The 144,179-nt window shown below is 37.4% G+C and overlaps 1 long non-coding RNA gene across 1 annotated transcript; it reads right to left on the bottom strand.

Moving 5' to 3' along the window:
• Positions 1-34,181: 34,181 nt before the first annotated feature.
• LOC125324318 lies at positions 34,182-107,327 on the bottom strand. Its single transcript, XR_007202926.1, has 3 exons — positions 107,249-107,327; positions 39,169-39,221; positions 34,182-35,198 (listed from the first exon to the last, which is right to left on the bottom strand). It is a non-coding gene; the product is annotated as an uncharacterized LOC125324318 (long non-coding RNA).
• Positions 107,328-144,179: the final 36,852 nt, after the last annotated feature.

Raw genomic sequence — 144,179 nt, 5'->3', positions numbered from 1 at the left:
CTTATCATCTCCAGAAAGCTAAGAAAATGCCTTTGAAAAACTCTCAACTAACTGTGGATGCATCAGATTCTGTTGATGGAAGCTACTGGGCAAACACTACTATTGTAATGAGTTATCTGCATTCACTAATGACCAGAAGAATATTTTATCAGAAATTACTTTCTGGTGTTGGAACCTTAGACATTAATGCATGGATCAAACAACAGAACTTAGACATATAAAACCTCATTTTTCTTCTTTTATGTCAGATCTTTACTGGTGTTGTGTACTCAGAACTTCCAATGGCTTCAGGAAGAGCCATTTTATGCCTCATCGCTCTCAAAAATGAGACTATGGAAAACTGACTTGAAAAATCTCATGCAAGTAATACTGACTGAAAAGCAACAACATTTCAAAATCGAATGTTTTGTTTAAGGTATCAGTCATTGTAAATGATGCAAACCTCTGTATTTAGTTTTTGGAGGCATTTGTACTTTACACAAAACAAGTGCCATTACTAAATTAGGTAGTTTGAGCAATGATCCTTTTTAAAAGAATTAACCCTGTGAACACTTGTGCAAAGCCAGCCTGGAGCTTTTCCAACACATTCCTTGTACTTAATGAACTATGGCTACACAGGGCCTTCCTGTCATTTGGGTATGTGGTTCCACCGTAATCAGTGAGCAACCCAGAGAGTCACTATTCATCAATATGGACATAGGTGTACTGCTTGTTTCTATATAAAGATGGTTCATCAGTGTAAGGGGGAGAAAAGACACTGTAGACATGAAAAGAAGTACAACATTCATTAAAACCAAAAGCTTTCTAAATAGAAGCAATTCTATTGAATTTAGTAGAACTGTTATACCAGAATGCCATTATTCAAAGCTACATGGGAATTTTGTCTGTAAATTCCCATTAATTTCGATGTGAAAATTTCTGGTGATGATTATTACTGTTTTCCTTTTGTCTAAATGTTTCACCTAATTTTTTTAACAGAAGCCTTACTTACTCTTAAATATACTTCTCTGGCAAGGTTGTAACATTAGCCCTCATTCAGCAAAAGTTTAAAAAAATTACAGACAGCACAGATCATAAGAAGCCATGATAGGTATAGGACAACAGCTTCTCTGCTCTAACTGATTAGATATTTGAGAGATCTGAAAGGGTGGTGGTGATGTTGTAAGGTAATGCCAAGACAAAAGGTTTCACCCAAGGGTATAGTTCAGACTATGACATAAGTAGCAGCTGCTACACCAACTTGCTTAAAGTCTCATTATACCATTCCTGTACCTGCTAAACTGCAGAGGTCCATCGGTTACAGCTCCACAACTCTAGGAAAGTGGGATAATAAAGAATGGTCAAAGAGGTAAAAAATAGGAGAAGTACAGATTATCTTTGCAGTTAAGATCCAAATTAAAGTCCCTTTATTTTACTTTTAACGGGAAAAAACCTCCACAACAAAACAATGTATGTTTAAATATTATATTAAAATGCTACATCTATCTTGCTATTTAGAAGCAAGTATGTACTCTCACACATATGTATGCATGTGTATGGATATATGCCCTTTTAAAAGGAAAGAAATTCAGTCACGTCTGTGCAGCTCCTATATTATTCAATTAGTCCCCAGGCTGTTAGGGTTATCTTGTCCTTTATGAATCTGAAAGTTAAAAGCCCACCCTAATTTAAGCATGTGGGCTGGGTTTCTACTCATTCTTCATTTATTTTGAGACTCAGAGTCATAATTTGTCTCCATGGTCACTGGTAATTTCTGGAGGACAGCTGATGCCTTCTGCCTTCATCTCTCTCCAAGACTAGAAGAATCTCCCAGCATGTGCTCAAACATCTATATAAAATATAGAGGCAACTACAAGGCTAACTTCAACTGGAGTCACATTTTAGATGACTAAAATTAGTGAGGAGAATCCTGTCCATTTAGGTTCATTATCTCTACATAGACACTTGGTGTTGTGCAGCAGATGTAGACTAAAGCAAATATTATCCTCTTAAGATCCCAGAACTGCAAAACAGCCTTGTGAAGTTCTTGATCTGAATTATTGTCTAAACTGAGTGCGAAGTTTAAATATTTGACTGAATAATGTCTTCACCATTTGGCTCGCATTTTCAAAGAACGTACACAAGTAAATTTTTCAAAACCTCAGAAACTCACTTCTTCTGCTAAAAATATTGATTTGGTCTTCAGCACCTTCTTGTGAAGCAAAGGAAACTATTGTAAAAAAATACATTAATCTGAGAGCAAAGACAATGAGAATAGATGCAATTGTCTTGACTCAGAGATTGAACCCTTGACTTTAAATTGATAATTAGCTTTTTTTTGGTCTCAAGAATGTTATATTTCTGAAACAGAAATGATTCTGAAACAGCATAATTTTCTTTATTTAAAAATTTCAGTCTATGCTTGATATGATTATAGTAAAGCACAGTCTATACCAAAACTACCAACTGTGCAGAAAAGACTTATTATGAAAAGGATGGGAGAAAACCCAATATATATAACTATTAATTTCATATTGTCTTCACCAGTCCTTCTTGGATATTAGGGTGTAAATAAGCTAGGTATGGCCATTCACTTCATATGTTCACCCTTTTGGGAATAGATGAGATATTTAAAAGCTCAGTACTGTCTATTCAGCAACTGCTGTCAAGACCTTTTTATATTAAACACTTCTATTGATGTACAGTCTTTTTTTATTTCTCTGCAAAAGAAAGAACCTTACAGTGATTGATTTTTTGCACATGACTAAAAAAATCTTAGCTTGAAAACTTGGGGATATAATGAGTGACATTTATGTAAAATCTGCCTCTATTCCAAAACAGTAAAAGCTTTTCTGGCTTTTCACCTCCAATCTGGATCAAATGCAAAGTAGAGACAAGTTTGAATAAATGGCATCTCTCATATTTTTTCTTCCCTAGAACAAGCAGACTATCTCCACCTGGCAACCCTTAGGAACAGCAGTCCTGGTAGAGCAAACATTTAGGAGATGGTCCTGCAGTAAGGCTTTTGAACCTGACAACGTGCACTTCTTAATAAAGATTAGTGCTTGATCTTGTCCAAAACAAATCACGGCAGCAGAGTCATGTGATTTTCATTAACTTTCCCTTTAGCAAACTTCTCAGTGCTTCTTTTCATTTCTGTGTCTATTTTATTTATATTCTTCTACAACCAGTGGATAAGATGGCACAATTCCCATTCAAGTATTGTGTATAAGAATTGCATAAAATAAACTTTTCTTGAGGCCCAGAAGGCTTTTTCTCCTTCTGTACCATACCTGACAAGCAACTGGTCACTGGCTTCTACTTTTGAGCATTTATTAGAAATGCTTTTGCATCAACTGGCAAGATGACAATAGAACAGTCCTAGCTACAATAGAAGGAAATGTTCTCTTCAAAAGTATTATGCAAAAGTATTATGCAAAAATAAAATGGGAAAAAGCATTAAAATAAAGCACTTAAAAATATGCTACAAAGTCCTTGATGTGTCTTTCCATCATCTCAAGATGATAAAATTATCAAAAAACAAACAAAAAAATATATTCCTAGGCAGATCACTACAACTTCTTAGGGCTTGTCTAATATATTTACATATGTTTCATAACGCTTTTCCTGTCTGTTGCATGAGTTCATCCGCACTGATTTTCGCGCTGGTACTGAAAATAACTGCCTTGGTTATTCCCATTACACTTCCCTGCCTAAACTGGTGGGCACCAATGCATAAATCAAATACACAAACACAGGATAATTCTCCCTTTTGAATCTTATATTGCTTCTATAAAAAGATAAAATTGACTTTCAGAGACAATATGCTATTACAGTAAATCTTCATCTCACAGTATAGTTGAAGGGGACAACCACAGTCTTTTTGATAGAGAGCTCCCTTCTGATATGGACAGGTAATGCTACGGCTTTCTCAGCTCCAGACAGTCAGAAATCATGGGTTAAGTCCATTCTCAACACATCCAAAATCATACTCAAAAAATGTCAACAGCACATTTTTTTGTTTTTCCTCTTGGGTTTTGAGGCTGCAGGTGTGCTCATAACATGCTTTCAAAGTATTTTTTTTTTTCAGGCAAGAATACTTTTTTTTAGTTTTTAAAACACTGGAATTATGTTTTTGCTCCTCATCTCCAAGAGCTGATGTCTTAGAAAATGCATTAATGAAATGAAGGCCTCAGAAACATTACAGGAGCTGGGAACACATATATTAGAAAATCATGAAAGATGTAATGTGTTATTTCTATACTTAAAAAAAAAAAAAACCTGTGGCACCAAGAAAATTGGGCAAAATTTAAATAATGAAAATTAAATATTGCTAGCTGATCTTTAAAAGAAATTATACAAACATTCAAGTGCCAATGTTTGACTTTTCAATTTAATAAAAACAGTAAGAAATATGTTTTTCATTTCTCTGCCTCTCGTTGTTCGTACAGTCTAATTTTCACTCTACCAGTAGCTCATTTCTTCAATTACAGGATGTACCTTCATTATACTTGATATATTATATTAAACAGTAAGTGTCTTATGTTAACATACAGAAACTTGTAGTTGCCAGGCATCATCCTTAAAGGAAAAAAAACCCTTTTAATTAAACAGTTGTCTTCAATATGAATAGTTGTCATAAGCTACTGCCATTACCCAAGGGGTAATGTTTCCAAAGCTCATTATGGAATTATTCAATATGAAATCCCACACCAGCATTTACTGAGTAGTACATGGAACACATAAATACAGTCAAATTGTCAAGTAGACAGTTCTCTAGTGTGGCCCCAAAGAAACGAATTGTATAACAGAACCAAAGAAACTTTGGGCAGTTTCTACAGTTTCCCCACTCTATTCTGTGCAGAAATGAGACAATAACATTTATCATTTGTATCATCTGTTCTTATCACTGTAATACTCATCTTTTGCCCACTAATACTTATCCCAGTATTAGATCTTCCTCAAAATTCCAACTGCTTTTAGTTATGACTGATGTTATAATTTTTTCCCAGATTACAGTAACAAGAAGGATAATTATTTGATATCAATAAGGAAAAATTGCTTATTCATGAATCATTAAAAAAATAAAACTTCAACCAGGAATTTTAATAAATGCATAGACATTCTTTATTCTCTTTTAAATTTGTGCTTATTTAGGAAGACTTTCCTATTCTGTGTCATCATAACAGGTTTGTCTGCCACATGTGCTCCTGAACTTCTAATAACTTTTGAGTCTGTTAACTGATTTCAGACTAATTCGATTCAGAGGTGGAGCTTTCATAAAGAATTCCAAAGTACATCATTCAAATCTGGTCGGGTAGAGGAGTATGTGTCCTAATGAAAGTAAAATTGCCATATGAACTTATATCTGATTAGGTACCAAATAACTAAAGTAGTGCAGCGCCCTTAGAAGTTCCCTGTTGCATGGAAGATTCAGTCAAATTTGTCTCCTTTTTGATATTAGATTCAATTAAAGATGATAATAATGAGCACTTTTGGCAGCCTTCAACTGAAGCTCAGATCGTGAACTATCTTACTACCTACTCCGTGATGATATGACACAGTTAGGAAACAGCAGTCTGTTTCCTTCTCAGACTACATCATTTCTGCAGGGAAAACTATGCTGCTCATCTCATATTACCCTTTGGTGGAGCCAAGCATGTACAGCAAACTCCAAAGATTCACTTTGGGTTAGCTGGAACTGTTTGTAGCAGTTTGTAAGAAACCCATGGAAAAAAGCCTCAAGGTGCTCAGAGATCCACCAGCAGTAAATAGAACATCCTTGTAAATAAGGAATAGAAGGTCTGTTTTTCTCAGAAGCACATAGGCCTTTTGTGTCACTACCCAGCACATATGAAACATGGTGACAAGGAGGAAAGTTAGTGAAAATGACAAGTGAGCATGTTTAGCAGCAAAACAAACCTGCACTTCAGAATCTAAGTAGGTGAGTCATATGATGGGAAATGAGATAATTAACAGAAACTGAGCCCAAAACGGGGACAGTGGAAAAACTGTTTGAATTCTGTCACCTCAAACTGAAATGGTGTTTGTGGTAGCTGTTTTTCAGAAAGCAAAGAGCAATATATGTGATAGTGTTGAGAAAATTGTTATTATATGTAATTTTGCAAGCCTTAAAAATTTCCTAATTTTGGCAAGGCTATGTCAAGGAATTTGTGCTTCCAGGTTTTGGGGGAACTTGGTCAGACAAACAAATTTAAAACTTGATTATTATCTACAAGTAACTATTGTGAGTAAAGCATTCAGAGAAAATGAAAGAATAAAAGTGGATGTTCACATTTCTCCATTAAGGAAAAAGATGAAAAGAGTGAAAAAGTTTTAAATATTTATTTGGTGATGAATGCACTGAAAGAAGAAGAGATGAAAGGAAAAAAAAGTGGGTTTGAATGCAGAGCAGTTTTGAGAGAAGAACCAGTCACGCTATAGCAAACATTAAAAAAGAAATCGATAAGCACAGACAGATCTGAAGTTTTGACAGATAAGTTTGGGAAGTCCTTACCTGAAAAAATAACTTAGTTTGATAAAATTTGAGTAAGTACAAAAGGGGACAAAGGGGAACAAAAAGTAGGTTGAGATTCCAGGTAATTCACAGATATCATTAGACTACACATTCATTAGCAATGGTACTTATGTCTCATCGAGCATGGTCTTTTGTGCTTAAGAGTTGGCAACAGTAGCAATATAGTCGGTTCTAAAAGTATTTTTGCTTTCAATGGAGTTCTTTACATGACGAGAACAACTGAAGTGGTAGCTCAATGATTGAAAGAGTTTGTTATTTCTCTAGATACAGAGAAATGCTACTTACTAAATAGCAGAACAGAAATGTCAACTGAAAGTAATGTAGCAAAGTCAGCAACGGAGATGAAAACAAGTTCCTGGCTTGGAATCACTCCTCTTGTTAAACATATTATTTTGTATCTATCATGGATACATAGATAAACATTTTAAGAGTTTAACTAGCTTTGTGTTTTCAAATACCAGTTGAAAAAGTTACTTGAGATTCTTACTTTTGGAGGATGAGGTTTTAAAGTAGCCTTTGTATTTGATAATTTTTTTTGCAAAGTAGGACCTTGAAACTTCCGCAGTTCTGTAGTTTATGGGTTTGTAAAATAGCAGTTGCCAGTGGCCTTGTTCATCCCATTTTATTTACTCAATAATACATCTTTTTTGTGTCTCCACAAATTAAATTAGAATTCATAATTCTATATCTGAATTAGCTTCCCTCAGAGAGCCTTATTATAACAAATGCAGTTGTAATAATGCAGTCTAACAATTTAATCTATAAATTGGTAGAAAATACTTTATGTGTTTCTGTTAGAGAACAGAACTTACTTTTAAAGGAAATTTAAAAGTATTGTATGTACAGCAAGCTGACTGACTGATACATTTTTGCATATCTGCCATTACAGTACATTAGGCATGTAATAATGCACTAAATAGGAATGTTAGCAGAAGACCTGAATATGAGTTTGGGAGAATTAAGACTGAAGAGAAAGAAATAATTCTTTTGTGAAGAAACAGGACTGTGCTGATGTGTTAGTGTATGTGGAAATATATTCTAATGAATACCAAGATTTCAAACAAAAACTGCTGCCAGAAGTGTTGAAAGACTGCCTTATTGTGGCACACTCTGCCTACCCTGCAGGCAATTCTGAGTGATGTGGCAGATCTTAGGCTTTATTGTAGATAGGCAGACAGACTAATATGTGTGTGTTTTAAGCCATTCTTTCAGAATAGAAATTATTAAAATGGTTACTGCTTTTTTCTCTCTCAGTGTATTCCTAACTGGGAACAGTTGGGCAGAAGAAGGCTGTTCTGGGGCTGTGGGGCTGGCAGGGCAGGCAATGCCACGCTGTCACCAGCAAGGGCGCAGCCCTGCAGCACCTGCACAAAGTGAGCAGGGCAGGAATGGTGGCAGTGGCCGGGGACAGCCACAGCCCGGCTGAGATCCTTGTGGCTCTCTTTCCCAGGAGATGGTGCAGGGCTGCTTGGAGGCACCACCTCAGGGCATGGGCAACCAACCTCCTTGGCACTGGAGGAGACTTCAGAGCCTGCGGAGGTGTTCAAAGTCCTGACACAGGCAATCTCTTTCTCTTGTCTTTCCTCATTTCCCACTCTTTGAGTTTTCACAATGCAGTTTTCTTTCTCTTATGTATGATTTTATTGTCAGGAGCCTGTTTTTGGCTTAAAGAAAAATGTGTATTTTATGAATAGTCTTTTCACTTGTCAACACTACGTTCCTCAGGAATTTCCATCTTCTATACTGGCAACCTTGGCTTAAAAAAATTTGCTTTGGAATATTCTCTTTTAAAACTTAAAATGCCTTGTAAACATGAGTATCAGATATTTTTATTTCATTATACTTTTGTGAACAAACAAAAAAGCTTGTGACTGGGCCTGAGACCTGAGTTATTCAGTCAGAGAAATTTTCAGTCCTAATAATTACTTTTTTGAATTCTCTGATTTTTTGCACATGTAATTGCTTGAAATAGGATTGATAAGGATGGAACAACTTTATGATCCTCATATATCCATACATATTGCTCTGTTAAGAACAGAAACCTGGATCTTACTTGCTAGTTTGTGAATCTGTCAATGCTAAGTGGTTATATTTAAAACAGGGATTACACAATGCCACTTTGATCACATCAAGACTTTGTTTTTCTGAACAAAATTATCATCAGTCTTTACTATCAGAAAGCCTGTATATCTAAGTGTCTTTACCTAAAATTGTTCATGCCATTTGGACAGGAGTATTCCAAACAACTAAAAACTCATCGAGTGATATCTTTTCATTCTTGCAAAATATATATTTTTGTAACACCTGTAATTTTTGCTCTTGTACCACCAAAGATCATTAAAGGTGAATTTATTAATGTCTGAATAATTTTATCAAATGTTTATTTAACATAACACAAGCAGTTCAGATTAATGTCTCTGGCTTATGATAACAAATTTCTCAAGGCTTTCTAAAATACAATATGTAACAGAGTCCAAAGAGAGCAGCATAAAAATCAGTCAGTCCAAACACATACAAATGCCATAAAAATATAATTTTTTTCAGGTAAATGAGTCACTGAGTTCACCCAGTTTAAATTTTTCTTTCTTATTTAAGTTTAGCAATAAAAACTAGGAAATGGCTAGTTTTTCAGGAACTTGAAGTCATCATTCATCTGCAAATCTGACAGTCCACTGGAGGGGAGTTTGGGTGTGGAACATTTAATTGCAACCATATCACTACTTGTGACATCAAAAGTTCTTTTAAAGTCATCAAAGTCTTTTCCTGATGGCAGTCTAATATGCTTCCCCTCTGCTCTCTAGGAATAGCTGGTTTTCACTTTAGACTATTTTGTTCAATTAGGCTGCAGAAAAAATAGGACAGCAGACAATAGAAACATTTCTTTTTTAGGACTGTTCTCTCAGTATATTTAAAGATGTCAGTGGCTGAGGGACCTGAAGTTACTTCTGTTACACAATCTGAACCTCAATTTCCTAACTCCTGCATCCAGTGTTTTTTATTTGCTCTTTATTTAATACTCAGAAGTAGTATGAATGTCATGCATCTGTGTAAAAGATTTATACTCTTAGTTAAATGGACTGCTTCTTAAAGTGCAATAATTGTGAAGTCACATCACTCTACCTCCAAATACTTAAAAGAGCCACAAGCTTAGCAGAAAAAGAACTGTTATTTTAGACTAGATATAAACGTTAATTAAGAACTTTTACATGCTGAAGTTGAGAGGAAATATCTTCATGTCCTATCCCTCTGAACAGGAGCAATTACGCTGACAGATATTTGAAAACTTTACCCAGAAACAATATTGTACTAACTAGAAAAATGTTAATATCTGTCTCCATTTCCTGCCCAGGTGTTAAGAGTTATTATATAGAGACTTCAATGGCCTATTGCCAAGAAGTACTGAAAATCCAATCTCAATATGTACAAAATTACAAACACAGTGCATGCCAAATAAGTTATGCAAGTAGTTGTCTGGCTAAATTTCTCATAACCTAAACTGATTCTGTCCCAAGTTGCTTTCCAAATGGATATGATCTAGGGTGCAAACTTGATTTTCTGCTCGTGATAGATGGCAGTCATTTACCTATTACTTTTATTACTATTAATTAAATCTTTTGAAGTTTATGGCTTAAAATATCCTTGTTCTTGCTTTTAGATCTATATTACTTCAACTCAAGGTTAAAAGGAAAAAGTGAATCTTCTATTCCACTCAAATTCTAACACTAATTTTCCAGATTGACGGAGATATTGATTTTCCCATAGCCCCATTTGAAGGTAGCATATATATAAAAATATATATATGCACACACACATTCACACATACATGCATATATCGACACACTAGAATATATGCATTTTCAGACAGACATACACATACAGAGATGGGAAGATTTTTCAAAGTAAGGAGCCTGGTTTTGTATTCACTTTCTACTAAGATCAATAAAACTTCTGAATTCCAACTCGTACCTTTGAAAAATCTTCTCCATACAGATTATTTTCAGAGTTAATATTCAACAGATTAACCCTGTAGCCTTGTTGATAGAAAGAAAAAGGGCTTAGCTCCTACTTTGGCATTTATGTTACAAAACTCCTACACCCTGTTGGAAAAGAAACCTATTGTATTCCATTTGCTGTATTTTGTCTTTTCTACAGGTAACAATAAAGCCTGTATCACTGAGGCTCATGTTGTTTAGCTTCCCATAAATTTTTCCTAATTGCAGTAGCACATATTAAAACATTTAATAAAAGATAATTCAGGGCAAAAATATGACCCTTATGTCACAGCTATCTTACCATATTTTAGCAGAAGAGAGGAGGGGAAGGGAATTACTCTTAATTAATTAATACCATACTATAAGAATAAAGAGTAAAATTATAGGAGTAGATCAGAATGCTTTGACAACCATCTATTTATTACTGTTTTTCAATAGTAAATCACTCTGAATTACATTTTATAATGAAAACATGATATCATTTGCAGTTATTTTGTGACAACTGTGGAAGTGTTGAACAACAAAACATCTTTGCTAAAACACCTTAGTTTTCACGTGAAAAACAGGCAATTTTATTTTTCTGAAAAGGGTGGCAGTTCTTTTCTGATGGCTTTAAATACTAGTCTCCACTTGATACTGAAACATGGACATCTTTTTTCCCCCTAGGACAATGTTTCTCAGTTGCCCAAGGTCCAAATGGCTCCTGTCTATTCCACAGACTGTTCTCATAGTATTTTTCAGTCTCTCTGTATGTATATGGCATTGTCCATCTATACAAAACCTCTAATTACTTCATGCCACTTGACCGTTTCTGCTATTAATCCTCCCTTAGGTTTCATTTTTTCAATCTTTTAAAATTCTTTCATAGTTCCTCACTACTCTTTTAGTATCTCTCCTCCTTACTTCTTCTACCATCTTTTCTATCCCTTCTCTAAAACTAAACCAGGTTCTGGTTCCCTTGTAGACAGACTCCTTTTCCTCTCCTGCTTCTCACTTTTGCACAGAAAACTGTTATTGCCTCCCACCTACCACTGTCATGATTTAGCCAATGTTGACACCTCAGCTCTTCTTACTATGTCCTTCATTTCACACATGTACAAAATGTCTTGGTCCCTCCACCTCTTGGCTCTTGATGTTTGACCTGAATTTCCTCATCTGACACTGAATCTGCACTTGTTTTCTCTTATGGAAAGTAGTATTTTTGTTATACTACTTTTTTTATCACATTTTCTTCATATAGCCTCCAATTTCTTTCCCTAGTTGTTATTTCTCCTGTTGAAGAACACCTGAGTCTTTTAATTTCCTTTGTTCCAAGTTGCTGTTAACTAGGCCAGACTAATCTTACCTAATTTTAGCTGTCTAAAAGCTAGGATGCAGCCTGAGCTCCTCATCCTACTTTTGTACTTTTGAAGTTAAGAAAGAAAGGCAGTTTGAGAGACCAAATCATGATGTTTCATATCTCAGGATGGGAAGATTTAGTCTGTAGTGGTGATTATTTTTCTATATTGATTATCAGAGGAGTTTACACAAATAGATTTTATTACACAATTATAAAATTATAAAATTAATCCTCTCCGTACATATTCTATTGTAATTTCAACCCCTAACATTTCCCCTTATGATCTCTCAGACATATTCCACAGGGGTCTGTATAAACTAATATTTTCAATTTCTAAATTACTAAATTAATGTCTAATTTAAATAAATTAATGTCTACTTTGTCTAGAGTAAAACTTTCTCTGACAATATAGTTGATTATCTCTTTCTTTTTAAAACTTTAACATTATTGAAAATACCTTCTTGTGGCATTACTTTTCGCTTTTCACTTTTGTTATTGGACTGATGAGTAGGATAGTTAAAACGTGTGTCTGTCCCATAATGAGGATGGTTTTAATTCAGGTTTGAATACAGAATTGCTAGATGGGAATGAAATATGTCCACTATTAATGTAAGAGGCTTGCAAGAACTTACAATGCTTCAAACTTGAGGAAAAAAATAATGAATGGCACCTAGTTGTTCTAGACGTGACAAAAAACTAAATAAATGAAACCATTGAACAAATAGTGATAGTGATCCAAAATCACTAAGGTAGGAAGAAAAATAAGGAAAAAGTTGTAATAAACCCAGAAGACTTAAGATAGTTTTCAATAAACTCTGGGGAATTGCAAACTAATATTCCCTTCAGAGAAAGTCCAAGGGAAAAATATGTAGAGGAATGCTGACAATCTCTTAAGCAGATAATAATAAGCATAATTCCCAGCTATACTTTAGGAACTGGATTGAGCAGTTCCAGAGTTGAAGATGGGTATTTTTCAGATCTTGGGAGGGCATGACTGAGTGTCCAGAAGATAGAGGAAACAGATCCATATTTTCCTTTTAAGGATGAACTGGGAAAAATTATACAGTCAGCTAAACTGTAATTCATGGAAAGTGCAGCAGCAAATAATTAAGTAAGCTGTATATAAACTAACAGAATGCGTAAGCAGACAGAACTTAAAAGGAAGATGGGTAACTTCCAATATGCATTTGTCAAAAAATGTTATGCTCCCTGTTTTAATAAGGAGAGGTACTAGCTTTGACTTACTGCAATCTGTTACTGCACAGATATTACGTTCAGTGGCCAAAACACACTATATACATCTGCCATTGGACAATATGGCATATTAACAATGTGATATGTGACTAATAGTGACAATGTATTTTTACATGTGAATTAATGGTTTCTTCATTTTCTAATATTTACTGATCTACTTCCCAATACTATCAGCAAACCTGACACTATGGAGCATCTGTTTGATTATCTATATCAATTGCCTGTTAATAGATGAGAAGAAATAGGACTTTTTTTTTTTCCCCCAGTAGTATATGCTCCCAAAAAATTACCAAATACATTGACAAAATCAGAGAGAGAAAGCTTATTGAACTAATTTATTTGAGAATGATGGAACTGCTCCCAGGGTTGTGTTTCCCACATTTTATGAGTGAAAGAACTTGGAGTAGATAAATGTGTAGACCTTTGAATGCAAGAAAAGCATGTACATGGAAATTCCTTGCCTATTAATGCAAGAAGTTAAGCATTTTGACTGTACTCCACTGAAAGAAAACTGGAAGGGACACACATTTATAGTAGTAAACCAGAACAATTGAAAATAAATAATATATATAGTGTAATAAAAGCTTGCATTACTGCCAAGAAGTAAGTGTTCATGCCAAAAATGTTCCAGAGCACAGCTGCCAAAAAAAAGCTGAGAGCATTATGAAACACACTAAATCTATACATAGAGGGGGCTTAGAGAAGAAAAAAAAGTATATTTATTCTTAGGATTCAAGTATATCAAATAATTATGGTTATTTTATGCACAATAAGCAAGGCTCTGAGCATGCTGGCAAGCATTCAAGAAAGAATCATGTTGCTTAAAAAGCATGCGGGTCTTTAAGTTCAGGAGAAAGGCTCAGAGAAAGATATTTGAGCATTTGAGACAAGCTAAAAATCCAAAATGACACAAAAAATTCCGTGTGTTGTTGGACATGGCTAAATAATACTCCTGACAATGTCAAGCTGGCTCAGGTCCTCATGAAGGTGACTTGAAATGCACAGAGCAGGCGTCCTGGGATCTGTCTTGAAAGAGATGAAAAGTGGATTGCTATTGCTGCAATGTGGCTTTCAAATGAGAACCTCCATGAAGAAGGCAGAGGCTCCTAGGAACTACACCTAGTCTGCTATTTCCAAAACAGTACCGTAACCAACAGTTTATGGGGGCTTTCCTCTTGAAGTTAGTCCTTTGAAGGGTCAAAACAATCAAGACTGAGAAACCCAGGTGAGGACCTGGAAACTAAAGGCCATTGACAAGGCATGATGATGGGAGGTGGTGCTGCCATCTTCTGAGAAGAGTCTAAAGGGCTGGGACCTCTTTCTGAGTAGAGAAGTCTGAGGGATGACAGACTGAGGTTTAAAATTCCTGAAGGCAGTGGGTAAGGTGAAGGCAGAACTGTTATTTACCAAATCTCACAATACTGGAACCAGAGAGCATTCAGTGGCAGTAGGAGGAGGTGAGCTTAAAATAGCTAGAAGAAAGTACTTTACACAGCAGGTATCAAACTTTTAGAACTTGCTGCCACATGAGGTTTTTTATTTTCATCTATGGAAAAGGATTTCAGACACGTTCTCCTCCTTATTACCTCTTGTGGTCTGGTGAAAGTGTCTCAGGGCTTAGATTGCTTGTGATATGTGATGCAGGAGCCTAACCTCTGTCTGATTGCTGCACAGCATCTTCAGCTCTTACCTTGGCATTATGAATTCGGCAACTTGGAGTGTGCTCTTAACTTTGGAGCACGACAACATGACCTGCCACAGGGTCTCACAGTTTTTGTTCGGTATCTGCCCTTTTGCCTGTGAAGACAGATAAGCAGGCACATTAATTTCTCTTACAAGTTTAATTTATGTAGTATCTCCAAGCTTCCCTGTGAAGCAGGTTGGATCATATACAGTCGCAACACATGGGAAAGAGCAGTAAATCATAAACGTGTGATAGGGTACTTAATACAGGTATCAGGAGAGAGAAATAACTAGAAAATGTGATTTTCAATCTTGTAATTTTATAAATGGTATTCTCAGATTGTGGCAAGACTGAGTGGGGACTCCTCTTTTACCAGGAAAAAAGAATGAGCTTCTGAGTTTAATGCTTGCTGATTTTGATGGCATGCAAAGTTTATGGTTGATTTTTATAATTACTTCTCCCTTTATCACAATATACATTGAAGAGGGAATATAGCTTCACTTTTTTTTTTGCCTGCAAGCAGGAGAGGAAAAGTGACATGTGAACCGATTTTTGTTTCTTCATTATTGTTGATCCTAAACATACAAATCTGTGACATAGACCCAAGTTGAAGAAATTTTTATTTATTTTAACAAGACAATTTTACTTACACTTTTTCTCATTTAATCATTGTTCTCACAATATCAATTATGATTTTGAACTGTCATTATGATCAAGCCTTTTGAAATTAAGGTTAATAATAAACATAACAATAAAAACAATTATGATGGTGGTGTCACCATATCTTAAATTCCAATTGCAATTTTAGCCAGCCCTTTGACAAAATATATGTTGATAGAGAAAGGGCAGAGAAAGGACTCAGGTATTTTGCAGAGTAAAGAAATAATTAAATAATAATGAAAATAATATGATTAAAACCAGTAGTTCTTTCTTCTGCACAGCTCTGGCTAGTAACATGGTGCTGGCTCACTTCATTTCCAGCTGCTAGATTTCACTAAAAGAAGCTAAAAATAAATTCAATACTTGCCTAAAATGACTTTCCAAAGTAAGCAAGTGCTGCTGTTGCTATAGGGACATTATAACACAAATGGCAAGCAGTTCACATAGTGGTAAATAAGCACACTGGTGGGTAAGCTGTCCATTTGAGCATGTCTCAGAGAAGAGATTACTCAGACGGTAGTTTTTGAGGGAGGAGGTTTAAAAAAACAAACAAACAAAAAGATCCGCATTGATTTAGTCTGTGGCAGTGCACATCCCTGAATTCAGGAATTCACAGGTTGTAGGCATCAAGGAAGATGCAAGACACTGCCTGTGATAAGTGCTGTAGCACCTAAGCTGCAGGACCTACACCTTCCTTTGAAAAGAGAGGAAAATGTTGAAAATGTCTTTAAATTCTGTGACAACAAAAACATCATCAAGTTCTTGCATTTACCGTTTGTTCAGTGAGCCTGGAGCTGTCCAGCTTGTCCTTATTTTGCCTTCTCTTTTGTAATGCATTATGAATGCATTACATTCTGAATTCTGGTAGTGCATTTACTGCCTTATACTATCCATTTATTCTGAAAGTCAATACAAACAAACACAATGAAGCCTAACAAACAAATGGACTTCCTTTCCAAGGTTTCTTCATAATGTTCTACATCATAAAATTTCAAAGGTCAGATAATATAAATAAACAGTGACTTCACTGAAGTTGATACTACTGTCCTGATTTACAGCAAGTAGTAGTCTAGTCCAAGCAACTCAAGCTTTTCATTCTGCGTTCAACCCAGAATAGAAAGCAAATGGCTGGATAATAAATACCATGGAAACAAGAGAAAACCCACACAAATCCTATAAAGAATCAATTTAGAAAAAAAGAAGAAAACCCAGATTGTCTGTAGATAAAATAAAATTCACTGGGAATCTTCAACAAGATCATTTAAATACAAAATATTATGATAGTTCCTACCCTTTATAAAAATTATTTAATTTTTTTTTTCTTTTTGCACGTGCCCTTAGTACTTCAGCTCTTTCTCATTCTCTGGATTGGCCTCTCACACAGTGCTATGACTCCCTCTGCTTTGAACCCATACTCACTTGTTTTCTCAGGTAAATCATTGAATTGTAGGTGTTACCCTGAGGTGTGCCCCATTCACTTTGCAGAATATGTATAGCTACAGGGCGAGTAGTGGAGCCAAGGCTGGTCAAAATTGCGGACCAGTAAACATTCCCTCTCTTTACCCACACCTATCTGGGCTTTAACCTACCCTGCACTACATTTAAGGCATTTTACAATATTAGGCTCACAGTAGAGGGTGAGTTCTTGAACATAACATCTACATCCCAAAGAAGTGCTTTATGAGCAGATCATATCAGGTTTCATGTTAACACCAGTGTCAGGGGAGAATTAAGTTTGAAAAATCATCCACTATATTCCCTGATCTGTCTCAATAAAACCAACATTGTTTGGGACCATGTAGCTGGTTAGGTACAGCAGCTGCAAACAAGCCATCCAGAATTTGAAGCACAGTGCAAGAGGTAACCATGCTAACATGAAAATCTGAGCTTTTTCCTCAGCCTTTCAGTGTCCACTGTTCAGAGCCTGGTGGTTAGGAGAGAGATAGTCTAAGTGAGTGGTCCTCTAAATGGTAGGTGGTCATTATTATCAGGGCTGCTAGAACCTCGCAGAATAGTCTGGATTTGGAGTGAGATACAAGTAATTTCTCCAGCTGTGTATAAAGAAAATTTGTGTACTGCACTAGGCACCTGAATTCCCTTTATAGTCAACAGGAGAAATAACTTTAGATAGACTGGATTAATCTTATTATTTTAGGCATACTCGAGCATGAAATAAATAAGGTGAACTGTGCTCTATGTATGCCAATTTACATCTTTTTGACATAAACATAAAATGAACAGCTCAGAAGTGTATATTTAAATCACAGGTGTTTAAATTTGGGCAGACAAAAATCACCTTGGCTGCTCATACCGCCCTTGTAAGCAGTTAGGATTCACTCTGAGCTCTGCTGGCCTGCAGATACCATGCTCCTTTCTGGAAGAGAATGCCAGGAGCTGCCCTAGAAGGAGCTCAGAAGTTGCCACTGGTGGCAAAGGCATGTGTGGAAGGTGGAGAAAAAGTATGGTATCATCCACTTAAAGAGCATGGATAAACAGAAAAACTGTTGATCAGCTCTGGGAGTACCATCAGCACTGCCTCTTGCCCTGCTCCAAGCTCTGGTGTGCAGGAAGCAGACATTGCAGTGTACAAGCAGGAACGAGGCAGACCCACAGGTGTGTATGGGTACCCCTTCACCAGGGCCTAGTGCCCTGTGTGTTACCTCTTGCTCTCTTTCTTGTGCGTCTCTATGTGTCCTCTCTGTCTCAGCTGGTGAGAGACATCACGTCTCATGCTCCTACAGTGAGGTGGTGAGAGGCGCCAGTATGTTTCTCCATGAATAGCATTTTGTACACACGGGAATAGCATGAATAGAAGAGCTCGAGAACATTTTCCCCTGGAACAACACATGGTGTAGTCCTATCAGGTACTGAAAGGTGGGATTTGAAGAAAAAGTGAATTGAATACTTGTCTCCCACCCCCTCTATTCTAAGCAGTGAGCTATTGCTCAAAAGCGTTAGTCCTCCTTTCTTCCCATACTTTATTTTGTGCTTTTTTGTTTCATTTCATCACAAGTGGCTGAAAAAGAAATGTGCTGGAAATGGCAGGAACAGTTGGCTTCAATATTTCTGAACTATTTCTTTCAACCCAATATGAAATCTATTCAAAAAGCATTCTGTAAGTTTTCCTTTTGGTTAAAATGATAAGAAGATATTGACCTAAATGTACAGTGATTATTGGTTGTCCTAGAAGTGAGATCTTCAATGTAAAAGGTACTTGGACAAAATATGATCCGGCTGCCCGGTCCCTCTAACAGTCTGGTATGATGGACAAAAGAGAAATATGATCAAATATTTAAACTGAAGGTAAAACTTATTTTTGGGGCATTGAAGAAGACCCCAGAGGGGACAGAAAAGCAGAATGGACCCTTGTATAGACCTTAATGTTTTGAAAAGCCAGAAAGTATCTTGCAGTGGGCAGTCCAAAAAGTCTCATGAAAGTATGTGAAGCTCTTTCTGAGGCTGGATCCATTGAACAATATTTGTAAATAACAGTAATCTGAAAGACAAAGTGTGTTCATCTGCAATACTTCATTACACATTTGTGTATACCTACATAGAGACCTTGTATACGCATAGGTACGCATATAGTTAGTTATATGGACAGTCTCATACTAATAATGACTAGGAAATTTTGGTTTATGTCATGTATGTATATAAATTAGTACACAAACACATATATAAATTAATACCTATATCCATAAAAAACTCTATTTCCCAGTTTAGACTAAATACACTAAATACATGTGAAAGCACATATGAGCAATACAGACTGATTGTATGTATATTATAGAGGACTTTGTAATGTTTTTTTTTAATGGTGTTCAAAGATCACTCTGAGTTGAAGGTTATGATTCAGACAAGCCTTTTATACAACAAGATAGAGAAAGGAGGAGTCAAGAGACACCTTGGTCAGATGTTTTCCCAAATATCTCTAACAGCAGAGGCTGAATCTTCTCCCCTCTGGGAAGCAGTGGTGCTGTCACCCCTACAGCTTTTGCTGACAGAGATACTTCTGTTTCCATTTCGTTGGCATGAAATGGAAGATGGTGATCAGGCAGGGGCAAAAATTTAAATATTAAATTAACGTTTTATTTTGTCTGTATTAGTTGTTTACAAGTAGATAGATAACTGAGTAGAAACACAGTTAATCAGTTGAATATGCATGAGAGCAAACCTCAGTTTCCAGTACTGTATATCTGAAGGTATGAGAGTGATACTCAAGTGTCATCAAGGCAATTGTCCGCCAACACTAGGTTACACACCCCAATAGCACAACTAAAAGAAAAAGCTCCTTTGAAGTGGTGGAAGTGTGTCTGTTGGAATATTGGAATCAGAGAAGGCTGTCCAAGATGTGCAAGATGTGGAGGGGATAACCAGTCCTGCTGATATTATGCCCCTAATTCATCCTCTAGCTAAAGTTCACTCAACTTCCTCCCTGCTACTAAAGAGGCTGCTGGACAGGACAAACTGCCAGTGTCTGCCCCATATTGACCCTTTCTACTACTAGATTTACTGATACGACAATGAACATTTGAAACTTTTCTACACCCAGACAGACAAGGACAATCCTAATCCCTTCCCCTGCCAGAGCACTTCAGAGAATCAGCTGTCAAAATTTTCCCAATCTGAAATAATAAGAAAAGGATTCCACGTTTTCATAGAGACCTTTGCCTGTCCTCTTGGAGTTTTTTTCTCTCTCTCTGCCTCTTGTGCAACACTTCTTCAAATGAATTAATTATTAAATCCTTGCCATAGTATATATGGAAGCTGACAGATATACTGAGGCAGCAGTACTTGTCAGATATACTTTATGGCGGCTTTCCTACATAGGATAGTCTGCGCTGGCAGGCACACAATGCCAGCTTCTAACAGCATAGGCTATGCCAGCTTCTGAAGCTTCTGACTGGGCCAGTTCTGGAATTTCAGAAAGTAAGGCCAGACACGACATTGCAAGTCAAAGACAAAGACAAGAGCAGCTGTTTCTGAGCCACCCCTGAAAGATGACCATCTTACTGCTTCCTGAGACCTAGCAGCCATAGTAATTTCATGGTCCCAGGGCAAACTGTTCTAATAAATAACCACCAGACAGTTATACATCTCTTTTATAATGTCTAATATAGATCTTCTTTGCTACAGTTTTTGCTTATTCCCTCCAGTTCTTCTCTCAGAGAATGAAGAGTGCAGTTTATATTCTTTTTCTTTGACAGTTACATTTAAAATATATGAAGACCATTGGCCCATCTTTCCTTCCACAACCCAGTTATCTCTTTTATAAGCAAAAAGAACATAAATCCCTTGATCCTTCTGTATAGTTTCTTATTCTTTTGATTGCAGTTCATTCCAATTGCACACTTCTGGACTTTTTATGGGAGTTGAAGTTAAGACAACTTTTAAACAATATGAACTAATGACTTCTATAATCACAGAATCTAAAGTGTGTGAGGAAGAATTGTTTTTTTCTTTCCAGAGATGTAAAATAGCCTTTTCTTTTATATTTTTTAATTACATTTGTACCTCTGCTAACCTGAGACAATTGTTGAGGTGCTTTGAAGGCAGTACCACCTTAGGTTCTATTTTGCTTATACTTGTCATACATGCAATTATGGACATGCATCTAAAAGTAGGTATCTACCAGACTCTCTGCAATTAAGGTATGACCTTATTACACTGGGAAAGTAAAGAACACACATGGTCCCTTAATGTAGCAACAGATATTGACATCTCATTGATACTGTTTTACACAGAGGAAATGCATTTCTCTGTGTTTGAAAAGATCAGTGTGAAAAACATTTGTATAATTCAGAGGTTGTTTGAGAACCCTTATTTGCCTGATCTAATGCTGAAAGTCTATGGCAAGTTACTGGTCTTGCAGCTCCTTAAGGTGACCTTCCTTGAGCCAATTTTAGTTGGCTGAGTGGTGGCAATTGGAGCAGTGGTTGAAAAGGCACAAAACACCCCAAGTTCTTCAGCTGAAGGACCACACATGGCTTCAGTACACACTGGAAGTGGCAGACAGAAGACAGTGTTTGGATCCACCCTGACAGGCTTTGCAGGTGGGGTTAGTGAAACTGGTCAGACATGCCAGAAGCCATTTCTCAGATGTGGATTGCTGTGCCAATATGTCCTAACAGGAAAACCATGATGAGAAGCAACATAGTGTTTACCCTTTTTTTCCCCTAAATAGGATAAAAATATGTCTTTTATGTGCTGAATATGAAATTTGTTTAGCTGTGATTACTCTTCTTTTTACCAAAGCCAAGTAATTTGTTGAATGACACAAACAACAGGTGTAATCTTGATATCTCTGCTACATGAAACAAGGGCAAATGCCATAAAAGCTCCAAATAATTCTTATTCCATAAAATGTCCTGTGTTCTTTTTCCATAAAATGTCCTTCAAAACACTGTGATGAAAGATTGATCTGTAAATACTGCATCTTTAGTCCCACTTGGACAGAAGCTAAAGATCTTTTATTTTCTTTTTTTTTCCCAAATTAAAATTATTTTTGAGAGGTTTCTGTACTTTCCAAACTTTCCCAACTATGAAATCAAAATCTTAAAAACAGTAAAGGAAACAACAGTAAATGAATAAATAAATAAATCATTAATCAAAGGAGTTAGATCTTGGTTACCTTACAGTTTTTAGTTTTATTTTCCCAAAGCATTTCCCTTCCCAGTTCCCCACTGGCCAACACTGCTGAGTGAAATGATTTTTCAGCAAACACAGTTCACTTCCGGATTACCAATATCTCTTACTTTTACATAGCAGTAAGGAAGGCAGCTTCTCATCGACACACTTGCTCCTAGCAGACATTCCCTGCCATAGTTCACTTTCTAGTCCTGGATGTGCCGAATCTTTCCTCCTTTCGGCCTGTGTGAATAGTGCCATTATTCAGATATCTTTGGCACTCATCTCCTCTCCTTCTTTCTACATGTGCTGTCATGTAAGTGATGATTTGGATGCGTCCATGAGAGTTCTATTCCCCTCTTCTCATTTAAGTCGCAACCACTGGTCTTTCTGTGTTTTCCCTGACCAAGATTCAAGGGCAGAGTTTCATCACTTAAAGTTCAGGGAGGCAGAAAAGTCTGCAGGAATCAGCTTGCAGACAGGAAGTTTACATGAGTGCAGTGGATTTCTGTAGTACTGGACATTGTGCTAACCTATAAAAGAAAATTTTACCTATCTCTACTTTAAACTACAGATACAGTCTGACTTGATTGATTGCTCTTTTGACTTATACAGAGACTTAGGCAAACACGTCCTAAACATTTTTTTGTAGGACACATTTTAGCACTCTTATGCATGAAATTGAGGAAATAACCTGCGTATTTGTCTCTGATAACAAGTAACAAAGTATGTCCCTATAGAACTTTCCTTCCACATTGCTAAAATGAATTTGCTTGTTTACGCCATATTTAAATTATTTGCCAAGGCCAACCACCATAAGTCATGACAACAGACACAAATCACAGTATTTTTTTATGGTGCTCTTTTCTGGTGAAATGTAAGCCAATCAGTTGAGTAGTAGCTAATACCAAATGATGCTTTGTCGTTCTTCAGTCTCCATGCGTAAAACCATTAGCAAACACAGAGTTTTATACTTCATGAAAAATATATCCTAAAAAGCCAGCTTAGTTGAAAAAAATTCAGAGGGGACAGGTTTGCTCAAACTGTTGGTACAATTAAAAATTTGATAAACATTTTTCAGACTGCCACTCTCTGTCTCTTGCATTTTCATGTAACTTTCCCCAAATTATTTACAAGTTTGAACATACAAAATATTAGTGATGGTATTAGCATTGCTTGTCTTAGCTTTGAGTTACATTAGACCACAGAAGCAATGTCCTAAACCCAAAATTCCAACAATAAAACATTTCTGAGAGGAGTACCCCATGCGTATGTTAAAGAAAACTGAAGGCCTGGCACACACTAAAAATTGCTGGCCACAGATTCCTTTCATTGGGGGCGTCTCTAACCTTCTTTGGGAAGAAACAAGATGCCCATACCCAGCCAAAGCTCTTATTGGTGTGTAAACAGTATTAGAAACACCAAACCAGGTGTTTCTGAAGAATATCACATCTTATTCAAAGGAAATGTCACTGACAGGATTTTATCTCCTTATCATAATGGCGCTCAGAGCACTCCTTGGACAATGCAGTTTGATATCACTCTCTGCATGGTGGTTAGGACAGATAGGTACAATGCGATTTGAAGACAGTGTAAATGGCTCCCCATAAAACAGAATGAGGAAGAAGGAGCTCTGGGGGACAGAGAAAACCCAGCATACTGAGTATGCTGCCTTCTCCCCTCCTGTCAACTCTCCCTCACCTCAAAACCAGCAGAGATGAGATTTTTTTCTCAGCAGCAGTATGGACCCATATCAGGACTTTATAGAATTTCCTTTTAACTGCCCTTGACTCTATTATGTTGAGAATTTTTACATAACCATCTTTTACATATATTTTTACTCCTTTGTGGTCTAAAACAAGCTTCAGAGGGGTTAGCTGCTGTCTCATTTACACCTTTCTTATACTTCTTTCCATCTCAGTGGCACAATTTCCTTCAGAAGCTGTGAACCCACAGGAATTCCTGATATGTTTGAGTTTATTCATTTTTTCGACAGCTTAGGATTCAGTAAATCCTTAAATCATCTCCAGACATTGTAACATTTATGATTAAGCATATGTGGCCAGCTCCATCCACTTCATAGCCATGTACAATAGAAGTGTGAATTCTTGCCTCTCCCTCAAAAGATGTGCATCTTCTGGACATCAAGGCAAGAGACTATTAGTACAATGCTGTCAATGCTCAGCCTTCTGTGCAGCCTGTTTGACCTTTAGTGGCATCTAGTGGCAAATGAGTTTGTAGGGAAAAATCTTCATGATTAAATGGCAATTAAACCAGTGAAAATTGATTTCATCTTCATGTGTGAGAGTGGGAAGAATGGAGTTTGCAGTGCAACAACATAGTGAGGACACATTGCTGGCTGCCAGCCTACCTTACCAGTCTAAACCAGTCGCTAGGCATTATAAGCCATGTGACCAAATCAGTTTCAGTGCTAATTTACAGAGCTTCTGATAAGACTTTCTAATTATGGTTTGGAACAAGGACTGCAGGTAGTTAAGAAGTTAGCATTAGCCAACTTTTGAAAATCAATGTGTTATTTTTGCTGCTTTGTTGATCATAATTTATTTCTTCCAAAAAGCCATGTGAGACATTCTTTTCTATCACAATGTGAGTGCTCTTACTATTACCCCTAGAAATAGCTCAACAGATTTTGATATTGCCTTGGCAGAAGCACTGAGCCTCTCTTCCTAAGTGCGATTCACTAGTGTTTTGATTTTACCAGATGTCACAATACTTTCTTTTCCTGTCTAATATTAAAATACATATGGAACAAAATGCTGGATAGTGGCAACCCACAGTTCAGAGTCAAAAGATGTTTGTCTCATAAATATATGGTTCCATATTCAGGCCAACATACTGATAAAAGTTGATAGAGACTTCTAGCTCCGCTGGAATAACAGTCTAGAGTATTTAAACGGATGTGTTTTTAGTGCATTAGTTTTCCAGAAAAGTCAGCTGTATGCAAGCAGAAGCAATTGAATAAGCATTGTAGATGAAACAGTCTGCCTAAATGTTTTGGTTTTTTTTTTAAAATAAACCTGAATGTTAAAAATTCAAGACAATATATATCTATTCTTCTCTAGGAAGTATCTCCACAGGTGCCAAATGTCATGCATGAATTAATGTATGCTGTTGTTATTGTACATTGCTGTTAATGTAACCTGTTGTTATTTTGTAGCTCCATGAGAAGTGAGAAAAAAACTGTGAGTATAGCATTTAAAATCCTTTATATTTTCTGAAAAAAATCACTATTTGCATTATGTACTTCCTTATATTCATACAACAAAAAAGAAGTTCTGATGAAAAGTTTAGTACTGCTCATCATTTGGGCTGACAGAAAAGGTATTTTTTAAGAATGCTTTTCAGTGAAATGTTTTCAGCTAAACTCTTCCCTTTACTGAGATACTGTCATATTAGATCAACTTTACATGGAAGCCTGGTGGGAAACACAGAGGGAGATATTTGGCCATTGTACAACTGCAAAATAATATGTAGTCAGATCTCTTAGCACAACTAAGATTACAAGAATACTGTAATATGACATTCTAGGAGTTGTTGATAAAATCCTTCCTTCTGTGTTCCAGAAATTCCTCCTGTTTCCTGGGAACTGCCACTTCCTAAAGGTGCTATAGAGCAGTATGTCACAATTTCTTAGGTCAGCTCTTTGAAACAAAAAGTCGGTGTTATATTAGGACACAGAATATGTCAATGAGTCACCATTCACTCTTTAAGAAAGAAACAAGAAAACTTTCCCCAGTGGATTAATGAATAAGATACATTAATACAAAAAGTCCTTCTTGCTTCCTTTGCTGAGGGTTATACTGACATTTTGGCAGCTAATAAAATGCAGGAGGCCAGAAAATATATTTCGGACAGTTGAGTGTGTTTGTCTGCCAAATTAAATAATAGACCAGAGACACTGGAACAGGACTAGAGAATGTACAAGATAAGTGAAAGCTGTGCCAGCTGAGAGGTCTAATGGTCTTACTGGAAAGTGGCTTGAACAGCTTGCAGCTGAGATGAGACAAAAAGTCCATGTGGATAGAGAATTCCATCTGTCTCTGAATACATTTTTCCATTTAGAGTTTAAGAAGGATGCAGTAATCATTTGGGTTCCTTGATTTGCATTGTGAAAGGAAAATGGGAAAAGATGGGTATGTTCTCCTGACACTACACTGTGACTTAAGCTTTATCTTTGTTCAAGGGAAAACCTTCTCCTTGAAGAAGCATTAAAGCACAGTGTTATAAGCCAAGGTTCAAATAGCTCCTTATTAAGAAAATGGAATTATTAGTCAGTGGATAGCTGATTCTAGCAGCAAAGAAACTGCATCTAGATGAAACTGATTTGACATATAAAATAAATGCTTTCTACAGTTCAAGACTATTGACTGTATACCTATGAAGTCCCAGGAAAATGCCTCTTCTGGAGGAGGTGAGTTTACAGCAAGAAACCCCTGCTGGAGCTATCCAGCATTCTGAAGGCATGAAACTGCCTTAAACTAGATATAGAATTTCTACTTATCTTCTAGCATGTAATAAGCTGGCAGCTGGCATCTGACAGCTGATCAGAGAGTTTACAATTTTCAGTGCCATGGTGGTCTTTACAAAGCTAGTAGTTTCTGGCTAAAAGAAGACTGGTTGAACAATTTGGTTTTGATTCAAGTAAACAGTTGGCAGGTTTACGAATGCTGCTTAAACTGAGGTGGATTTTGTTCTTAAAAGCTTATGTTTGTCAAGCATGGCACCCCGGCAGTCTAAGTGTGCAGTATGCTTCTCTCCCTTCAAATCCAGGAATAGATGAGATGGAAGGATAAGTCCTACCAAAGCTGAAATGATTTTTAAAAATTTGCAGAGTATCACAAGTGTGAGCCACATTTGATTAAAACATAGCAGTATAATGTGTTTGCCAAAATGCTTAAAATCTGAAACAGTTTCATTTATATCCAACATATCACATTAAAGTAAAATATCCAAATAGTATAGATTTTATATTTAATACAATATTTAGGTCTAAACATAATGGACTAATTAACTGTTAAGGCAAACATAAAAGTCATGATCAGATTCAGCTGAAGATATTTTAGGGGAGATGTTATAGGAACATGAGTATGGGGAAAAGTTCTAAGTACTAGCTGACAATGGCATATGCTTCAGTGAGAATAGCTGACAAAGAAGGAGAAATCTAAGGGTTATTTCTGTCCTGACAGGCTCTACTGTGCTAATCCCGAGTCACAAATAGAAAAAAATAAAGTGCATTGGTTTCAAAATAACTCCTCTCCTGAAGAACTATATAATGAGAGAAAAAAATCCAAAACAAAACAGGGATTAAATTAATATGTATTACTAAAGAAGACAGAAGCATAAAACAAATAATGAACATTCTTGATTATTGTCAAATGATAGGAGCAACAGGAAGGAAAGGTGTGCCTCTGGGATAGTGAAGAGCATTTAAGACAAAGGGAGGAAATAAAACATAAGTCTGGATAGTGTGGTGTAGGTAAGGGTGAATGTAAGCAGGTTGAATGTGGTATCAGTGGACAAGTAGATAGAGATGATCAAGGATTCAAATTGGAAATACGGTATTGCATGCAAAATATCAGTTAAGATGGAGAAGCTACAAAAAGCAGTCAAAGAAAGGATACAATTACTAACAGACTCAAAGCAATGCAAAGGGAGACAAGATATTTTTTATTTTTCTAAACTCAGTTTGATAGCATCTACAGGCTGTACTCTGTGTGCTGAGCACTCTTACCAGAGACAGCCAAGAACATTAGGAAGCAGTTGCTGCTAATCTTTCACTTGCAGAGAAATCAGCCCTTATCAACCACTTAATTGGTGAGATTTAGTCATGCTTCAGAGTCTCTGAAAAATACTTAAAACAAATATTACATTTATTAGCTATTCAGTTATTAAAGTCTTCAGATAAATAAGTCACAACAGCCTAATCACAGAAGGGCTATTGCCAAAACTAGATCAGATCAGCCTTGCCTAGCTGAATCTTGGAACTCCCCAAAGGCTTTCAACAAGCCTCCAGGGATGGAGATCCTACAACCTCCTTGCCAGTGTTACCCTGTGCTCCCAGGACAGGTGTTTTCTAACGTCCAGTTTGAGTCCCAGTTATTTTCCTTCAGAAATGCCTACAATTCTCATAATTCAAAAAAGAAGTTAAAAAGGCCCTTTATTAAAGATATTTTCAATGTCGCAAGACAAGTTCCATGCATTCGGCTACACTTCCCATAAACTCTTTTTAGTCTTAGAGAAGCAGCAAGAATGCTAAACCAGTCAACAACTTAAAGGGGGAATCACACAAACATGCCCAAGTATTTACGCTGTTTTACATTGAGCGTGCGCGCCTGTTTTACAACTGCCTATGGTGTGACAAAAATGGCACATGGTTCAGAAGAGCTCTAGCTTAAGAACAGAGAGGTGAAAATCTTCTCACTGCATGCAGAAGCAGAGGTCTGAGGTTACACCTTACCCCAGATTCGTGCTACAAGCTACCTCTGTTACGAATGAGGTTTTGCTCATTTGAGCTGGGGAATTGAAAGCAGCTGGATATAATGCTTGTCTTACATGCTGTTGGCTACAGATGCTGGCATTCCTTAGCCATGCAAGTTTCCTCTGCCCTTTGAGGAGTGCTTTTTGAGTGCTATAATGCCGGTAGTGTATCCTCCTACCATCACACTCCAAGACATTCCTCAACCCAGTCTGCTCCCTTCCCAACTAAACAGATTTGCCAGTTTGGAAAAAATGTGTAAAGACACACGTTTGGATGCCTGTGCTGCTTCTCGCTTGCAAGAGGAGCAAATTTGTCAATGAAAATATTTTGTTTCTCTCTGCTGGTTGAAACAGGAATGTAATTTTCTCCATACATCTGGGTGAGGAATAGGTGCTGAATAGGCTATTAGTCATTTAGCATGGGTCTTAGATCTTTCAGTTTTAGAATGCGCATCCCTTAATGACTAATCTTCATGGGTTTGGTTTTACCTTTAAGGAAATGAGCACTCTATTGTGGAAGCATTCAAGCAAATCTGAATAAGCCCTTATATTTCCCTTCTGAATTGGATGACCACAACATTGGAACTACATTTTTGGTTTATTTCTAATTTGTATTCTCTTGTTAATGTATATTTTAAAGTATAGAAGTAACTTTAAAAAGAGTAATTCTGCCCTAATGTAACCATCTGCAGCAAGAGAGTAAGTGCTTGGCAACACTAACTGGTTCATAGAAGTTCTTACTAGATATAAATAATCCCATGTTCTGGCAAAGAAAGTCCTCACGGTGTGATCTTTAGTTGGAGGAAAGAAAACTTACGTTAGTTGGTACATCTAGTAGCATAATGTAGTTATTATTAAAATAGTGACCAAGTAAAAGTGGCACCTTGTTAAATAATGTAACAACTCTCTGTGCGTGTTCTAGGGCAGATTGGCTTACACTGTTTAAAACAAAAACAAACTTTTATTGCCTTCTACTCTTGTTAACACTGCTGAGCCAACACATCCACACACAGCAGCAAGAGGCCAGAGACAAACACTGAAGTGTTTTAGTAGGACCAAGGTGGACTTTAAATACATAAGACATTAATACAGATTTAAAAAATGGGGCTACTGTAGGCCTAGATTTCTAATAGAATCCTCTTTCTAACATAAATCCAGATCGCAGGGATTTTGCAGAACGTGTCTGGTATTTCAAGACTTCTTGTGTTACTGGCAGCATCAATACTTCCCACTGTCAGCTGTGTGACCAGAGGTGTCAGACATGCTCTGCTCTTGTGGGTACGGCTGAGATTTATGGACACGCAGCCATCTGGTCAGAGATGCTCTGCACTTCTTCACAGCGATCCCTTTGCTTCAGAGACACTTCAGGTAGGTTAGTGACAAATACTGCTCAGTGGCTGCTTCTAGACCAGTGAAAGAGTTGTGCTCAGGACTGCTGTCTAGCACAGAGGTCACGGAGAGCAGTGTGCCCTATCCCTGCTCTTAACTCTATTCCCCCCCAGCTCAGAGTGCCTATATGTCTCTTTGGGGAAGTTCAAACCCCAAGCCATAGAATTGTACATGCTATGTGACAAGGTCTTTCATAGACAGAAGCCTCCAGCAATTGATTTCAGGGTTGTCCATGCATTTCACTTTATTAGTCCCTCTAGGAATAAACAATCAGGCTCTATCCATAGTCTAGGACTGGTTCACAAATCTTTTTACTACAGCTAAACCCATAGGCTACTGAGCAGATTTTTCCTCTTTTCAGGCAGGTGGTATAAGGATAGCTTACAATACCCCTATCGTTGGGCAGAGCATACAACTGTGGATGTGCTTGGAAACAATCACTGGGTTAGGGACTGATGGAGAAGGATGCTCCACATTTAGCTGCTTGAGTGGTCAGCTGTGTAATGACTGTGATGTTTCTGTTGATGCCCGCAGTCAGGGGCTTAATCATCTGGGGAGCACCAACATTGAAATCTGACGTGACTATACCTATGGGCACCCTGTGCACTGGGTAAGAAGAAGGGGAGCTGAAGGTTCAAGTTTTGAAGACAGATGCCTGACTGTACTTGATTTTAATGGGTCTGTGTTTTATCAATATTTCTTTTAGTTAATCCATGAACAAAACTATTTCCTTCCCAAAAGCAATTGTTCGCTTTTGTCATGGAAGACATTTAAACTTAGAAAGGGAAGAACTTAGCTAGAGCTAGGCTTGACCATCTGCACAGAGATTAGTAAAGTATTCTTTTTTCTTAAAATTGCATTTGAATGAAAATGTACCTGATCTGCAGCTACTGATAGCCTGTTGTCTCCAAGACATAGAATTTGTTTTCTTTCAGTAGAAAAGCAATGCAGCCAAACTTATTGTTTCATTTCGCTACCATTTTAAAGTTTTCCACTGTAGTGCATCACAAATATTTCACAGAATTTTTAGTACCTGACGTTTTTCAAACTTTTAGTCCTGCTTTACTAGAAATCTGAAATTCCTGGATTTTTCAATTATTATTTGTCCCAGCCATGAATTACTTTAGTGATTGATATTAACAAATAAATAGAATGGAAAGTAAATAGGATGTTTTGATTTTTTTCATAACTACAGTGTTTGTGTGCTCTTATTTTTTCACATATTTTCTCCAAATAAATGATATTCTTAACTCTATTTATAAGCAGTGTGAAACCAAATTTGAAATGGAGATAGCAAAACCTGATATTATTTAACATTGCAACCAAAAATGTACAGACAAAATTTCAAAATTATGTCTTTATCTAATCAGAAAAAAGGACAATTTGCTACTGTAACAATAATCAATGGTAGCCACCTTCTAGGGGATTTACTGTAAACCTTCTATGATACGCTTTTAGGAGGTTTCCAAACATTTTCAAAGGAGCCTTTCCAATATGTTTTTGGCCATTTAAGTTCTCATACCTGTTTCCAACTTCAAAAAGCTTTGGATTCTTTTATTTGCCTGGAAGAAAGCTGCTATGATTTGATTCACTGAAATCATCCTTGCAGATAATTTTGGTTATAAAAATTGTGCAGTATGTAATTTATTTTTAAGTTCTTTTCAAGGTCTACAGTGGTGACTCAGAGATAATGGTCAGTTGCACGAAATGACATTTAAAACAGCTTTTAGAGGACTGGTATGTAAATGTTAAATATAACTATTACAATTCTGGCTATTACAATTCTGGATATTACAATAACTATTACTATTCTGGAAGTTTTTTCTTACTTAAATGGTTAGAATAAACAACTACTCTGAGATAGTTAGAGTTAGGTATGATAAATCCTACCCTTGATGCCCAGGGGAGTATCTACCAGCATAGTCCAGAAGAGTACTACAGACTCTTCACACCATGAAAGGTCATGTGTGGAAATCTATGTGCTTTCCTGTAAATATGTGAGAATGAATATGGGAATGAAAAGTTAAAGTAGCTGATAAATAATCTACCTGGGGACCAAAGGAGGTTTTCTGAAGAAAAACCTTCTTCAGCATTCTCTGAAGAATGCTGGTCCTACTGAATCAAAAATGGTTCTTGTTGGCTTAACTGGAACCAGATTTTATCAGAGCAACCGAAATGATGACTCTAAGCAGGTACGTGTAAATCTAGTTCTTGCCGGTGTCCAGCTTCCATTGACAGATGTGGAAGTTCAGCATTTCTAAAACTCAGCCCTGAGTGACAACCCCATTTAAGTCTGCAAAGCTCAATTTGAAAGTTAGGTGTGACTGCAATACCTAAAATTAGTAAAAATAAGACTTTTCTCTTTTTCAAACAAGTATTGCAAACCATTTCTCTCTGGTTTTCCAGTGCAGTAGTGCTTTTGCTGCCATGGGTGAAATTTTGTTCTGCAGCATTTCCAGGGCTCAGAGGAGTTGTGGGAAATATTTCTGACTGGTAAAGACTGCAGCTGTAGACATACTGTCTGCCTTCCCAGTTCATGTCATTCATTAGTGGAGATGCAGTGCAGGTGCATTAGTAGGTGCATTAGTGCCTTGCATTGTCAATAACATTTAGGTCAGTACTCAGATGCTGTATGAAGAGATGGCATTTTTTACTGTTACCATTAAATATCTATAGTTATCATTCCTGAATCACTGCCTTCTCTTGTATCTTGGTCTTGTTGAACAGTGATTTTCTTGATTCCCTGTGTGATTTTTTGACAATGGTATAAAACCTATCAGATGAGGTAAGGTAAAATCCTCCAAATCTTCAAGGATACCACCTCATGCCTTTTATATTTATGATGTGTTGCAAGACAAATCTGCAAAATTCCTAGCAAATTTTTTTACAGACCTAATTCTGTCCTAATTCTGTCTTCAGAGCTCCTATTCCTTGATAACGATCATTTTGGAATGTGGATTAATGGCTAGAGCTGACCCCTATCCCTTGACAATGACAACTTCCTTACAATAGCAGAGAAGAGTCTTTCCTTTCAACAAATACTTGAATTCAACATAGTTACTTAAAAAATAAGATTAGACAGAACTATATATAGTGTTACATTCTAAATGAATTTCTGAAGTTAAAGAAATTGCCAATAAAACCAGACTTGATCTTAAGTTAGCTTTTGGCACTACCCTTTGAAAGGCCGACAGCTTTCTCCAAGGTGGTCCTGTTAATATTTGTATACCTATTCTGTAATTCAGTACTCATAAGGTGAGACTGTGACACTGAGCACACTGCCAAATGCTCTTGACTCCTAATACGGTGATTTTACTCCCATTAAATCCTCTTGGGGAGAACTTATAGGTTTGGATGGACCTTGAATGTAGCATGGGTTCCAAGGGAAAACACAACCAGCTTTCTTTCACCGTGCTTATAACAGGCTGAGGAGATTTTTCCTATTCTTGTGTATGACCTGAGGGCACTGACAGCTTCAGAAGAGCTGGCATAGAGAAATTAGCCCATTGTCCCTTCTCAGTAAAAATGAACAAAGTGGCTATTTTAGAAAAGAAGATAAGGCAGGAAAATTCATTGTGATACTTTCCTCACAATACAAACTGTGCCACGAGTTTTGCAGAGCCTGCCTATTCATCACTGCATTTATTCGCCATCCATCAATCTTTCTTATACACATTTTTATTTTGAAATAAAAAAAACTTCCACTCTTTGCTTTTAACTTGATGACTCATGATTTCATTTAGTTCACTCCAGTTCTGGTATTACGAGAAACAATGACAAAATGACAAATTTTTCAATGTTTACCTTCTTTGCCAGGTTTCTGTTATATGGTTCTTTCGGGGTTTTTAGGCTAAATTTTAGTAAGCTTAGGCTCTGCTTGAGTAGAAAGAAGCCTCTCCAATTTCTTTGACCCTTCCTGTTGCCTTTTGTATCATTTCTTATCTTATTCTACTGTATCTTTTTTGAGGTTGAATGACCAGAACAAGGCATGATAGTTAAAAGGTGTTTGCATCAGGAATTTGTACATCTATATAACAGTTTTCTGTTTCATTTTCTAGTATCTTTCTACAGATTCCTGGCATTCAATTTTCCTTTTGATTACGCACTGCTATGAAAATTTAAAAGCTGTGACTTACAGATCTCCTTCTTCAGTGGTAGAAATTCTATTTGTATGTTTAGTTGAGGGTGTTTTTACCATATGAATTATGCAAATCACGGACAATGCATTTTATTTTCCATTTTATTAATCTGCTACTCAATATTACAAAATGTTTGGGGTTTTTTTTCAGAACACTATGGTCAATTTTAATTTTGATCACTGAGGCTATTTTTGTACTATTTGCATTTTTTTTGTGTAATATTTCAGTCTCTTTTGTGGACTACTTAAGAATATGCTTGATCCCTGAGACAGTTCCATATGGGACTCCCCTAAAAATCCTCTCTTTTTCTTTTTGGAAAATGAGCCTTTATTGCTGTAATTTTTTACTTGCTTTTCCACCCAGTACTGATCCACAAGACAACTTACTACTTTTCCACAGGAGAGCTTAGTTTCTTTGAAAAACATTGTAACAGCTCTTGAAAATCCAAGACTGTTATTTGGGAAACCTTCTTTCCACATGATTACAGACTCCTTGGAAGAGCTCACACCTTTCAAATCTGGGGGGCATAAATTTGCTCTTCAGAGGTTTAATCTCCTCAATTATATTATGTTTATTTGCTTGATTATTAATAAAATGTCTACTAATAGACCTGGACTGAAAGTCATATTCCTCAGTTTGTGATCCTATTTATTTGAAGTCTTCTTCTTTTTTTTTTTTTTTTAAATCATGTTATCATTGTTCCCTTTTACAGTAGATGGCATAAGAGTGAGAAAGTAATTGTAAGACATGTAATTCAGAAATTTTATATCTGGGCTTCTTTGGACTCGTTAGAAGAATGTCATCTGGTCCTACTGATTTGTTTTAATATATATTGCAAACCAATTCTAACATTCTCTAATCAATGCCAGCCTTTCAGAGCAGGTGAGGTAAACGAGGTGTGCTGACTCCAGATGGTTCCCTTTATGACTATGTTTGTGTCCCAGGAAAGATTCGTCTTCTGTCCAAATCCACATGGAATAATAAATCTCAAGTTGTGCGTTTCTGCTCCTAACCCCTGAGAAATGCAATGTAGCCTATGGTTGTGACAATCAGGTTATCATTTCACAGGTACCAGTAAAACAGCATCCACAGCAGATGTCTGAAAGAAAGGATAAGTGGAAAAGATCAGTTGCATCTTATTTAGAATTTTTAAGAAAGTAGACCACTGTGATAAAATACTGTAATACCAGATTGTAATAACTTTAATCTAATAAACATTTTTAAAGGCAGTCTACACATGGCCTGAAAGGAAAGAGTCAGATTTTTTGCTTTCTTTACAGTACATAGTAGAAATCCAAAAAATTATGTGGGGAAAAAGGGGACTAATTCTCTTTTTACAAATTAAGAAAACAGAAATAGGGAAGGTGGTGGCCAATGAGAAGTGCTTGGCTTTTCTATAATGAAAAATTCATATTTTGTTTCTGCATACCTCTTTTTCCAGAATTTTCAAAAATAATCAGTTTCTTTACGACAGACAGACGTGTGATTTTCCTTTGCATTGTTGAAAACAACTTTTCTTGATTACTTCCTTTTAGCACCCATGTACATATACATACTTGGGGAAAAAAAGGATGTATGAACATTTCTATTGACATCCCTTATTCTCTCTCTTTTGGCTTTAGTCAGCAGAGATGTGAATTTCACTAAAAAAGGTTGTTAATCAATCTTTCTGGCATGACATTACTGATATTGTTATGGTTTAACAATAGCAGAGAATGAAAGCCTTTAGAAGGGAGAAGCAAAAGCTCTTTCACAGTGTCTTTAATATAAAGAAACAAAGATTACCTGTTAAAAGAAAAGAAAATTGGGTTATGTGCTCTTTAATTATAAATATGTGACAAGTTCAAATAGCCATTTGAAAATAATCTTCAAGAAGATTTGCTGGTAATGTGCATTGACTTTTTTTTCCTAGCTTAACAAAGCCTCTCAGTTAAGAATTTGTAGAAAATTTGAACAGAGTCACAAGGAATTAACTACTGTTAAAAATAACCACTATCTTCAGGAAGTTCTTTGCTACTCTAGCTACAAGAGGGGATTTGCTTTTCCTTAAGGAACATAAGAAGTAGTGTTCACTAAGGAACAAATCAAACCCACTCCTAACTGTGTTTATAGAGGTCTAGTATCTCCACTATGCAATATAAGTTGCATTGTTTTCTCTTTATTTTCCTATTCACGTTTTACATTTTTTGTCCTCAGGATTAAGACTGTGGCCATGATTGAGAAAAAAGTTGTGGAGACTTTAGACATCTTTTGTGTTTCCCTGCATAGCTTCTGTTGTTGGAGACATGAATAATTACAGAGAAACTCCAGTGTTTTGAATTGAAATTTGCTATAATTTGAAATGTAAATAAGTACAGGGGTAGGCATAATGTCTGATTGTTGAAACTGTTCTTCTAGAAGGTAAGTGGAATTCGAAAATATTTCAAAATCAGGCATTTAAATTGAATGCAGTTATGCCCTTTAGCTAAGGACTTTTGCAGTAAGTAGTGTCTCTTGATTGCCACAAAACCTTACCAACATTTTCCCCTTAAGAATGAGTTCATCATATGTAGAGAAAGTATTTCTAAGAAACCAGTATCTGGTAAACTATGAATGGGGTCACAGATAGCACCATTTTTCCACTTCCATAAGGAATGCCAGTGTTAAATACATGACTGTAGTTTAAGGTCAGTATGGAGCATAGCTACATTTATAATCCACTAATCCTAGTAGCTCTATCTCTCCAGCATCTCTTTAACAGCTCTTTAATAAGGCTTTGCATGAGTTTACAGCCTTCATTCAAGCATCACATTAAAGGGCAGAGGTCATGATGAGTAGTTCACATTCATCAGGTACTGTGTTTTCTTAACATGTTTTTCAGTGCATAAATAAACCCTTTACGATAAGTATTAATCAAATGGGATTTTTAAACTCCCTGTCATCTTCCTCCTTGCCTCATATTTGTTGCTCTTGATCTTTTCTCAGACCTTCTTTGCCAAACAATGGATAAATTTGAGTCTCTGCTTATTGTTATGTCACTATTGAGTCGAGATGATAAACAAGGAGTGCTTACAGCCAATGTGAAATGCATCACAAATGCACTTTCAGGTTGATCCCAGAATGTAGCGATTGAGGCACGGACCCAGATGGACAGGGAACCTCAACTGTTTATTCAAAGGAATGAGCTGGTTTTATACACTTTTCCAAGGCACAGCATTTCCTTATGTGGCGATCTTCACTACGTGACCTAACCCATATTGTCTCATCAGCAACACACTTCCTCAGTGTCCTTCTATGGGGTGATCACTCGCTGTTCACTGTCTGTCAGCTCCCGGCAGGCTCCTCTCCGTAGGGGTCTGTCTGCTGTGTGACACCTCCTCTCCCCAGGGCCCGGTGGAGACAAGCCTCTGTGTGCTGCCATGTGCTCCTTTGTGCTGCCATGTGCCTCTGCAGCACATCCCACAGCTCACAACCCAATTCTATCTTATCTCTCCCCACACCAGAAGATGTGGTCACTTGGCTATTTTTTTCATTTCCAACTCTTCCCTTCATATAGATAAATTGTTATAGTTGCATGCATCACAGTCAAGTAGACTTTTGGGACAATGTTGATTCCTAAAAGCCTAGTAATAAGAATGCCTTGGTGTTTTTTCTCAAGTTGTTCTGTCACATACACATGCCTACATTGCAGCTGGGCCCATTCATCCTGTCTGAGGCCCATGCATCCCTGTACAGGGACCTTTGTAGGCATGGACCCAGATGGACAGGGTCTGTGGTTCCTCTTTCTTGATCCTCCGTCGTAGACTTGTCAGGATAAGAATATGTCATGCAGGTTTAAGGCTTCACTTTTTGAATATATTATAGAGGAAATCTGGGCTTAGCTGTCATTCTTTTCTGAAGTACTGTGGTCCCCTGAGTCCATAGCACATGTTAACCTTATAGATGAGCAGCTGCACATCCAGCACAACCTCTATGCTCAAGGTACATGTGCAATGCTCAAGGCCATTCTGAGAAAGAATATTTTTTCAGGGCCAAAACAAGAAGGAAAACTATTAATATGAAATCCAGGGCCAGGTGGATCCTGCAATTCCAAGAATACACTATTTCTGTTCCCTCCCCTCAGGTAACTGGAGGTTCAAACCCGTGTTTTACAGTCCAGTTAAGGGATTTACCCACCTTTCCTCCTTCCACTTATAATCAGGCTGTCCCAAAATAGATTCACAAGTGCTTTTCTTCTTACTTAATACAAATAGTGCTCTTTTGAAGAGGTCAGGGACACACTCTTAGATCCCTGAGCATTGCTGGATGAATACACTTGGAGGGTGGCAAGTTTCTACCAAATTTCTAGGTAAACAGAGACGTTGCTCATTGCAGGTAGATGCCTCTGTCAGGTGAACAATCCTGTCAAGGCAAGTGAAAACTCTTGATATGGTAGAAGGTGTCTGAGTGGCAATATTCTGTTCTTGTGACAGAAATAATAATAAAAAAAGGAGATTGTGGTTAAGAATCATCTTTCTAAAATTTTTGGTGTAGAGAACACTCTTTTCTACCTGCTAGGAAAGGAAGTGTGCTGCTGCTACTGAGATGTGCCTGGGCAGGCTGCATACCCGGAGGCTGCAAGCTTGGCAGGCCTGGTGGAGGAGGGGCTGGGACATCCTGTACCCCTCAGCCAACACACAGAGCAGCACCTGCAGCATGGCTTGGGGGTAGGGGCAAGCTGAGAGGGTGTTGTGCTGTAAGGGTTGTAGTGGCAGACGAAAGGATGTCCTCACCAAAAGCCTGAGTTTGTATCCCATGGATCAGTCACATAAGAAGAAAATCCTGTGGCACTTCCTGTTTTTATCAGGTGGCATACTCTGTGACGTTCACTCCATGGTTAGACAGCACAGGGTCTTCAGGAATTTGGCTTTGAGGGGAGAGCTGAAGGCATTTGTGTAGGATTGCGTGAGCACATCTACTGAGCCTTTTACATTTATTCAACATATCCACTGATTTCAAGCAGTTGTATAATTGCACATAGCTCAAAGTGGTTATGGCACCCATTAATTTTTTACGATGTAATAACTCATATCCCACAGTCAGTGACCTACCTGTCATGGCTTCCAGTTCAGCTGAATGTGTTCTCATTCTGGGTGAATGATCTCTTAGAGAAAGAAAGAAAGTAAATTCACAAATTAATTTTATTCCTTTGCTTTAGAGTTTCTTAGATGTTTCCTTTTCTTGTGTCTGCTGATCTTCCTCAAATTTGCTAGACAAACTTTTGCATTCTCAAGCAGGGCTTCTTTTTCATCACCACAACAATATTTCTTCAACCGGGATTATTTAAACGTTTGAAAATGGAATATGCACCTTCTGCACAGGAAGATTCCTGAACTGAAATATCAGTTTTGTTTCACCAGTGTAAATCAGAAGTATCTTCACTGAAGTTGATGCAGTTGCAACAACCTAAAAATAGCAGAAATGAGAAGTCTTCAAGACCTAATACTGTGATTCCTTGAGTCATTGGTTTCTCAGTTTAAGCTTGTACCAATCAACTCAATCAGAAGTGGGAGGAAGAGAGAAAGAGAAATTAAATAGAATCATTATACATACCTTAGTTTAGTAAGCATGTGATATATTACTGTAAACCTTACCAAATTTTATTACTCTGGGATTTTTTATTTTCTTGTGTTTCTTTGGACAAAGAAATTGTTAGCTTTTGTCAGGTAAATGAACATTAACAAGCAAAAAGAAAATGCTTCCTCCTATTTTCAGGTCCACCAAATATTATAATTCATGTTCCTCCTTTTCTTTGCAACCCACAGCTATATATATTTCATATCATCATCTTATAAACCTGCAATCTTTTGTTTTGATTATACTGCGTTAGTTTTTGTAATCAAGTCTGAATCCTAAAAAAAATTCGTTTCCAGTTAACCTTTCCATACCACGAGCTTGCTAAATTCCTCTTAAACCGGTCAGTTGAATAATGCTTTTTTTGCGCTTGGAAGAGTGAAAATTGTTAGTTCACTATCATCTAATCTGCCCACCTTTTCTCTGTCTGGATAAAGGTTTAAATGTATAGATAAATACTTAGTGTGTCTAAAAAAAGAGAACCGACATAACAGTAATCCCTAAATCAGCTTTACATGCTGCCTTAAAACAGTGGAATACTTTGCAAAATTTAAATAGTAAACTCCAAAATCTAAGTTCATTGCTCTACTCTCAGGGAAGGGGAAGACCCACTGAATTATAGTCCAAGTGGTGGGTTAGCACAGCCATGTGTTGCTCTGGACAAGAAAAACCAATCAAGAATATGGGTCTTTTACAGTGTGACTAACCCACTTTCCACGTCAGTGACACCAAAGCAGTTTATCTGTTTTCTTGGAAACATGCCTGTGCTTCTGTCCCCTTCCTTCTTGAAATGTACTGCATACAGACCAGCTGCCAAGCCAGATGAATCTCACGGTAGGGGGGTTTGCTGAAAATAAGCAGCATGCAGATTGAAAATAGGACTTGAGAATAATTGCAGGAGAGGAACACCAGCATGACTTTCACCATTCTGGTTTCCTCAGCCAATTTCTAAATGCTTCATGTTCTATGGAATGTATTCTAGAAAAGAGGTATAGTGGCTTGAGCCATACCAAAAACTCATTGCTGGCAATGACTTTTCACCATCAAAGGAGTGGGTCAGACCCTCAGTCCCCAGCATCCTGCATCCAAGGCCTCATGTAATAGTGAAAAACTCCAGTACAACTATGTCCAAAACCGAAATCAAGTCCTGCCCAGCTCAGATGCTACCAGAGAGTAGGGGCATGTCCCTTACTGCCCAGACATGTTCCGCCTCCAGTGCCCCTGGATAGCTCAGCAGCTATTTCACAAGCCACTCTGCAGTGTATCCAGCACACAACAGACTCCTGAAAAATATTATAAAGTTGACTTTTCTTAGTTGACAGCTAGATAGACAATTACTCCTGAGAATAGAATCTGAGTTCTCACCTAGAAGCAGGGAAAGGCTTATTTCATGCTCTTATCTACCCAACAGGATACACACCCCTATTTTCTAGTGTTTCTCAACCATTATAGGCACTTTAATGCACTGTGGTAGAAAGAGGGAACATTTTCAGCTCTTCCTGTTGAAACATTCTTACTGTGAAAAAGAATACAAGGTTTATTGTTCTATAATGAAAGCAAGACACAACACAAAGCAAGACTGCTTTTTCTGTATTTTACCATAGGGGCAGTTATATAGATTTCTTGTCCTGATCAGAGGCTTTATAAAGATTTAAGGAACAATCACTGTGTAAAGACTGTTTAGAAAAGGATTAGGATTCAGATATCCTATTGCCAGTGTCTTAACCATTAAACTATGAACCAAAGACAAATTTCTGCCTATTTTTTTTTCCTAATGTTCTGATCCAATTGATCCTCATTTTTTTATTACTGTATAGCTTGATTTCATTATAATACCCTCCAGAATTTTTATATTTCTCCCTAAATATCTTTCCAGATAAACCCAGACACTCTTATAGGATGCTACATAGAGCATTAAAATATCTTCTTAGTGTGCCTTTATCCTCCAAAAGCCAAGCTTCTCATTTTGTTATGGATATTCCAGCAAATACACAGTGATATGAAATGAGATGGTAGCAAAAATTAAACTTGTCTTTTTGTTGTCCCTATTGGGGTATGCTTAAAGGTGCTAGGAGAAAGCTTGCCAAGCCATTTCCTTCTAGAAACAGAGAGGGAGAAATAACAGGCCGAGCCATGCCTTATGCATCAAGCTTCTCATGTAAGTCAATACTGAGGAAGAACTAAAAATCTATCAGGTGGACACATCTGGGATTAGAGACCAACTAAACTGATGTATACAGTCATTGTTTGGGACTGCAGAAAAATTTAGGATCCCAGCTCAGATTTTAAATGCTTAAATCCTTTAGTAGGTCTGATCCTACATTAAGTAAAAATGTGTATGCCTTCATCAAAGCATCAGGTAAGCCAACAGAATAAAGTCTAGTGTGTTCTCTACTACCATGTATATCTTATTTCTAGAATTTCTTAGTAGCGTGGAGAAAGACTGAGACCTGATTGCAGATGGTTCCTGACTTAAGAGATAATGTCAGGATCCATCTCAGGTGCCCAGAGCCTTTAGTCACTGCTGGTTCTGCAGTATCACCCCAACAGGACCTCTTGTATGGTCTGATCTAGCCCCCTCCATGGTGTCCACTCGAGACCTTAATAAGAGGCAACACAGTATCAGATGTTTTCCCCTAGCTACGGATCAAATAAAACCTGTACCTAGATGAAAGCACGTGTGCTTATGCCCCTACATGTGAATCATGACTAGTCTGAGGCCCATTGTTGGACATTATCTTGGTGAATTTGGTTTTCAGTACTTCAAGACAGGCTGCTAGAGCCTCTGGGGTTAGTCAGAGATTCCTGAAAACCAGAATAACCAAAAGGACTTTTCTCCTAGCCACCACTGAGGTTACCTTATTTTTTGGCATTAGCACAGATACTATAAGAACTGGCCAGTTCTCTTTCAGGACTGTTTATATTACAAAGGAAGTTAGGTCTGATCCTCCAGTTACAGACTGTGCTCCAAACTCTCAAGTGTTTTAGTTGTTCAAAAACACATGCATTGCATGTATATTTGGCTTTAATGCTATAGTCCTTATTCAAGCAAAACCACCCACTATGGTCAAAAATAGTAGCGTAATTTGGCATCCAGTTACAATCTATTCTCAAGTGGCATTGTTCTCTTACCCCCACTGTTCCTTCTTGCTTGAATAATTATTGTTCTTCTCTCAGATTTCTCCAGCTTTAATAATTTATTAAATCTACTAATTATTTTTCTTTCTCCTTCTATATAAGAGAAAATAAAACTTGACAAAATTTCAAAATGAGGTGACAGAATTCATACAATGTTATCATATTTCTTACATATGCTAAGAGGACTGCAGTGGATTCCATATTTCCTCTCTTTCCTCTTCTTCATACAGTCTTAACATGTTAAATACTTTTTGGAATCCCTGGTAAATACTGAGCAGATACTCCAGTCTGGTATTTGGAAAAAACTCCACATCTATGTATAATTATTTTTCATCTATAAATAAATATACTCTTATTTTCTAGGAAGATGACTTTTATTACATGGAAAGACAGTAAAGACAAAGTAAAATGTTAGAAAAAGATTTTGTTTCCCTTCTGTTGGAGATCTTCCAATGTGAAAATGTTTCTAAAACCTTGCATGGAGAGATTTTGTATTTCAAATATTTTTTGAGAGAAAATAGCATTACAGTCTTAGATCCTAGATTTTTCTAAGGCTTCTTTATTTGTAAAGAAACATGTTTTTTAATTGTGTATGTATACATATATGCAGTCATACATGTACATGCCAACAGTTTTAGAGTGCCATCTGCTGTCATATGAGACTAAATAGTGTTGTTTCTGTTAAGTTTTTAGGATCAATAAAGTTGTTGTGCCCTTGAAAGGTTTTCTGATTAAGTTGCACTACCAGACAAAGCACATTTGCAAATTGCAGGAGGTACAGAGGTGTTTTTTCCCAGCCTTTGGATGTACAGAATCATAGAGGCATAGAACAGTTGGGGTTGGATGAGACCTTGACGATCATCTTGTTACAATCCCCCCTACGAAGGGCAGGGACACATTTCACTAGACCAGCTTGCTCAAATCCAATCTGACCTCCCCATCCAATCTGACCTCCTGAGCTTGGAGGAGGTGATCCTTGAATATTCACCAGCTTTCTTGTGCCCCTCTTCCCTACAGGGTTTTATTGCATGGCATTCTCTCCAGTCACAGGAACCATCCCACCACAACTCTGTGACAATAAGATTGTAGCCCTTATGGTTGTGTCTAACTTTTCTTGTTTATTGCACATTTCATGTGAGTTTGATAGGGGCATTTAAGCTGGACTCTTATGAAGTCAATTTGCTGGCAGGAATTTCTTTGTGCTTCTCTTTAGGCGCTCTCCTGATGACCTGCAATCCCTCTCCAGGTTCTGGGCATCTCTTGCTGGCACTGGCATCAAACTGGTAGGGGTGAGATGGATTAAGGTTCCCTTCCCTCAGCATCTTTAGTTTAAAGCCCTCTTCACCAGCTTGGCAATCTTATGACCAAAGATGCTCTTCCCCTCCTCTGACAGATGGACCCACACATGGACTCCTCTGTACTGCATTCTGCTTGAATTCATGTGATTGCTGAATCTTCCTGACTCACCTATCTGCACAATCTCTTTATTCTTTTGGTAATAAATGAAAAATTATTTTTGCAGAAGGCTTGTGCAAAATATTGCTGATTTTCTCAAAATGCTAACCTATCAAGATCAAGAGGTTATTTTCTTGCTGGTCTAGAAATAAGTTGCACAGAACACAGGCAAATGTGAACAGCAGCAGAGACTGAAAATCTAAACTTCTTCTCCAGGAAAAAGGTCTGATTTAAGAATTGAAGCCGTAGAAAGATTAAGGCAAAAAATAAATGTTACCACTTGTCACAGCTTCCTCAGAGAGGCAAATCCAACCCCCCAGCCATATGGCATTTCATTCAAGAATGAAAACTTCTCAAATGCTGTGTCTCTTAAGAGTGTTCAGTACTTCCCTCTGGTGGTCTGTCCCATATAATACTTCTCAGAGAAGAAATTGGTTAAACCACTCTCTTTGAACTTAGGACAATTTGTGAAGATGTAGATGCACAGAACTTTGTATTACTTTTCAGATGGAGCCTGAAGTGGCCTCGACTAGGAGGCGGTCAAAAACATTTTAAAATTATAGAATGTTTTCTAACATGATCTGGGTTTCCAGTTTGGATTAGGTAGGTTGTATTTGTGAATTTTAACTAAACTTCAAAGCCCAGGAATATCGCCAGAGGACATTTAGCTCAGTTTTTAAGAAAGCAAGAATGAAAGCAGCCAGTAATATGTTGGGCAAGCTGACTTCTTAATCCCTTTAGGAAAGACAGCCAGGGGATCAGCACATTTGCTTTTTTCTGACATCATTGTACAGCTACACCTCCCACTCTACCATGATGTCTGTATGGGCTGCCATGGTTATTCTATATTCCCCATGAAATGTATTTTTGTAGAAATTACGACACTCTAATAGAACGACTTTGTGTACTTTTGCTACTCATGTATTTTCTAAAACAATAAATTTTCACTATTTCCTTCTTTTAGCATTCAAATATAAATACATCTAACCTCAATTTACTGTTACTGTCATCAATATTTTCAATTATTTTTGGTAATGAGCACCTAAAATAGGCTTTTAATATAGGCATTCACAGAAAAAAAAGAGATGAGTTAAAAGGAGCTAATAACTGTGGGTTGCATTTGAAAAATGGTGCCATATTCCAATTAATTCTCCTTTTCTGAACCCATCTGCTTTTAAATGTAAGTTAACTACCATTCGTATTGCTGTGAATGACACTTTTCTGTGAAATATTTATCTTTCTGCTCTTTTCTCATACATTTATTTTCATAGTCTTCCTTACATACTTTTATTCACTACTGTTATTATGTAAATACTTAGTCTGTAAAATATGTCCGTTTCTTTAGAAGCTGCTATCCTCTTCACTTTTTCACTTTCTTCTACAAGACCATATTTTAAAATCCAGTTTTTAGTTAGTTACTGCCGCAGTGACTTAAACAGCATTCAAGGTAAAATATAGGAACATCTGGACCCAAATTGGAAAACTCATTCTTTTAGCTCTCATGCTGAGTTATTGCTGTTTTTCAAAGTTCTGTGGTGGTTTCAGATTTTGGAGGATGCAGGAAAGACAAGGATATCCAAACCATAGATCTATGTTGCATGTATGGGAACTTAAAGAGAATTAGGTATGGACTTGTCCTGAAAAGTGTGATTTCCACTGGAAGAATGGTTTGAAAAATAGTACTAGGTGGGAATTCAATCCATTTGTGTCAGCCTTCAGACTCTTCTTATACAAAAATAATGTGTAGTAGAATATAAGTGAGACTAATCTTGTCATGTAAACCTGACAAAAATGAATATTTTGAAGGTCACCACTGAGGTCAATATCTGAAATGGATTTCAAATTCCTGTATTTCACTAGGTATCTATTTCAGCAGAAAAAGTACAGAACAAGATGCTCAAAAGTCTTGCCTAAGATTCTGTGTTAAAAGATTGACTGCTCTATTGGCTTCCCACACAATCAGGATCTGAGAAAGATAAATGATAAGGTATTACCTATAGTCTGTTGGGGTCCCTCCCCTGCCGTGTAGCCCTGGGAGAGGGGCCCTGAGGGCACAGACACGGGGTTTCCTGCCCCTGCTCAGCCTCGTTCCCATTGGTTGGTTTGTGTTCCCTGCGCGGGGAGAAGGACCCTTGGTCCCGTGACTGGAACAGTTCCTCGGCAGAGCTCCGGCCGTGCGGCTGGAGAAATAAACATCTCTGAAACAGCTATCAAGAATCTGTCTGTCCATATATATATTTCCTTTCCACGGGACTCCTGGTTTGATATATGCGTGTTGCAGGATCCCCACTGCAACAATAGTCCATCAGAAATCTGATAAGAAATTTCACTTTAAGTAATAATATCCTTGAATGGAAATAGAAAGTTAAAAGTTTGGATTTATTTTTTTTTGTGAAAGAGGAATCATAATTTTAAAAAATCCTTTTAAGAAGAAAAGTAACAACAAACAGAAAATCATCTCATTTTCAGCTTTTTCTTTAGCTAGACATCCCATCTTCCTAAATCCCTGAAGAGCCAGTAACATGACTCCACAGGCAGGTGTAAATTGTGTAGCTAAAAGAATGGCATCCTGACACACCATTTAGGCTGTCTGGCAAGCAGACAGGTGAGAAACCAAGCAGAGAAGCATGCATTTTGTCTTAAATACTTAATTCCTTAGCCAAGGTTGAGAGAATCAACATAGAAACACGGAATATTTTAGTCTGGCTTTTCAGACTATCTTAAGAGTAGTCTGCATGGTCAGAATGGTTTCCACTGGGGGTCTCAAAGCACTTCCCAAATGCTCTTGAACGGAGTCTTGTAATGCATCGTTTACATTGGGCAAGAAACAAACATGAGAATTGATGGAAACTTTTCCTTATGCTGGAGATGATCCAAACTGGCTTTGCTGAGCACTCCTTTCACTTCTAGTGGAAATAACATAAATTTTACAGTATTCTCTAAGAGAGAGAACCTGTTCTTAGTCTTGTTCTTCCAAAAACACAGATATATTCTGGCAAGAAAAATGGAAGCAAAGGAGAAAAGGTAGATTCTGGTATTATAAATAATTCTTACTTATGCTTAAAAATTGCTTAAACAAGAGCCAGACTCAACTTCCACAATAATTAAATAGAATACGTTTCTTTTCAGAATTGTGCTTTACCCATTGGCCTGCAAATTTGGCAAGAGTTTTACACGTCTAGTTTTATTAATAAAATTTTTAAAACATACGAGCAACTATTATAAGAGTAAATAATGCTCACTTTAAAAATGTGCTGCTGTAAGTAAAAAAGTGGAGGACAGAAGCAACTCATATCCCCAGTTACCGCTGAAAATAGGAAAGTTTAAAAAAAATGATGGAATTTGAAGCCTTCAAATGCTGTTCAGGTTCCAAATATTATTCTGTGAATATATGCCATGACTTAATACATATTCAATATGTGCTGTTTTTCTTGACCTAAAACAAAATAAACCACTATGTGTCCTCTTTTTATATGCAATATTTTCTTTTTTTCTGTATGTGTGTTCATTCACTATACACCTTTATCAAGCAGTTTAGATCAAGGAATTTCAATTTTTATTGTAATTGAAACAGAAGCACCTAATGCAATTTTTAAGGTCTACAAAGTGCTAGTGAGGTGTCAAACTGAAATTAGTGTCTGGGCAAGACCTTTCTGTAATTTTCTTAAAGTGTCAAATATCAAGGTCAGATCTGATTACATCAATAATACAATGAGAGGTAAAACAACCCCTGGGGACTATTTACTCAGCTTCATGGGACCGGGCCTTTCACTAGAGATCATAAATCAGAAGAAAAATGATGATGTTTCCCACTCCAATGTGAAAGCATTTATTTACTCCTTTGAGCCTTTATTATTACACTACTCTTACAGACCTTATCATCATACAGTTACTGTGGTTCATTAGTGCCTTCAAAACAAAGGGATTTACTTTTGGATAAAGCAGATCATTATGTCTTCTGTAACTACCAGAGTTTTGAGGAAAGCTAGCAATGGCATCCCTAAGTCTTTTAGAAAGTGTTTGTATAGCTCTTGAAGATCAGTGTTGTTCTTTAACATTTTACTGCTCTTCCTTCATTATGACTGAAAAAGCTCCCATCAGTAGTCATTGACACCAGAGTAGAATTAATTTTGATAGCGTTCCCAGGTATAATGTTCAAAGTGCAAACATTATGCTACTTAGGATAATGTGGCCTTGCAATAATAAATATCCTAATACATCTTGGATTCTTATTTAAAGAAAAAACTCTTATTCAGCTATTCCAGCAGTGGAGAATAGTGCTGGAATTACATTATCAAACACAACAGCCATACAAAGTGAAAAAGAAATATATTTTAACAATCTTAATATATTTCTAAAACTGGTAGATATGGAAGATAAAAATACAGGAATACAGTTCCTTTACCATTTTAGGAGGTTTAAGACTAGAGTTTTAGGGGAATACATAATTTTTTGAGCAGTCACTTTAATCTTAGGCCTTTGGTCTCCTATTTCAAAAGAGGGAAAGAGAGATGGAAATTGTCAGAGCATGGCAGTTCACTCAGATTCCTACAGCAGGGTGGGAAGAATTGCTGCTTGGAGAAGCCTGTCTTTCTCCTCTGACTACAGGTTGCCTTGAGCAATCAGCTTATACTTGATTCCTGACATTTAGAGAGCTAAAATTAGGCAAGATAAATTCTACCTTATGTTAAATACTTCTCCATGATGACAGAAACATGAAAAAGACTGCGAGGTGGAAGATAATGGGATTATCTGCATTGCTTGCGCCAGAGATCCACTGAAGAACCTTTGGTCCTCAGCTGAGCTTCGAGTATACAATGCAGAATGCAAACACAGAACAAGAGAGCACAGCCTGCCCTAGAGAGCTTATTCATTCCTCACTGTCAAAGATACTAATAGTTCTACCAGAGCAGGAGTATCTTCCCCTGCTGGTCTGCTACAAAACTAGGATCTCAGTCATAATTCAGTAATTAAATATATAATACAAGTACATAATACATTAGAAATGAAAAAATGTTAATACATTATATTGATATCTTCTCTGATTCTAAAGGGTGCCTTAATTATTAAGCTTCCCAGAATAAAAAGTCCGGCTTCCATCACAAGTTGAGAACATTTAACAAATGGAATGTTTTGAGAATTCAAAAGCATTTTTAAGCATCTGTATTCCTATTCTATGTGTATCAGGTGAAGAGATAAAGTTTTCTCTTTAGCTACAGGTGGGCTTTTGTGTGAAGGCACTTCCCACTTTCTCATTAGAGTATGTGGAAGCATCATTTTCTAAGAGATTTAGTTTAAAGATCCAAGGCTAAAATCAGATAAAATCCTAGGAATTTCAGGGTACATATCCCAGACCTGTTATCCATCCATCATGATTGTTTTCTTGATCCCTCAGGTTGTAGTCATATAGTTTCAGTGTCGACTGTCGCAGAGGATACAGGTCATAACAGTGGGCAAAATCTCTGCAATATTGGGTGTTTTTTCTTACAGGACAAGCCATATGATTTGTCTTTGGCCAGCTTGTTTTGTCTTTTCTGTGTGACACACACAAAATATAGATATATCAAATCCTGTTTAATATCCCATTCAAAAGGGTGGCCCTGCTAGATACACAGTCAGCTTATGACTGGCATGCCAAACTTTGCCAGGAGGATGCTGTAAGTCCTTCTGTATTGGAGACTGAGCTAGAACTGCGCCATATTAACTAGTCTTTAAAATTCCAATGACCTCTACAGGAACTAAAAACATTCAAGCTGCAGCATTAAGAAACAAGCAGCAGGCATTCCAAAATACATAATAGGTTACAATGCAATATTTATTTATTACTAGTTTGCTTTTTAACAAGCTTTATCACAGTGTCAAATTTTTAAACATACCTGAGTGTTGGAGTTTATGACAATTAATTCATTTATTTTCATCAAAAAAATCCTGTAGGCTACTTGCTTGTGAGGCATACTCTGTGAAGTCCAGTAGATCAAATATAGCTAGACATATGGTAAAATCTAAGATGAATATTTAGGGACTAATATATAACTATAACTGTAGTTAATTAAGAGATAATGGAATTTGAAAACAACCTGTTGCAGTTTCTTAGCTGATAAGTAGTGTCATAACTAAAATTTGAGAACTTCCATCAGACTTTGCTAGACACCTCAAGAGATAGATAAACCCCTTATTAAAAGGGTTTAGATAGCTATAGCAGAAAATTAAAAGCTGATGATTCATTTTGCTATTACAGAAGAAATAACATTACATTGAATTTATAAATTATTCTTTTTGTCACAGAATGTGTAATGAATCACAATTTTTGTTCATCACTTGCCTATTATTAATTTAACAGGCATAGAGACGGTGTAATATATTTTTTCCAGTTCTAGTTTTTATTAATAGAAGTCTTCCTTTTCAGGTTTAGCATAACGATCAAGAGGAATGTGGTGTTGGGGTTAAAAAGGAGCAAAGAAAATAAGCCTCCTCTAATTTCAGTTCTCCTGCTTTATATAGCAGTCTGTTTAACAGAGAAAAGGATTCTGTTCCTCACAACAGCGCGCACATACACACACACACATTATGGGAGAGTGTTGTACACTGTTTTAATGAAGCCACAGACTACAACACAGGGATTGTGAAGGGGTTTTTTGGGATACAGATGCTTACCCGATTGCAGAAACATGCAGGAATATATACATTTTGTCTTTCCTCCAGCTTATATGCAAACAGTTAAAAAGGTAATTAAATGAATTTTATTACATCAGTGATTCCATAGAAAGTATTTATTTATATGTGTTTAGATATAAAATATCACCTCTCTTTCCATCAGATAACTGTACTTACTCCTGAACCTACTTTCAACATTTCTCTTTCTCTGGAGAAAACAGTACAAAAGTAAATAAAAGCAGAAGTTAATTTTCTAAATGTTCATTTTTGAAGCTATCAGTAATGTATATAAATATATATTAAAGCTCACTTGAAATATATTCCCTCTTTTTCAAGATAAAGCATCTATTATTTATGTGGCATTTCTCAAAATGAAAACAGTGCAAGTCTCAGGAGTTTTAGAGGAATTCGGCATGGCACAGATACAGTAGATATAGTGGGTCTGTGTTGAGTGGGTGTTTGGATATATCAGCAACAGAGAAGCGTCTGGCTTTGTCTGTGTTGCACAGCTATAGTACCCCCAAAGGTTTCTTTGGCTTTCAAAGGGAATCCTTGGAGTGCCTACAGTGTCTGACTCCAGGAGTGCTCTCAAGGACATCCTGACCACAATGTGGCTGAAGGAGGCTGGAGGAAGGAGCTGCCCTTTCAGGCCCATCAGAATATCCTTAGGCAGCCTGTGAATCACGCTCATATGGAGCATGCCAAGTGCCCAGCAATTCCCAGTTTAGGTCTCACCTGGGAAAGAGAAAAGGGATGTCCTGCACCCACAACGTCCCATTAGATGGCTGTCTTTTAGGAATACCTGTGGTCCATTCAGCAAATCCATATATTTTTGGTCTCTTCTCACCACAAATGAATCTGCAGTCTCAGGTGACAGTCTCGTATCGTAATTGCAGAATGGTTTGGGTTGGAAGGCTTAAACATCATCTAGTTACAACCCTCTGCCATAGGCAAGGACACCTTCCACTAGACCAGACTCCTCAGAGCCCCACTGAACCTGGTCTTCAACACTTCTTGGGCTGGCATCCAGCTGCTCTAGACAACCTGTTCCAGCATCTCACCAGCCTCGCAGTATAGAATTTCTTCCTTAATATCTAATCTAAATCTACCCTCTTTCAGTTTAAAGGACAGATCTGCATGAGATGTAGCCCAGGTCAGTCAATTATTAAGAGTGAAAAACACATCAGTAAAGCAAAGACAAATTGCACTTTCAGGGCAACCTCTTTCTGGGGTAGGTCCTAGAATCTTTGGATTCATCTATTGCTCTTGACATACAAGCAGGTTGGATATGCCCCATAGCATGTGCAGCAATGGGATCCTCCAACACAAAATATGCCTTGTTCTTTTCTTGCATGATGCTCTCTAGGACCTTTACTTTCCCACTATCTTCCAAGCTCATTTGTGATATTTTGTGACACATACTAACTAGTGCAGTGAGTGCATTATAGGGTCTGTTGACGGTACATTTTGGGCTAAGATGGTATTTCATGTCATAGACAGTATAGAGTGGGTGAATACTATGAGTGTCTTGCTAGACATACTGTGAGGACCTGTGGTATGTCTTGATGAGAAAACCTTATGCAGTTTGATTATGTCTGAGCTACTCCAAAAATGCCCAGGGAATTTCATGCATTGACATCAAGCATGAGCATGAAGTGCTCTTGCTGGCATGATCTTTTTGAGAGGTTGAAAAGAGTAGTGGCCTCCCAGCTTTCCCTCAGTTGCCTCAGGACTCCTGTCCCTTATCTTTTCAGCCCCAGAGTTGCTCTAAGCCCTTCTAGCCCATCCTTTTTCCGTCTATCACTGAACTCTTCCCATCTCAAAGCCTTCCTTGTCCTCTGCCCAAATATTTTCCAAACCCTTCCTGGTCCCGGCTCGCAATCCCTGACACTTCCTGGCCACAGGCACAGCTTTTGGCATTGAGGTTCCAGAGCCCCTCTTCTGCATTGTCTGCACCCTATGGGGGTAGCTGCTGCCACACCAAGCCACCACTGTTGTAGGCGTCTGCTGGTACCCTTCAGCTCAGTTCCACTCATGTCCCTCCAGCAGCAGTTGTGCACCTCATTCTGGCAGGGATTTAAAAATACTGCTAAGAGGCATTTATAAAACATTGCCCTAGATGCATTTCAGAGGAAATGTTCAATATAAAGGCAGAAAAGAAAGCCCTCCCTGAAGGAGCACTTTCTCCTCCACCAGCCACAGAGATTTTCTGGGAGGATCTTTGAGGGTTTATTTATTTTGCTCTCTTAAAAGGATTGGCAAATGTTTTTAGGAACCTTTGGCTTTGTCTCAAAACCTTAACAAAGAGTTAAAGAGCATTACATAATTTAAAGGCAGCAAAGGCCAAGTAGGTCATCCAGTGCAACTTCTCAGCAGTGCAATCTGGCATTGTTCAATGTATTTGGTGGTGCCTTTGTCCATTCTAGATCTGATTTACAAGGGATAAGGCTTCTGACTATTTACATATTTTAATCTTTAGGAGTTTACAACATCAGAAGTGGAACACGTGACTTTCTTTCAGATAAAGAAAGTTCTCTTTTACATCATACTAATTTCACTTATGTCAAAAGTCTCGAAAGTCAAAACATACTCATATCTCAGCAGCAACCTAAATAAAAGTGGAAAAGAGCTGCTCAGTCATTCTCTCTCTTTTCTGCTCATTCGCAGGAAAAAGAGCTCTGACTAAGCAAGACCTCTCTCTTTCTACAGTTGTCAGTGCGCCTCACCTGTTTTCAACCCTGACGTCCGCTCTTCTGGATGTCTCTTTTTTTTCTCCCTTCTCTCATTTCTCTTTTCACTTTTGACCTTTATAGTCATTTGCCAGTACCTTTTCTCAGAGGCTTTGGGGGATTTTATGAAATACTTCAGACTGTTCAGCAAAGCTGTAGGATGACTGAAATTCCCAGTAAGTCTTTCTGATTTACTATAATGTGTGGAGGAACTGCTGTTCCATTGAAACAAATGAGGATTTGGTACAGATTTCTTTGCGGTTCAAATGCCATCTTGTGTCTGCTGTTTTTCAGCTTCGCTTTTCACTTCCAACAAAATTTTGAAATCACTTATTCTGATACAAGTTATTTGATCCCAAATTTTAGAACAGCAAATAAGATGTTGACTTTTAGCACTTGTGTCAAGCAGGATTTTGTTCTAGCAGGCAACAGTACTGCAAATTTGCATGCTTAGTTATGCAGGTAAGAAAGAGCACATTGACTTAAGCAGGACTACATAGGGGCACAAATTCATTATGGATGATTTTGTGATGGTGTCATTACCACATGACAAAATGGAACAACTAGGCTTGTATTATTGAGGAATAAATAATTTCAGAGGATTCGAATTTGGTGCAAAACCTTTATTAAGGCCATTCATAGACTTCTAGAATCATAGAATATTCTGAGTTGGAAGAAACTAACAAGGATCATCAAAATTCTACTCCTGGTACTGCACAGGGCAGCCCAAGAGTCACACCATGTCTCTGAGAGCAATGGACAAACGCTTCTTGAACTCTGTCAGGCTGGTGCTGTGACCACTTCCCTGGGGAGCCTGTTCCAGTGCCCAACCACCCTCAGGGTGAAGAACCTTTTCCTGGTATATAAACTAAACGTCTCTGACTCCGTTTCATGCTGCTTCCTTGAGTTCTGTCACTGGCCACCACAGAGGAAAGATTGGTACCTGCCCCTCTTCTTCCTCTCTTGAGAAGGTTTCAGACTGCAACAAGGTACCTCAGTATCTTCTTCTCCAGGCTGAACAGATGAAGTGACCTCAGCCACTCCTTGTATGGCTTTTTTTCAAGAATATTCATCATATTTGCAGCCCTCCTCTGGGTGCTTCTAATAGCTTTTAGTCTTGTACTGTGACACCCAAAACTGCCCCCAGCACTCGAGGTGAGGCCTCCCCAGTGCAGAGCAGAGTGGGACAATCCCCTCCCTTGCCCGGCTGGTGATGCTGTGCCCGATGCCCCCCAGGACACCCCAGGTTGGCCCTCCTGGCTGCCAGGGCATTGCTGGCTCATGTTCAACTTGCCATTGACCAGGACCCCCAGCTCCCTTTCCACAGCCCTGCTCCAGGTTCTCATTCCCCAATCTGTCCATACATCCAGGGATGCCCCATCCCAGGTGCAGAATCTGTCATCAGCAATATTTGTGTGCAATGAAGGAAGGTAAGAACTGTACTAAAACTGGAATTGAAATAAGAAGATATCATAAATATTTATGCTCTCTAGTGCTTGGGGTGCCATTTGAGTTGTCAAGTCCTTTTATATGCAACCTTTCACCTGTTGTTGGAAGGACATTTCTTTGCTAATATATTTTTGGAGCAAAGCATTTCTTGTTGTGATAGTAAATTACATGATTTAAAATTTCATTTGTTAGGAAGTATTTACAGAGAATTTAAGTTAAAATTAACACGATGTGGCCTCTGCCTGAATGTGAAAATGCAGTGGATATGGTATTATCTGTCATACCACAGGCTGGGACCTGACTTCTGAGTTATTTCTATCTACGTGTCCTAGATGTACTTGAAATAAATCTATTATGTAATGAGCATTCTGTCTGGTCTACCCAGACAAAATACATGCAAGTTTTGCCTCATTGTAATTTTATGTGCTCAGTTTTTAGGAGGCACTGTTTTTTTCCCATTGGGCTGAAATATTCATAAGTAAAAAAACCAAATTTGCAAAACCTGCATTTTTCCACAAATCAAACAAAGTGGAAACCTAGTAAAAGGTTCAAGCTATAAACTATTAATCAAGGTGAAAATTGGACATTATATTGCTATGAAAATAATGGTTTTGAGTCACCTTAATTGACTTAATCCTCCTGGAATTAAATAGTGAATTTCCAAGCTATGATATACTTTCTAGTAATCTGAATGCTAAGCAAGATCGTTGTGATTAATGTCTATCATAATTAATGTAGAAAAAATTAATAATGACTTTTGATTTTTAGTAAAATGATGAAGATAACAGGTATCTTCTGTGATGCACTTACTCTATGTGTAAAAGAGATTAGTGTTTTATTACATGCCATTAAATTATGTGAAACTGCTATTCATTTGCTTTAGAAAGAAATATATTGTAGCTTACTGTTTATCAGGTAGTAAAAACTCATTAAATTAGATACATTTATAGAGGAAGTGTGTAGTATATGTCCTTACAGAGAAATTAAATTTTTGGACATGGAACACTTGTGATGAGATGTAGCCAGACTCAGTCTGAATTACAGTAACAAACCTTGTTAAATGAATAATAATTAATTTCATATTTTGTTTTGAAAACAGGGCTTTCAAAAACTAAATAGGGAATTTTGCACTGAAAAAATATAGTAAATCATTATCCAGTATCAACAGATACATATTGATTTTTATAGTAAAACTCTTTTTTTGGAACAATATGGGAATGCATATACCAAAGGAATTTATCTTTACTTCTGAGAATATAGATGTTTGAGGCAGAGTAAGAATGACAGAAAATAAATAATGGGGGCTTGAGACTTTATAGTATAATGATCTCTCCTATTTTGTTTTTCATTTTGTTGTAATACCAAAAATTAAACATTACCAATTCTTTGTGTTTATATAAAAGTTCAGGACAGAACTTAAAGTTAGTGGCACTTGAGAGATTTGACTTTCAAATGCAGTAAATGGCAATTATTGGGACTGAAAATGTTTATCCCAAAGTTTTGTTTTAGGTTAAATCAGTATTTTTTTCTGCTGCATTTTTGTTGGATTTTGAGGGATTCTTTGATTTTTGTGTAGCTCCATATTAGTTGGTTATGAAGTAGATGATTTCCAAATTGTCTCCAAACTGCATGTACTTTGAGAGAATCATGGGGAAATTATATTATATTTTTATGTATATTTATTTAATTCTCCTAAATATTATTCTTGATATGAAATGGATTTAGAAGATGTTTTCTGCAAAAGTGACAGATCTATAATGAATTCTAAATTCAGTATATTTCTGAATTCAAATAATGTCTGAATTTTCTCTGTTGTAATACAACAGGACTTTCATTTCTCACATGGCAGGCAGTAACTTTGAGGCTTGGCCGCCTCTCACTGCCCAGAAGTTTCGCTCCAAAATTATTTTTGCCATAAACTGGAAATTCTGAAGCTTCCTTAACAGGATGGATTTTGGGCAGCTTTATAAATGAAAGTTATCATACTGCTACAGAGAACCTGATATAGATTTTTTGTTGTTAATTTAAAAGCATCAGAAAATGCATACATCAATTTAAAACTGGAGTGAGGCAGCTGAAACCCCAAGATTCAGACTCCTGTTGACATTAGTCTGTGTACACTGACAAGTGAGGAGGAAACCAGTTCTGTAGACTGTCTCTGACTTCAAGGGAAATGTCAGTATTCAGGTTGAATATCTCGTAGCCTAATCCCAGTGTGCTTGCTCCCATGCCTTTTTCATGTAGATCCCCCACTTCCCAACACCTGAAAGCAGAAACAACTTTAAATGTCACATCCTTCCACTGTCTTCTGCTAAGAGAATAGAGATCAGTGAAAGATACCAAACAGCATTATACAAATCAACTGTTAGCAGATAGAGAGGAGATCCATAAGGCAGGAACGTTCATATGTCTGCTTTCAGCCTGAGAGAGCATGCATGGCTGTCCTTATCTGCAAAGCCGTGGAAAAATCCTGTCCTCAGAAGTCCATCCACAATGACAGATGTGTATTTTTTTCATTTGCTTTATCTCCTTTCTTATGATTATTTTATAATGCAGGGCCTGCCAGGCTGATTCTAACTGAACAGGTCTCACATGGCCCAGCTGTCTTGAGGAAGAAGAGGGGACTGGACTGGTTGGGGAAACTGTGGGCAGCCAGACACCATGCCTGGCATCAGTGTGCCTCTGTGACTGACATGTAGGCTCGGCTCTTCATTCCTAATTATTAATTCCTAATGAAATTTTGAAGCTCTGGGACAGGTTAAACTTTGGAAAGGTCTTCAATTTTGATTCGCTGAACGATTTTCTGGGTGAGAAAACTTCCTGGGCCATTTTCTGAAAAGTCTGCTGAAGCAAAATGCTGGAGCTCTACAGAAGAAGTGGGACACAAGGTCAGTTTCCTCCATCTAGAGTTATCATAGAAAAGTGGAACTTTTATTTTCACAAGTCCTTCTTGCTGCACTGGGAAAAACTATCAATCTCTTGGGCAATAACCTTTGACCCTTCCTTTTGTTACCTAAAAAAGAGCTGCTGTGCACTAATTTAAAAAAATGTAATTTATCCACCTCAGCTGCTCTAGTTTTTTGCAACAACTAAACAGAGCAGTTTACTTCATCCTGATTCAATCTATTTTTTTGCCTACTGGGAGCACAGATAATAAAAAGGAACCTTATTTAAAGATCACTGCAGTGGCTTTGTGATAGTTGTTCAATAGATTCGGTGCTGTAGTAGTCTTTGTTTGATGGCCATGCAGGCTCCCACCAGGTCTGAACACGTTAAAAGTCTGAGGAAAGCCATTTTCCTTATTAATAGTAGAATCAATTGGACTGAACACATCGGCTCAGGCTGATAAAATAAATTATGTGTACTGAGGAGGTGGAATTTTTGGATGAAAAAAGAAATGCTAACCAGCACTGATGTTCAAGTCAGATCAGATAAGAGCATAAAGCTAGACAAGGTGATTCTTGGGTTTTTTTGTCTTTTTGGTGGTGGTGAGGTTTTCTTTCCTTTTTATTTTTAATTTTTTTTTTTGGTGCAGAGAAGAACAATATTACAGGCTACTTTCTTTGATTTATTGCCTTCTGAGACAAAAGAAATCTGAAACCTTAAAGTAGGTCTAGAGGACTAGAACTCAGGCTGAAAAGGACCATTTCTTTGTTTTATACTCCTACAAGGTCCACTGGCATATGGAACTAATTTAAAGGTTCTTCATTTCCCGAGACCCAGGATCAAGAAAGGCTGCATGTACTGCAAGATGCAACTGACTTCATTGACCTCAGAAGTGTAATCTCCAAAGTCCAGCTCCTCATGATAAAATAATTTTTGATGCCACACATATTTGTCCCATTTGGCTAAGACCCCTTTTTTGGAAAGTCCCCTTTCCAGTACTCACAACAATTTGGTGTTTTAACACGTATTGAGACTTGGAGGCATTTAACTACTGATTTTACTATTAAATCTAAAATAAACTTTCTTTTTTCATCATTAAATACTTAGAATTCCTATAAACAACACATGAAGGATATTTAAGTATTCAAGTATTTTTTACTCCATTTCTCATCTGTAAATATGTAGTATAGCAAACACAGTTTTATGACTTTGCTCCACACCACATCAATGTCAGAATGTTTGTTTCTCCACTAACAGGCACAAATATCTTCAAAGTTTAATTTTAGATAACAGCATCAATAACAATACAGCCTTTGTTTACTGAAAAGTTGCAAAGTTTTTTTCCATTAATGGTAAAAAATGTGGGTTATCCCACTTTGTTATTTGCAGTGACCATGCATTTTAGATAATTTGTATCACTTTACAGAAAGTGGGATTTCTTTTCCAGGAATCCCACTCTTTAGTCTTTGAAGACAGTGACAGCACTGCCAGTGACTTTACCGAAATTAGAATGCAAACGTTCAACCTCCATGTAATCTGTTCCAAATAGTTTTATTTTGTTTGTATTCTATTCTATTGCCTTTGCTTTGTAATTATTGTTTTCTGGACTCTGAAGATCAGTCTTTCAGTAAGCTATTTAGTAGACCACTGGATTTTCTTAATCTCCAAGATTCTTTTATTGGTCTTTTTTTTTACGTGGAAAGAGCTTTTCAGCAGTATTCTATTGAAAAATTTCTTAGGTGTCATAATAGTTGTAGAAGTAAAAATTCAGCTAATGGCGAGCATGCTCCAATCCGGTCAGAAAGAAGAAAAGATTGAACCATGCTATTCTGAGCTGTTTTCACATAAACCCTAAATGATCCTTGCTACACAGATCACATGCAAGGTTTTTTATATCTGAAGGAAATCAGATTATAATTTTGCCCACTTAAATGTAAAATATTGACACACTAATCTCTTATCCATCCTCTCCCCAGAACAGGAATAGCTGTATTCAGTTAGATTCTCCTCATTTTATTAGTTTTGAATGTGAAAGTCTTTCTTTCATCAATAAAACAAAAAATGGTCGTGATTTCATCATTGCTAATTGATTATCAGTGTAAAATCACATAATCACTGAGACAAAACAACAAGGCTCCTAGGTGCAAAATATCCCTGAATCATCTTAGCTTATTTTGGGAATTCTATAGAAACAGGTTCACAGCTCTGAGTTATATCTCCTGATTTCTGTGGTGCTTCTCAACCTGTGCTGTGTGCACTATTGAAACTGCCCACACAAGCATGCAGGGAACTTTCCAGGACCTTCAGGTCAAGGCTAATCCATTTCCCTGGAGTATTACAAAAAAATTTTTCTTCTCTGGGGGGAAATAAATTTTCAAAAAATCTGAGAATGAGGGACCATAATTTGTAGCAGTGGTAGAAAGAGCAACTTATAAGACTTGGTACGTATTTTAAGGACTGCAGTGATTATGTAGTTTGACTCTGAGAAACTGAAGGCCCACAGCCTCAGGCAAGGAAGGATTTGCTCACTGTACAGCAACATGCTTTTAGGTACGCTGTGACATTAGCAAGTCCGCCTAAAAAAACTCAAAATGTAGTATTAAAGAGAACCAATTTATCTGCCATAAATCAAACAGCAGAGGCAACAACACAGCAAATAATAAATAATGATTTTATTAGTCCCAAATTAAACTACAGCTAATTATTTTCTTTAGATTTGCTGGGATTTATATCTTTGTTTCTATGGCAAACTATCTGGCTAAATGGAATGAAGTTACTAAGAAATGCCTTGCATGATCGTCTCTCATACATTAACTCCCCCACAACATGCATATATCTCACTAACTGGTGTGTGTGCAGAGAATAAGAGCACAGTGTTCTTGTACTTCATCGTAGACTACAGACTGGCCTCTAAATCCCAGGATGCCTTCTACATCCCTTTCAATAGCCAGGAGTTACATTTGCCATCCAACTCCAACCTAGGTGCATCTTGCAATTAAATTTATCAGAATTAATATTGTCAACTATCAGAGACAAGCAAGTTTGCCTGGTTTTTTATCTCTCAGCCTGAGAGATAAAATGCCCTAAAAGATACAATCATTTTTTAAAAAGATGTCAAAGACTTGTTTATAGACAATGAGATTAACTTGATTTAACATCAGTTCTTCAGTTAATACAAAAGATTAGCATTTGCTAATCATAGTTTACTATGTTTGATAAACTCTCTAAAGAAAATGGGTGTTCTTGGGACCCAGTAATTTACAATAAGTTGCTGTCAGTCCTAGAAATAATGGCAAGATAGGAAATAATGAATTCTGCATTATCTGTTCATGATTTTGCAACAGATTAGAGAATAAAACTATCTTTAGAAGCAGTAATATTAACAGCAATAACAATAATGACTAAAAGAACAATATGATTACTGGAGATTATAGGTAAGATCTTTTGGAATATTTTAGCACCTTTAGAATGGAAAGAACTCTTCTAATATATACACCTGTGAAATACAATAGAAGTTATCAGTGCCTGCCAGTGGTTAGTAGTTTGATGTCAAAAACTTTAGTGGGAAAGCATTGCAGTCAATAATTGTTGTCAATTCACCTCATTCCATTGATGTCAGCAGAGTTGGAATTTGATTGACCACATTCAAATCTGTCCCTTACTATTCACAAATTGTATATGGAAAACATTTGATCAACTGTAATTACTCATAGCTGACTGCAGGATTGTGGGTGGTGGCAGGCTGGGAATTCTGCTGAGACTGAATTTTCATACACAGGTGCATAAATCTACACAGGAATCTGTATGCTCACCCTATGGAAAAAAATGGATTTTTTTAAAATGAAAAAAATCCCTAATGAAACACAAAAGTGGAAATGCATGACATAGCAGGGATTTCTTTGAAGCAAATTTCAAGCTCGTGATTTGGTGAGTAATTTAGACAATTCTGGTAAAACAGAGAACCCAAGCATATATCTCAGAGAACCAAGAAGCATATATTACAGAATTCAGCCACTGTAAACCAACGGGAAACAGCTGAATATATTTAAAATCAAAGCACAAAGCAGCTCAAAACAGTAGCTGTGTTTGAATCACTACACAAAAAATTCAGGGAAAAAGGTATTCTTAAAGAGTGCCAGCAGCTGACAAGACAATACAGGGCTATGATAAGAACATAACTACTTGGCGTTATTCTTGTCATGAAATAGCATTTGCATGGAGACAATTTATGTTTTGTTTTAAAAGCATGCTAAACAAGATAAAATATATGTTGGAGCTACGTGTCTGATTCTGAGGAAATTACTCCCAAGAGTTATCTAGTATTTTGTCTCAGATTTTCTTGTTGTTATTTCCTGCTAGTCTTATCTGGTCTACATGTTTTTTTCAGAAGCTCCAGAATGTGTTCAAAATACATATATAAAAAATAAACTTGAGGATATTCACAGATAATTTTTTTTCTGTCTCCTTCTCTTTCAGCTAAAGGCTGAAGAGTGCTAATAAATCTTATTCTTTAGCTGTACAAAAATGGAAATTAGAGTAGATCCGTCTGGAAATACTGCTTTTCAGTTCATTTCACTCTCATTCAATAATCATCAGTACCAAGAAGCACAGGGCTGTCAATTACCTTTAATTTGCTTTAAAAACTTAGAAAAAAAGTAATTTTATTCCCCCTGGGTATAAATAAATGAAGGAAAGCAAAGAGCACATGAATTTGACTGGTCACAGAACGTTCATTAGATTTATTCATCAGTTTCTAGTGAATACTTATTCAACTCAGAAGTTCAGAGGATTCAAAGCAGCCAAGAACAGTGAAAAGTGCAAGGAAAAGTGTTCTCCTCGCTCAGAGTTGGGAAGATGGTTGTCCCTATTCTGTTGCTGGCTTTCATCATGACTGAAAAAAACATTGGACATTTCTGATCCTCACATGAGAAATGTTTTAGCAGATCTAGAAAGGGATGCAGAACAATGGAGAGCAAGTGTTTTACATAAGTTATGCAAATATTGATTAAGAAGGATGATTAAGAGAAGGAATATTAAAAGAAAGAATGAAAAGAAATCAAACTGTAAGGAAAATAATTAAAAATATGCTATCTATCGTGATGCATGCCACAGCCTTGCAAGATAAATGATACAAATCTTCTTTACAAAATAGGATGATAAATAGAAGTACAGTAAATAACCCAGCATTGTAAACAGTGCAAACAAGCAGTAAAAGCAGCTCAGTGTAAATTAAGGACAACTCCTGAGCTGTCAGCAGTTATATAAGTGTAAAATCAGCACAAATGAGCTCAGACCAGGGTCTGGGAATGTTAATGTATTTGAACTGGAATGTTAATGCATCTGAACAGGAGTGCCAGGTACAACTTTACAATGGAGTGTCTGGAATTAATATTCAGTACTCTTCCCCTCTAATAGACTTTGGTACTGCGGGAAATACAAGAAGCACAAAAGAGGAAATCCCATTCATCTGCCAAAACCACAATCAGCAAAGCAAACTATGAGCTGATAAGCAGCTGGTTTTCATTCTGTGTAATAGGAGCAGAAAGAGAAATATGGAGATTGGAAGGTTGCAAATGAGGTTGTTTCACTTCCTGTTCAATGCTCTAATGTCCCGAGGAACAAACAGCACCTGAGTTTTGGGTGTCCTCCTCTGGCATGGATTCACTTTTGCTGTTTCAAAGGCCTCCAGCACTCACTTGTATCCCACAAGTGAGTGCTGACATGAGTCATGTATGCAGCAAGAAATCAGTCATTCAAAAATGAAGAACAATAATTTAAAGAAAGACTGCTGCTAAAGTCACACAGCCAGTAGGAAAACAAAACCAATTAAACCTCCCCCACCCCAAAGACAGCAGCCAAACAGCAGATGATGACAAGTTTTGATTTGAGAGGAGCACAAAACAAAGAAGATGAGAAAGAAAGAGGGTTAGCCTGCATCATTTAGGATGGGGATGATTCAGTGGGGGGGCCAGGCCATCATAAGCTGAAGTAAGATCAGAGTGGACTTGTCTGGTTGTCTTTTTTGACTATTTTTTTAGGCCTGAAGCATTTTGCAGGGAATATTATGAATTGTAATTTCAGATGTTTGTTTCACAGCATCTTAGCTTTTTACATTTCACAGTTCTGTGCAAAGATACCATTCTGAAGAAACTTGTATTGTGCCACCAGCTTAGCAAACATGAAGATTATTAAAAGTAAATCAAAAACACACACACACAAACGAGAAGTGACCCTCTTCTCCATTTCTTTAAAAGATGCTGCTGAAGTGATTGTGAGTAGTTTCTGAGTCCCCTTTTCTGGCTACATACATTTCTCATAAAGTAGCAAGAAGTGCCAGATTAAAGAAAAGCAAACACTGAAGGGATACCACACATTCAAACCTACATTTGACCTTGCCTTTTGCTAATATGAGAAAAACCATTCCTGTAACCAGCAGGACGTTGAAGGCCTTGAAATTAATCAGATCCCTGCCTTAAGGTATTTAACTCAAGTAGCTTTCTTAGTTGGGGCAATGTAAGTCAGATGCCTGTTTGACTGTGCTGGGGAGGGAGGACTGTCTGTTCTGGCACAGCACCAGGCAAGCAGTTGCCTTAAGCTTAGCAAAGCCCCTTCCAGCACAGAGAAGCGGCAAAGATGTAAAATGCTCCTCTCCAAGCCATCATCATGCTATTCTTATCTGCTCCTTAATGAATCCCAGCTGAAGGGCTATTAAGCAGAGGAAGACTGTTTCTTTTGAGCTGAGAAGGCTCAACCTCCCACGTTGCAGAGAAGGACATTTATCTGCTTCCATAGCTGGCCGGCTGTGAGGTGTATGGTTGTTCTGCCCACACACTGCTGTGCGCTTCTCCAGCTGGGAGCAGCAGCAGCCATTCTCACATGATGTTTTCTGGAGATGGTATCAGAGAATCACTGGGTTCCATCCTGAAAAGGGACAAAAGCCACTGCTGGTCTCTATAAATTCTGCTGCTGGGGTGTGGCATGGCATTTCCCAGATGGAGATGCCTCTACTGCTGATGGGGATTGTCTGAGATGCCAAATATGTACTGAAGGACTTGTTCTTCCCATAACTAAAAGCCCCGCTTCTGTGGTTTTTGTTTGTAGTTTATTGGGGTTTTTTTCCCTGAGCACTGTACACTCACATGCATCGCTCATGAGAGGGCAATCCTTGTTATGCTCTTGCAGCTGTAAAGGAGTTTTCAGAGCAGCTAATGAATTGTCTTGTTCCTCAGAGGAACAATTATATCCATATTTAGACAGTAAACCACATTAACTTCTAAAAATTCAGAACTACAGACAAGGAAAAGCAACACAGTATGTTATCACCTGAAAAAGGCAAAATGGGGCATAAAGATATCAGTGGGGAGAGCTCCACCATTTCAGAAATCCAGGCCTTTGTGGAAGGGGAGTCAAAATAGGTGAAGAAGCAATACAGAACAGTGTGGAAGTTATCAGCAGCTTTTTTGTTTTTCTGAATAAGTTTCTTTGGAGCAGACAGGGCTAAGAAAATATCTTCAGAAGATACAGGCAAAGTGGGCATATGATGGAGAGAACTTGGCATCATAACTAGGTTATTTTAAATTGCTTTAGTATTTGAAAAGCCAAACTGGAGCATGTTTTCTGGTTCTGCATGCCAGATAAATGTCCTGTTGAAGGGGAATATGTGCATAGATCATCTGACAGGTGGAGAGAGTTAATTTATTCTGATCTGACAGCATTTACAGTGGGGCTGCACCTTGAGAGAACAGAAGCAAAGGTTCATTTTCTGTCTAACAGGAGGACATTAAATGGTCCTATGCCATTTAGTATGATTTGATCCTTTGATCTGTGTATGGCTTTGTCTATCCTGTGTTAATTTACTTAAGTGTTTGCAAGGAGGGTCCAAGGGGAAAAGCTTCCATTAGAGTTACAGAACTGCTGAGTTGTCTGACAATAATTCTATTTCAAATTCATTTATTTAATTACAGAGAAGGTGGGGTGGAGGAGTGACTTTTTCTTTACTTGATGTGGATAGGATAAACAGTCGAATGGAAATACATGCATTGATGACTGGAATTGCTAAAAGCTCATCCCTTAGCAAAGTTGACCCACTGTAATGTTACATGGGTTACTATTTAGGCCTCCTTCCTGTGCCTGGCACACTCATTCCTGCTCTAGACCAAAACCAGGAGAATTCACACGTGAACATGGAAGTACAAAATCAGAAAAAGCCATAATGAAAGCTTCACCTGCATTTTTATTTCAGTGTGTCTGAGGGCTCCCAAGGGGATGATTTATTTGAGTCAGTATTTCATTCCCCAGGAATATTTTCTATCCTCCTTGCAGAGGCTGCAGAGATGACAGCAGTGATGCTGGTTACTAAGATTCACTTACACAGTGCACTGACATTGCACCAAAATGATCAACAGGCTTTTCACTTGAGCAACAGTCTCCTGGGGACAGATTTCAGTCACTATTAACCTAAGCTGTGTTCAAATCATTCCCATGGAGATAAAAAACTTCATGTCTTGTTACCAATTCTTCAAGTCACCGGCTCCTCCGTTTTATTGAATAAAGTAGCACTGACTGGATATGAGTTGTGGTTATTGGGGGTTTTGTGTTTTGGTGGGGGGTTTTTTGGCATTTCCACCCCCCTCCCCCCCCTTTAAAGCAGAAAAAAGAAGAGGATGAAATGCTAAAAGTTTGATGTTAATAGCCTGTCTGGGCAGACCGGTTGTGAACTGTATCTTCACGTTTCCATGTTATTCCTTGTAACAAGGAATATTGTGTAGCCATTTCTGGCTGGGGTTGTTCTAAATATGAAACCCGAAGGAGAAGATACCTTTGTGTAAGGTGTACAGATATATTAGAACATGATGAATATCCTACTACATGCCAGCATTTTAAATCTAATAATGCCTGAAAAATGCAGAAAAATTCATAATAAGAAATTCTACTAACTTTAGTTTTTTCTATCAGGATGTAATATAAGTTATAAATTTTTTTTCAAAATATGCTGCTTTTTAAGTGATAGCCTGTCTTGAAAAAAAAAATCTTCATTTGCATTAGTTGTTAAAAGTTGAAGAATTTTTTAATTTTAAATTTTAACTGAATTTAGATTTTAAATGAAATTGTTTTGTTGTCTGTTTACTACACCAGTAAGTGGAAATTAATGTTTGCATGCATTAACTTCAAATAATGGAAATTCTATAAATATTTAACTTAAAATTTTAAAAACACTTATTTATAATTAGTTTACTTTGGTAAAACTTAACCACATCATGACCTGAGTAAAAGATGAAACCTGTGTTAAAGGATTGCTAAATTAAATAAATGAAAACATTAATTGAAGAAGTAGTAACCTCTCTTAAAGCATTTGTCCAGCTATAGATAAGAAATATAATCTCTTCTAGATTATTTAGAAAATATCAGTTTGCACTTCACATATATGCCTTGCTTTCATGGATTCCAAGGTTATAAGACCCTTTATGTCCTTCAGGAACAGCATCCATTAATCTTGTATGCCATTAGGTTTGTCTTGAAGACTTTGAAGTGTATTTTCCACATCTGGTTGTGTGGAAGGTCAGGATGTTCCCAGCTTTACTTAACTACAACCAGACTCTTTTTCCAAACCATCTCACTTTTATGTTGTCTGTCATTTTGCATCACTCGCAAAACCATATTAAAACTAAAATCGCAATGCAGTTGGTAATTTTAATTACATATTAAATTAAAATGCAACAATAAGACAGTTCATTTCCATATTGTTCCTCACAATAGCCATAGACTATTTTATAATTCAATCAATATTGCTATGTGTAATAAGTGGAAATTACTTCAAATTTTAACGCACAAATATGCATTGCTTTAGGAAATTTACATAGTGAACATCAAACAGCTTTGACTCAAATAGCTTTTAATGACAGATAAATAAATCAAATATGGACAAATCAGAGGTAATTTAAGACATGTACTTGGCCAGAGTACCAAGCAGAGTTTGAAGACAGGATACAGAAGTGGTGGATCCATGTTAGCCTTTGCCAGTGAATGCGCAGTAGAGACCTCAGCCCTCACCCATGCCATCCCATTTTAAATGGGGAAAGTCTCTCTAATAAAAATCATTATACCATTGGAGTCAGTGGAAAAAATTCCAACATTTCATCTGCAACGGCTTTTCACCTCTGTTCTTATATAGTACTCTGTAACAAGAGGGTTTTATATTTGGCTATATTAAAATTCATATATGACATACTAATGAAATCTAAATGCCAGATAGTGAAAAGTAGCTCATTTGCTCCTTTGGTTAATCTTTGGTTAAGATTTGCTTTTTGTCTCCATGTCTCTCCAACTCCTTTCTTTCTTCCCCTCTTTCTAAATAAAGTACATAGATGCTAGTTGTAATTTGGGGAAAATAATTTTTCGGAAATTCCTCATTTCCCATAAGAAATCATCGCAGGCACTTCAGCTCTTGCAGGGAGGTTAAGTGGACATTTACAATCAGCCATTTATTTGCTCCAGCTCTTTTAAATTGTTCTTTTAGAAGGTGCTCACAACATGCTTCTCTGACTGTTTAGAACTGCATTGCTAAAACAAGATTTTTCTCTCCAGCATCTCCAATATCTCCAGCAGTTGCCTCTAATGACTTTACATGACATAGTTTCTCTCATATTTATTTTTCCGTGGTCTAATACATCTTTCCTCACAACTCAAGGCTTCTGCCATCTATTCCAAATGAAATATTTTATCCTGAAGCTTTTGTTTGTTCTATTTTTTCTTTTAACTCTTTATATTTCATTTCATTTATAAATTTATTTCATATCAATTGTAATGGTAAATATCCAAAGCCTTTATATGCTATCTTTGCATCTCAGTGTCTCAAAAATATATTAAGGTTTACCAAACCCATGTACAAACTATTTGTAGGAGTTATTCATTCACTGCATAAAAGTAGGGTGAAATAAAGAAGCCTTGAACAGCACCTTTCAGCATTATGCAATGATTTAAGACAAAAAATGGGGAATGTCATATCAACTGAGTCCATGGAGGAATGCAGAAAGGCAAAATGCTGTTAACCTAGTTATGGTTTGAGATAGAGACTAACATGGATTATAGTATTTTCCATAGGGATGTAAAATAGCAGTGACTCATAACTCTCCCAAAGCTACATAAGACCTTTTCTTTCCAGACTTACTGCACCAATCACATGCTAATAATATTTGCTGAGGAAAATTTCTAGATATGAATTTGTGCATGAAGATAATGAAATTTAGTGTATTTAAAGTATTGTAGACTCTGTGTATTAAAATGTTCTGTCATGCACAAAACAATATTTTTAATAAATTCTTCACAAATATCTAGGATTAAGGGAGGGAGCTTTAGCAGGGACATCTTTAGCCCTTAGCAGACAGCAAGGAAGTTGAATCTCTGAAAAAAAAGCATGCAGCAGAAATTGATTAGTGCCTTCTGGAAAACTTCTTTGGGTTAGAGAGAAGTGAACTCCAATGCACAGACAGTCCCCAGAGAAAGATAAAAACAGCTCTGGGACAAGTTGCGGCTGTTGGATGCAGTGACTGAGCTGCAGGTCTCATAGGAAAGCAGGAGAATAAATGAAAGACAGGGCAGGAAGGTGGCAACAAGGCATATCCCTAAACTCACACCAACAAGCCCTTGTTCATGGGAAGTGGACACTGGCTGGCGTGGTACCCAGGGTTTCGTTCTGCCTGTACCGTGGCTGTGCTCCTTCATTTAGTCATGTGTGAAATACCTACCTGAAACTCAACCTCTCAAATCCACCTTATGATCTATCTTTAAATCATCTGAGCATTCTACATACTGAAGACCTTCCATCAGCTTTGCACACGCAGCCTTTCTGCGAGCACAGTCTGAACTGAAGCTTAATGGGATGACAAACTAAAGCAGTCCATGTGTGTTCAGGAAATGCTGCACTTTGGATCATGAAAATGGAAGCCCTCAGTCTCCCATCTATAACAACTCCACCATCTGTGACAGATCATTCACACGCGGGCTCACAGCAATGCTGGGGCAGAAGAGACAATGCATTTATGTATTAACTTTTCATGAATCATCTACTGAGCTGTGCAAAATGTTGCACTCAAGTCTACTGGAATCAGATTTGGATTTTCTTATGATCATTAAACTCTGATCATGTTATCAAAAGCCCTACCATCTTGTCTGAACTGGAAAGCCAGTGAATCTCCATCTAGAGACACACCAGAGGGAGGTGGCAGACAGCTTCTATGTTCCAGTGCAGCCACCTTGGAGGCTACAAGGAGGTTTGTTCCTCAGTATTTAGGACATATTAAGCTACAGAGGAAAAAGATCACCCCAAATATACAGGTTCTCAAAATTTCAGGCATCTGAAAGTATATTTTCACAGGCTTATGCTTTTATCACCCCCCGATATCTGTCTCCATTGGGTGCCCAATAACTCTCTCCCTCAAAATGCAATGTACAATTCTTCCCTCAGCACTTTCACACAGCTGCCATTCCTTTAAATCAACCTGTCAGAGAAACATTTCCTGGTTGCCTCTCCAAATGCAGGTTCCTCTCTCCCTTCTCACTAAATCATCCTGGCTTAATGCCCAGAATGGGCAATGTTCAGTTCTGGACAAATGACAATTCTTCTTTACAGATGAAAATGTTTCTGTGTTTAGCATTTTCTTTCCCAGACACAGAAAATTAGGAACAAGAGTTTTATGCATTTGTAGAAGTTGTTTCTGTTTCCTAACATTGCGAAGTCCTAAAGGGTGTCTGGTTATCAGATTTCAGTTTTATCATTTTTCTGAACAAAAGAGTAAATTATTTTGTAAGTTGGCTTGCATTTATCCAATTTAATTTGCCTTCCATTCTGAGGCATGTTGTCAAAGAGAGGAAATGAGAATGAATAAGAGTGGAGTAAAAGGAGAATAGGAACCATCTGAAACAAAGTTTCAATAAGATGGCCAAAAAAGGCAAGGGAAATGTTGCATGGAAAAGAGCAAAGGCATAGAGATCTAGAAAATGGTGTTGTGGCTGGGAGAAGGAAGCTGTATCTACTTGACATAAGGAGAGAGAGTAAGACTCGAAGTATATAGGGTAGTAAAAGAATAAAAAAGAAATATTAAGGTTCTAGGACGTATTATTATGAACTTTGTGACTTTGAGTCTTTTCTGAGGTTGAAAATTAAAAAAAACTAATTTGGATTTGCTTAGCCACTTCATGGCAGTCCCTTCTTAAAATCATATATTGGTATGAAGGAGTTGTCCTTGAAGTGGGAATTACCACCTGATACATTTAAGAAATTCCTAGATTTTACTCCAATGTTCATACTTCTAATTATGGGCTTTTTTGATGCTGTCTCCAGAATATTCTCTTCATTTTCCTACAAATCTGTCTATAAAGGGACATTTTGTCAGTGCTGTCACTGAACTAGGCTTGAGAGTTAGCTCCCTCTCAGCACCACCAGCTTCAGTCAGACATGGAGTCTTCCTTATTCACCACTTTCTGGCCACAGTGTGTCAGAACAAACCCTTATTATTGTCTCGATGTTCATAAAGAATACACAGTGACACATTCTATGACATCTTCTTATGATTCCTTCTGGGGTGGCTTCAGAAGAACTGGTCTTCACCCAGAAGTGTGCTTGGGTAACTGCCTGGAAGAACCACCTTGCGCTCAGGGAATCTGTCGATAAAACATCGTCCAAAAAGACTCCTGGGCATTGCTGCTTCCTTCTCTGCTCACCCATCCATAGACAGCAAATGGCTGCAGCCTGCCAAGTGCTCACAGGCTCGCTCACATGAACAGTGAGTTCTCTCTTGTGCCTGTTAAAAGCTCCTTTCACCGGCTGCAACACATGATTGCAGTAACCAGGCGATTCACTGCAAATAACAACACCGGCAAACACTTGTCTTTGCTTCCACTTTCTTCTGGGTGTTCTTTGTGGTTACCAGCACACAAATAGCAAGCACAGCCCTTACTTTCCTCTAGGTGTTTTAAAGACATAGTTTAATTGAAGACTACACAAAAATGTTACATAAAGCAGTATAAAAACGTAATGCTAAGATGCAGCACTGCCTGCTGGTGACAGCGCTGTCTTTGGGCATAATGATGCATTTGTATGGATACTTACTGAATTACATTAAATCAACTAAAGATTGCCAAAAGAAACACTAAAGGAATAACATTGTTATGCACTTTTGTGAGCTAGGCTTATTAAGCAATTTTGTATGTATGCAGCAAACTGTTTAGAAGATCTATACTGTAATTCTGCCAGCAGAAAAAGTCTTGGACTTCTGATTTTCAATGAGAAAAGTCACATGGAGAGTGCATAGTTTCCAAAATACAGAAGTGAATGAAATGTAAACAAATCCTATTTTGAAGTCTTGTAATATCCTCTCCAAATTTATAACTGTTATACAATAAACCATGGCAAAAGTGTTTATTTGACCACCCTAGGGTTCTTTCTGGCAAATAAGATGAGAGTGGGAGCCATCACTGGGGGATTCTCTATATCTTTTGCTTTAAAATAAAAATCTTAGTTCTGCACCTTCCATGCAGATCATAACTTCTCAACAAAAATAAGGTGCTTCATTTGCTCATTTTTTACTGGTGAATTTCTTTGCTGCTTCTACCTACTAAGCACACCAATTCCCAGATCATGTAATATTCAGAAAAGAAAGCAGTGTTAATGAAAGTTATCAAGGACTTGGAATAAGCATGCGTTATGGGACTTTCAATTATGAGGAGAATAAGAAAGATGAGTTCTCAAACACTCTGTCTCTGTGGTCTTGGCAGCATCAGGATCCCAAAATTAACTCTTGAGAGTTCAGCCAAAAACATACATGAATGTATATAAGAAAGCTGGGCTGGCAAAGAATAGATGAAATATTATCATCTTACTGTTAAAGTCTGTATTTCACAGATACTGTATTCACACAGATATGTATTTCACACATTTTTACTACAGTCTAAATAATTATTTGGATCCAAATTTTACCCCAACACGTTATTCTAGAATATGAGGTTTTGTGATCAAGGGATGTTCTATTGTAGCTCAAGGGAAAACATCGTACAAAAACGTCATACAATAGTTTTATTGAAGTCAACAGCAAAACTTGAATTAATTTTCACAGCATTGTATTTTATTTTTGTGGCTTTAGCAAAAAACACAGAAAAAGAGGGAGGTGGAGAAGGAGGTGAAAATTTTTATGAGAAAAGAAAAGAAATGAAAAAAGAAAAGAAAAGAAAAAAGAAAAGAAAAGAAAAGAAAAGAAAAAAGAAAAGAAAAGAAAAGAAAAGAAAAGAAAAGAAAAGAAAAGAAAAGAAAAGAAAAGAAAAGAAAAGAAAAGAAAAGAAAAGAAAAGAAAAAAGAAAAGAAAATGAAAAAAGAAAATTTCTTTTATTCTATTCTCTTTTGGAGGAAGAAGGGTCAGGGAAGCAATAAAGAGGTATTATATTTGTCTCCTGCCTCCCAGAAAAAGTTTTCCTTGAACAGACATTATTAAAGAGAAATAAGAGATTGGAAAAAGAAATTGAATTTAGATCAGAGGCAATTGTGTAGGTATCGTGTTCACCAAAATGGTCACTGAGGAGCAACTGGGGCACAGCTCCATGTCCTTCAAGAGCAGGACTGTCAAAGCAGCAGCAGGGAAGCAAGCTCATCCAAAGAGACTATTTTGATAAGTACTCTTCCCCTCTTGATTAAACTATGGATGCTGGAAAATTGACTGTGCTGAGAGTCAAAAAAAAAAAAAAAAAAAAAATCACATAGAGAATGCTTTGAACACAATAATGTTACAGAGTCTGCCTTTTTCATCTGTGAATGAGTTAATGTATAAAGAACACCATTCCCCAGGAAAGTTTTAAGGCTACCACTAGACCATATGTAAAATTTTTTATTCTCAGAAAACCTTAAGGGAATTATGTAATACTGTACTGAAGGGAAGCCACAGTATGATTCTTGTGTAAAACATTGTCATGACTGTTTCTTGATGTTTAGGCTCAATTCACCATTAACAAATGGATTTCTAGTTCCAAGAGTCAAACACTTTTAGCATTTGTGCTTGTTTTTAGATGTTGCTTTCTGTAGCATGATCAAAACTTGTCTGGCATTCACTTACCCCTAAATAGTTTACTAGAAAACACTTAAGGGATAATATTTATACAAACCTTATGAACAGAATAGAAATGATGGTACAATTCTATTGCAATGAGGTGGAATAAGAAACTTAAGCTTCCCACTGTGTTTTTCTTGAATCAACATTAAACTAAGGTACGATTGTTGTTGTGTTATTATGTAATTCATTCATTATTAGATACAATAAAAAAACCCAGAAATATCAGAAAATAATATTAATGCAAATATAAGTGCTTTAGGTGCATCTACTCCTCAGGCACAAAAGATAAATATAGACATGTAGAAATACACTCCAAATGCAAAACCAAAGTAATATGCCTCATAACAAGCGATGTTTCTGTGCTTGAATATTTGATGTAAAGTTTGCTTGAGTCAGAAACTGCTATATCCTCATTCACCCATTATCTTGCACTTCCTACTTATCAGGAGCACACATGCACAAAAAGGTAGCTTTTAAAAGCATTCCCAGGAAAGAAGTGGTCCTGCAGACCCATCCCTCTTTCCTGCCTTTACCCTGTGTTAGACAAATGCTGGGGCAGCAGCATCTCACAAGGAAAGAAATGTATTCGATTTTTGCACTGATATTTACTCTCATGAGGCCGCAGACACAGAAAGCTGCACATAGAGTCTGGCTGTCCAGAAGGTCTGACAACAGAAGTAAGGACGTCAGAAGTACAGTGTAATCGCATGGTAAGGATGGCCTCCGCCACGAGAGTAAACTGCTCCACAGATGATAAAGTGGCAAACTCATAAAAATGAATTTCAGCCTCTAATAGCTGTATGCCATCATGAGCCTTAAGTATATATTATCAAGAAAGGTCAGAATATGCATGTCTTCTCTCATAATGTAGGTTTAATCCGAACTGACTCCAAATACACCTCTGGCATTGAATGTTTGAGTGAAAATTAAGGTGGCAAAAGACCTAAGTCATATATACAAATTGACACCTTGTGGCAAGAGCAAGTGAGACAGCAGCCCTCATAATGGCTCTACTGCCACTTCAACATTAACTCTATCAGGACAAGTTATACCTTTTATACACTCAGGTTTTTTACTTGAGCAGCTCACTGTGTTCCAGGGCTCCTTGCGTTGCTTCCAGCTGAAAAGAGAAGTTGATTATGCCTCAGGCACCTTAGGAGGAATTATACCTATCCACCAAGAGAGAACAGTCCTGATTTTCTGAATGCAATAGGAACCAAACAATCGCACAGAGCTTCTTTGCTTTAAGTCTCTTTCATTCTAGTGCTCTTTATGTTTCCTTAGTAAGTGACTGCTTCAGTTTTTGATCAGCCATGTGCTACATTTCTGCTCCTTTGTGTTTTATTCTGTGGTGTTTCTTATGCATGCAGACTTCTAACTAAAATTATATTCAGTCAAGCACTGCTTGCCAGAGAGTTTATTCTCTAGTACTACCTTACATCTTTTTAAAATTGGGACAGTGGTATATGCTTGCACTTTTTTTGGAGGCAGCTCTCACTTCCTCACCTCCAGTGGGTCTAACTGGGGCCATGATAATCTAACATAATTAGATTATGAAGAGTATAAATGGCATGATATATCTGAGTTTGCATCAATACAGGTTGTGATCCAGGCAGAAAGCTGGAGATGTTTCATGTTCACCAGGTGTCAGAGACTGAAATGTTTCATGCCTTAAGCATTGTTATGAAGGAGTTTTGCCCATTATAGCAAAAACTGTATAAAGAAGCTATGACCACCAAAGCCCACCCTCCTTGAACACACCTGACTGAAACTTTGGGCTGTGATTTAAGCCGCCTAAGGGAATTCAAGATAAGACACTGTAGCGAGTTGGGTTTTGTAACCGGGCGGAAACACCAATTTTGTGTAGTGGTTTGGTCCAAAATACTCATTACTGTTTATCTGCTGTGAGATAAGAATTAGGAGAAATGCAAAGCAAGCACCAAACTTGAAAGAATATAAAGAAGTTTATTAACAGACCTAAAAGAAGGAAAAAAAATTATACCACCTTCAGAACTCTCCTCCTCCCCCCACCTTCCTCCCTTCTCCCACTGACAATGTGAAAAGACAACCCTTAAGATGTTCAGTCTGTTTACCACTTCCATAATAACCTTGTTCAGTCCATTTAGAAAGAGAAGTCTCCTTGCTCATGCTATGAAAACATTATCACAACGAGACAGCCGCCCACTTCCAAAGATTGTTCAGTCCATTTAGGAAGAGGAGTCTCTCTGCCTGCGTGTGAGTCCCTTCCCCCGACTTGCAGCTTTTCCTGCAACTGCTTTCGAGGGACCACTCTTGAAGTTTTTTGGGATACAATTTTAAGGTTGAGCCGTTCAGAAACAAAAACAGAGGCCCTTCTCCTTCCCTGGGAGCAAAGGGTCTTCCACATCATCATCGTTAGGACTATCTCTGGGAGCATCTCTAGGAACTGAGGTTTTCTCCTTTCCCATTTGGAGCAAAAGTCCTCATCTGGTACATCTCTAGGGACTGAGGTTTTCTCCTTTCCCGTTTGGAGCAAAAGTCCTCATCTGGTCCATCTCTCCCTGTCCAAACTTCTCATGAAATTACAGCTGCGTCAGCATCTGCCTATCTCAGTGCAGGTGCTTTTGCTCACGAGTTGAACACTCCACCCCCCATATCTTCATGGAATTACAACGGGATACTCTGATATATCATAGCTTCACAAGAGAATTTCAGCTTTAAGCATCTCCTCTCTCTCTTCCCTCAGGTTTTCAGCTCTTCACAGCAGTAAAAGGGTTAATCTCACCTCAGCCTTGCAGCTTTGCAGCTGGAATGTTGAATTTTCTTATCGAAGTGGAGAGGGGGGAGAGCCGAGCCGCTCCAGCTGCCCACGGCAAGGCAGTGGGGGGGGTTCCATGGGTCCTGCAGCCACCTGTCCCAGCACCGGAAATGAGAGAGAGCTTGGGGGGGGAGTTTGTCTATTCTTAAATGTGGATAACAGAGGTGATCACAACTTTAAGTGGCTTAGAGAATTGTCCATATTCAAACTGGCCAGCTGATAGGTTCTATCAGGTCCCAGAGGAAGCTGTAAGCACCCCTCAGCAAGGACATCCCTTCCGGGACTATGCTTGCTAACCTATGACAGACACCATTGTTCGATCATCTCAGGTCTAGGGAGAGGTAAACAAGGCTGAGGGAAAAGAATGCATCCAAAGAAAGGCAAATGCAGAAGAAAATCATCCCTGGCTGGGTTTGGGGTGGGAGATGCCACAGCTCACAGAGGACAGGTTTGCACAGACTCACCTCCCCCCCAGTGAAGTGGGGAGGAGGAGAGTTTTGGCATGGCGTAACCTCTGAGCAGGGGCAGTGAATACCCACCCTCCCTTACACAAACTGGCTCAGCTGTGGAACCCCCAATCCCAGAAAGGCTACATCCATGGGACATTCACATGAGAGGCAGCTGAGGAAGTGTCACAATCCATCAAAAACCCCTGAAGTGCCCCCAGACTCATTCCTCAGACCTGCACCAGAGGACTGCACGTGATGAAAAGGGATGCAACAACCCAGAGTCTGCTGCAAGAGACAGTGTCAAACATGCCACCCTCAGGAGAGGTATCTGAGCATTCCCACCTGGCCTGAACATATATTAACCCATTGGATTCTGGTTTTTTTGGGGGGACTCCCAACACCAAGAAGACCAAGAAGATGGAGAGGATCAATGGAACATCATTGGGATCCATGGCGTAGTGATATTTGTTTTAATCTATCTCTGTCACTATCTTTCTGTCCCCCACCTCTTTTCTATTTCTTCCTCTTCCTTTTTATCTCCTGTCTCTCATATTCACTATTAAATAAAACCCATACTAGTGCCTTTAGCTTATGGTCTCATCTGCACCTTAATTTGGGCAGAGGCATTTCTAATGACTTTAAAAACTGGACTGTAACACAGGATAGGTGCAGCCTGTGTGATCCCACCTGTGTTTCAGCTCAAGCCCTGAAGCCCCAGACCTACATCCACAAGGAGATGAGCCAGCATGAATCTTCTCTTCATCCCAGCTGGGTCTGTTTGCCTGGACTCAGCATCCCCAGCATGGCTTCAGAGCTTCTACACCAGCATTTAGCCAGACTTTCTGTGCATGGTTCATCCAAAATTGCACCTGCTGAACAGTAAGATAACCCAGTGCAGACCTCACAGTGATCCACTGGTGGCTTTTCACGTGACAGAGTTGCAGCGTATAAGCCAGTCTCAGAAACAGCAGAACATAAAATCTGTATTTATATGAGGAAAGAAGATGATGATAAAGCACCAATCCCTTCTGAAAAGCCAATCTTATTGTTTGCTTTCTGGAGATGAAGATTTTGCTTTGTGTAATCTTTGGCAGACAGAAGAGGGAACAAGGGGAAAAAAAGCTCGAGTTCCTTCAGACTCAATGAAAAGTGATTGGCTTTGGTTTGCTGACAGCTGCTGTCTGCTGGCAGACGTGGGCTTACACAGGTTTGGTTTCTATGCTTCAGTTTTTTGCAAAGCAAACACAACCAAATTGGACAGATTGAGATGAGTGAACTGAATGTGTTTTCTCCTGTTGGAATATTGAATTTTCTTTGGTTTTGGAATGAGGGAAGAAGGAACCGGACACAATAGATGAGGAAGAGTGAGAAGATGCAGAGTTGTCTGCTTGAAGAATTAGGGGAGAATAAAATCCTAAAAAGATTTCCATCTGCCTGTCACACACAACGATTACTGCTGACAAATTGGAGTAGAAGGAAGCAGCCTAATTATATCATGAAACTTAGCATTACATTTACTTTTTTGGGCAGTAACAAAACCAGAAAGATGGATAGAATAATGAAGCATAATAAAGAGAGGAAAATATTGTGTTGAGTTCTCCAGTTCTCTGAGTTCAGTTTGCTCGCTTTTAGCACATATTTGTTTATTATGTATTGTATTTTGAATATAGAACAGCTGGATGTTGTTCCACAGGATTTTTTCTTTTGTTTGAGGAAGCTCTGCTGTTGTAAAGCCTCCTACAGCCAATGCTTCCTGTGCTGGACCTGCATTGCCTGGTTTAAGCTCAGCCTTGGTGTTAAAACACATGGAGGTGAGGAGGAGCACGTCAGACCCAGTCTTTTCTGTGAGCAAGTTCCCAGGGGAATTCTGTTGCTGAGGGAGTTTGGAGAGGCAGGAACCAGCACTGATTATCTGCATCTGTAGCCAGACAGTGAACGTCACAGGGGCAAAGTGAAACACATGCTTGGAAAATTCTTTGGAAATCAGCCATATTCAGGGAATAAAGAGTGATTTATATTTGGCATTTCATTGTGGAAAATAGATCCACTTGTTAACTCTCAGGTTAGTTTTTTCTTTCCAGAAAACCAGGGTTTTTTTCCAACTAAAGAAGCAAAGATGTCTCATAGCAAAAGAGCACTGTACTGTAGTGTGTTACATTTTTATTTTAGGTTTTGGTCATCTGTATTATTCATGTCCTTGAAATTGCTAATGAAACTGGTAACCCTAAACCAGTGTGGATTACAGTACTCTTGTGAGTGCTTTATGAGCACTTACAATCCCTTACTAAAGCAGTATTAGAATTGTGTCTTCTAATCCACTGCAAATGGAGTTGCTATTCCACTGTTAAAGGGTCATTTGTACATGGTCTCTTTTAGTCTTTGTCTTTCCCTGCCTCTTCTGACTAGTTTTTCTTCCAGCTTAACTTGGAAATTTTCAAGCTTTTAGGCATGCTTTTTTTTTTTAATTCCACATTTAATTTACTTTTAATATGCTTCTTCTATTACAATATTTCCCTGAAATATAGTTATTTATTTTTTTTAAAGACCCATAGAGACATGACGATAATAATAATAATAAAAAAAAGGATTTATATTACTGAATGCAACTTACACCTTAGGTATATGGTAGGTTTGATTCTGCAAAGAAAGCATAGGGTCTATGAAGTTATTTATAAGTGCTGCCTACTCTGAACTTGTAAAGTCAATAAATTTGATACTGTTAGAGATAAAGATTATCTTTAAAATTTCTGTCCTTCCAGATTAAGGTATTGGAAGACTCTCCTTTCTTCATGAAGGTATATCTAATTGCTTAACTTCTTTAGCTTTGTTTGCATGCAGTCTAAATTACCATGACTGTTCATTAATTGCGTTTAAACATAAAGATCATGATTACCAGGAGGAAGGAACTTTCTGTGAAGAAAAGAACCCAACCCAGTGTTTCAACTCTTTTTCAGCCTCCTGCCACTGTGAAAAGATAATCTCTGCTTATTTTTTCAGCAAATGTCAACCACGTCATCTCTGTTTATAGATGAATGCATTTCGGTCTTGAAATGTTTATTCTAAGCCTCTGTCAGTGGATGATTTTATCCTTAGGTAATCTCGTGCAAAGAGATGGTGTTCTTTTTACGAATCTGAATGAAGTGATGAAGAAAAAATCGTAAAGGATTGAGACTGGATTGCAGCTTTGGGCACTATCTGGGTTGGCTTCCGTGGATTCGTAAAACTGCATTATATCCCATTGTGGGAAAGGTGAGGTGCATGATGTAAAGTGTAAATATAGCTTCAATTAACTCTAAACAGTCGAAAGAAGTGAAGAGTGAAACTGGAGAGTTGAGCAGGGTGATGCGAATATATTTGGTGAATTATTTTCCAAAAAATGTACTTAGCGACCAATTTTTAAACATTGTAAAAAGTGCAAATGAATAAAAATTGTTTCATGTAGGCAAGTATAAATACATGTCTCTAGGGAAAATGTGTTCAGTGATGAAGAACTAAGGAAAATTAACAGAATGTAAGTGTGAAAATAACATATTCAAGTCAGATTAATAAGGATCGCTTCAATATGTCCAGATACAAAGAAATATAATACAAAATAGATGAGTAATATTACAAAAAGGAGCAAATGGGACCTAAACCTAAAGAACGGGGGATCTTACACAAAGATTCTTTCATTTTAGTCTTTATTCTTTCTCTTAACTGTTGGTGATCAAAGAACAGACTCCTTTAAGTTCTCCCTGCATCAGTTTTCAAAAACAATATAAGACAGAAAAATGAAGGCTTGTTCACCTGTGTTCTTGCTCACTGCTCATCCAAACACAGACTGAAGTATGTCCTTGCATGTGTGCAACCCCACAGGTAAAATTTTGTCTCCATTTGAGATCACTGCCAAAACACTTACTGATTTTTCAATCGATTCTGTCTTCTACAGTCCATAAACAGAATGACAGCTAGCACCACCATCTGCACCTCTTTTTAGTTTCTCTTTCTTTTGTGTCATTCAACACTTCACAAAATCTTAAGCTTTACAGTTAGGTGAAAACGGAAGTTAAGCCCTTCAGGAACTGCCCCTTGCTGCTTTGCCTGTGCCACATCTCTGGAGAATGCTTTCTGTTGTTACCACTCCTGATGGTCAGGTACTTCTGCAATGACATGGCCATTGCTAGGACAAGGCAGGGGACTTAGCAGGAAGGGCAGCTTCTGCTGTGAAAACAAACCATTCATCCTCTTCTGAACACAAATCCAGGAAATTTGTCTCCCAAGGGCTGGCTAATTTTATGCATATCCTTGAGACAGTAGGATTCAGTTTTGCCTGCCTTCCACCTAAAAAGCCTAGAGAAGGATTTGCCTCTGGCTGTTGTTCTGTGCCCAGAGTCACTAGAGTTTAGACAGCAGTCACTGTTCAGCTCAAAGCCTCCTGAATTTAATAGAAATGAAAACTTTTCTGAAATTGATGTTTGGTTTTAATGCGTTATGCTGAGTATGTCACATCAATATGTTCAATCTTCTATTTTTAATGACTAAACTGAAAAATCTTAGATTTTAAAATAATTACATGGGTTAGCAATTTTGTCATTGAGAATTAGTGTCACTGTTGCTAGCACTTGCAAATTATTCAAAATTTCAAGACACTTTGTGTGCTTCCTCAAGAAGATGTGGAGTTGCATAATTAAACTCAACATAAATTTGAACACATATTTATAAATGTTTTCATAAGATCTCTTTAACAAGCAAATTTAATTCACCATACTATTTGAACAAATCTATTGTCCTTTTAAAGACATAATTAGTAACATTCAAATAATTTTTTCTTTGAATGAATCTATATCAAAATAAATGTTGATTTGAAGAAAGTGAAGCCTTTCATAACACAGGCTTAGTTCTGAGCATGTCTTTCTTTTTGATTTTCCGTTGAGAATTTCCCATCTTAAAATGCAAGACATTTTTGAGCAGAAGTAACACATAGACTTTGGGACCAGGGCAAAAGGGAGGCTGGAGAGATTCTGGGAAGGTCCTTTGAGGTAAGACAGTATCTCAGAGTCTGAGAGGAGGAGCTGTGTCTTGAAGGCAGAGGTTGAAGTTCACCCTGGAGAGTAAAACATCTGGAAGGAGATGGACTGTGTGGGATATTCCCTGGGCACCAATATGTTTGAAGCGTATCCCTTGCTGCTTATCAAAAAAGAATATTTAAATCTGTATACTCCAAAACAAGGGAAGCGTTATGGAAAGATAATTAACAGAAACAGTCCAGTAAAAATAGATAAAAATTATAAGGAGAGGTATGAAATTGGGAATGAGATAAATTATTACAATATGCTGTCTGGTGCCAGTGATTCTATCCTTACACATAAGTCAAGACCCGTCAAAGTTTGAAATCAGATGACAGAGCTTTGATATTTATTTAATGTTAACACTGTTACTGTAAAATTAACACATGCAAAACCACTCTTATGTCAGTTTTGATTCTGTTTTTATTTGTACAAAAAGTGACTTTTCTTATCTAGTCCCAAGAACCTGTATCTTTACTTGATTTGACATGGACAATTTACTGGTTCAGTCATGGTATGCACATGCTATGTGTCCTGTAGCAGGAGTGTTTCTACTGAAGCAATTTTTCCTGTCAAAACTGGTTTTGTTTTGTTTTGTATTAAAAGATCATTCCCCAAATAAATAACAAGCTTGAATTTTCAACTAAAAAAAGGTTGTATTTCAATGCTTAATTTAGATGAAATTAAAAAAAACAAACCATAGTGTGAATTGATTGACCCAAAGTGGGGGTTTACTTAGCATGCTCATAAAAAACTGGAGAAAAATTCACTTTGTTTCATATCAAAATACTTGTCAAAGTTCATTTGATCTGAAGATGCACTATTTAAATCATGGTTTCGTTCAGTGCAAAGTCATCACAGAACTTTTTTATCCCAAACACAGTAACATCTTGAATGTGAAAGGGCTTACGGATCATTATGACCTTTTTCTCTAACCCTCCTCCTCGAGTGTTATTAGTTGGAACCAGGTTCAGGAATGCTTGTTGCTGCTGCCTGGGATGGAATCTGGCTCATGGCTGCTGAGCTGCCATTGTGGCACAGAAGACTGGCCTTCGAATGAGCAGAATTTAAAACTTCTTTCTCTATTTCAAGTCCAAAGAATAATAATTTCCATGTATTCAAACACCCATAATTGTTGGTTTAATAAAAGAGATTTCTTCTCCACAAAACTCTTTTTGCTTATTTTACCATCACAGTTAGAACAGCACAAACACTAAGAATCAGACCTGTCTGAGATGTATGTGCTTTCCCAGCTGGGCAGGTCTGCTAAAACATAGGCCTGTAGACCCGTGTCTCTGCTTTACATGTCAATTCTTTCGAAATTTGTTTTACCTGTGACTCAGGTTTGTGCTAGATTAGCCCTAAAGGGACAAAAACATTTTGCTCTATCTCTCTTATGATGTGTAGCAATAAGGCCCCATTCTCAGCATTAAGAGGTTATTGGAGAGGCTGTCAGACACCACACATAATCCGGATGCAATGGCATTTTATTGCAAGCAGCAGTGATCTGTTTGTCTACCAGTGACAAGAACTAGAGCAAACAAGAGAGTTATGTGACTCATTTTGAACAGTCACTCTAATGGCAATGTGAGAAGCAATCAACCAGATACCAGGCATTTCTACTCAAGAGCTCTGCAGTTTTTTTCCAATCAATTAAAAATAAACATATTAACATTGTGTATTCTGCCTTGAAATGTTTCAGTAAAAATGCACCCCACATACAGAATACCCGAGTCTGTACTGAAATAACCCAAGGGTTTGAAGTACAAAGACAAAAAATATACAGAAAAGTCGCTACATTAGTGTAAAGGTGAAAATCAGCCCATTTAAGACTGAGAGAACCCAAACCTACCTGAACTCTACCTTCACCTGCTTGTGTACCCTGAGCACTCCTTTCTGTCTCCTTCTCTGCAACTGCTCTCATATGTCTCTTGTCACTTTCTGCAATAAAACCATTTAACCTTGCAGTTCCTCCCATGGCTACACCAGTCCCCAGGGAAGGGGCTGGATTGATGATGGATCTACTCCAGTGTGTTTCCTGATGGCCAGCACAAGGGACTTTGGGGCTTCTTCCCTGTGACCCCTCAGTCTTCCCAGAACCAGTGCAGAGCCTTATATGTGCATTCAGGCTTTACACTAGAAAGCCTAAGAAATTGTCACACTGAGTTGCTTATCTTACAGGTGCCTCTGTTCACTATTGACTCACAGTTGCCTGAAAAAAGTCACAAGAGTTAACCTTAATAAAAGCTTGGTGCATGCAGTGAAATCACACCGTTTATTGCAATGAAATAAAAACGGTAAAAGCTTTATTTCCCTTTGGAAGTAGACACAGAGGGTCAGTGAATATTTATAACTAAGAAGCAAATAATCTTCTTGTCACCCTTCACATCTGCCATTTACAAGGAATGATTGCCTAGGAGATTTCAGTTAATGGCAACAAAATCACCTTGTACATTATAATTTTCTTTAGGCATCACATATATGAAGAATAGTGAGACCTGCTGCAATTCAGGAAAAACACGAGATTATAGAAACTAAAGCCTGCCACATGAAATTAATGTTATTAACAATATTTTAAATTAATATTAAGGTACCTAATTCTGGATACACTATAGAGTTTTTAATATCAGAGTACATTTGGTTTCATATGCAATTTTTAATATTTTTATTAATTTGTGTCTCTCATGACATCTTCTGCTTTTGCTTTTGAATTATATATTTATACATGTAAAGACAGAGAAATGGTTTTCCCTTTTCTATAGGTCTGTGCAATTTAAGCCTGATGAATATTCTGAGGTAGCTCCCCAAAATATCTCTATTAAATGGCCTATTGATCCCTGGAGTTGTAAATACCCACAGCCCATTCATTTAGCAGGAATGCAATTTAGTTAGAAAAATTAAAATGGTATAAATGATCCATCTGGAAATGACTGCCTTTTTGCCAAAACACCATTTGGGATACATTCTATCCAGTCTGGCCCAAGTCACTGACACTATAAAAACAGTCTAGGGAGTGTATTCATTTTAAGATGTTATATATTATGCCACCAAATTAGTCACAGTATCTTTCATCTCCAAACACATAATTGGGAGCCATGAAATGTACCATGGACCAGCTGTGTAGCTGAGGAATCTTTCCGCAGAGTGAGAAGAGCTATAATCCAGCATTCAAAGCAGTCTGCCTGACTCCCATCAAGGACCAACACCTGGGTTTTCTGAACCTCAAGTGTGCCAGCTGCCCCTGACAATCTCTGCTTGTTCTTGTGTTTGTATATGCTTAATGTTCATAAAATGTTTGCAGGATCCTACAATACCGGGTAGTGAGAGAAGTAATCTGGTATTGCTGCAATAAATATTTCTGTTACAAAGATCTCTGAAGTCTAATTTTGCTTACTCCTCCAGTCAGCTTTTGATTCTGTTGCAATGCGTCACGAGGCACATTAAAATTTAGATACAGTCACAGTGTACCTCTTTGAAGTCAACTTTTAAAAGTTTAATTAATGAAAGCTGAATGATTTGCCTCATTAGAGTCACAGTGCAAATCTAAGACAGTTTGTCAGGCTACTTTACAAGGGCTTGATGGCCAACTAGAAATCTGGGAACTCCCAGTCAGTCATTCATGAAGTTTTTAAACAGTTTCTCAGAAGTGTTCAGAGGCTGCCTGGAATGACAATATACTTCCATTAACAAGCCCATCATGAAAGACAAAGTTTTTTGTTAAAACTCTGTGCTGCTGGTATTTTTGGAATAATCCTGGCCCTGCCTCCAAACTTCACTCTGGGAGCACAACTAACTGGAGGCAATCTTTCTTACACGTGGGATGAGAAAGTTTTGGTGGGACAGCAATTTCAAAGGATGTATTCCTTCCAAGTGACACTAGAGATTCCTCAGAAATAACACAGAGGGAAATCTTGGGTTGCCAAGGAAAATAAATCAGGAACAGATTCAAGGAACCAGTGGTCACATGTAGAAGCCCCTAAGGTGGAGCTGTAACCTTTTTGCAGTAACCGTGCAGTCCTCATGCTGACTATGAGGATCCATGGGTGGGTGATTCCTGCTTGCCACTGACCACCAGGCAACTCCTATTGTGGCCCACACGTCAAGATTGAAAACAGCTTTCTATGAGAGCTGGGAAAAGGAATCATTTTATCCCAGAGAGCTCTAGCTCCAACAGCCAGGAATATGCAATGGGGTGTAAGAAGATGTCTCTTGTACATGAAGGTGGAATTAATGCTGTAGCCAGAAATTTGACAAAACACTGGAGTTAGAAAGAGAGCTGGAGTGACTTTTTAAGGTTGCTGAGACACTACAATCCAAACTTCTGTGATTAGACACAGGTTTGGGCTATCTCATGAGCTGTAATAACATTTTGCAGTGCAATCAGGCAGAGGAAAAAAAGCAGTGCACTTCCAACTACCTGCAGGATTTCTTTAGGCTCATTCTATTTTAATATAGTGGGCTGTTGCTTCAGTCTTTCATTCATGTTCTAAGCTTCTGACAACCCAAAAATTTGAGATGTGTTTGAGAAGGGAAGTTTATATGCTGAAAATACAGTTTATTTCAAAGTTAAAATTGAAACCAAGCTTGGAAAAATTCTGTGAGTTGTAGGTAGTACTGTAAATGATTCTGCAGAATTACCATAATTTCCCTTCCCAGGTGCTCCTTTTTACTGTAGAACACATTGCTGTAAGGCATCTATAACTGTAAAAGGTAAATCTTTTTGGTATATTCTGAAGAGATCAAAGTTATAGAGAATGTTCAGTACTTTTCAAAGACTTTATGCTCATGAGACTAAACAATTTTAAAGCAATTTCTCTGCAAAAACATGTGCACAGTTAATCTCTTCAGGATAGTTCATAGTCCATGGAGATAGCAACGCAGACACCTTAATCTGACAAAACATAAATTCTTTTGTACAAGCTCAGGAAAATTAAGCTAGCTTGTAGGCTAGAGAGTGTTGGGGAGGACTGGGGTAAATGACAGAGAATTCCTGTCGTGCTTGAAAGTAGAGAAAGAAAGGATCAAAAGACTGACAGGAAGTGAGCAAGTATTTGGGCTGTGATTAGTAATGCTTTGTTACAAAATACTTTCATGGGGTTTTTTTTAACAGGAGGACACCTCTCCTTTCCCATGCAATGACCTACTGCAATTCTTTGGGTTGGGTTTTGCCTATGACCTTGCCCAGCAGCACAGCGTCTTTTGTCACTGAAGTCAATAGCAAAACTGCAGAAATTACTTGAAAGGACCAAGATAAACCAAGGAAAATAAAAATTAAAGCAAAATTTACTTCCAATAAGATATTTCTATAGCATTTAAGCATGATTTTAATTAATAATTCTGTTTCTTTTGTTTAGTGCACATTCATTCAATATCTCTAGATCATCGCATTATACAGTATGAATTATTATGAGTTATATATATGAATTATGAGAGCAAACTTTTGTCAGTTACTTGGGGTTTATCTCAACTTTCCTGAACACAGGGGTATTCACAATACTTTCTTTTAATAAAATGAAGAAAAAGTATGTGAGCAAGAGAACAAAATTCATGCTTGCTATGCATTAAGGAGCACAATATCATGGATTTTTGGAAAAAACCTTTAAGAACTAACCAAGCGCTGACAAGTCCACCACTGAAACCATGCCAGTAAGTGAATCTACACGTCTTTCAAATGCCTCCAGGAAGGTAACTCAAGAACTTCCCTGCAGTGATATTATCTGGCCATTCATCATGCTTCTATTTTCTTTTCAGATCACTTCCTCTTTGTGATCCTGTTTGTAGAAATTAACACCTTGGTTTTTGCTAGGCCTACAGATCGGTCAGGTGAGAACATTCCAGTGAAAAAAAGGGAAATACACATTTACCTTTGGGTAAGGAAATTGTACCAAATACCAAATCTGATTAGAGCTATTATGTCCAATAGTTAGTAAGATATGCAAAATGTTAGTGGGATGCAATATGTCTTCTTAACAATTCTTAATAAAGCCTGTAAATCTCTCTATATATTGAGAATCACAAATAAAGGTTATCTATAAAACTGGCATGTTTTTATTCAGGAAATTTATTTAAAATGCTTTAAATCTAATTTAAACTAATGGAAGACATGCAATGCCCAATTGAGACTGCCAGCCATTTTGTGCTATAATGGTCTGGCTGAATCCCTTTCTGAAGTGAAATGCCTTACTCAAACACTCATTCAAAAAAGCCAAGATAAAGTTAAAAAGCAGTATGATTGACAGACTTCTTCTACCAAGTATTTAGCTACATAAAAGAGAAATGAAAGAGGAGTCAGATTCAGGTTTAAAACATTGATTCAGCGATATAAATATTTAACTTTCATACCATTACTGCTGAACAGACTTTGCACTCGGCGATATGGAATTACCAGCTGAGGTTTGTAATGCAAAGCCTAGGTATGATTAATGTCTAAACAGGGAGACTCAAAGACCCAAAGAAAGGAACAGCTCAAGTGTGAGTAGACCAAAGACAGTGAGAAGGGAATTCTCTCTCCTTGACTTGGTTTGGATGCTCACTGTCTGCATGAGACACTCACATTCAATATATGCCCTATTTCTCACGTTCATGAAGGCACCACAAGGCTCTGACACCTGCACAGAAAAGTTTCAGACTACACTGTTGACGTCACACTCAGCACAAGAGAATTGACTGCTACTGAACTATTGACTAGCAGCCCGAACAAAAGCCAGGGTTCTTCAGGAAAAGAGATTTTAGAATTAAACCATTCAGAATTTTCCCTAGTCTAAGGAATGCTTAAGGGTTTCTACAAAAAGGAGCTGCAGCAAAAAAGAACTCCAATACCAAATAGGTTGTACTACACTGATCCTCCGTGCACTCATGACAGATGAGAGCATGAGATGAGTTTCCTTTAGGAAAGACCTAAGCAGTTGATAGGCAGATGAGTAAAGGAAAGGGAAAGATCTATTACATTTCTTTCTCTCTTTCTATAAAAAATGCTTTGGATATCTTGCTTTGTGTCTCCAGCTGTGAGTGGGGAATGCCACATGCATGAATGCTGTTGCAGAGGTGTGATATAAAGGCTGGCTTTCTCTGCACTGCCAAGGCTAAGGATGCCATTCCTACTGCTGTGGAGAGGTGCTGCCCTGGGAAAGGCTCCTGCCTCTGGGATGTAGCCCTCCTCGGGTCTGTGTACCTCATGAGGAGATGAATGCCTACGTCGCTTGGCACATGGTGCCTGGCATAAGGGGTGAATGGCTGTGGGTGAGGTTTATCTTTCTTTGAATCTGGTTTAAAGTATTTAATATTTAGTAGGAAGAAGCCAGTTTTAAGGATGTTCTTCAGCAAATCACCTATGCTTTTTCTCAAGACTGGGAGTGTGTTTTCTGTAACTCTGGTGACTGGTCCCACATTTAAGCATTTACTCTGTGGCAAGGAGGAAGTGTTTAAATGGATGCATGGTCACAGGGGTGTATTACATGTAATATCAATTTATTTTGGGACCAATAGATTGAAAAGAAGCATGATGCAGTTTCACAGTTTGTTCTTTATGATTCTTTGCTTTAAAATTATTAGGCAAAGAAGACCAGATGTCTTGGCTTCACCAAGGCAACAATTTTTTAAGACCCTATTTTAGTGATTCATCAATTTTTCTTGCAATACTAAAATGACTCTTTTGGGGTATTTTTTCTGCTATTAAGCGACTCACATCCTGAAGTACCATCTGCTGAGAAATGTTGAATGCCTTTCTTATTTCTCAATATTTAAATGTACTTATACAAAGGAAAAAAATCATGGTATGTATATGTCTGTGTGTGAGAAGGTATGTGGAAAACTGCACGAGAGAAAAGAATTATGCTGTGGTATGCCTATGGGATGTAATTAATGGTAAATACTCCATGACAAACTCTAGACTTGACTGAAGCAGTCTCCACAGTAAAATATATGAACACAGAATAACTTATTTGACATCTGATTGATTTTTATTTCTCTTGATAAATATCTTAGCTGTATGATCACTTTAAGAGACATTGGACTGCTTGGAAAGAGAGTAAAAATATTAGAAAGTACATTGTTGGTAAATGTTATTCATTCTGTCTACCAGTTTTATTTGTGAATGCATTTACTGGTACTAGTTAATGAATACATTCAATACATGACATTTCAAGATAGCAAGATGACTCTTTCTCAGCTAAGCCACAATTTCACATTTTGTTCTTTGAGAAATTTTTCTATGTTTCCTCACTTGTTCAAAACTCAAAAGTTCTTAAATTTGATTCTTTGCATTACTGCTTGACAAGATTTGTGATATCACAAATGTTCAAAACTTCAAAATATTTTTTCTAAATTTCAGCAATCACAAACAAGTAATAATAGCACATCTATCCATCTGGCCTAGTAAGGAATTTAAAATTGTACTGTATTGTGCAGAGATAAAATATGATCACTCATGGAGTCTGAGGATCTCTTCACACAAAGAAACAGTAAAGAGAGAACAAGATTACCCCTACTATCAATTTATTTCATGGCACCTGGCAAATCCTTTAGTTCAAAATTTTCAATTTTGATGATTAAACATGTAAATTAAGAGTGTTAAAAAAAAGGAAACATTGAGCACATTTAACATTTAACATTTGCTGAATTCACAGAAATTAATTTAATGTATAAAAAAATCAAAAAAGTCTTGTTCCATTCCTTTTACCACTGCTTTTTTATATAAGTGTATCTCTGCAGCAGCACACTGTATCTTTCTAATTTTAATGGATTTGGCTTTTAGGTACCAGTAAAAGTTAACAAAAATAAACATTTTTAAAATATAAATATACAAAAATATGTCTGTACCCATAATGTTCTTATAAATAATGATAAAATATCAGATAAAGTCTTGCTGAAGCTTTCCCACAGGAAAAAAATAATCAAAATACTAATTTTAGGAAACATCCATCAGTGTTAATGTACTTAGAGTCAAACTTGATACATGAGCCAGGAAAGGTTTCCACCATAGGTTAGCTGCAGGTTTTATGCAAGAACACAATAGACATCTGAAAATTTACTCAAAAAAGTGTCCTTACAATGATGAATATCAATTGAATTAGTATTAAAATATAAAATAAAGTGAGAATCTTTTCATATGAACTGGAAAGTTCATATTTCCTCTGTTTTCTTGTTGCATGATATTATTCCTGCTAATTTATTCCAGTTTATAACAGGGTTTTAACTAGTGGTTACAAAATGGCTTTAAAAGGATAAACACTATTGTTACAACTGCCAACTGAGCTGGTTTATCTTTTTTTCTTTTTTTCAATGTATTTGTGAAACACACAGAGGCAATTTCCTCATTCTCTGATAAGTGGGACTGCTGGGAAGCTGTGGATTTTGATTAAGTGCATGTGTAGGTTTGTATGTGTTACCATTTCAATCCTTTCTATACTAACCAGTGGAGTTAAAGTGTTCTATTACTAGAATGATTTGGAATGTCTTTGACAACATTTAGCATTTTTGAAAATTGCAGTTGAATTTACTGTCTCCATTAAGAAGGAAAAATTGTAACATTTTAATAATCGAGGCTTAAGTTCAAATTCTTTTTGTGTCATTTGCTCTCCAGTAATGCAGAGCTAAGATAGACTTTTAAATCCTGTTTGGATGCAGTTAATCCCCAGTTATATTACTTGGGAAGTGTCAGGCACTGCTTTGCTCTAGGATTGTGCCAGCCACAGGCAGGTGGACATCTGGGAAAGAATGCAGTTACCAATGTCTCAATCAGACTGTTAGGTAAAAAGAGATGCTGTGGAGAGAAGAGAAGGGGACAGCAGAAGCCACAGAGACACATTTCACTCCGCAGCACATCCAGGTCGACTGCCTTCCTGTCTCCTGCAGTCTCCTCTAAAGGACTGCTATACTCAAAACCAATACACAGTGGTTCCCCCATCACTCCTCCCACTACTCAACCAAACCTGAAACCAAACACAAGCTGAGTCAAACTGCGTTTAGCTATTACTGAACAATGTATTTATTTAGCAGCTGCTCAGCCTGAGAATGGTGAAGGTCAAAGAGTGGTACATCACTTTCTGTAGGACAGTTTCTCTATCTTTTGTCCTTAGAAGTTCTCAGCAACACTTTTTGTTTTCAGTGAGTGTCTGTGCATTTCAGTAGGTAAATACAGAAAAGTTCATTCTGCAAAACAGAGTCCTTAATATCCTGCATGGGTATCAGTATATATTGAAATGCATGAATGTAATCTGTATAATGTTTATTTTAACCTGTCTCACTAATAAATTTTTTTCTCTTTTGAAAGAATCGAGAGGGTCTGAGGTCTTCTCTTTTTTTGTTGGTTTTGTGTTTCTGGGACTGAGCTGGTTCATTATCCCTAATTATATGATGAGCTACTTAGAAAATAAAATTGAAAAATAGCTCTAAAAGAACAAAAATAGCTCTACAGTTAATTATGATAAAAATACCAAACACTTGTCAGCATTCCATTAACATCTTAATGAGGGGGAAATAACCCTCATCTGTCCCAAAAAAAAAAAAAAGTTGCTTTAAAAAAACAATTCCCAACCTAGCTGGTAAGTTTTGCACCCTGAAAGACACGGATAATTTCTCCTCATTAAAATCCTACTAACTGGGTACCTAAGAGTTACCAAGTGTGAAGAGAACAGCGAGGCTTCTACTCTGGTTGTTATTCAGCTCACGTCCCGGAGGAAGAGTAATTAGACCGCAAGACCTTGTATTAATAGGACTCATTAGAGCAATAGATCTGTAAGGGAAGGGAATGGAGGCTGGACAGCTATGATTTGTGGAGTGATTTCTCCCACATGGCATAGAAATTTCTCTCAGCCTGCATTCATTTTCTCAGTTGAGTTTCTTCTTCTTTCTGTGATGAGGTTATGTCCTGGGCCAGGCAGGTAAGAAGGATGAACCCCAGACCAGATCCCTCTTTTGATTGTGGAGGGCTGGTAAGCCATGGTCTTGGCAACAGTGATAAGAAAATGGTTCTCCTGGGCTCTTGCAGGGGATGACAGCACAATGAGGAAAGCAGTATAGCTGAGCTGGTCTAGCAAACGGCAATACCTGCACTAAGGGTGTAGCAAGATTATAAGCTATTTTTATTCAGATATCACAGTGCTGACATGTTAGTCTTTTACTTCATGGTCCTTCAAAAGGTTAACATCTCTCCTATTTCTTGAAATAGTACTAAAAAACTACAGCTATTTTACTATACTGTCAACGGTATTTAGCTAAGAAAAAGATGGTGGAAGTTCAGATGGGAAAAAGTAGAAAAAACTCCATTTTGAAAAATGTATGATTTACACCAGGTCCCTACACACAAAAATAAATTTTGTATGCAAAAAATAACTTCCATGTGTATATATGTGTGTGTGTGTGTACTGACAGTAGCTAATTAATAGCTCTAAATATACTTATATCTCAAAAAGAAAAGTTACAAGAGTTACTTCTTTCTTCCACCAATATAATCTGTAATTATCTGTCAGAAGAACAGATTTGCCTTTTTTAAGCTGTCCTTCCCCTACTTTGGAGAAAAAATAAAATAAATCTTACTTCCAGAGCATGTTGATTTATGAACACCGAAGAGCAAAAAACCAAATACAAAAACAAGGAAAAAACCCAACCTGTGATCTGTACTCCTTTAGGTAGTTAAATGAGCTCTTGGCAGTCTAAGCATGTCACTGAGCAGCACTGTTAGAGGGACAGTGCACTTCACCATGGACATTTACTATGCTTTCACATACCAGTAGATTTTCTCAGGGATTTAATGCTGCAACTTCAACAATTCATCTAAATACCCCTTCCTCAACACCTCTCTGTTTCACTTCTTGAAAATTATGCCATCCTGCTGCAAATATAGGACCTGTCAGGTCGTATTTGACTGAAGTATTACAAGCTCAACATCATAGCAGCTGCTCTGCTAGGTGCTGATGGGTGAAGCACAGAGGTATGCTCTACCATCTAGTTGCCATGACTGTTGATTACCAAATGAAAAGAGATTTATTTCAGACCTATTTGTAGAAGGTCTCTGCAGCCCAGAACATCTGCTGATGATCCATATTTTTATCATGCTTTGAACACCTGTTGGGGTCCCTTCCCCCTTGCCATGGAGCCCTGGGAGATGGGCCCTGGTGGGGCGCACGGGGTTTCCCTGCCCCTGGTCAGCCTCATTCCCCATTGGTTGTTCTGTGTTTTCCTGCGCGGGCAAGGACCCTTGGTCCGGTGACTGTAACAGCTCCTTGGCAGAGCCCCGGCCATGCGGCTGGAGAAATAAACATCTCTCTGAAACAGCTAGCAAGAATCTGTCTGTCCGTATATATTTCCTTTCCACGGGACTCCTGGTTTGATATATGCGTGTTACAGTATCCCCACTGTAACAAATGGTAGAGAATTGTGAGCAGAACGATCCCCGATCCCTAAGCAACTGATTTGTGTGAGTAAACCCTAGAAACTTTGGATTCCTCTTCTTGTTTTTGCTTTGCTATTCCATATCTAAACTATGGAGGAACCGTGGGAAGACTCTTGGCTCTCAGAGCCACTTATGGACATTTATCTTAAACTTGAAAAGATTCTTGAACAACGATTTGTAAATTTTAGCTTGATTCAAGCTCAAAAAGAACTGAAACACTTCCTGGCATGGTTGTTTAAGAACTTTTTCTATGTTTCTTGGGATTTAATTCTTACCAAGGAGTTTTGGAAGGCCGTTTGGACACAGTTAATATTTGAGTCAAAATACATGCTGATGGAAGAATATTTTCGTGAATATTATTTAGTTACCAAGACGGTTGAGCAATGTCAGCTGTGTCTTGGCGAAGGGAAGCCTGGCGCAGGGACCGTGCGGCCCAGGCCACGTGCGCCGAGCGCTCTGCGAGCAGCAGCGAGGCAGTTCCCGCGCGCGGGCGGAGCCACGCGAGCCGCAGTGTCGGTGGCGGAGCGGGGAGCGGCGGGACCCGGCGGTGCCCGCCTGGTCCCGCGCAGCGCGTGGTGGAGCGAGCCCCGTGAACGCCCAGCCGAGAGGGGCGGCACGCGGGCGGCGGCTGGCGGCGGTGGAACAGAGCCGCGCCCAGCCGAAACGCGCGCTGGAGCAGGGCGCGGGGGGGTCATCGCTCGGGGGCCCGGCCGAGACGTGGGTACAGCGCCCGGCAGCGGCAGCGAAGCTGCGACCAGAGGAGGCGACGCACAGAGAACTGAGCAGCGCGGCCCGACCCGGCCCGCGCAGCCCCGAACGCGACCCCGGGAAGAGCGCGCAGGCACCAGCAGCCCCGACAATTCCAACACGGGAGCGACCGAAAGAGAGAGCAAAGACGCAGCGAGACAGAAAACAGCAGCCACTCGGAAAAAGGAAAAGATCATAGTAACTAAGACCTTAGGGATAGTAAAATGGTATAATGTTAAGCAAAATTATGGTTTTATAACAAGATGTGACAACCAGCAAGACATATTCGTGCATAGAACTGCTATTAAAAAGAATAACCCTGAAAAATGCATCCCAAGCTTGGGAGATGGAGAGGTGGTGGAATTCAAAATTACACAAGGTAGAAAAGGGTTACAAGCATCGCAGGTCACCGGGCCTGATGGTGTTCCTGTAAAAGGCAGTATATATGCAAAAAATCGTAGTCATGTTAGACAATATCTCCCTTGTAAACCCCCCTCTACAGTCTCCCTTTCCTAATCCCACCTTTCCCTTTTACTCTGTGTCCTATTACCCCCAGTGTATTCCCAATCCGTTTTTTCATCCATGGTTTCCCCCACAAAACCATACCTTTGCCAATTGTTTCCCCAAAAATCCCTTTCCAATGCCGAGGGGGGGATGAAAAGGGGAAGGGAAGAAATTAAACCCTCTCCTGCCTCAGTTTCCCCACAAAGCATGCTCAGAGAGTTCTGTCTCCCTTCTGTCAGCCCTAAGATGTTCCAGAGAATCTGTTTGGACATTTAAAGACTCAGGAGGGTGGCTTGTTTTGTTTTGAAACTGTTCTTGTTATGTTTATCCAGTTGTTTTCATTCTCCTTTTATTAAAATAAAACGGGTGAGATGTTGGGGTCCCTCCCCTGCCATGTAGCCCTGGGAGATGGGCCCTGGGGGGGAGGCACGGAGTTTCCCTGCCCCTGCTCAGCCTCGTTCCCCACTGGTTGTTTTGTGATTCCCTGCGCGGGCAAAGGACCCATGGTCCGGTGACTGGAACAGTTCCTTGGCAGAGCCCCGACCATGTGGCTGGAGAAATAAACATCTCTGAAACATCTATCAAGAATCTGTCCATATATATTTCTTTTCCACGGGAGTCCTGGTTTGATATATGCGTGTTACAGTATCCCCACTGTAACAAACACCAAAACAGCCAGCGACATTTTTGAAAGATTTGGGGGTTGTGATATACTAAGTCTATACCCTGTAGGACTGCCTTCCTCAGAGACATTTCTGAGGCTCACATTCAAAACAGTGCATCTTACAGATGATGGAGATGGCAGTGACTCCCTACACTACAGCCACTAAAACTCAGCAGTTAATGTACTACTGTGTGCAAGATGCTACAATTTCTCTCTAGACTACATAATTAAAAATGACATCTAGCTTTTCACTTTTGACCATTGTAGCCATAAGAAGACCATTCTTTTAATAAAAAAACAGTCTAAAAAACAGTCTAAAAGTACATTATGAATAATCCTCATCCATTAGAAACCAATAATTAACAATTTCCTCTGTCTGCATGTCTTTACAAGGACATTTTTGTCCCTCCAGCTTTTGTAGCACCCTACTGAGACAATCATAGCTAGCATTTAGATGAGGAAGAAAACAGGGCTTTATTACTCTACTTTTCCAAACAGATTACATGATGGTAAATTGCAGCACACGGAAATACATGTTGAAAGATACAAAGAGAGGCAGACTATATATTTTGATGAAACGAACTACTTAGATTTCCAAATGAAAGGCTTGTTTCATGCTGCAGCCTATTGCTTTTTTCACTGTTTATATGTTTCCAGCATTTGAAATGATAGAGTATATAGCTACAGCCAAACCATAAGATGCACAAATTGAACTAGTAAATATCATGCTGAATTCAGAATGATAGTCACAGACATTTATAATCTCCAGCAGCAAGTTTCTCAGGCTGCCACATGCTTATACTTTAAAATGAATGTCAAGGATTTATCTATATTTGTTCTCGAATGCACTGCAGGAGTGCAATGCATTCTTTATTTGCAAATTGTAGGAAATTTTTCTGAGTAAATACATAAATTGGCACACTCTATCTTAATGGAAAACCTATTATTTTAATTACTAGGGGGTGGTGTACCCTTTTGCTTTGGATTTTTTAAATTAGTAATTAATTATTTCATCACAAATAAATCCCCATTTATTTCTTTCATTTCAGGGAATTAAAATGAAGATAACTCATTTTGGAGAATGTTCAATATTACCCCAGGGTTATCAGAAGGACAAACAATACCATATGGGAGTGAGGGGGCAGGACGCAGGTTTAGGAACAACCGAAGACAGAGAAAATTTAAATGTTAAATAATATACACAAACATTTCTGGTTATTGGTATTAGTGAAAGTTTATCTTGCAAACTTTGTTGCCAAGAAGCAGAGGTCATCTTCACCAATATACTAGATGTAAAACTTGATCACTGGAGAAAAAAAAGGAAAATCTCCCACAGCACAGAGTATAAGAAACCGGATTAGGAGACGTGTCAAGCCCTGGGTATTGTCATAAAATAATTGTCCAGTTTTTCTTTACAGATACCAAAACTCCTTCAGCCGGCTTAGTTTTAGAGCCCTTCCTTTACCATTACATGCCCCTACTTCAAGTAACATCAGAGCATACTCCAACAGGAAATCTTTTCCCTTTATTTGATGTTGATGTAACTGGTTTTTGGACTCAAATCACCACAGGTCTTTGGATTCAAAATTATTTTAAGTAGCTGGCACTTATTTGGATTTGCTTATTTTAGAGAGATGGAAAAGACGATTGCAGTTTATTAAATCCACTGTATACACATTAAATATTACCCAAGCTTTAAATGTAAACAGAAAGTTTCATCAAGCAAACAGATACATTCTAGCTTATAAACTGGAAAGCACATATTTGAAAGAGCAGCATTTAAGTAAAAGAGAAAGTAAAAGAAAAAAAAAAGAACAGAAAGAAAAAAATCTCAAAATCTACTCTAAATCATTCCATTACTCCAGCTGCTGCTCAAGGTCTTGATGAGGTTTTTCTCAAAAAAACCTTAAGTACTTAAGGAAACAATTCAAAAATATCCTGCCTTTGCAGTAGTTGGTGTTAAGATTTTATGATGCATGGACCACCATGAATTTTTCAGCAGATAAGCAGCTTTTTTAAAGCAAATTGAAAAGGGCTATGTTTTTAGTTACTTTTATAGTCCCGTTAGGAATAGTTCATGCAAATTATTCACTAAAGTGTTGTTTTTTATAGTGGACTCCTGCCTTGGGTTTTCAGTTCCTTATTTCAGCCTGAGGGTTTGCTTGTAACTACTAAAGTGGAGTAATTTCTTAGTGTTTTAAAACTTTCCTGTTGTGGGTGAATTTAGGTTATCTCTTTTATTTTGTTTTGTACTTTTCTACACACACACACTCATATATAGTTACAATACCATCTTGTGCTTTGCTGCTGCTTTGTTTGGGTATTATATTTTCAATAATAACATGAGCATCTTTGAAGTAATGACCTTTTTGCATGTTTTAACCTTTTTCATCTTCAAAAGTCAGTCGAGTTTCAGCTCTTTATTTAACGATAGGGGTTTTTTTTTGAACCACTCTCTTTTATTTCTTTTAAGTGAAAATTGGGGGGATTTTTTTTCATTTTTTGTCCTTTTTCTAGCATTCTCTTTCAGAAGATTATACAGAACCTATTCCTATATGCTGCTGGTTTTAGGAGGTTCCAAGTGACATTACAATAAGTGTAATGGCTGTGTAAAGAAAGGTTTTATTCTTATCCCTTGTAGTGAAGGTGGCAATTTTCCACCAGCAGAATGCAATGCTAGACATCCATTTTAGGCATTTTCCCCTTTTCTTGATTTGTACAATTATTTGAAACTTTGTTCTGTTACTTCTCCAACAGTGATGTTGAAACATAAGCCCAAACCACAGCTTGTAGTTGCATGGTTGCTTTTTTAATCTCTAAGATGATAGAGAGTACTACATATGTTGAACTCTTTCAGTTCAAAGAGGTGTAACACCCTGATATTTTAAGCAGAAATCACCATGTATAAAGATGTGCCTGAAAGTAGGAATAGAATTTAGAAAATTAGACAAACATTTCTGCAGAGAGAACATAAGAAAGGACTTCTTTCTGCTCCTGAGAGCCTAGTTTTCAAGTTAGTATAGTACAAGCTATGACTATATTTAGGTATCTTGTCTTGTCTGTGTCCTTAATTTGTCATGATTCCAGCACTAAATTATGGAAGAGGAGTATCTTCAGTAAAGGCAAGAAATGTATACAGGGTATGGAAAAGGAAGGATTTAACAAATGGCTGTGGTAGAGTAACAAGTCATTGAGCTCACTTATTACTGTTCTAAACAGAAAACAAGAATTTGTGCTACCGTAACTAGGTATGAGCGCAGTATGTGGATCTTATTTTATAAGACTGTCTGTGGAATATTTTACTTTCACTGCTGATATGTCTCAGGTACAGTGTCCAAACAAGTGCTTTTATGCGACATGGATCCCAACATCTGAGCTTTATGATTCTGAGCTCTGAGTTTTGTGGCAAAATTATGCTTCAGTAAAATAACCTGTTAGGCCAGTTAGGCTACAAAGGCTGTCCTCACACTCTGCTTTGGTACTGCAATAATTTTTGCCTGGTTCAGAGACAGATTTTTCTCTAATGGATTTTTGGAAAATGTGTCCTACACATTGCATCAATTCACATCTCCCTTTCAATGATGCATTAATTCCCAAAAATTATTTGTAAGAACAGACAGCATTGAATGTACTGGTGGTTCATCCTCTGTGAATTTTTTTTGCCTGGCCTCCAAATTCAGATGCTTCAAATTTCCAGACAGTTAATCTGCGTGGACAGCCTGGCTTGAGTCATCAAGGAGCATGGGGTGAAGCAAACTAAAATTCTGAGTACATCAGTAATATGATACACCCTACCAGCCATATTTGCATTAATTTTGAAGAAAAAAATCATTAGATCAACTGGAATATCCTCTAATTATTGATAGTGCAAGTTTGATGAGGATCTGCTGTGATTTAAACACACATGCCTGCTGGTTAGGAAATATGATAATTTTTTATTTTTACAGGAAACATTCCTGATACTATACTTCTGTGATTTTTTAAAAAATATTTTACAAAGAAGATACAAGAAAAAATATATTAGGGTTACACAACAATTAAGTTATATATTTTACATGGTTGAAAATATCTAGCTAAGGAAAAAGTGTGTGAATTTTTTCCATGTGCATATTCATGGGATTTTTTAGTTGAGTACCTTCTTAATCAAAGACAAATTAGACCCTGTATGATCCTAATTAGAGGGCTACTACAGCTACCAGAGTGTCTAAATTCAAACATCTTGAATTAATCAATCTTTATGCACTGCATATTTGAACAGATTTCGTTAACATGACTGTATTTTTTAAAAAAATGAATCAGCTGTTGCAAGGCACTGCTCAGGTTCAGTCTAGAGAACAAAAGGGTAGAATGACACCTCCCAGACACTGAGTCATGCTAGTTCTTGAGTGGTTTGCTATGTAGTGTTTCTAAATGAATCCTGAGAACATTATGACTACCCCCAAGTACTCCTGTGTGTGAATTGAAAAAGGCACCTGAATTTCATACAATTACAAGCATATTCAGCAAGGCAGCTCCTGGCCTCAGGGTACAAGAGCAGCTTGCAACCCATCACATTAGGTGCAGCTGCTTTTTCTAATGTCCTCATGGACTGTTTTGCATTTAGGAACCAAGAAGGAAGACCAGGTATGACTTTTTTTTCTTTTTTTTCCCCCCAAAATACAAGAGAATTTAGATCTTTTTCCTGCAAAAAGGACACTTAGAAATTAATCTACATCCAGAACCTTTCTTCCAAGTAAATGAAAAACTGAGTTAAGACAATGAAAAGTACATCAATTAATATCAAATGGAGATGAAACCTTTTCAGTAATGAGAAGTGTCATCAAATATGCACTGCTGTACCTCCAACTGATAACAACACACCTATTCTAAACTATGCTCTCCTAGTAGAAGTGCCTTGAATAGTTATGTATTATACATATAGTATTTGTGATGGAAACAAAGATGTATTTCTGTGTATCTGAAATTGAAATATGTGTCTATACAGCACGATTTTGTCAATTAAATCTAAACAGGGAGGCAAATTTTCAGGGCTCTTTAGTTTATAGACCTTAAAATTGCAAAAATAATGGACCTGTTCCCACCCAGTAACTCAAGGACAGTGATGTCACATCTCTACGGTGAAGTGGGAGGGATGTCAGGGGCTCATGCCTTCCATGAGGACTGTCCACACTGCAAATGCCTGCCCAGACTCAGGATGCTGTTGAGGTCTGTGGGCTGCACTGGAGCATTGGCTTCTGCTTGTGTCTGCACCATTGTGTCTGTGCAGTCTCTGGCTCCTGGGGCACCACAAATAACACTTTTTGTAAGAGATTACTTAGGAAAAAGTAAGCAGCATCTACTCACAACACTCCTGCAGTGTAAAGAAATAGTACAATCATACTTCTTTTTCCTCTTGCAAGTCTAATGCAGTAATTCAAAGGAGATATCATTTGGTTATTATCAGTTGTGACTACTGGACTGAGATATGGGAAAGATCAGAAGTCTTTCTGTCTGTCCATTTAAGCCTATTAAAATATTACAGTTGTCTCAAATGGAAAGAAGGTTTCTCCTGCTTCATCCCATTCACATGGTGAGGAAAACCCAGATCATTGCTAGTATTCCAGTTTTATAACTCTTCTAATTTATTACAAATTAATATCTTCATGTAGATAACTAAGCTACAAGGATCCTTTAGAAAGGAATTAATTTTCATTTTTTTGTCTTGCATAAAAGCATGTTTTTCAACCTCTGTTTCTCAAATACTGTACATCTGATCCTGGAATGGAAGCTGTCAGCCCCTTCCATGCATGTGGATGGGTTTGGGGATATCACATATTGATTCTGCAAAGGACATTAATACAAGAAAGAAAAAACCTGCTGTTTCTCTTTTTGCTCTTCATTCTTCACTTTGCTGAGAGGAGATGCACACAAGCTCTGCTTCTATCTGTTTTTAGTTGCAAACCCAGTAGCAGAAATGTGGGTTGATGACAGTTAACTGGGCTGTTGGATCACTGATGTAGATTGAAAGGTGTTATTTTCTCAAGTTTAAATACTTTGTGGCAATCACACCTGCTTTTCTCAGGTAACCCATTGCTTCTTCATTTTTGGGAGCAAAATCAACAGTGCCAGGAGACTGTTTAGAGGAGATGAAGCTGGGCTGATGAGCAAAATCAGACAGTCAAGATGTGGACTGAAAAATCTGCCTAACAGCTTAGCCTGAGTGCTCCTATGAATTCATTACCTGACAGATACATTTATTTTTCGTTTTGAAGGAATTTTTTAGAACATTTCTTAATGCTGCAGAGTACCTTCAGTCTAGTACATTAACAGGACTGAAAGACCAACAATGAACAATTTATTTTTATTCTTTTTCCATGGTGGAAAAGATCAGTCACACTCCCTTAAACAACGATTTGAGAAGCTGGGTTAAATATGGGATCTGACATTATTCACAAAATCACTGTGGTGATAAGAGACAGCCTGATCAAAGGAGTAAGGAGAATGATATCAGGTAATGAAAAACCCATTGTAAAGGATCAACTGAAAAGGTTTGTTACTATGAAGAAATTCTGTTTGTTTTCTTCTAATTCTGCTTATTCAGAACTTGCACTTGTTGATAATTCAGACTCCTTTTGTATTGCATTTCTTTGGAGCTTTAAAAGGTACAAAAGACCACAGAATTCTCTAGGTTGCTTTCCTAAGCCTCAACTAATCCTCTTGCAATTTCTTGAGTATACAACAAGGAAAAATATCTGTGTATATCTGGTTTCTGTTCTGACAGAATAACAAATGACATCACTGATGATCATCGATGTCATTTGGCAGTTCTGATCCACTAGCCACCAAATTCTTAGCTAGCTAGTAACCCTTGAGATATGTGTGTCAATAAAGCCTTATATCACAGTTTATAGAATAAAAATGTCACAGAAGACAATCCCAGGCTATTTAAGAACAGATATTTCACAGTAAGATTTATATTAGTGACTGTTTTCCTGTGCAAATTACCAGGAGAAGCTGAGAGAAAGCACTCCATGCCAGTAAAAAGGTGCTGGGGGGAAAAGCAGGGAATTTGAAGGGATGCACAGTGCAGACACAGGTGACAGGCAAGGCAGTGCCCTGGCATAGCTGCTGATGGCCCAGGTACATCAATGCTTACGAGCTCAGGAAAATACCTTAGCCCTGATTGACGAAATGTATCAAAACTGAAGTCAGCATCAACTGTTTTTGTGTAGATGAAGAGTAGACAGTAGAACATGCTACTCCAGAGGTTCTAATTTGCATTTAATTACAAGTCTGAGAGATAGCAGACCAACTAAAAGGCAGGCAAAGTGCAAGAAGACTGGCATAAACAGCTTTAAATTACACTTCTCCACTGCATGAGTAGTGACTCACGTACTTTGTACAAAGTCCACAGTACTTTGCTGTGTGAGCTGCTTTCAGCCCAAAGCCATGTTTAACCCCTACCAGAGCACCACTGGAAGTCTGCTGAAAAGAATAGTGAGAAGAAGCTGGTGGAGGGTCTACAGAACAAGTCGTATGAGGAGTGGCTGAGGGAGCTGGGGTTATTTAACCTGGAGAAAAGAAGACTCAGGGAAGGCCTTATCACCCTCTACAACTGACTGAAATGAAGTTGTAGCCAGGTGGGGATTGGTCTCTTCTCCCAGGTAGCAAGTGGTAGGATGAAGAGAAACAACCTCAAAAGGCTCCAGGGGAGGTTTTGATACATATATTAAGAAAAATTCTTCACCAAATGGGTTGTCAAGCACTGGAACAGGATGCCCAGGGAAGTGGTGGAGTTGCCACTCCTGGAGGTATTTAGAAGAAATGTAGATTTGACACTTAGGAACATGGTTTAGTGGTGGACTTGGCAGTACTTGGTTAATGGCTGAACTCCATAACCTTAAGGGTCTTTCTCAACGTAAACACTTCTAAGAGACTTTGAATATGTGCTTCCCCCCTCTGCTTTTGCTCCTGTAGCTTTCGAAGGCTTAGGTTTTTTTCCAGAGTTTTCACTGGTCACCAGGGTGTGCAGCTGTCTGCACAGGCAGGTTTAGGCTGCTCTGTGCAGCTGCAAGTGCTTTTCCCTGGTAGACCATCAGTGGCCAGGGACTCTGGCCACACTGTGCAAGCATTACAACTGGATCAATCCTTTCTTGCTAGTGTAGGGGTGTAAACTGCAACGTAAAAATTGGTGAACGTACCTGTACTTTGCTCTAGAAAAATGAGGACGTTAAAGACAGCACATAACCCTGAGTGGCAGACCTTGGTATGTGCAGCTGAAGTTGAATTGCTTATGACAAGTGAATTTTTAAAGGACCTGACTGTGTGTGACAACGGCAAGGGGAAGGACAAACAAGTTTGCTCATCTGTGTCCAAATTCATGGCAAGGCATATATGGGCTGCTGAAAACTCAGCTAGTTGAGACTGTCAAAAGAGCATATCAGTGTTATTTCTGGTGATCTCAGATCAGAAGCTGATGCAAACTGACAAGCACTGTGTTTGCCTGTAAGGGTTCACATCTCCAGTGATTTTAGTCAGCTTAAGTGAGCTCTTCTTCCTATATTTGCATCACTGTCTTCTGTTTTATTTGGAGAGCATTGGGACACAAATTAAAGAGGTGGGTTTATTAGCGATACTTACCTCTAATGCTTCTGTAGGAAACTTACACTAGCAGAATGTGAAAAGTGAAAAGTTGCCCTCAGAATATCAGATGAAGCAGCCATTAATTGGCCTCTTGATGAACGCAACTAATGTGTTTCTAATTATGGGAACCAGAATAGGTGCCTCTGGCAGTAACACTGCAGTGTAGGTGTGCTGTACTGTGGTCCACACAGCCCTGAGCTGGCACACACTCCACCTGACACCGTGAAGATAAAATCAGAGTGTGTACTATCCACTGGCACTGACTGTTTTCCTCTGAATAAAAGAGGCAGAAGGTGGAGGAAAGAAAGCAGTAGTGCTATCTGAACTGAAGAGACATCTGGACCATGGGGAAAAAGCAAAGCACACCTATCCCAACTTGGAGCCAGAGCTGGAGGTTACCCGTCCATAAGTTGTGATGCACATCTCAGTCACTTCAGCAGAAAAATAGGGAAGGCAGTAAGTTGCAGTGACTTACAGTCAGCAGTAAGAAAAAGGAACTAAGGAGATGCTGAGAAACATCATTCATCAATCAATAGAGGTGATGAAGAAAAAGGTAAATGAATATATTCATTTTTCTGGGAACAGCTTCTTCTTCCACTGTAGTATATATATATATAGTGTGTATACTTTATATCAGTGACCAGGAACTCTAAATAACAAATCTTAACCAAGTAAAACACTTTTAAGAAGTCATTCACTGTTCTGTGGGTCTGGACATCACCACATCATTTGATAAAAAAAGATAGGGAGTGCATATATGGTGAATTTAGAGCAGATGAAAAGAGGATCAGATGCAGATTGCTGTCAGAGGAAGACTTACAGGGCTGGCCTGCTACCACAAAACTGTTTCTAAAGAGGGCTTTAGTGTAGTACAATGTCCTGTCTATGGTCCACATTTGCATGTTGTTTCTTCATGGTTCACAGAGAAGGACACACTATTTCAAAGTTATCATACTCAATTCAGTCAGTGCTGCTTCTAGGGAAGACATTTTTGTGACTGAAACAGGCTGCTCAGAGCCTGTAGATCAGGTGGCTCAAAAAGGAATCAAGAATAACTCATTAAAATGCAAGACTGAAATCTGCATTTATCTCAGAAAAGATGAGAAGAGAGCTGCCCAAAACTCCTGTACAGAACTTGGCAGAATAAAAACTGTTGAGCTGTCAAATAGATAGAAAATTCAACTTCATGAGTTTGGGGGAAAATTTTCATTTGTCTTCCTTTCTCTTTACTTTTATAGCAAATTATATGTAAAGAAAGTGTGAATTCAGCTCCTTACCTAGCAAGATAATGTATTTTGAACAGTGATACCCTAAAAGGTAATAAGCATAGATGAGAAAACAGAGTTCAAAGACATCTCTCAGCCTCATGACAATATGTTTAAGATTCCTTGACCATGATCAAATGCAGCATTTTTTATTATCACAGATTTTATTGACTGGCTGAATTTCACAGAACTTAACATTGGAAATTCTTATGTGGAAAAGCAGACATCTTAAACAGACAGGTGAAGATGCAATTACATCCTTGCACATGCTTATCTGGGGTTTGGCATGTACAAACAAATGCACTCACAGATTTCACAGTACAGTGGACAGAAGAGCCTTCTCAAACTGCTGTCCTACTTTTGGTTGTTGTGGAAATTAGAGAAAGCTACAGCACAGACACCCTAAAGTGGGAGGGGAAAATTTAAATGTTTGCTTAGCCACTAAGTGACCAATCTTTTACTTGTTCAACCCTAATAAAGGCAATGAGGCTGCAGTAGTCTAATTCATCAGACTAATGAAAGTGGCCACAACGCAAATGAACAGTAAAACTCCAGTTCATCTCCCACCCTTTGAGGAGCAAAGTGGCTCCAGTCACTCAGCAAAGTGTTCATGGATTGCTTTGACTGCCATTTTGTCTCTAACTGCTGGACATTTCTAATGTCATTACCTGACACCAAACAGTTCTGAAGATTCAGCTCCAGATCCTGTCCTGGCCGACTTCAGGTAGAATTGTCCCAGACTTCAGTTTATCTGGAATTTAAATGAAATGTTTTATTATTCATTTCCCAAATTGAAATAGTTTTTATACATATTGTCTTTTGTGATTGGCTTGTCACTTGAAATTCTTGCTATTTGAAATTAAATGGTTATTTATCCTCTTCATTCCTGTGTAGTTCAATGTTTGTGTTGAGACTTCATCTAAAGATGTTAGTCCAACAACATTTTGATGATCATGACATTTAAACTTTGCTTTTTTCTTGTCATATAGCAGAAGTCTTTAGGTCACACACAGAAATGTAGGCATATATTTCATGTTAGAATAAAAAAATCCTTTTTATTTAATGTGCATTGCTGTTGAAATAAGTTAGTCACATATGGGATAAAATTATGTATGTAAATAACAATACAAAACCTTGTCAGAAAAGCTGACTTATTCATTAAAAATCAGAAAAAAATTAACACAATCGTTTTTTTTCCCTTATTACAGAAACATGTGTAGTTCACCACAGGAATGAAATAAGATGTCCTTTCTTGGGGATTTCACACTAATTTCCAGGGACATGATCAATTGAAACAAGATATTTTGCAGTTGCTTAAATAAGTTCAGGTTTTTATAAGTCCTTCTAACAATACTATCTAAAAGCAAAACAAAATATTAAGACTATTAATGTGTGCATTCTTTTTTTATCTACTGCAAACAAGGGAAATAATATTTTTAACTGGAAAGGGGAAAATAGTCAAATTAATAATGCATAATATGTCAAACAAACCAAATATTACAGGAACTACTCTTTTAGTAAACTTGAATTCCAGTACTTGTAGGTATTACTGGTATTAGTAATTACTTTTTTAACGTGGATGTAAGAGCTGGCAATATTATTTCAAGCACTCCTTAAAATTGCTTCCTTATTCCACTTTATTTTTAGTGTAGGCAGATAAACAACATTAGGAGACAATAATCTACTAGCAGCTCCTGCAGCCACAGGGTATCATGGGCTTCTTCAAGTCACCCAAGATCTCCTGCACCACTTCTGACTGCTTTTGACTCTCCACATGTCTGGAATGGTTATCACATCTCGGGTGTGACGCCTCTCTGTCTCTGGGGAATCCTTTACTGAATTCTCTTAAAATCCTATCCTTTAAGTCTGCAGTGTTACTCTGCCCACTCTGTTGTCCTTTTTCATATGACCTGTTTTTCCTGATTCTTGTACTTCCTTATGTTTACCTTATTTACCATCTGTTTTCTTTTTCACATTCAGGATAAACTGAAAGTTCTGCAGTGCTGCTGTGTCTGCTGAGCCACTTGACTTGACTCAAGTCTTTTCAAGAGGTGAAATTTCAGGCATGGACACCTTGTTGGACTAATTCCTCCTGTTTTTAAAGGGACTAAGGGATCCTCCATAGGCTGTGGGAACAAAGCATCAGGCACCTACAGCAAATGTGAACCGCAAAAATAATGGAAACCTTTCCTTTTCCTTCTTTGACCTTTTCCTTGTGTGCTAGTGGCAGGGTGAGTTGGAAGTACAGTATTCATGGTGGTGAACAAAAGCTGTGTATTATGATGAACGGATAGGTGTTCTGCCTTGCAGCATGGTCCTGCCTGTATCCAGACGTGTCTGGCAAGGACTGCGTTGATCAGTTCAAAGTATTATCCTTCCTCCTAGTATGAGATCTGGACATTCAGGAAAGCAAATTTCTCTCAATACCAAGGATTAATTCAAGACTTTCCAAAAAGAGAGGTTTAATTTAAGATCTATTTAGAGATGGTGAGTAGGACTTAAATGTTTTGGCAACCCTTTACTGGCCTTTCACAGGGCTGCGAACTTCACAGGGCCACAAACTTCACTCTCAGGTGATGGTTTGGGAATACATTAAGTCTGACTTTATAGCTCCTTGCACCAGATCAAAAAATCTGAGTTGAAATATTGATCTATCCTCTTACTGTGACAGTTTGAATGCAATAAAAAATGCTACTGTTCTGTCAGGCTGTCTGTGAGATCAGGTGCATCTGTCCCTAATATTCTAATTTGAGCACTTTTTTGTGTAAAGTATTTCTTTAAAACTTTTACGTCAAGAGAATTTTATGTGCCACCACTCTGCAGAACCATAATCTGTACTTTTTTTTACTGATCTGTTGAAGTTTTCCTGCAGATAATACAAAACTCAGATGTAAACCGAAACTTTCCATGGTTCATTCACAGCTGAGCTCCACACTAAAACCTTCCTCTTGTCTCTAGCATTTGTACACATTTCTTTCATGGTACTATTTACAAAATGAGGCAGAATAAACATTCTGCAATGGATTGAATTATTTTATTGACCTAAGTGGAATAGCAAAACCCCTTAAATTGACAAAGAAGAATTTGTGCAATTGTCAAACCTTGATAGCACTCTGCCTTTTACACTTCATATTGTCAACTTAATGGATATGGTTTATACAAGTAAGTTTTCCCAAGGGAATAATTGGCACCTTTTGCTCAAAGGTTTGCTTTTTTGAGGCGGTCACCATATACTATTGTCCTCAAACACTACTGAGGTTTCTCATTATCTACTTGCTTCTTTTTCTTGTTTTCTGAAACCTCAATGCATGTATGTACTGTACAGAAATTCGGCCTCCTGTAGGAGAGGAGAAACATTTGTGCACTAGCATTTTCTTCAATAGAGTGTCTGGCTTGAAAATTTCAGCATATAGTTAATGCAAAAAGACAGAAGTTAAAAAGTATATCAGATCTTTGATCAGCATCCCACCAGAATCAGGCAAAAGCTTCCTCAAGGCTCTGACCTGCTTTCATATCAGCTCCCAGTAATATTAAAAATTAAACCAAGTAGAAATTATGAGGATTACTCAGGAGCAAATAATGATTTATTGTATTAGAAATCAAGCTCAGTAAGTAAAGGAGAACTCAGCTAGACAATTACTTTATTGCTTAATTTGTATTTTGTAAAAGCTGGTGTTTGATATCTATGTTTGCAGAAGTACCCATTCTACATTCAGGACAGGTCATAGAGGTGTTTAACTCATTAGGATTCCACAGATTAAAATGAAGTTGATCACCTTATTACAGAGCATACTGCACATTTGTTGTCATTTGATGACTGTCCACTATTCCATTTGGTATGACTGACTGGCATTTCAGCAGGAAAGATTAAAGACTTCACTGGATTTATTAGACACAGGCTTGCAATTCATTGCCAAAACCATGGATAGTTGCACAAACAGTAACATGGTTCACAGTTGCCGAAAAGTAATTTATACAGAGCTTTCATTTGCTCTTACTCAGCAGCACCACTCATGTTCAAGAAACTGTCATCACATGAATGTTAAGGAGTGAAGGTTTTCCAAAACTGCTGCTCAAGCATCCAACTCATGATCAAAGAGCAAAGTTGAGGGGAAAATATCATGGTAAAAGAGGATAAAAAATTCCTCAAATCAAAAATGTAGACCATGAATTTCACGTCAAAGTAAAAGAACTGCTTTAGTAATTTCAAAGCACTATGTTTTGCTCCAAACTTTTAACTCTCAGCATAAATTATATTTCTTTAAAATGTTAATTCTCACAAAGAAAATGAACTCTCCATTTTGAGAGATAAAGATATGCTGCTCTGAACGTTCCTTAAATTTTCTTTTAATGTTTTGAACTGATAAAAATTGTTCCTTTTCTTAAAAAACTTTTGGTTGTTTCATGAAGATGCTTTTTTCTGTGGGCAAAATTTCAGATTCTTTACCTCTAGGAACAACAGGTCAAATATTGGGGTATCCAACGTGTGAAAACCAGCCCATGCATTGTGAATCTAAATGATAAGCAAACAAAGTTTAAGCACCTTCTGTTTAAAACCTCAGGTCTTTTAGGACAGAGCAACAGGAGAGTACTGATTGGGAGGGGAGCTATCTGGAAAACAGCTGGCTTATTTCTGTTACATAAATACACCTGGAACAAAGCTCTTTTTTTCCCCACTTCTCCTCTTCTGGAGAGTTTTTTCAGTGTAATATAAATGATGACACTTTAAATGTCTTGTCATCCTTGACTGAGAGATCCTCTGGCTGCACCTCTGTTATCTTCCCAGAGTAGTTCTGAGGCTGAAATGATGGATAGCCATTAGTGATGGATGACTTGATGATTCATGATTTTCATTGTTGACATTAAAGAGGATCACTGAAGGTGGATTTACCGTTGATCAGCTTTTACACATAGAGTTGGAGATGAGGCGATATGGAATCTATAGGTGGCATTGCAGGAGAGGTGTTAACTGCATTCCACACTGGTTCCTTGTGGATACAAAAATGCTGCTAGCAAGGATTTTCTTGCTATTTTCTAAGCCCGTGAGAGACTTTTCTCTCACACAGAAGAGGTAGCAGAATTCTGTAAACAACCAAACACCTGCAACCTTGAAAAGTCTTGTTTATGGTACAGTAGAAAATATTTTGACAATGGATATTTTAGGATTCTAGCCAATCACCCCCAAGGGGTGGTTGATCCTTGTCCAATTAGACTATGAAGAAAAAAGTCTATAAAAGAGTTTGTAAAATAATTAAATAAAACAATCTTGCTGCACAATTCCTGCCTGCTGGATCTTCTCTCCTCCTCCCTACGGCTGCGGGACACAGTGATATACGTTAGGGCTTTTTGTTAATAGTTCCTGGCCTGCAGAGGTTCCAGCACTTTTTTGTTGGGCTCATCCCAGTGTAGGTAAATGAAAATATAGGTGATCTGCCATCTCAGGATTTGCTCATCATAAGTCAAAATGGTGAGATTCCTAACTCCACAGAGACTGTGGTTTATAATATGAATGTCCATGTGAGAAAATGCCATAGGAATTTTTTTCTTCCCCAATAATGATGAATCATGTTAAATTTAGTTGTCATGATTATGAAAGACTTTCAGTATTGCACTAAATCAGTATACTCTTTTTGTCACCAAATCTCGAAATACAGACACATGTCATCTGACAATGATTAATTCTTATTTTAATAGCCATGTAATGGACTGTTGATAGAAATGAAAAATATGACTTCTGCTAGTGAAAGCAAAAGTAGCAGGACATTTCTAATTTTCCAGTGCTGAACTTTGAGCCAAGAAATGATCTATCTCTCTGAAACAGTTTACTGTACACATGACAGAAGTAATGCAACTCCCATTCTAACTGGAGTCTCAAAACCTTGGGAGTATTAGTGTATTTATAGAATTAGTTGACAGGAGATGAATTGCTACCATTAACAACATGACTGACTAAGACTGACTGTCTGACAAAAATGATCCTCATTCTTCTTTTTCAATCTAAAACTTATTCTTTTCTCTTGAGTAGAGCTGAATTCACCCTATTTGACCGAATATTAAATAAGTGACAGAAATTAAGCTGCATATAACCTTTAGGGCTTTTATTAATGCAAAGTGAATAATGAAAGTGTATATCCTTTACAATGAAGACAAAAGAATTCTGTCAATTCTAGGTTTTGACAGAAAAACCCCCTCTAAATACCAGAAAAATGCCATCTAAAAACGTTAGGGTATTCTGAATATGACATTTACCAACATTAGCATACCTGTAATTTTGTGGTTTATGAATGTCTATAAATATATATAAATATATAAAACACTTTTAAGGCATACTTGTAGAGAAAGTACCTGATATAACCAACTTGTAGGTGAGAATTTACCTTGTAAAAGTAGCTTTTTCTTTCAGAAGACAAAAGTGACTTCTGATGAAGAGTAATATTAAAAAGATGATTATGAACAGTGATGCAGCTTGATTTACAGATGAACATAAAACATTCTGAAGTCAATTACTATATGAAAATTAGCATCTGAAAGTCCAAAAAACAACACATAAGTTGCCTGCACTAAGTCTCTATACCTTCCTCACGACACACTGGCTGTCACAAAACTAATGAAAATGTAAATACCATTTAGAGCTGCAGTACTTTCTGACTGCTATTGGTTATTAATGGTCTCAATGCACTTTTGCAGTTAATTAAATACTTGTCTTTGAGTCAGACTTTACATTGTCGCTTCAATTTCATTCACCCTGCTTTCCAGTGTGTGTTAACTGCCTGTGATATCCTTTATAATTTTATTTGGGGATTTTTTCCCCCCTTTAACCATGTTGGATATAGTCTAAGTGGTCTAAGGTATGCCTCTTTTTATTCTAGAAGTAGAGACTTGGTAATGGATAAGGCTGTCACCTCAGCACTTGTTTAATGCATACTACAGCCCTGCAGGTTCCTCCTTGGAACTGCAAATACAGTAGTTTAAAGCAGTCAAATCTGGTTTTGTGTTGCCTTTAATCTACTTTACTCTGGTTCCTTCCAAAATCGACAAATAAATTGAGGAAGATGCAGCAGATTTTGAGTGTAGTACAAGAGCCTCAGGTTCAAAATGAGAATTGAAATATCCCTGGGTGGCCTTTCAGCTCCTTAAGGTGCATTTCAGTCATGCCTCAAAACAGCTGCAAGGCTAGACACACTGATGTAAAACTTGCAAGTTTTAAGTGTGCCTTACAGACTTGTCCACAATACAGGCAATGGCAGCTCTCCTTCCACATAGCACAGCTCAGGAGAGGCAGTAGACTTTGATACAGTATTCTTAGTGATCAGTGATTACCCTGGCTGTTTTCCATAGATCCTGCTCCGCAGAAGTCTTTTCCATTGGCCGGACGCAGCTTAGAGCAGATTTTATCCCTTATTCTCCTTTTAACTTCAGTCAGAGTAGATACCATCATTTTACTCTATACTTACTGCAGCTCACTCCTGACCTTTCTAACCAAGTGGCACATCTCTAACAGCAAAATAGTGTTCCCTAACCCTGAAAGTGAATGGTGGAACATAGCTCAAGTCAGACTGGTTAGACTTCCTTCTTCCAGCGAACAGATTGGCTTCATTCATACCCTTTGGTGGCCCTCACATTGTCTCTCTGATCTTGCCCCTAAACTGGGAATATGATATCTGACTCAAGCTGGGTAACCTGCAAATATTTAAATGCTGAAGTTCATCATAGGGTAGTGCTTGAGCCGGAGCCCAGCAAGTTTCTCTGTGAAGACACAGCCAGTAATTGCACAAGCACCAAATTGAATTTACTAGTAAAAAGAGAACTCAGAACAATGGAATCCCCCTTGCAAACATCCATGATGCCTTACTCATGAGAAAACAGATTGGCCACTGCAGTGATGTTTTCTTTTTGAGAATCATTGTTTTAGAATTCAGGAGGAAGTGCAGGGTTTCTATTACTGATACATTAAACAAAGCAGAAACACACAAAAACAAAGAATCACTCATTCTAGTGGTATACAGATATCTAACCATGAAGAAACTACATATGTAATAATTCCAGTTAGCACAGTAAAGTGAGACAGATAGCAAAGATCCACAAATACTTACTCATTTAATAATCAAAACATCATTAACATTGGTAAAAGTGGTTGATTTAAAAGACAGCTCCTACTGAAGAAAATTACTTTCTAAAATTTTTTGCCACGTCTGTTTCCAATAAAATAAACCTGATCTGCTTTATAAAGAAAATGGTCTAAGTATATAGGTCCCTGATGAATAAGGTCCATACTAGTGGGGCTTCTAGTATAAGATTATTTTGGTGGCGTCAAATATATCAACCATTCCCTTAGAACACAATAAACTTTCACTATCAGTACTAATCTTTGTAAATATCTGCTGTTTGGAATTGGTCATCAGTTGCTAATTAATGGATAGGAATGTCAAGCTGTTTGTTTTGACTAACACTACAGTAAGTCATACTTTTTTATTCTGCGTGAATATTTAGCAACAAAGTTACCTCTTGTTGTTTGCCCAACCTCCGTTTCATCCTGCACCGTGGGGAATACTTTGGTTCTGAACCGAGACCTCTAAACATATGACTAAGGTTAGCTGTGATAGTTCAAACTTGTATTACAAGGAGAAGGACAATGAATTTTCAAAGCACCTGTTCAGCCAGCCTTAGTGCAATGAGAGCTTACGTGGAGTCTTTCAGGACTCCCTTCACTAAAGTAGATTTATGGATAATGCATAAAAATGTATTAGACTTTCCAGAGCAGAGAATTAGTGATCTTTGTGACTACATAATTTCTACTCTAGGTCACAATAAAATTGCCTCGACATTTACTTTCAGCTTGTGAGAAGAAGAAAAGTACTTGTCTGTCATTCTCCTGCCCATCTGAATATCACAGCCTTCAAGATCATGAAGACAACTCAACTCAATTTTCTCTATTAGTTAAATTTACTTGCAATATGATGTTAGGGATCCTGAATAAAAACCCTTGATGGAAACTTACTTGAAGCCTCTATTTATATGCTTCTGGATATGTGTACATATATAATACATATATGTATTATATATATATATAATATAAAAAACATAGGTTTTCTTCTATCATTCTCAATATTTTAAGGTAAAGGACATGATTAGAGAAAAGAATTTCCAAAGGAATTATAAAATCCCACAAAATCTTTCCAAGAGATAATATTATAGCCTGACACTTCCCTTCATATCTCATTACAAAAACAAGGAGACAGGATAAATTTTGGGAAATCAAATGGAGACATTGATGTTCTATCATATTATGATGTTGTCTAGATAGATAAACTTAGCCACTTCACTTTGTTGTTCAGTAATTGGTTTCATCTCCCGTCTTGTTTGTGTAGATTGTCCTGTCAGTCAAATGGAATTCCCCAGCTACCAGTCTTTTCCTAGGTAGAATAATGCAAGACATATTGCACTCCATTCTAGCATATTAAGAATGTTTATAGCTCCTGAATCAGCTCACTATCTGTATTTTTCATTGCTCTTCAAAAGGCATCCATAATTTGATTTTGTCACCTGTCTCCTGCAGTCCTGAGCATAGGCTAGCACTCCTGCAAAATCAATAATCTGTGAGAAACAAAGATCCTCCAAATGTCATACATTCAATTATTTCAGTATTATGTGGTGTTATCTAGCAGATGCAGTGTGACCTTCAGCCATCCTGGAAACTGATTTTATTTCAATTTTTCACTACATTACTTATTTAAAGAGATTTCTGTGGTGTTCATTGTTCAAGTGCTAAACATTCCTAAGTTCTATTAGAAATGTCTGATTAGGTCTAGATCTTATTTTTACTCAAACATAGGATATGTTGCCTGTATTTTAGTGAATTACAGGTTATGCAACTTCTCTGAATTGCAGATTGCTTTCAAAGCTCTTGGTGAGTAGAATATTCCCTGTAGTACACAAAAAGATATCTTGAGAAGCACATATTGAGGTTAAATATACTTGATCTCATCCTTCCACAAGCACATTATTACCTCTCATGTGGCTTCAGTCAAAACAAATATTTATTAATTTCATAGAAATTACATTAATAATTTGGACAAAAAAGTGTTCAAATAAATATTTCAATAAAATATCAAGACTGGTTCACAGATTTTCTGATTTATCTTAATCATTAAAACATACATCAAGATATGAATATCAAGACATGAATATAGCAAATTTCACCTTATCAGCATGAAGGACGTTTATCACAAGCACAAATATCTTTATTTCTGGGCTTGTAGGCTTGAATTGACTTCAGTGCTTATGAATGATGTCTGAATTATCATGCCAAAGAAACAAAAGTGTAAAAATAAAAGCAAAGTAATTTCTTTCAATATTGCGCAAGATTTTTCTTAAAGTAAATTAACATTAGTATGGAACTGGGAAGTAGGTATTTGCTTCAGTGATTGTAGTGGGTTGGCCTTGGCTGCATGCCAGGTGCCCATCAAGCTGCTCTATCACTTCCCTCCTTGTCAGGATGGGAAGGGGGAGAAAATAAGATGGAAAAAATCCTTGGGGGTCAAGGAAAAGGGCAGTTTAATAAGACAAAAGCAAGGCTCAGACACAGAAGCAATGTGAAACAAAATATTTATTCTCTAACTCCCATCAACAGGTGGTGTCAAGCCACTTCCTGAGAAGCAGGGCTTCAGTATGCGTAGCAGTCACTCCAGAAAACAAATGTCCTAATAAGTAATGCCACCCCCCATCCCATTCCCCCTCCCATTTCTCTTAGCTTTTATTGCTGAGCAGATGCCATAAAGCATGGAATATCCCTTTCTTCAGTATAGGTCAGCTGGCCTGGCTGTGTCCCCTCCCAAGCCTGCTGGTGAGGGGAGAATACTGGAGAGAAAACCTTGGTGCTGTGCCAGCACTGCTCAGCAGTAGTCAAACACCGGTGTATTATCAACACCCTTCCAGAACCAACAGGCCAAAGCTGTGAATGAAAATTAAATTGAGTAAAAGTTGAAGATTGGGTATATTTTAACTGATTTACAGAACTGAAACTCCAGATTTCTGAGCAAAAAATTATTTGACTGCCATGGGAAAATTAACCCCATTCGTTGTTACACTGAAGAATATCTGTACTTACTCATTTCATAATTCAGTTGAATATTTAGGTGGCTAGGCCAGTACAAATGTGGCCTTAATTAATGTAATTACATAAACTAAAGTAAAAGGGTGCATTAATACTTCATGGATTAGCAAATTAAACAAAATTTTTAACCTCACTAGTGATGTTTCTTGACAAGCGCAGGAAAAGTACAGTAACCAAAGTATGGTAGTGTCTGAGACCCAGCCAAGTGCTCTTATTACTGGGTTACAGACCAGTAAGACCTCATCTAGTTCAATTTTTTTCCCCAAAATAATGATTTTTAGTGGGTTAATGAGCATAAATGAGTATTTCAGTAAAAGTAATGAAGGATGTTCCAAACTACACAGTCTCCTTTGAGCTAACCCTCCATTTTGACTCTTTGCCTATGTAGCTAGTACACACTTCCCAAATGGGTGAGCTCTAGACTTAAATTTCTACATTTAGCAAAGTGTATGGATACAGGTTTAGCACTTTGATATGGCAATATTACACTACTATAATATGCTACTCTTGACCTCCTCCTTGAAGCCAGGTCTTTGAATGAAAGAGACTGAGACTGTCCCTTTCTGTGCAGAAATGAGTTGGGTGAGATATATTTTAGATCATCTACTAAATCAGGGGTTGCTGCTGATTTAAGAATTGTTTTATTGCAAATCTGCATATAATTGATCTGCAATAAAATTTAGGTGGGAAATGGGTTAACAACCTCTCAAAAAGGATTGTTTGTTTAGATCTAGGCTTCTATATTTGTGTATCTAGAAAATATCATGATCCAAAATATTAATGCCAGCAGTGCACAAAGCTCTCAAGCATCTGGTAGCCTAATAAAGGGCTTTTCAGGATCACAGTGGATTCTTTCATTGCCTAAAATATTTTTAGTGCTCACTGAATATTCTTTGAATCTACGCTTTCTCTGTGTTATGTTGAATTGGAGGTAAAGTTTCCCACCTTCAAAGAGCTGATCTCAGATTGAGTGCATTGCTATGAAGCTTCATAGAAAATATTTTCTTCTGCCAGTTAAGTAATACCAATGACAAAACAGGTTTACCTTTCAAAGATAACCAAGAGTTTTTATACAAGTATCTTTTTATATTGGCCAAAAAAATTGGTAACATTTTGGTTTGCAAAGAAAAAATTAGGTACTCCATAAAAAAGACTTTAAAAAAATTATTTCTAACTTTTAAAAATATTTTAAAAAATCATCAGTCTAAAGCAATTTTTCTGGATTAATACAGACACAAATACTAATGAGAATATAGGTAAACTGTCATCTTACCACATGCAGTAGAGATGAATTTTGCTAGGAAATATTTTGTAATATATTTAAATCATGGAAGTGATTGGTGCACATTTTAAGTATTTGTGATTAAGCAGAAGCTTAAGACTTTAGTAATGCTGAAACTAAATTATTTAAATCAACCTTCTTAATTTTCCTGGGCATGATTTCCCTGTTGCTGCACTCATAAGCAGTAACAGTAGAAATGTGTAAGAATATAAGAATATTAGTACAGCCAAAATCTCAAGTATTAATAAGTGAAGTGAAGTGGTCAAAGGCAGTCAAACCATGCATTCTAAACAGGTAATCTATGAAAGTGTGAGCAAGGTATGCCCTTTGTATTATTAACAGTAAGCTATTGTGAATGTCCTGTATACTTGAAGGCTACCATTGCCATTCCCAAATGTTTTCCTATTAATAATATAATATTCACAAGCCATGAATCATGTAGGTATTTTTAGTAGCATTTTTATTTCTTCTTATTATTAATTCATTAGAAATTTTTAACATCTTGATATCATTACTGTATACTGAATTTAAAATGATTTTTTCTAGTGATTTTTTTTGTCTACTGTAAGATTTATTAGTTTTTAAAAATTAATTTAATGAAATTATATAAATTTTCCTTTTATTTTATTCAGTGTCTACTTATTCTATATGGCAAAACATGCCTCGTCTTCAAAATGTGTCCTCTGACTAGTTAAACAGCTCAGCTCTACCCCACAGCTAGTAGTTGTGTCCATTACCTTTTATCCAGTTGACAGGATTGATGATATTTAATTGAAGCCGGAATACTGTAGAGTATATGGGCAGAATTGGAGGCCAGATTTGTCTTTAGGCACTGCTGTTAAAGATAGCAAAATGGCCCTCCTCTAACTTCTTAGCTTCCCTACTTGATATTGTACAAATGAAGAATAAATGCTATTGATAAAGCAGGACCAATTTAGAGAGTGAAAGCTACTCCTGGTGAGAGACAGTGTTTCCTTTGATTGCAACAAAAGTGAGAAATGTGAGTATCTAGGACTGTGTCCCCTCACCTTTTTTTTTTTTTTTTTGGTGGGGTTTGGTTTTGGTTTTGGTTTTTTTTGTTGCAGCTTCATAACTTTCATTTTCTTCTTTCCATCCCATTTTTGGAGTGTGTGAAGGGCCCATCTAAAGAAAAATAAATTCCATCATGGGCTTCTGTGCTGGAAAGATTTGGAGTAACTCAGTTGTGGGGTATGGCATTGTGGAGGACCGAGAAGATGGAAAAGGATCTAAATATACTGAAAGTATTAGGAGACACGAACAGAACCTCAAGAATTATATATTCAGAGTACTGGAGAAGTGGTTACCCTTACACCCCAATAGAATTCTTCAGGAATAAATCAAAGACTCAACTTGTAATAGTTAAAGGAGAATAGCAGAAAAAGACATTAATATTGCGCTTGTCTTAATGGCCCACCATGAAAACTTGATAGCCTCCATTCGCAGATGACAAGGGACCATTATTTTCAATGTTCTGTGCAGGATAAAAACTTTAAAACCATAGCCCACTAAAGCTATATTAAGATTTATTATAGGAAAGTCATTTAAGTAATTTCGAAAATGTTCCAGGGGTTTAGATTAATAACCATTTCATTACTTACTACCTTTTTAAACTAGGATTTAACATATTGCTCCATTGCAGCACCAAGTGAGGTTGAGACTTTGCCATCATTTGTTTTTCAATGTCTGTTCCTACTGAGGCTTACCTAAGCATGAATGGGTTTTCTTGGTTTTTACATCATGTGATTTTATCTCCTAAACCTATTTATGGCCTCCACAAGTAGTAAAATCATTTGAGTTTGTAAATGCCCCACTGTTGTACCAGGAGCCCACAAGACTACATGACACTGCATGTGCAGCCTCAGGAGAGATAAAGAGTGGGGAATCATCACCTATCCTGGTCAGCTGTTTGTGCTCTTGCTAATGCAATGTAATATGTGTTTTGCATAAATCACTTCAAAGGGGAATTCCTGACTTATATTCATTGAGCTTTACATCAAGAAAACTTTATTGATGATAATATTTGGAGCATAAAAAAAAATTCGGAGTAGTTACATTACAATGGAAACAGGTTAATATTTTAATTATTTATTGTTGTCACCATGATCAGGGTGACATGGCAGAGTAAGGTCATTTTACCACAGCCATCAGAAATTCAGTGTCAAAGCTTTTAAAGATTAACATGGGGTTCAGATGCATATTCTAGAAAATTAATTAATACAGAAAACAGGGTAGGTGTGAAAAAAAAATACTAAAGGCTAACATGCAGAAAGCATTTCAGCTGGTAACATAAAAGTTATTCGTAAATGCTTTAATAAATATATCATTTAAAAAAAAACCTATTTATTTGACTGAGCCTGAAAATATAATGAGTGCGAAAAAGAATTTCATGAATGCTTTTTTCTGCTTTAACACTTCAGGAAGAAATGTTCAATTTTGACCTGATACGGTTATTACTGTTAATACCAGTACATCAGGTACATCCGGTACATAATACATCTGTATATCTCTGATGTTGAGATAACACATGTGCTCAGGTTAGATAAAACTTACTGTAATGGAGAAAACAAGAGTGATGGATTTACAGAACAGTTCACTTAACTTTGGTTCTTGAAACTGCAGAAAGATGGTTATTCACCCAAGAGGTTATAACAACCCACCAATATGAATTTGTAAAGAGCAGCTAATGTCAGATCAGTGTAATCCTTCAATGAGACTACTGGTCTGTGAATTCCAGAGGGATGAGTGCAGTATCTTGATCCCAACAGCCCTCTTGACGTGGTTCTATCCAGCGTTGCAGTGGGGAAGTCAGGAAAAACAGAAAAGAAGAAACTGCTAATATTTGAGTGCTAAAATAGTTGGAAACCAACATTTTCAGTGTAGTTATCAATGGTTTGTTGTCAAATCAGAAGGACAGATCTGGTTTATCTGGATGATAAAATAGGGCCCATACTCATAAAATCTCTGTATAATATTTAGTTGTAAAAGGTTTAAAAATCTCTGAAGGATCAGATTTGAATTCAAATGACATGGGTAAACTGGAGAAATGGTGATATCATTTGTGATACCAATGGTAGGATTATTTTTCTTACTATCAAATGGAGATATCACATCCAGGAAAGAAAATCAAATGCATAATCACAGATTGAGAACTAACTGGCTGAACAGAATGTTACAGAATCTTAAAGCGGAGAACTACAGATTCTGGAAATATCTTTCCAACTTAGTTGTTTTTTCCATTAAAGGCAGATGTCATTGTGATGCTGTTAAGACAGTAATTATCATATTCCAAGTTTTTCTAGCATATAAGAACAGTTTCTGACATTTTTCAATGACTTAATGCAAACTCAGGGAATATAAAGGTAAGAAAGGAAATTTGGAAATTATCTGAATTGAGGAATGAGATGGTTAAGGCTGCAGAGGGAAAGGTAGGATAACAGCATTAAGAAGGATATCAGAGAAAGGACCATAAAAAGGTTCAAATATGTGAATGTTAACAAAGAAAACAGTAATGTACATTCCACAGTTGTAGTACACAGGACTAGGAAAAAACCACCAACAAAACCAAAAGCAAAACCAGTTTAAATTTGCTTCAATAGTTAATAAGACAAAATATTAGAAACCATTTCTAACTGTAAGGATTGTCAAATGGGATGAAGGTAGTTTGGGAAGCTGTTGAATCTCTCTGCTGAATGTTTTCATGATTAACATAGGAGACGAACCTCTGTCAGGGGCTGCTCAGTTGCACTTGACCTTGACTCAAAGCAGGGAAGTGCACTGGCTTAATCTATAGTCCTGAAATATTAACATCCTTGGGACACGAGACATACAGATTTCCAAAAGCTGGCGGGAAAAAAGCCTCTTTTAATTTTATCTGTGCAGTTCACAGAGAAACCATTTACAAGTCATAAAGAAAAAGAACCTCTTTAAAAATACATGAAGGGCAAATGTGTTTTCTTTATCAGCTCCAACAGTTTGGTGCACATTATAATTTCTTTCTGCTATAACTTCCAGAGTCCCATTGATCTTGTGACTTGGGAGGACTCCTAGGTGGGAATCTGTTACCCTGAGCAACATGACAGCATTAAATCAGTTGTGCTCTGGGAAAATGAAAGTAGGCTACAGGCATATTTGCATCTCTGCCAATAAATACATTAGTGCTCCAAGTGCAGGATTTTTTACCACGTTAATCTGTTAGTTTCCCCTATTAATGTTTTTTTAGTGCTACCTGTCTTCCATCTCCTTCATAAGAAGGATAAGGGATCTGTTTATCATAAGCCTCATACTGAACTCTGCTCAGTTGGTCTGCTTTATTGCATACATTCATTTTGAAGTTCATAAATGAGAAATCCAATAACATGCAACTAGAGAAACCAGATGGTTTTCATGCAATTTTAGCTGAATAATTATATTTTTGTATTGCTAAAACACAGAAAGCTTTCTTACTTTTAAGAATAATTTTAGGATTTACAGAGTATAGCTTGATTCATACCTACTGCTAAAATGTTTTTTTCCTCACTCTCTGTATTAGCACATCCAGTGTTAGATCTAGGAGAAATTTCTAGATATGTCTCAGTTCAGTCAAGTTTGGATTCATCTTTCCTAGGTTTGCTATGTAAGGGTGAGGCTTCTAGATTGAGCTAGTTCATCTACATCCTGCTGTGGTCAGTGGGTGGAGAAGCACCTTGAGCTGGTGAGTCATCTCACCTGCAGAATTTTAAAGTAACCTGAAACCCAGAACTATGGGATTCCTGGGTATTACTACAGGTCTCCCTCTTGGATGAGTAAAGAGCTAAGAATTTGGAGAGGTGATAACACAAACCAACTCAACCTGGGTGCTGTTTTAGTCTTTTTAGGGGCAGCTATAACATACTTCCCTAAATGTAATTTGGAAAAAAACCACCTTGTTAGAAAATTTCCTCCTTGAACACAAATTTTAGAGTTGGGACTTTTTTTCCCTTGCTTTCAGGTGAGGGCTTTTGGTGCTGAAGTGATCCCACATGAGGTCATCCAGGTTTGAAGGTGCATCTTGGATTATGGCTCCTAAATGAAGCACGCTTTCTTCCCACACAAAGGCTAGAAGATATTGCACTGCAACTCAGCAGCTGGAGAGGGTGTTGCTGCAGGCTGGCTTGTAGGAAATATCAGATGGATCTAAATAGAAAGGTTCAGCTGGGAAATCACAGTGAGCATCTCCACCCACTTGTTCAGAACTCTAAACTCTTTCCTGAGGGCAGGCACTGCACACCAGAGCAGGAGGAACATTTTCCTGTACTAGGTCTACATGGTGAGACTTGCCTAGAAATCAAGACTTCACAGTTGAATCCAATATGAGCCTTAGGAATCTTTAGTCCACTGTACCAGTTCTTCAAGAAAAGGGACTAACCTCCAACTCTCTCTTTAAATGGGATCAATGTCTAGTGCCATTTATGCCCTTCTACCAGTAATTTTTTAGCAAGTGCTCACTAAGAATTTACTATGTTATTTTACAGTATTTGATAAATTGCTTCTCAATTTCTTTAACTAATGATCTAATTTGGAAAGCACACACAGTATGAATTTTAGATAAAATGGACTATAGATCAAAATAAGCAACTTGAAGCTCTTCTGACTTTCTCCAATAAGTTGACAGCAGGAACCAGGGGACTTGCTCAAGTGTGAGTGATGCACAATGGGGAGTAACATAATGTTGAGACAGGAAATTTAAGACATCATTATCTTAATTTATAAATTATAAATCTCATTTTCCACATCTTCAATCCTGTGAGCCTGTTCTTCAGATGTGAAACTTAAAACAATAAATGAGAATAATCAATATCCCTGTAAACATGTTGGCTATGTTTCCTACTAAGATGATTAAACATGCAATTTTATGCTTAGTTTCAAATCTAATGTCAATAATTTTTCAAACTAATAGAAGTCATTTCATACTGATGAAATTTCTCTTTTATACAGATATCTAGTCCTATTCCTGTGCTGTTATGTTAATGTAGAGTTTTGCAGGTAAACAGACCCTCCACGAGCCCTAGGACCAGTGGACCCAAGCCAGCTCTGCACTGGAAGTGATTTAACAGTGGTTAGGGTAATATTCAACTAAACAGCCTTGATAAGAGGTGAGATATATTAGGTTGTACTCACAACCTGATAATGTCTGTGGGCTAGTTTGGAGTGCAGATGGTTAAGAACACTTCTGTCTGAATAAGAAATGGTGACATGCCTTTCAGTCTGCCCAAATGAATTTTGAAATCTTACCAGAAGTTCAAAATCTTTGTATTATTTACTGTCCTCTTTCCCTAATCTTTCTCTTCCTTTAGATGAAAGAAGCAGGGGGAGGGGAAGCAGGCATGTTAATAAGAAATAGTTTTTTATTCCAAATTTTTCCTTGGGGCTTCGAAATGGAAAACAATTTATTTCTCAATTCATCCAAAGTACTATTGTCATTTCTATCAGCTGTTAAACATATTTCTTTTCATTTCAATAAATCCATAACTATATTTCTGAAGTTTTGTTGCTCTTTAAGCATCCTACTATCTTCAAATTAAATTTGGACTGTCCATTTAATTCAGATGGAAGAGTCAAGTATGACAAGACCTATTTCTTCAATGAGCAGAGTTAACCTCTACAAAGAGCTCATAGAAGTGGCTCTAGTGTTGGTACCTAGACAGAAACTGATTAAAGCAGACACCACTACATGGAAATATTATACATTTTAATAATGCCAGACAGTCTCAAGAGTATGATTGGTAATGGATTCCATCTGGTTTGGTTGTCTCTGTTCTGTCTCAGAATGACTTTATAATTAGCTTTGAATGTATTAAGCCTCGTAATTTCAATCCTGAAATAAATTAGGTGTCATCATGAAAGTTTAAAGGCAATATACAGGCTTAGATTTTCATTTTGGGAGATTCACATAGGAGGTCAAGGATTGACTTCAGTTAATCATGCATTCTGTTACTTGATTTAAAAGATCAAGTAGGTGAATTGGATATAGCTGAGGATAGTGGATTAAATTAAAATATGCAAAATGGTCATTTAGATAAAGTAAATCTTAATGGGCTTTTTATCACTGAAAAAATTCTGAATTTTACTTACTTTAAATTGCTAGTACAAAAAATTTACTAGCAATTCAAAAAGGAGATGTGACATGCAAAATTTCTTTATGTCTCTAAAAAGTAAAATAAAGATTGAGAAATTCACTATAGCTTTACTGATGGTGTTATTAATGAATTTGACTCATTATGCAGTACCTTTGCACCTATTACACAGAGAATTATTTACTTCTGGAATTATTTATTCTACAAATCAAACCTTTCCAGAAATCAAATCACTATGGATACTGAAAAGACATTAAATTTTATCATCTTCATTGGGAAAAATAGTCTAAATTAATTTGGATTTGTATATTGTTCTTCAGTTATACAGTTTATATACATTGTTTCCCCTTGTTACCAGTCAAATGGAACAGGATGATTACTTTTAAGCAAAGTCTTTTCTAATTATGAAGCAAAATATTAGTCAACTGAGCATTGATTAAATGCTAATTCTAAAGCCATAGAAAATGTAAAAGGACGCGAAAAATAATACTTTCCATCCATCTTGTACAGTCAGTAAAAGTGGGCATTATTTAATTCATAATTAGCGAAAATTTATAAACTGAACACTTCTGATAGTAATAATTTATTATACAGAACATCATGGAAAGCACTTCTAGCTGTTTCAGTTGGATGCCTGAGAGAAATCCTTCATCTTATCTGGTGTATATCTCAAAAAAATAAGACACATGCATATATTTTACTTAAAACTGTGCTGAAATTAAGTTTCTATAAATTCTACGGTTACGTTTTCAAAGGTCAGTGATGGTCATCCAATGGCACTGATCTAAACTGTTGGCAGTGATAAGTGATGTAGACTGACACCAGCAAGAATGAGCTACCATGGGTTTAAAATAAATTTGACATAAGACTAGGATTCTTTATCATTGTGAATAATTATGTTGCAAGTCTGCACTTATGATGAAAATTGAATGGCCTCTGAATCAGATTTCTCAGCAAATAAGTTCACATAGGCACAGATCAGTAGCAGTACTTACTGGTGTTTGAAAATTTCTAGCTCTCAGGAAAAGAGGAAATCTAAGAAAAAACATAAATGATGACACTTTGGTTCTAGTGTGAAAGACCAGTAATATTTGCAGTAGCAGTTCTAATGATGTCTAAAAGCTACAACTCTAAGACTCATTTAATAATATACTGTAATTTTTTTAAAAAAACAGGAAAACAAACCTCACTTTTAGCTTTTACTTTTTAAACAATTTTGACAAAAAGCTTCATAATGAAAATTCTTTGTAACACACTTTCAGTGCACTTGTGCCTTTCGATTTATTGATATTTGTTGATGGAACATGATGAAAGGTCAAACTCAAACAGCAGACGCGTAGGATTTTATCAAATCACAAAATAAATGCACTTAAGCCAGTGCCTCCAATGTTCCATAGCTGAGTTTTATTCCTCTACACCATCTTTGTCTTTTTCTAACTTTCGGTGTGTTCATATTTCTGACCAGTATTATTATTACCCACATAAGATATAACTGTCCAGTCCATTTTTCTCTCTTTCAAATAATGCTAAACTTTGATTGAGATTGATTTTAATGCAGTGCCAAAATGAATGGGAGAAATATAATGAAAGGCTTTAAAAGGTAAGGGAAAAAAAATATTATATTCTCTTTTGCTATCTGAAGATATCCTATGACACCTTAAAAGACAGCTCTGATTTGATTTAAATTATCAATAACATCTAAAAATATTAGGTCTAAAAATAATTCAAAATTAAGCTGGAAGGTCACCAATGAGCTGCAGGCAGGGAAGAAAATATTCCTGTACTTCACAAAATATGTTGGTGCAGCAAGGTAATACAACTCCATGCATTGCTAGTGAACAATATTAAAAGCAAAGCAATAAAGTGAAAATAACTAAAACTGTAATGCATTGACCTCCTCTCAATCCTGTAACACAAATGTTGGGTTTTTTTCCTTTGATCTAGCTGTAAGCCATTTTGAATAGTGACAATGAAATATAAAGTCTTTCACACATATACATTTAATCATATATGCATATACATGCACCACCTGAATTAAAAAGTCTTATGAAAGCCCAACAAGCACTTAGCTACATCTACTCATATAAAAAATAACCCCATTTTACTGGTGTCAGAGAATAAAAAATGAAGAAAATAAATATTAAATATGTGTATAATTTCACACTTTCTCCTTTTCTGGAGATTGTTGTTTGCTTTCTTTTAATCTCTGACAGAATTTTCTCTTAGAAGCTGTTTTTAAAAATTGACTAAAACCTCCCTTTGGCTGAGATGACAGAGGTTAGGATAAAAATTTACCTTAAGTGAAAAAGTAGAACTCACTCTTGCACAGTTTCATCATCAGGATGCTTGTATCCAGCTGGTACAAAGTAAGAGACAGCTCCAAATTTTAATGAAAAAAGTGTTAAGATTGCAAGTAAATTAATTATTATGCATAAAAACATACTAATCCAGGAAAACTAGTAAAATAACAGACTTCTTTGAACACACTCTTAATAATCCATAATTCTATGGTTTAAATACATAATCTCCAAAAAGTTTATTTTAGATAAAGCAATGCAAAGGTTATGCTGAAAAAGCAAAATATTCTGAGGGGAATACTGATAGGAAAGATGAGGCTCTCAAATATGCACAAGGAGCTGAATTTCTTCTATTCAAACATCTTGTCTAATACCTGCAGAATTTGCTTGGGTCGAGTTCATGGTTCACACACAATGACAGGTGGTCCTTTGAGGAGGACCAGCTTTTGGTTTTTAGATTTCTATTACTGAATACTGTGTCTTATTCACAGTGACCTTTTACACTTAGTGCCCAAATGGTGCACTGTTTTTTTAGCTTGAGTTTGTACAGCTTCATTTTTCAGACCTAGAACAACTCTATTATTTTTCTGTGTTCAATGGTATTTTTCCCTTGTAAGCACTTAAAGGTCATGAACTTGTCGCTTCTTCACCTCATCTTGGATAAGGTATTGGTTCTCACTGAAAGCAAAATTGGGATTGTTACAGTCCTTTTCTGGCCACTTCCAACCTTTATAATTCTTCAGCTGCATGAACAGGATAGTAACTTTCACTACTGTCTCCCCATCAGGTTCACACTAGTGAAAACATACCTTTCTTTCAATAAACATCTGTAATGTTTTCTCACATCACAGATTTTCTCTTTTAAGCCATATGTGATAATCCCCATATCTTTTAATTACAATTAAAATACATAATTACATTATAAATTTTGAATTTAATGTTAGGGTATAAGACATCTTCTGAATTGGTATTGCATCGTTTGCTTAAAAAATTCTGGAATTTTTTGCTGGTTTTGGTAGGGTTTTTTGGTTTTGTTTTTGTTTTAATAAACACCTCTTTAGAAGGGCATTTTATTAATTTAAGGTTAGGTCTAGTTTCCAGTTTGTGACCTATGGATGTATATAAAAGTAAAGGGCATAGCATCAAGTTCCCCAAGATGGATGACAGGTGATGGATGATTCATAGTGTGAAGCAGAACACATCACATAATCAAACTGCCAACCTTACTCCTTTGTGCTCAACTTTACTTTTTTAAAGGGGAGGAGATGGAATTTGAGTATGGGAATTTTGCCCTGTGATTGATAACCACAGACAAATATCACGTTTGCTGTTCATGCACATACAAATATCCCATGACGACAATGAGATGAACAATACAGGACAGGGAAAGAGACTGACGAAGTCCCCCAGGAACTTTGAGAATCACAGGTAAGTCAATATTATAAAATTGTACATTCTCATAAGGGGGATTCTTTAGCACTTTTATCCTGATCTGTGCCATTTGGTTTACATTTGGTTGTTATGTTCATTTGGCTTGCAGCTTCTTAGACAACATGATAAACAAGTAAATTTTGTTTACTAAACCCTTGCATTATGGCACAGAAGGGGATCGTCAACAAGGTTTGCTCTATTTAGTAATGAGAGAGATATAAAGTCTAATAAAAAAAATCAGAGCTCCTGACAGTTGTATGTATTTGAGTATAACAGGCATTTTAGATTTTTTCACTAACATCAACTGCAGTAGCCTAAAGAGGAACAGATAGGTAATGTGCAATTAAATTGATGCATTCATATGTTAGAGGAAGCCATATAAAAGTGAGTGGAAAGAAGAGTATCATGTTGGCCTCTAAAGATAACGTGAGTTATCTGCTAATCATAAATCTGTATTTTCTGCAGGAGATTCAGTTAATTGAATTTTTCATCTTTGTATGAGGTAGATCTTGGTCTCTGTAAACTGTAATGTATATATTTTCTTTTGCATTAAGTCAATTGAAAAAGTATGTAACAAGGGATTACTTTCATTCCTTATCTCCACGTACCTACGTATCTACACCCCATCTACAAAGATACATTCCCCTGCACAGGTGCACATACATATACATTTCTGAGTTGAGAGCAGATGTGTCTTTAAAACATTATTTTTATTTATTTTGGAAGTCTAAAGAGTGAGTTTGAAAATATAACTTCAGTTCTCATCTAAACTATTCTGTTTACCACCATGGAGTGTTTCAAAGTCCATCCATCTACAAGAGCTCCTAAACAGCTCTTCATTCAGACATAATGGTAATGTTTCATGAATTCCCATGGCCGTTTCTGTATTGTACTCAGCTATTCCAAATAATGAAAGGATTAAGACAGATCGGCCCTCTGCAACAGCCAAGGGAGGAAAGGTTTGGAAAAAAAAATTCTTGCTAGAGATTTGAGCAGACTTCATATAAAAGCAAGCCTGGTAGGAGAAACAGAAAATGGAAAACTACTTCTGCAGAAGTAACCTGGCCACAAGGGAAGACAGTGGTCCAGTTGCCTGTTCTTGCTATAATCAAAGAGAATTGTAAATTAATTGAGCTTTCATATGTGTTCAGGTACAGGCCATTGTTGATTCTGTGATAATTTCTTCTTAGTTTTTATGGTCTACTGTGACATGCAGTGTTAATTATTTCTTGAAGTGTGAAGTTTTCCTGCGAATAAGGTTTATGCAAACCAGAAAAATAGGCACCCACTGCTCCCATCAAATCCTGCGGTTATTTGTCAATGTTTCCGCAAATCCATTATATATGCAACAGAAAGCAAAACTGACAGAACAAAATAGCAGTCTAAAAACAGAAACAAAGGTACCATTTTGGCAGTCCAGCAGCATTCATTTATTTCCCATTAAGATCACGTAGCTTGACTCCAAGTGTTTCGCTAAAGAAGCAAACCCAAACTGAGTCATAATATAAAATGCTATTCTTATATACATTTAGGAATACATACAGCATTCCTCTTTTCCTCCTCCTTCATCATCAGCTTTTGCTATTTGACTTCATTATGACATCACATAGCTTGCATTAAACCTATTTTTATTAACTCCCTAACCATTGTCAAAAGTTTACTTTATTTGCAAACTGCTTTGACAATGCGGTGAATGGACACGTTAAGTCTGTGGTAGTTTTATACTACGGACAAAAGTCCCCTAGTTCAGAAGGAGGAGATTACCAACATTAGGAAGGAAATGTGACTAAGTGGATTTGTATATATTTCCCTAGAGTAGTTATTTCAGCAAGACTGACCTGCAGTGAAACAGAGATTGCTATTTATCTATGTAATTTTCATATATTTCTAGTTTAGAATGATACTTCAAATAAGAGATGAAAAGGTGGAATATCTAGTGGAGGTTTTACAACCTGATACTGTGTGTGCACTTAGTACATTGAATTCAAGCTGTACAACACTTTGTGAATTTACAATTATGTTACATAGGAAGAGATTTAATTAAAAATATTTTGGAGTCTTAGTTAAGGTTTTCCATATTTGCATCTTATGGTACCATCTTTTTTTTCCTTCCTTTTTAGCATGTGCTATCTGGAGATCTCTGCCATTCAACGTTATATCCTTGTGTGTCACATCTCTTGTTTGCTACCAGCACAGAGAGTTTTCTGAACTCTAGTCTTGCCTTTTCTTTTAGTTTTTCTCCTTTTTATTTTAGGGGATATTTTAAAGATCTTTTTTGCTTCCCTTGTATTTTCTGCAGCTGCTTCATGGGCCGCTCTCCTTGGACCAGTTCTTGTCTCACATCACTTCATGTTAATATCTCCAAATGACAACTGTCTATGAGATCAACTAGTAGCTGAATTATGTCCAAAACCATCTTGGCTGCCTTCTGGAAGTATTTTGTATAAATTTGCTGTCAGCTGAAGCTCTACTTGGCTAAAATCTCTCTTCATCTCTCCCACACAAATCTTTCCTTCCTAACTTTCTCAACTGTGATGTCATCCTTCTGCTGACATTTAAAACTCCCTCTGTCTCAGAGAGCTTTCTGGATTTTCATGACTGGGATATGTTTCATTTCATCTTCTGTAAAATCTCTCACTCCTGTCTAGCCAGATGGTTTTTCCTCTAAGTTTCTGATGGTACAGCTGTACTTTCTCTGGACCCAGCAATGCCTTATTCCCCTCCTCACCTCATGTTCAGAATCAAGTTTTCATGTTTACCTACTCAAACTTGGAATAAATATTTTAGTAGAACTAGGAGACATCCTTCTAGTTAATAATTTAAATATTTTCTTTGAGAATCATGAGTGAAATAAAATAATGGTAGAATGAATTTTCTGAAATAGTTTTGCATGTTTTCTTTCATATTTCAGTCAACCTCATCTGTGACTAATACTGCTCATATGATTCTCCCAGTCCTCCTCACCAATACACACCAGTTTTCTTCATTTGCAATTTCATCTGGACTCAAAGATATTGGTCAAGGTCTTCTTTTCCTAAGAGCCATCAAACTGTCTTTAATTAATATCTGCCAAGGTCATTAATGAATTTTCATGTTAAAAAACCAACTAAAAGAAGACTGAAACAGGCCAAGGGAAAACAAACCTAGCAAGCAAACACCCTGAAGTGCATGATAGATGTTGAAAGCTTCCTGTCACAGAAAAACATCACAGAAATGTTAACCCAAGTCACTTAATAAAGTTAGCAATAAAAAAAGCAGAACAAAAGCAAGAAATTGACTTGAAATACTGCTTCAAGATATAGCTATCTCTTAATTATTGTAGAGTATATGTTTTTGTTGTGATTTACCCCCAGCTGTCAACTAAGGACCACGGAAGAGTTCACTCACTGTCCCCTCACCCCTGGTGGGATAGAGAAAAGAACTGGAAAAAGGTAAAACTTATGGATTGAAATGCCAACAGTGATGAACCATACACTTTCTCACCACCCACTGACTGCAGCCAGTAGCCAAGCAGTGATCATCAGCTTCCCACAGTTTACATACTGAACACAACACTGTGTGCTATGGAATATCCCTCTGGCTAGTTCAGGCCAGCTGCCCTGGCCATGCTCCCTCCCAGCATCTTGTGCACCTACTCACGGGCAGAGCATGGGAAACTGAAAAATGCTTGGACTTGGGACAAGCACTGCTTAGCAATAGCTAAAACATCAGTGTGTTATCAAAAGAAGCCTTTGACGGTAATGTTCCTGCTCTAGCTAACAGATAATACCAGAAAGACAAAAGGAAATGTTCCCTCTTTCACTCAGGATCTTCCCGGTCTGTTCCAGCCAAAATCAGGAACTGGCAAGAGAGTCTGTGTTTCCTGACGCAGTGCTGTGAGCCAGAAAAGAACAGTTAAGTAAGTGACTATACATCTTTTAGTCCAATTATTTGTCACATTACTGAGGGGATGACTGACTCAGTCATTCTATCAATACTTTCTGGATGAACACCAATCAATGTAATTGTTGAATGAACTTTGCTTTCAGCATAAAGTTCACCTTGAAGAAACCTTATTCTTTCCGCAAAACAAATTGCGAAGTTCTCTTTTTGCTCCACCTTAAGAAAACCCTAAGCAGCATGGTGGAAACAAAAGCTAAGAATTGTAGTATTTGATATTCTGTCTGCTGAAATGGAATATCCCCTCAGGCCTCTTTATAACCCAAATCAGGAAGTGTTATCCCTAAGGGAAAAAGAACTTGTACTGAACTTCAACTGTAGCTACATACAGCTTAAATATTACTAGATATGACTTCTCCTGGTCTTCCCACTAAAGTTCAACAATTCCTTTCTGCTTGGAAAGGCTTCAAAATATGTTTTAAAGCAGCTTATACTAAAAGGCCTGGGATAGCCATGACCAGCTTCTAGTATTTCTCATCTAGGCTCCACTGGCCATTACAGGAACACACTTACAGGGCTTCACTGAAAGCACTTCTAGTTTCTCATCAGAAGATTTCAGAGCTCTATGAGAGACACTGAAACAACTCTGAAGTCTGAACAAGGAATGAATTCCTCAATTCTGATTTGAGGAAGGAGTCATCATCTGACCACCACTTGAAGGATGAACAACTGGGCCTGAGTTCAGGCAAAGTGAAAATGATGGAGTAAACTCTTGGGAATGCTCCCTTATCCCTGTCTATGGAGCAACTGACTCTGAGACACCATTACTGATGATTGTCTCACTCCTGCATACAACTCTGAAGCACAATTAGAAATATCTATTTTTTCCTACAGATTTCATAAAGAAAAGTCTAATTGCCTTCAGCAACAAATTAAGCACTTGTGATGCTTTAGATATACTTCCATAATAGCTCTAATTTGCCTGAATAGTGCAAATAGATTTAGCATGTATATTCAGTATTTTAGAATATAGGGATGATGTTACCTTACATGTTTATTGTGGGATAAATGCTAATTACAAGGAGCTCATGTGGACCAGCAGGTAGGATGTTTGGACTCATAGCAATCATACTCTAAGATACTGGTATTTCCTAGTCACAGAATCATAGACTACACTGAGTTGGAAATGACCAACGAGGATCATTAAGTCCAACTCCTGGGTCTGCACAGGACAACCCCAATTTGTAAAGATGGTTCCAGAGGCAATACCTACAACGGGGGCACCCCACCCTTGAGCATGTTTGTAGACAGAAAGGGCTTTTTATAGTACAGAAATTGTGAAGAGGCTATTGATCCTGGTTCAAGCAGGAGGATGGCTCCTGGATGTCCCATTCAACCAGAAAGATTCTGCCATAATGATTATAATTTTTGTGTGAAGGCAGGTGGTAATGATTAATATTTGCTGCAGCTTAAGCAGAAAAGAATTTTTCAGTACACTTCTATGCATGACAAAAAAGCATGTTATAAAAATACTTCTAACCAAAATTCTAGTTTTTCTTTAAATATTTCTGTTGTTAAAAAACTCCAGATATAGACAACAATTGGAAACGGCTTCATTGAGTTTTACATTTATCACTTGACTGTGAAACAAATCAGTTTTGTTTCCCAAGAGAAGTTTCAGATTGTATACCTGGTAAAAGAAAAATTTTACGTATTGCCTATATAAGTTCCTTTAAAACTGAGCCAACTGAAACTTTCCTTTTAGTGAACAGCTGTTATTCCCCACTACACATGGTGTATCAGTCCCTGTGAAACTCCTCATCCACTATAGGACAAAGTTCTGATCTGACACAAAATATAACCTTAGTGTACTACTAAGGTGTGTTTAAATGATCTCCCTTTCAGTCTTAGGGAGAAGTAATCCTTGTTCTCATTTCAATGGTATTTAATGCAACTTACAGTACACATTTTTACTAACTGTTACTAACTGTTTACTAACTAAAGCATCTGTGTAAAATAATTATAGCCTACGTGATTTCTAAGTTCTGGAAGCATAAAATTTTAATATCCCATATTTAGGATATCTCAGGAGAAAGTGAATCAAAGAGATTTCACTGTTTTCTGGTGTAGGAGACATTGCTCATCTTAACTCTGCCAAAGATGACAACCAGGTGCCCTTTCCTGTGCACCCCCAACCTGGCCAGTGACAGGAGATGTAGAGGTGGTATTTCAGGTCAAGCTCACAAACCTGGGAGGACATAGGTTAGAGGCTTTCCCTCATAGAAGGAGACATATATGAGACAAGCCTTAGTGGCCAGAGAGCATGACCACAGCTGCAATAAGGAATCTTCTCTAAGTAGAGCAAAGAGTGATGTGAAGCTGAGCTGTTAGAAACTAAGGTGAGAAACAGGTGAGTCCTTCTAATGAGAGAATAAGAAAAAGACACCAGCCTGGGGGTTAACTGAGACTATTTTATGTGTGAAAACTGATTATGTAACCTGCTAAGAGCGGCTTTCTTGTGATGTCCTTCACCATAGCCTGACCTCACCTGAAAGTCCTGTAGCAGTTCTTGCATTCTGGTGTCTGAGAACAAATCACTTGCTCCATCATTGTTTCAGTAGGACTTCAGAGAAAATTCAAACCTTGCACTTGATAAACTTCCTTTTTAAATGAAATATATCTTTTGGCATTTCATATTTATGCGTTAAACATTATATAAAATTGCATATTTAATTTCAGTATTTGCATGAATCTGTACTTATTTAGAATCTCTCCTTCCAAAGAGAAGACAACATAACAAAAGTAGAAGGAGCTTAGTAATGTTTTTGTTAGCATTTTTTCACTCCGAGGAAATGGTGCAGAAGTAAACTCTTCTATGACAATTTAAATAATCTGTCTTTCTCAGTAAAATACCAACATGCCTTAACAATTTTGATACAAGCCTTTAATATTTCACTGTCCCATAATAACTAATAGATGATTCACTTTCCAAGGCACAAGAAGAATGAAATTTTCTTTGTTTTGATTTATGCTTTTACTCCAGTATGGAAGCTTAATCTGACAGGATGTAGTACATCACCTGAGAAAAGGATTTCAAAACAAGCTTTTGCCTGTGAAATCTGATCAGATATTTACAGGCTGTCACTGAAAATTATGGCAATTACCAGCCAAGGTAATTATCAGACAAGGCTGATAAACAAATTATTGTACAAAGTCATAAGAAAAGCCTCCATGATCTGACTCAAATCCACATAATTAGAGAGATCTGACTCAAAGTCTTATTTTAGGATGACCAATAAAAGGAAACTTAAAAATGCAGCTCAACAGTTTGGAGCAGTTTGAAAGTAAGGCCCAAAAGGAAACATTTTCTTCAAGTTTATTAAAAATAAATAAATGTTGCAGATGGTCATTAGGACTTATTTAAAATTAGCAGAGACTTTAATGAGACACACAGGAAAAGTATTAATAAATAAAATTATTTTTGTCATCTTAACATTCAGAAGCGTTTAAAGTTATTCCCTCTGACTTTTCCCAGGTATGTAATTTCAGAAAACTTGAGCCCCTCAGGAAACACTTCACATTTTCATTTATTCTGTAAATACTGTTCTGCCTTTCTCCTGTGCCCAGAAGACTGTATCATTCAGTAGTTTATTTTAGCCACTTACGACATAGAGTCATCTGGAAGCTTAAAACTTTGAAACTGCATTGTGAAGATAAAGCATAAAAATGACAGTTCAACCTGAATGAAGGAAAAAAGCCTAGACCATAGGGGACTCTCTCATCATAGATGTCTTACAGAGAAATTCTCTGAGCATTCCACATTACAAATCTGTGCTTCCTAGCTAACAGTGCCATTAATGGATTGCACAGTAAGGCAAATTATTGCCTTTCAGGTAAAGAAACTGAACAGCTGTCAGAGACGATATTTAAAGGTGTTTTTAAACCAGATGTCACTGTAAGAACAAACAATATTTTCTTTTCTTATACTAGGTTTACTTTTTCTGTAATCTTAAGTAAGGCAGATTAAAAATGCTCTATATTTTTTCCTGAAGTGGAAAGCATATTTTTTCTGTTTCTTCATGTTTATTTTTTTGTTTTGGCTTTGTTTATGTTTGGTTTTTTGGTGGTTTGTTTTTTCTTTTTTGAATGATGTTTATACTGCTGTTCTTGTGGGATGGGAAGTAGCTCCTTTTTGCAATGGAACATATAAAAAAATACAATAATGTAGATATAGATTGTTTCCAGTTTGCCAAGCAGAACATGTTGTGTGGATAGAGCTGTTGTCCTGACCCCCAGCACTCAAAGGACTCTTAAGATCAAATTTTCCATCTTTCCAGTTACAGTTTTTGTGGAATAGTGGCATAAAGACTCCTGAATTCAATGGTTTATTTTTAAATACTGTTCACTTCAATCACAAGAAGATTAGACAATCTAATATCTGCCTATTTATCTGCAGCTTTCTTGTGAAGTTAGAGTTTTTAGAGACATTTCTAGAAAAATTGCAATGTTGGGTTTTGTTCTGTTTTTGTTTTCCCACAGGTTTGGTAGATTAGTGCTTGTGTTAAATTGTATGTGCCGGTAGAAGCACATAATTAGTGGAATTTCTCCCATTCACACACGTACAAGTTCTGGCTGGCTGACTGAAAAGCAGAATTTTGCTTTACAACTGTGGAAGAAAATACAGTAGGAATTATACCGCTGCACATCTTACTTCAGAGGTTTCAGGGAAGCATTGTGACTTAGGTCCTATGTAGATATTGAAGAAAGTAAAATTAAAAAAGTAATATCAACATTTAAATCTTAAGAAATACTTTAAGGTTGAGAAGAGAAAAAAATTCCCCCCTGATTGTGGAGGTCCTGCTAAACAGCATGTCCTCACACCAGCAGAAATTTATCTCTCTCCTGTCCTCAACAGGAGATAAAAAAATAAATCAGATGAAAACCCCCTGGGCTCTTCAAAGGAAGAATGAAATAACATCCCTTCCTCCCATGGCATCCTGAAGCCAGCCTTGTTGAATGAAATTTAAGTTATTAAAAATTAATAGTTTTTGGTTTGTTTTGGGGTTTTTTTGCTATTTTCCATATAGAGAAACTGTCTTTCCTGACTAAATTAAATTCAGGTTACCTGGAGCACCATCTTAGGTCACAGCTACATCTTCAGCCTCTTCTGTGTGTAAATGAGATGAACCATTTTTAAAATGGCCTTATGTTTGTTTCTATTCTTTTTCTTTCTGTTGCAGCTTTTTCAGCCTGTCATCCCCTTATCATGTGTTTAACCATGCCAGTGAGGTGAAGATTTCAGCCTGTGAAGTCCAAAGCTCCTTCAGTCTTCCTTGCTATAGGCTTGGGCTTAGTCTGTGCACCTCAGAGGTTGCATGTTAACATTTGACATGTAAAAAGACAGAGCTTCCATATTTCTGACCAGTTAATAAGATGTTTGTGTGCAATGCACGAAACAAATATGCAACCGCTTTGGACTAGTGAGTCTAGTGTATATGGGTTCTGTCATGTCTGAATCTCTGCTCTAGCGCTTGTGATGTTGAACTAGTCTGATCTCTGACTAAATCAGACATGGTACCCAAGTACATCCAGCTCAGTTTGCAAAACAAGCATGTCCACCACTTCACCTTCCACCCAGTGGAGTTGGAATGGTCTGTGATTCTCAGATATTTCTAGCCCCTAATGGGCCTATTAGGACCACTGCCATTATATATACTAAGCTGCCTGGACTCTGTAAACCCGATACTGATGGTCAAAAAAGGCTTATAGTGGTAAATGATATCTTAGAAAATGTGCAGGTAGGGAGACTGCCTTGGAAATGTGTTCATGGCAACCTTTCCATCCGGTTGGTAAGCATTTCAAGCTACAAATTTACCATGCATTTTTGATCTACAGCCAATTTTCTTCAGCTCTTTATTCATCTCCTGTGGAGTACACTGCTGAATATACATTTTTTCAAAGCCATGTCTTGACTAGAGTTACTGCCATTACACAGCGGAACTCCTTCCAAATTACAGACAAAACTACAAACAGCCCTGAGGAACAGGCAGTTGTGTCTCAAGGGAAATTAAAAAATCCCCCCAATCTTTTACTACCTATATTTAACCTATTTTACATGGGGATTTTATACCATTAAGCACAGGGGAAATAATTCTGCCAATATTTCAGACCCTTAGGCTTCCATCAGAAATGGGCTGCTGTAAAATTTTATTTAAACTGTATTTAGATCATTATATCAGTATCCAAAAATTGGCTTTCAGTGGAAGTCTGAGATTTTTCTCTTGAAGAGGAACCCCTCCATAGTTCATTAGCTTCTTTTCTGTATCATATTGCAATAGATGAAAAAAATAAAAACACTATTAAGTAATTTTAAGTTTCATGAAATGAATTGCATAATATTAGGCTGCTGGTACACAAAAGTTGTAAAATATATGCATTTAATAGGCATTGAAAAGAAATTCTAATTATTTTGCTGAACAAGAAGAAAGTCATATTTCAGAAGAGTTTTTCACCTGTGGAAAGCCTAGTTTATGAAGTGACAAAAAAAGGTTTCCAAGAATTACCTGACCTTTTTGAATCCCATTTGGGCAAACAGCATTATGCTGGAGCCTCATGTACTTATTGACCCAAAAAGACATACCCACCAGAGCTGACGCCAGTAGAAAGCAGCTGGCAATTTGAAATTCATCCCGTTCTCTTCTGCCACCCGTGAAAACATACCCTCTTCAAAAAGCATCATGCTGGGAGGTGTGCAGAGGACTTTCCATGGCTGATTATCTACCTGCAAAGCCTCATCTGTTTATGAGCTCACAAAGGAATGGGAACACAGCAAAAATGTACACTTCCAGTGCCTTGTGCTTGCTATTGCTGCCCCCTTAGTAAGGCAAGGAGAGATGTACGTAACATCACACAGATTATAAAAGTCATGTGCTGACTTCACTTTTGTAGTGCTTCCTAAAACATGGGGCTGTTTCCTGCTAGCAATGATAATTTGGTGCCAATTTTGGTAATTAGATAATTTTTAAGTGCCTTAATAAAAGCATTCAGTAGTGTACATTAAGCTCCCGCATGCACAACGTCATTAATGCTTTGATTTTTCCTCCTGAGGAAGCAGTGGGATGGGTAGCAAAATTAAGAATTAGTCACGTTGCTAGGAAGTAAGAGTTTTATACATGCAGCATAATCTGTTCTGAATATGGCTGCAGTATTTAATTGCAAGGTTTGCAAAAAGAAAAGTTCTGAATGAAGAGTAAAAAGAATTTTAAGGAAAAACAATATTCTAGACTTTGTTTTAAATGTCTAAATTAATTGACAAAGAAAGTCTATCTATTTGCCAGACTTGATATAACATTCTTGACATTAAAAACTTATTTTGCATAAACTTACATTATATTACATGCCACTAATCTTTCTTACCATGAAGTTCAACCATGAAATTTTGTTCTCTCTTAATCACCATTTTCACAAGTAAACTTGTAAGAGAAGAATAAGCCCCTATCATTTAGACAAATAGCAATGAGTTGACTAAAGAACTATCACCCGAATGCCATTTTAGATACATTATTTTACAAATCTCCAATAAGTAGACCTGAATAGAAACCTTAGACGTGAACTTTGAATTCAGGACCTACACATCATCTTTCTTTAAGTAGGTGGAACACAAATACTCTGTTCTCAAGTCTTATATATATAAGTTTGGAGACTGAATGCATTGCAGTGCTCATCCTAGAAAGATTTTGAAATATGCTGAGCTTGCAAACTGGAGCCCTGGTCAGGGCTGGTTTTACTTCGTCTTCTTGTCCACTGCTTTCAGACTGTGGCCTTTGCAGTGTGTGGCTGTAAGATGAAGCAATATGGGATGAGCAGAGAGATCGGACTCCCTGGCCATTTCTCCCCTGCTGGAGAAAGAGCACTGCACAGCAAAGGAAGAACAGGCTTGCTTTGAAATTGGTCTCATACCGTAGGTCATTGCTCTTCATCCAGCAGGGGACTCAAGCACCAAGCTATTAGAAGAAAGATTCTTCATGAAATCCATATTGGTTATAAAATATAGTTGCACATACAGTCCAAATTCATCTGAATCTCCCAAAATCCCATGGCACATATTTTCCAGACAGTCCTTCTTCTGGGCCCCTAGCTTACAGATATTTTGTGGCCGACTGATTCTTTTGCAGCTCCTATTAAATTCTATCTGAAATGTTCTGCAGGTGCAAAATTACCCTGTGCCTGTGAAATCCAGGGTGTAAAGGGCAATTGTAAAGGGTGTGATAATTTTTAAGCATTCACTCCTAGTTGTATCCATATCTGCATAGTCTGGACCCTAATTTACAGTTTTCAGTTTAAAGAATCACATCTTTGTTTTAATGCATAATTGATGTTTGAGGGCACTGTAAGCTTCAAGATTTTGTGGCATCTAGATAAAACATGATTTCATATGCATGGGAAGTAAGCTGGCTTCTATTTTTTTTTGTTTTTTATCACTTGTATTGATATCAAATAGACAGGGATGTAAAAGGCAGCCTCTAACTTGTCTCTGTGTACTAAACATAAAAAGAAGAATAAGGCTTTTAAAATTCAGAGCAATTCTGTCAGAAGATTGCTATATCCAGGTACTTATTCCATTTCACTTCTCATTTGCATATGAAATCTTGCCTGACAAGTCTCTGAGTGCAGAGTAAATTAGAAAAGTTAACCACTCTTTATCCATTATTTATGTGCTATGTAGTCTAAAATTACTGAGTTTTCTTCATATACACTGTGGTAAGGTATAAAATTAGTATAAAAACTAGATATAGAATGGTTTGGGACTTTTTTTTATTTGCTAGAAATAAGACCATAAAAGCATTAACAATGGTTTTCTTTAACCTCTGGCATTTTAAAGTGTCAAGATATAAGCTGCAAAGGAGAGCTTTAGAACCTACACTGAAGAGGAAAGAGAAATGATTATCTAAGTTAATGAACTCAGTTCTGTAATGGACTGGACAGAGGTAATTGATATGAACTAATAAGAAAATCTGGCAAAAGCTGAAAGAGGAAAATCTTCAAGCTGATGTGAAATGACGGCGGAGAACTGATGACAGAGAATAAGTCAGACAGTAAGTAAGGAGCACCATGTGTACAACTGCCACCAGATTTCCTGCTGAACAAAGTTGCACTGAAGAATTATTGTATGACTTTTACAGTATAAAGGAGGATTCCTGATAGCATAAGGCAACATCTCATCGTAGATATCATTGTGTATATACTTTTTTTGAAGAATCTGCTTTACCTTCTCAGATGTATTTCCACTTTGCAAATTCTTTACCTGAAGAGAATTTTTAAAGAAACTTCTACTTCCTCCTGCCCAGAGCCATTAATTAATTACATCTTCTCGCTCATTATTCACAGAATGGTAGAATTATAAGATGGTTTGGTTTGTAAGGAAAATTTAAAGGTCCTCTATGATGACCCTGCAAGGAGGAGGGCCATGTTCAACAACATTAGGTTGCTCAGAACCCAATCCAGATTGATCTTGAATGTTTCCAGGGATGGGGCATCAACCACTTCTCAGGGTAACCTATGCCAATGTTTCATCATCCCCACTGTAAAAAATTTCTTCCTTATATCTAGTCTTGAACTTATGCTCTTTTAGATTAAACCTTAACACTTCTTGTTCTGCCAGACCCCACTAAAAAGCCTGTCCCCATCTCTCTTTCAAGTTTCCTTTAAGTATTGAAAGGCCACAATAAGGTCTCCCTGAAGCCTTCTTTCCTTCAGGCTGAACAAGTCCAGCTCTTCCAGCCTTCATAGGACAAGTACTCCACTCCTGTGATCATTTCTGTGGCCCTCCTCTGGATCCAATCCAACAGGTTCATGTCTTTCTTGTGCTGTGTTCCCAGAGCTGGATGCAATATTTCAGTGGGTCTCACTGTCATGGAGCCAAGGGGTGGCATCACCTCCCTGAACCTGGTGGCCACGCTCCCATTTAATGCAGCCCAGGATTCTCAGCTGTCCGTTTCCCGCGCTTCACGTGTCGGAGGAAAATAACTTTAAGGGATGGGACTATGCAACTACACGAATTTATTGTTTAAAATAACAAACGCATCAGTCGAGGCGTGAGATTTTACAACACCTCCGAGTAATGGCAACCAGTCACAAGATTTAGGGTTACATCGTAATTTATAACTTTCTAATCCAATAGATACTTAAAAAGACACTTTGTTTTAGATTAATGACCTATATCACCTGTGGCACTTCTCACTGCAATGCAGCTATGTCTTGACCAATAACTTCTCATGTCACGTACACAGATGTCTCTCTTATACCATCTACATTCTTAACTTAAACTATATAAAACCACACTATTATATTTTAAAACCCTTCACCAAAACATCCAGTGTACAATTTTACTTATAATGATAGGAACACAAGTTTGTAATCCTTTTGCTTAAAGTCCACAAATCTCTGTCAATTAAGCCAGACCTAGTCTCTTCCAGGGTTGTAAAT

The sequence above is a fragment of the Corvus hawaiiensis genome, chromosome 4, assembly GCF_020740725.1.
Source record: "Corvus hawaiiensis isolate bCorHaw1 chromosome 4, bCorHaw1.pri.cur, whole genome shotgun sequence".
NCBI classification, from domain to species: Eukaryota; Metazoa; Chordata; class Aves; order Passeriformes; family Corvidae; genus Corvus; species Corvus hawaiiensis.
Note: the sequence above shows the minus strand (reverse complement) of the source record. Positions and strands in the feature narration are given on the sequence as shown.